This window comes from Podarcis erhardii, assembly GCF_964252035.2.
Source record: "Podarcis erhardii genome assembly, chromosome: 1".
NCBI lineage: Eukaryota > Metazoa > Chordata > Lepidosauria > Squamata > Lacertidae > Podarcis > Podarcis erhardii.
Window position 1 is genome coordinate 3,414,319 of NC_138497.1, and position 119,891 is coordinate 3,534,209.

The 119,891-nt window shown below is 45.6% G+C and overlaps 3 protein-coding genes across 8 annotated transcripts; 2 read left to right on the plus strand and 1 right to left on the minus strand.

The window, feature by feature from the left end:
- The first annotated feature begins 1,584 nt into the window (after window positions 1-1,584).
- Window positions 1,585-23,102, plus strand: KLHDC2 (kelch domain containing 2). Of its 4 annotated transcripts, none has more exons than XM_081876427.1 (14): window positions 1,585-1,667; window positions 6,023-6,234; window positions 8,468-8,547; window positions 10,128-10,245; window positions 10,870-10,985; window positions 12,250-12,331; window positions 13,583-13,666; window positions 14,413-14,493; window positions 14,584-14,642; window positions 15,901-16,010; window positions 17,323-17,395; window positions 19,831-19,918; window positions 21,260-21,312; window positions 22,691-23,102. In XM_081876427.1, exons 2-14 carry the CDS (start codon window positions 6,043-6,045, stop codon window positions 22,812-22,814), a joined length of 1,260 nt encoding a protein of 419 aa, XP_081732553.1. In that variant the 5' UTR covers window positions 1,585-1,667; window positions 6,023-6,042; the 3' UTR covers window positions 22,815-23,102. The 4 variants fall into 4 exon arrangements, with proteins under 4 accessions (XP_081732553.1, XP_081732555.1, XP_081732554.1 ...); XM_081876429.1 differs by having other exon boundaries at window positions 1,606-1,667; window positions 6,041-6,234; XM_081876428.1 differs by having other exon boundaries at window positions 1,660-1,783.
- Window positions 23,103-23,762: 660 nt separating this feature from the next.
- NEMF (nuclear export mediator factor) lies at window positions 23,763-60,449 on the minus strand. Of its 2 annotated transcripts, XM_081875867.1 has the most exons (33): window positions 60,286-60,449; window positions 59,324-59,392; window positions 58,372-58,474; window positions 56,993-57,118; window positions 56,280-56,428; window positions 54,242-54,309; window positions 53,556-53,639; window positions 51,694-51,767; window positions 51,095-51,165; window positions 49,998-50,073; window positions 49,498-49,560; window positions 48,969-49,046; window positions 48,643-48,851; window positions 46,888-47,061; window positions 46,425-46,488; window positions 45,022-45,110; window positions 44,375-44,478; window positions 43,739-43,801; window positions 43,224-43,336; window positions 41,815-41,872; window positions 41,521-41,579; window positions 39,742-39,862; window positions 38,293-38,554; window positions 37,312-37,354; window positions 36,875-36,924; window positions 35,084-35,234; window positions 34,077-34,154; window positions 32,712-32,891; window positions 26,867-26,899; window positions 25,670-25,776; window positions 25,532-25,575; window positions 24,375-24,454; window positions 23,763-24,192 (listed from the first exon to the last, which is right to left on the minus strand). In XM_081875867.1, exons 1-33 carry the CDS (start codon window positions 60,342-60,344, stop codon window positions 24,115-24,117), a joined length of 3,180 nt encoding a protein of 1,059 aa, XP_081731993.1. In that variant the 5' UTR covers window positions 60,345-60,449; the 3' UTR covers window positions 23,763-24,114. The 2 variants fall into 2 exon arrangements, with proteins under 2 accessions (XP_081731993.1, XP_081731994.1); XM_081875868.1 differs by lacking the exon at window positions 26,867-26,899.
- Window positions 60,450-65,755: 5,306 nt separating this feature from the next.
- Window positions 65,756-70,439, plus strand: ARF6 (ARF GTPase 6). 2 transcript variants are annotated; one of them, XM_081854410.1, is made up of 2 exons: window positions 65,756-65,778; window positions 66,477-70,439. In XM_081854410.1, the coding sequence occupies exon 2, from the start codon at window positions 66,942-66,944 to the stop codon at window positions 67,467-67,469; it is 528 nt and encodes a 175-aa protein (XP_081710536.1). In that variant the 5' UTR covers window positions 65,756-65,778; window positions 66,477-66,941; the 3' UTR covers window positions 67,470-70,439. The 2 variants fall into 2 exon arrangements, with proteins under 2 accessions (XP_081710536.1, XP_081710535.1); XM_081854409.1 differs by lacking the exon at window positions 65,756-65,778 and adding an exon at window positions 66,177-66,356.
- The last annotated feature ends 49,452 nt before the right edge of the window (window positions 70,440-119,891 follow it).

The window sequence follows — 119,891 nt, forward strand, 5'->3', positions numbered from 1 at the left end:
CCGAAAACTAAATTCACACCCCAAGGAAAATGGAGGGAAGAGGATACGAGGCTGCACAATTTTAGTCACTTGAATACTCGAGCAGAAGGTTTAGAATCCAGGCCCCCTTCTCGGTGCCTATGAGTCATCATAACCCCTCATTAACCGACAGCCCTTTCACTTTCCAGAGTGGATGCACAAGAAACCCAAGGAACGGACAGCACTGCTCTGCAAAACAGCTTGCATCTCAATCCTCTGCGTGTGCAGACAGACGAGAATCAGTGTGAAGCACTGTTGGGGTTAGGATGCGGGTTCAAATCCTGGGAGACCTGCTTGGGCGAGCCACTGGCTCTCGGGTGTAACCTACCTCACAGGGTTGTTGGGAGGACAGCATGGGGGGGGCGAAGCAAAAATGGGTTGGATTCTCATCACCATTCTTCATTGGAGGTTTTAAAAAAACAAAGCTGGATGGCCCCCAATTAGGGAATCTTCACCTACGATTCCTGCATTGCAGGGGGGAGTAAACTAGATGGCCCCGGGGGGACCCTTTCAACTTTACAATTCTATGATTCCCTGCATGAGCAACACATAAGTCATGGATGCTTTCGTTGGGACTCCTGCATTGCAGGGGGTTGGATTAGATGACCTTTGGGTTCCCCTGTTGTTTAGTCGTGTCCGACTCTTCGTGACCCCCTGGACCAGAGCACGCCAGGCACTCCTGTCTTCCGCTGCCTCCCGCAGTTTGGTCAAACTCATGCTGGTAGCTTCGAGAACACTGTCCCACCATCTCGTCCTCTGTCGTCCCCTTCTCCTTGCGCCCTCCATCTTTCCCAGCATCAGGGTCTTTTCCAGGGAGTCTTCTCTTCTCATGTGGTGGCCAAAGTCTTGGAGCCTCAGCTTCAGGATCTCTCCTTCTAGTGAGAACTCAGGGTTGATTTCCTTCAGAATGGAGAGGTTGGATCTTCTTGCAGTCCATGGGACTCTCCAGAGTCTCCTCCAGCACCAGAATTCAAAAGCATCCATTCTTTGGCGATCAGCCTTCTTCCATACATCACTACTGGGAAAACCATGGCTTTAACTATACGGACCTTTGTTGGCAAGGCGATGTCTCTGCTTTTTAAGATGCTGTCCAGGTTTGTCTTTGCTTTTCTCCCAAGATTGGGTTCCCTTACCATTGTATGATTCTACCATTCTCCCCCCCCCTTTAACCTGCCTCCCTCTGAGCAAGGGGAACACACCACTCTCATCTAGAAGCCCCCTTGAAGTCCCTGGGTAGAAATGATGATGATGATGATGATGATGATGATAATAATAAATTTTTATTTATTCCCCGCCCTCCCCAGCCAAGACCGGGCTCAGGGCGGCTGTCAACCAATAATAAAAACAAGCTGATGAAAATACAATTTAAAAGATTAAGATGCAACATTAAAATATGTCCTTCCAACGACCACAGCGGCCACTCTCGGCCACCCCTGCAAGGTAGACCAGTGGCAATCAATCTAACGCTCTCTAGGGTGCCGTTCCCCTCCTTCCCTGCAGGGGGAGCAAGACCGCGGCGGACGCTCTGTCCCGATCTCTCGCCTCCTCCGCTGACGACAGAAGGGGCGGAGCTTCCGCTGGGGCAGGAAGGCAGGCCGGATATCCGCCGGCACCGGCGGATGTTGACATTGTGAGCGGACCCCGCTAAGGTAAGTCGAGAGGGGAGAAGGGGGCGCCTTCCGTTGAGCCCGGCAGGGGAGGCGGGCGAAAGTTTCCTACCCCCCCCGCCTTCTTCAGTGGCTCCTTCCTCCTCCTGCAGAATAAGGTGACTGAATGGGCTGCACCACTGCAGGCTGGGGGGTGTCTCTTTTTTGGGGGGGGGGTTCACCTTTTAGGAAGCTCCCCCCCCCCAGTTAAAAAGGAAAGTGGCTGGAGAAACCCAGCCAGATGGGCGGGGTATAAATGATAAAATATTATTATTATTATTATTACCCTGCAAGGGTAATATTATTATTAGTATTAGTAGTAATAGTAATACCCTGCTCTTGTAGCCCCCCAAATAGATTACAGCAATCTACTCTTTGGGGGCCTAAAGCAGGCATAGGCAAACTTGGCCCTCCAGATATTTTTGAGACTACAATTCCCATCATCCCTGACCATTGGTCCTGTTAGCGAGGGATGATGGGAGTTGTAGTGCCAAAACAGCTGATGGGCCGAGTTTGCCTGTGCCTGGACTAGCCCATCAGGCAGAAACCGTCATTTCATGTACTGCATAATAATTTATAATAATAAATTATAAGAGAGCCAGTGTGGTGTAGTGGTTAAGAGCGGTGGACTCGTAATCTGGGGAACCGGGTTCGCTTCCCCGCTCCTCCACCTGCAGCTGCTGGGTGACCTTGGGCCAGTCACACTTCTCTGAAGTCTCTCAGCCCCACTCACCTCACAGAGTGTTTGTTGTGGGGGAGGAAGGGAAAGGAGAATGTCAGCCGCTTTGAGACTCCTTAAAGGGAGTGAAAGGCGGGATATCAAATCCAAACTCCTCTTCTTCTAATAATTATAATAATTTATTATTTATACCCCGCCCATCTGGCTGGGCTTCCCCAGCCACTGTGGGCGGCTTCCAACAAAACACTAAAATACAATAACCTATTAAACATTAAAAGCTTCCCTGAACAGGGCTGCCTTCAGATGTCTTCTAAACGTCAGATGGTTGTTTGTTTCTTTGACATCTGCTGGGAGGGCGTTCCACAGGGCGGGCGCCACCACTGAGAAGGCCCTCTGCCTGGTTCCCTGTAACTTGGTTTCTCGCAGGGAGGGAACCGCCAGAAGGCCCTCGGCGCTGGACCTCAGTGTCTGGGCAGAACGATGGGGGTGGAGACGCTCCTTCAGGTATACTGCATTCCTATCCCATCCTTTTTACCTCCAAGGAGCTTGAAAGTGGAGGGCAGGGTTCTGCTCACCCCCCTCCCCTCATTTCACCCCCAAGACAGCCCTGCGAGGTAGGGGAGCAATTGGTTCTTTATTTCATTTGCTTACCGCCTGTAGATCTCTGGGTGGTTCGCAGCATCAAGATACAAGATAAAAGCACAAAATGCATAATAACAACATCAACAACAAGCCCCTTTCCCCCAACCCTCACCCTTTATTGGGTATTGGTGGTGGGTGTTGTTATGTATTTTGTTTTTTTATACTGTAAACCACTCTGCGGATCTTCCAGTGGAGGGCGGCATGTGTATTTAATAAATACGTAAGATAAATAGGCTGAGAGGGAGAGCGACTGCCCCACAAGGTCACCCAGTGAGCTCCATGGCTGAGCGTGGAATTGGAACCCATGTCCCCCAGGCCCTAGTCACACACTCTGAACCATGACTATGCCATCCTCTCTGTTTCCTATTATTTCCAGTCTTAAATCCAGTTCGCCACAATTCCACATCTGGTCAGACTTGCGGGGTTGTTTGTTGATTGCATTTATATTCCACCTTTACCTCCAAGGAGTTCAGAGTGGGATACGTGGTTCTCACCCCTCCTCATTTAATCCCCACAACAACTCTGTGAGGTAGGTTAGCCTGAGAGGCGGTATTGGCTGACCCACGAGATCACCCCAAGTAAGCTTCATGTGGTCTAGTGGGCATTTGAACCCTGCTATCTCAAGTCCTAGTATGATACTCCAACCACTACACCATGCTGCTTTTCCAGGGTTTCTAGCCCTGATCCCCGTTGTGCTAGTTTTATATAGCAACCCCTCATTTTTTCTTTCAATGAATAATGTGTAGGGCACCCTTCAAAACTGTCATTTCCCCTCACTGGCTGCAGCACAACCCATCCCACCCCTTGAAGGAATCTACCTCCGTATGTTGCTGCAAAGGGGTCTGAGCCATAGCTCAGTGGTCCAGCACCTGCTTTGGCAGAAGGGCCTAGATTCAGTCCCTAGCATCTCTAGATACCTCCAGATTCCTGCCTGAAAAGCCCAGAAAGATCCTGCAAGCCAGTGCTGGAGATTATAATGAGTCATTCTACTGGTCTGACACTTATATAAGGCAAATTCCTATGTGTCCATGTTGTTATGACTGGACCATTGAGTACAGATGCAAAGTGGTCATGAGGCAGTGCCATGTGTCCAGCCCAGATTCCTGACCAGGTGCAGAGGAGCTTTAAAAAGCTCTGAGAAGTTTGAAGAAGGGACTGGGGAACCTTCCTGTCTATCTGCGCCTTTAAATGTCAAACGCTTTGCAGCCACTTAAGCTGTGATTTTGATCATCTTCTGTTTTGTCTAGCAAGAAATCCTTTTAAACTGCCTTTAAACAGCCTTCAGCATTTCAGGCTCCAGGTACTGTCATCTAGCAGCTAAGCCTTGGGATGTCCAAATGACTAGGAAAGGTAGCCAAGAGCCAATTCTTCTTTTCCGGCTGCCTGCTCCTCCTTCTGCTTCCCTGGCCAAGACCTTCAGGGCTGGCATTTCCCAGAGAGCTTTTAAAGACATCCTTGAGATGCTGAGCTTGGCTGTGGGTGAGACTACTAGGCCATGGAGCTTGTTTTTCCTGCTCTGGTTGGCTGAGTTAAGACCTTTATTTGCACTCAACATTGAGGTCATCTTCACAGAGTGAGCTTGGAGAGGAACGGGTGGGCTCTCTTACAGTTTTTCAGGACGCTTCCAGATTGTCAGTATGTTACGGGACAGATTTGAGTGCATACCAGGAAGTTTGGATTTGTGCAATTAAATTGAATTAAAGCACTCTGTTGCCAGTCCAGAGCAACAAATCTAGTTGTTGTATTTTTGTGAGGAGGAAAATGACAGAGGAATGCACCGAAAAGTGAGGAATGAGTGAATGGTTAATGGAAAGATGTGTACACACTCCACAAGCAAATTGAGACGAATGCTCAAGAAATGGGTTACTTGAAGGAGATCTTAGTTTGTGAAAAGGCATCTCTCCCTTGGGGGCTTACCTTTGAGGTGTCTGGTTTCTCAATTTGAGAATAGGATGCTGGACAAGGTGGGGCCCCTTGGACCTCATCCAGCAGCCAGGTTCTTCTTATAGGACTGTGAGAAGATGCTTTATACTGTCACCTTCCGCGTGAAAAGCAAATGGCCTAATCCTGGAGCGCTAAGTATGTCCCTAGCTGCTTTTCCGTTGTGGCTGATGGAGAGGTCTGCGTAATTTGGAAGTGCCGTGCCTCTAAAAGACCACAGCGTGGCTAGGAAGTGACAAAAGAACTCAGCGAGCTAAAAACAGACATCCCAGAGACCAAGGTTCATCTGTGCACAATAGCTAAGAGGTGTTTCTCACAAGAAGTGACCCCTGCCAACCCTAGGAGCCAAGAGAAAAGAGCACACCGAGAACTCTGGCCAATATAAGTTTCAAAAGAGGGAGTGGTCCCTACTCGCAAATCGATAGTCAATTGTAACAAAAACTAACCCATTCAAAAGTATGTATTCTGACAAGGTTTACAAACTCAAACAGAGGTTACATACTCAAACTCATAAGGATATGTATAACACAATAATTTGTTACAGTATTAAAAATAAGAGTTTATGAGTAGAGATAAGTTCATGTTAGTCCATAGTAAGATTTAACATGAAGATCCTAGTTTCAGTCATTGAGCATAAACGCATAAACTCTTATTTTTAATACTGTGACGAATTATTGTGTTATACATATCCTTATGAGTTTGAGTTTCTAATCTCTGTTTGAGTTTGTAATCTCCATTTGAGTTTGTAATCCTTGTCAGAATACATACTTTTGAATGGATTAGTTTTTGTTACAATTGACTATTGATTTGCGAGAAAGGACCACTCCCACTTTTGAAACTTATATTGGCCAGAGTTCTTGGTGTGCTATTTTCTCTTGGTATATTTAATAACAAGAACTCCCAACTTATTTAACCCGAGGAGCCAGCCAAAAGAAAACAAGAGATTTTCAGAGACTGGCAGAAGTGTCTCTTGCCCCTCGCTGAGTCCTCTTGCCCCCGGGCAAAGGAAACAGCTCTGAGTGTGGCTTTTTCTCCATCCTGTTTTGGCTAAGCACAATTTTGAAAGCTTTTCTTCCTCTTTGTGCCCTTCTTGAAGGAGACTATCCTGTTATAGGCATGGCAGATGACAATGAAGAGTTGCCGGTGGATGAGGATCTGCCGGAGGATGAAGATTTGCCGGCGGATGAAGAGATTCCCGGGCCAGCAGAGGACAGCTTGGAGCACCTAGAGAATGGCAGTCCTGCCGAACGGAGTGGCCACGTGGCAGTCAGCGACGGGCAGTGCATGTTCGTTTGGGGCGGGTATAAGGTGAGCAGCAAAAAAAGACTCTTTATTTGGCAAAGGCAGGACAAGAAGAGGTGGAGGCCTTGTTCCCTCCATCACAGAGGGCTGGAGAAGATGCACCTGCTTAAAATGTGTGTAACCATGTTGTAATAATTTACCATATTTTTCGCCCCATAGGGCTCACCGGACCATAGGCGCACCTAGTTTTTCGGGGGGGGGGGAGGAAATAAAGAAAAAAAAATTCCCCCCAGGCACGGGGCTGGGGCGGGGGAAGCCCGAGCTTCTCCCAACCCCAGCCCCCAGAACAGGCTGCTATCCGCAAGCTTAGGGAGCCCGGCGGGAAGTCACGCCGGTCTCCCCAGGCTTGCGGATATCTGCTCGAAGCCCGGAGCACGCGCCCCAGGCTTCGGGGTGCAGGAAGCTGTCCGCAAGCCTTGGGAGCCCAGTGCGACTTCCCGCTGGGCTCCCACGGCTTGCGGAGAGCTGCCCGAAGCCCGAGGTGCGCTCTGCTGCGCACCCCGGGCTTCAGGATGCAGGCATCTCTCCGCAAACCTGGGAGCCTGGTGGGAACTCCTGCGGGCTCCGAAGGCTTGCGGATAGCCGCCTGAAGCCTGGAGAGCGAGAGGGGTCTGCATTCGCCCCATAGGACGCACACACATTTCCCCTTCATTTTTGGAGGGGAAAAAGTGCGTCCTATAGGGCAAAAATACGGTAATTGATGTGTTGCCTTATATTTGAAGGTCTCAAGGGACGTTGTGGGATGTGATGCCATTATTATTACTTTATTTGTACATTGTGTTATGCCCCAAAGATCTCAAGGGATGTATTAAGTACAGTCATACCTCATGTTACGTTTGCTTTAGGTTGAGCGTTTTCAGGTTGCGTCCTGCGGCGACCCAGAATTACCAGAAAGGCTTTCTTCTGGGTTTCGTCGCTCGCACATGCGCAGACGCGCAAAATGACATCATGCACAGAAGCGGCGAATCGCGACCCGCAGGCGCGGGTTGCGTTCCTTTCAGGTTGCGAACGAGCCTCCAGAACGGACCCCGTTTTGCAACCAGAGGTACCACTGTACAGGATTAGGATGATGATAGTGACATGGTGGACTTGATTTAAATCAAATCGATTTAAATCACTAGTCAGTAAGACTTAATTTAAGTCAATAGTCAGTAAGACTTGATTTACATCTTTTTTTTTTACATAAAGACTCCTTCTTGCTGGTATAATCTTAATATTTACAACCAGAGGAAGGTTTCATTTTGGAATAATAAATTTTCAGAGTAGTTTTTACAGTTATATCAAAAAATATACTATATTATTAGAAATAGATTGACAGATTATTATGAAATTATTGTGAGATTTAATAAGTTAACTTGATATTTGGACAACTTTTCTTTATTGGAAGGAGAAAAATAATTGTTTCCTTAATAACAATTTAAACAATTTATTTAATTTAAAAAATAACATTATAGGATATGCATCCATGTTTGTTAACTGATGTGGTTAAACGATTTAAAAAAAACCTTTGAGTTTTAACATACATGAAAACTTAAAACAAATCCTTATTTCCTGATGAATAGTCTTTGTACTATAATGTAACTTAAATAGAAAACTCTCTTTAGAAAGATTTTTCCTCCAAAAGCATTTTATTTTAAAAATCTAATTTAAATTTAAAAAATCTGATTGAAATAAAACAAAAAATCGATATTTTTTAATATATATTTTTTAAAACATTGATTTTTATCCACCCTGAATAGTGATAATTTATTTGTACCCCACCCATCTGACCTCTTCTGCTGTTCTCCTTCCTTGGAGGTTTTCAGGCAGAGCTTGGATGGCCATCTGTCATGGATGCTTTAGCTGAGATTCCTGCATTGCAGGGGGTTGGACTAGATGGCCCTTGGGGTCCCCTCCAACTCTACAATTCTATGACATGGGGCTGGGGTTGGTCCTGGCTTAGTCACGATCCTCTGCCTGTAGAAAAATGCTCCCTGTGGATTAATCAGAATGTCATTCGAAGAAACAGACTATAAATTAAATAGATAAATAAATGGGGCTCACAGTCTTGCCCTGGAATATCCCACATTTTTATACCCAAGTTGGCCATGATTCTCAAAATACAGACATTTGGGTGGAAATGGAGGGTGGGGTGTTCTTTAGACTATTGGCATAAAGAGAGAAGCAGATGGTGCTTTTGAATTAATCGTTCCATTTAATAATGGGAGTGTTTCCCCCCTTTCCTTCTTTCCTGCTTCAGAATGCTCAAGTGAGAGGATTCTACGACTTTTACCTGCCCCGAGATGAAATCTGGATATACAACATGGAAACTGGAAGATGGTAAATTATATCTTGAGTGCCTCCTATCTCCCCACCAACACCAAAAAATACCTCCAACCATGATCACGTTTTGTTAGAGCAGTAGAATTCATTCATTCATACATACATACCCCTCCCACCTGGCTGCTCTGGGCAGCTTCCAGCAGAATATTAAAATACAATAGTCTATTAAACATTAAAAGCTTCCTTAAACAGGGCTGCCTTCAGATGTCTTCTAAAAGTCTGGTAGTTGTTTATTTCTTTGACATCTGATGGGAGGCTGTTCCACAGGGCGGGTGCCACTATTTCTCACAGGGAGGGAACCACCAGAAGGCCCTCGGAGCTGGACCTCAGTAGCTGAGCAATGGGGGTGGAGACACTCCTTCAGGTATACTGGGCCAAGGCCGTTTAGGGCTTTAAAGGTCAGCACCAACGCTTTGAATTATGCTCGGAAACATACAGTCGTACCTTGGAAGTCGAACGGAATCCATTCTGGAAGTCCGTTCAACTTCCAAAAGGTTGAGAAACCAAAGCACAGCTTCTGATTTCCTGGCTTCTGATTTCTTTCAGAAGTTGTGGATGCCCCATCAGACGTTCGGGTTCCAAAGAACGTTCGCAAACCGGAACACTCACTTCCGGGTTTGCATCGTTCGGGAGCCAAAGCGTTTGACTTGCGACTGTACTTCCATGTCCTTCAGGTTTTTTTTAGTTTGTTTTATTTTTCAACCCACCCTTTCTAGATGGCTCAAGGCAGATAAGACAAAATGTGCATTGACCCTTTGGTTAGTGAGTCTTCTGATCCGCTTTGCGGAAAGCAAGATGGGGAGAGTTGCCTTCCTCTGTTGGATTTCTTGGAATCCACAGAAGTTTTCAGTACCATCATCCCTGATGGATCCTCCTAGTCAGGTTGTCTTGAGTTGAGTGCTGGAGGTACTGCCTAGAGATGGTTCCTCTCCTTACGTAGATGCCTGATTCCAGAAGGTGGTGCCAGTGTTTTTCCACTAGGTTTTATGCTTGGGGATCCTACTGTTTTATAACATGTGCATGAATCCATTGAGAATGTTCATGTGGCGCTTCAGATTGAAGTGTCATCAGTTTGGGGAGGTGATGGGAGCTCTGAATCGGCTTGTAAGTACCACACTAGGTAAAGGTAAAGGGACCCCTGACCATTAGGTCCAGTCATGACCGACTCTGGGGTTGCGGTGCTCATCTCGTTTTATTGGCTGAGGGAGCCGGCGTCAGCTTCCGGGTCATGTGGCCAGCATGACTAAGCCGCTTCTGCAAACCAGAGCAGCGCACGGAAATGCCGTTTACCTTCCCGCCAGAGTGGTACCTATTCATCTACTTGCACTTCAATGTGCTTTTGAACTGCTAGGTTGGCAGGAGCAGGGACCGAGCAACGGGAGCTCACCCCATCGTGAGGATTCGAACTGCTGACCTTCTGATCGGCAAGTCCTAGGCTCTGTGGTTTTACCCACAGCGCCACCCGCGTCCCTAAAGTAGCGCACTAAGTTATACCAAAAGCTATAAACGATAGATAAGCATGAGAAAGGAAAGCTTCCTTGTTCAACTCAGAGGTTTTTCTGCCCCTGCCTTACCAGGACAAAGCACAGAACGGCTGGAGATGTTCCCCCTTCCATGTCAGGGAGCTGCGCCATCTGTATGGACAGAGTCTTGTACCTGTTTGGAGGGCACCACGCACGCGGCAACACAAACAAGGTCAGTCCTCAAATTTCCCAGTTTGGGTGGGGAGACTCGCCCCCTTTTTTTGCCTTTGTTTTGGAGCCAGAAAACTACAGTATCCAAAACCCCCACACTATCTGACATCAGATCCATCCCATGTTGCCCGACAGGCCAAATTAAGATCTTAAAGGTAAAGGACCCCTGGATGGTTAAGTCCAGGCAAAGGTGACTATGGGGTGCGGGCCTCATCTCCGCTTTCAGGCCAAGGGAACTGGCGTTTGTCCACAGACAGTTTTCCGGTCATGTGGCCAGCAGGACTAAACCGCTTCTGGTGCAACAAAAAACTGTGACGGAAACCAGAGCGCACGGAAATGCCATTTACCTTCCTGCCACAGCAGTACCTATTTATCTACTTGCACTGGCGTGCTTTCGAACTGCTAGGTTGGCAGGAGCTGGGACAGAGCAACGGGAGCTCATCCTGTTGTGAGGATTCAAACCGCCGACCTTCTGATCAGCAAGCCCAAGAGGCTCAGTGATTTAGACCACAGCGCCACCCACGTCCCTAAGATCTTTAAATCGACACAGAGCAGTCCAAATAATCAGGACTCCTTGGGGCCAATGAGCTGCACCTTTATAATCTGTTCCTTCATTTTCTTGCAGTTCTACATGCTTAATTCCAGGTCGAGTGACAAAGTGTTGCAGTGGGTCAGGGTGGAGTGCCAAGGCACCCCTCCGTCATCAAAAGACAAACTCGGCGTTTGGGTTTATAGAAACAAGTAAGTTTGTCGGCGTGAACCAGAGCCTGGTTGTTCTGGGGTCCCTTCTCTTTCCTGGAAATGATTGCGTGCTCTGCAGCCTCATTTGACTCAAAAAATAGTGGGTTTCCATGTTGCCTGTTCTCCAAAGTGTCTCTGTTACCTATTCATTGCTGTAATAGCACTCTTTGTATTTAATTTGTAATGTAATTTGGCCTAATTGGATTACAGTGGTGCCCCGCAAGACAAATGCCTCGCAAGACGGAAAACCCGCTAGACGAAAGGGTTTTCCGTTTTGGAGGTGCTTCGCAAAACGAATTTCCTATGGGCTTGCTTCGCAAGACGAAAATGTCTTGCGAGTTCCTGCGGGTTTTTTCCCCTCCCCCCCTTTTTCTAAGCCGCTAAGCCGCTTATCAGCTGATCCGCTAAGCCGCTTATCAGCTGATCCGCTAAGCCGCTTATCAGCTGAGCCGCTAAGCCGCTTATCAGCTGATCTGCTAAGCCGCTAATAGCGCTAAGCCGCTAATGGGCTTGCTTCGCAAGACGAAAAAACCGCAAGACGAAGAGACTTGCGGAACGGATTCTTTTCGTCTTGCGAGGCACCACTGTATGTTGGTTTTGTGTAAGCAACTGATAGCTTTTATATAAAAATAGGCAGCCTATGAATGTAATAAATGCACTTAATTGATGTTCCATGACGTCCTAAATATTAGAAGAAACTTGCAGCCAAATAGCATACAGGTTTGTGACCATGCAGAGTTAATGGTAATTTTCAGAGTAGAGTTAGCGACAGCAAGAGGGGGCGAGGAAACAAGCTAAGAAACTTTTCCGGCTAAAGTAGCAGCACAACTGGATGCCTCTTCCCTCCCCCATCCCCTGAAAAATAATGTTTTGTTGGCTTTATGTTTTTTTTCCTGAAACAGCAACAGCAAAGCACCTCAGACGCTGCTGACGCCCTGCTCTTGTCCTTTGGCACTTCTAACTGCCTTTGCGAACGATTATTTGCAAATTTAAGTGCAGTATGTAAAGGGAGAAGAAGAAGCTTATGGGTGCTCAGTTTCATTTAAATAAATCTACCTTTGTCCACCTGGTGCCCTGCAGACATGCTGGCTCAGCTTATGAAAGGCTAAAATAAATAATGGAATCTTTTCTCAGATATTCTGGCTTTTACTCTTTAAGTGGTGCTTTCTTGTAAATGGAAATCCATTACCGCGTATTACCGGGTCACTCTGATGATAGTTTATTCTTTTGTTTACCTGCCTTCCCTTCCCTTCTTTTTGAACAGGCTTATATTTTTTGGTGGCTACGGGTATTACCCTGAAGGGGAGCAGATTGGAAGGTTTGAGTTTGATGAAACCTCTTTTTGGGTAAGCCTTCTGCTTTTTGTGCACTGGAATCTCTTCTAGCTCAGGAGTGGCTCATTTACTAATTAATGCTCTTGTAGCCTTCCAAATAGATGATGATGATAATAATAATAATAATAATAATAATAATAATAATAATAATAATAATAATTTATTATTTATACCCCGCCCATCTGGCTGGGCTTCCCCAGCCACTCTGGGCGGCTTCCCAAAAATATTAAAATACTGTAACACTATAATACATACAAATAGATTACAGCAATCTACTCTTTGGGGGCCTAAAGCAGGCATAGGCAACCTGGGCCCTCCAGCTGTTTTGGGACTACAATTCCCATCATCCCTGACCACTGGTCCTGTTAGCTAGGGATCATGGGAGTTGTAGTCCCAAAAAGATCTGGAGGGCTGAGTTTGCCTATGCCTACCCTAAAGGCCTTAAAGACATTCTGGAAGTTGCAGATTGCTCAGGATGATGCTTCTTGGCTGTTGGCTGGAGCAGCAAGGAGGGGTTGTATCGGCCCCGTCCTGAAAGCTCTGCAGTGGCTGCACGTGATCAAAACCCCTAAGTGAATTAGGACCCAAAGAAACACTATCTCTCCCCGCCCCCTGCCATCCAACCTTTGCATTATGATCCACAGAGAATGCCCTGCTTGTAGTCACATCTGTGACACAAGACAGGGCCTTCTCGGTGGTGGCATCTCACCTGTGATTTCTATGGAGCCCCCTCCCAGGTGACAGCCGCTTGGCTCCCTCGGTACAAACATTCAAGCAAAAGCTAAAGGCACGTATATTTGCCCAGGCCTTTGGATCCATAAGTGGAATTTATTCTCGATATTTGCCACTGCTTATTTGATTCTGATTGTGGGGTTTTATTTTATTGGGTTTATCATTCTGTTGTTGCTGTTTTTATCTTGTTTCTTGCTGTGAGCTGCACTGTGCTTCCTAATTGAGGAAGGGCGAGGTATTAAAGCGTTAAATAAATAATACCAAAAATGCAGGGAGACGGCACATGAGGCCCCCAGAAAAACTGGCTTTCAGCTCCACCACCTTGAATACCTGCCCATATTTACCTGCTCTGTGGTCCTGCTCCTCCTGGGCGGTGGAGGCTGAAACTCACAGCTGTTCTAGAAGCCTCTTGCGCACATCACAGGAGGAACAGTGGCTGCGGGTAGTCAGATTTTTCTGCCCTAGTTAGCAAATGTTGAAACTGCTGCACGGAATGAGATTTTATCCATTGTCCCTGTTCTTGTCTAAAAGAATTCAGGTGTTCCCCGTGGGTGGAATGATCATGTTCACGTCCTGGACACAGACACCTTTACGTGGAGCCAGCCTGTAACCAAGGTAAAGTAGTGGACTTCCAAAATATGGCAATCGTACATTTTAAAAAAATTTATTATCCGGTAGGACCACCCATAATGATTAATATCAGCTGGTTCATTTCCACTGCCCATCAGATCCTAACAAATATCATCATCATCATCAATCTTTATTACGGTCCAGAGACCCAACAAATCATTACAAAACAGTACACAATTCATACAGCCTACCTCCAGGTTAAACAGGCATTTTGTTCAGAATATAGGGATTATTTGTTCTTGCAACCACCGATAAAAACTTTGCCACTGCTAATGTTCTAGCGTTTGTCCGGTCTTCCAATAGGAACCTGACATAGTGAGCCTCTGATTTTCCTGGGAAAGGTACCAGCAAGGGTAGTATCAGTTCAGCCCTGGCTTGCTCGTAATTCGCACAGTGCAACAAAATATGTTTTATGGAATTGATGTCTTGAGCACACGAGCAAAGTCTGTCCTGGTAGGGAACTCCTCTCAACCTGCCAGCCAACACTGCAGAGGGAAAGACATTTAGTCTGGCTTTGGTTAAAAGCCTTCGATAGTTAGGTACTGTCAGGTTTTTGATGTAAGATGTTAACTTAAAGACATGCCCATATTGTACTCCTACTGCCAGCTGACACGAATATAACCAGCAGCAGCAAGTTCCTGAAAAGTGGTCAGTGGCAGGAGATGGGAAGGAGATTTCGTAGAGCCCAAAGCAGGTAGTCTCTCACCTGTCCCCTCTTCTTCCCCCCGCAGGGTAAATCGCCATCGCCCCGAGCAGCCCACGCTTGTGCCACGGTTGGAAACAGAGGCTACGTCTTTGGAGGAAGATACCGAGTGAGTGCGAGAGCAGAGTGGGGACGCTGCTGCTGCCTTTCTGGAGTGCAGGTTTCACTAAACGCGTCCCTCTCTCCCTCTTTCCCTCAGGAGTCCAGGATGAACGATCTCTATTCCCTCAATCTGGACAAGTGGGAGTGGCATGAAATGTACGTAGGCTTCTGTCTCCCCTTGTCGGCGCAGGGAAGCTGATGCCGAGTGGGTGCTCTCCAAATCTTTTGGACTACAACTCCCATCAGTCCCAGCGAGCACTTTTGGGAGCCGGTGGGAATTGCAACTGGAGAGCACCGGGTTTCGTTTGCTATTCTTACTTCATTTATTGCGATTTATCCCCTGCCCTTCATCCTAAGGTCCCAGGGCAGGTTACAACAACTCACACAGTTCTAAAACAGTTCTGACTATATGGAACTGGCAGAGATGACCGGCAGAATCCGAGACCTGGGAGAAGAATTGGTGGAGGAGGATTGGAAGAAATTTAAGGACTATCTACAAAAATATTGTAAATTATACGAATGTTAAGAAAGATGTAAGATCTGTAATAAGATGGCTCCAACAAATTAGTAACAAAGAATATAAATTTAAACGTGACTGAAAGAAAAGACAAATTTTGGATAAATAATATGCTAGAATTAAGTTTTTTAAAAAAGAGTGATTTAAATTCTAAGATTTGAGATTTAATATTGGACAATTATATGATATAAACTGAGATTGACTCGTGACATGCAAAGCAAGATATGTCAAGCCTTGAATTGTTCTACAGGTGAAACTCTAAAAATTAGAATATCGTGGGAAAGTTCCTTTATTTCAGTAATTCAACTTAAAAGGTGAAACTAATACATGAGATTGACTCATGACATGCAAAGCGAGATATGTCAAGCCTTGATTTGTTATCATTGCTAAGATCATGGCGTACAGCTGATAAAAACCCCAAATGAACAATCTCAGAAAATTAGAATATTCAAGGAAATCAGCAAAACAAGGATTGCAAATGGAGCAAGATTGGACCTCTGAGAAGTAGAAGCCGATCTCGCTTTGCATGTCATGAGTCGATCTCATATATTAGTTTCACCTTTTAAGTTGAATTACTGAACTAAAGGAACTTTCCCATGATATTCTAATTTTTCAAGTTTCACCTGTACCTAAGTGGTTTGGAGCCCTCCCCTATTCCCATTTTTAGTTGGCCAGGAAAACTTGAAGCGTGGGTTGAGTACAGAAGCAGCCGGCCAAATCTTCTCCCAAAGCCTGACTTCATGGCCGGAGCAGCGAATCACCTGGATCAATGTCTCCAAAGTTTCCACAATCTCCCACCCCGGTCAGGAACAGGTTGCTTATAGTAAGATCAGACACTCCATTCCTGGCTGCTGTTTTGACAATGTCTTGTCAATCCCTTGTGTTTCCCCAACACAGAATCACGCAAGGCATCTGCCCGGTTGGCCGATCTTGGCATTCTCTAACCCCCGTTTCGTCTGACCATCTCTTCCTCTTTGGCGGGTTCACCACCGACAAGCAGCCTCTCAGTAAGTAAATCCCAGGAGAACTAAAAATAGCCTTTGGTTTAGACAGAAGAGCCTTTTCCGTAGAACTGGTTGGCGCTGGGTTTATTTTAGCCTTCATGGGATGATCCCAGAAGGTCCTTGCAATGGCTGCAGTTCAGGACCCAGTGGCATCTGGCGCTGCTGCTGTTAGTTGCCCACCCCTCTCAAAAACACTGGCTAGATTTAAAGCGGCTAAAAGGGTCACAAAACACAACAGGCTGGTGGGAAGTTGGGCTGATTGATACGGATCTCAAATAATACATAGTAGGGGTGGGGACATTGTAGGATGGGACCGTCAAAGTGCAAGTAGATAAATAGGTACCACTCTGGCGGGAAGGTAAACGGTGTTTCCGTGCGCTGCTCTGGTTCGCCAGAATCGGCTTAGTCCTGCTGGCCACATGACCTGGAAGCTGTACACCGGCTCCTTCGGCCAATAAAGCGAGATGAGCTCTGCAACCCTAGAGTCGGCCACAACTGGACCTAATGGTCAGGGGCCCCTTTACCCTTTACCTTTTGTTAAGTCCTGGCCAGCTTCAGAGGTCGGTGTTGGAATCTACCCTTCTTTCTTGACATATTTTATTTTATCAGATTTCTTACCTGCCCTTGATCACAAGGACTTGGGGCGGCACTTGGATGTGATGTATATTGGCTTGTGGCCTTCAGTTGGCAACAAACTCCCACCTCCTGAGCCGCACTCTGGCTTCAGCTGGTGAGCCTTGAACTTCTAGCAAGAAAACCAAAGTAGATCCGATAACTCTGAAGTCTTTCCTCCTTCCCTCTCGCCCTCCCACCCCCCACCTAGTACATCTGGTTTAAATTTGGCATCCTGAGAATCTTGGCTAACACTTTTCATTTAAAAAAAAAACAAACACCCCAAGTTTCTAGACCTCATGTTTGTAAAGAAAAAATGGAAACATCTCTGTGCCTTCTCACCATCACCACCAATGTTCCACGTGGATGTGTTTCATTGCACCAAAAAATAAAATAAAATAAAATAAAATAAAATAAAATAAAATAAAATAAAATAAAATAAAATAAAATAAAAGTACAGTGAATTGTTGGAGTTAAATGATTGTATGCAAAAACAATTAATTTAACCACAATTTAGGGGTTGGGGTGTCCTGATCCTCGTGTTTCCTATTTGCCTCTTGAGCCACTCATGGTAGTTGTAGGAAATGACGGCTTCAAGTGACCACCTGTGATTTCAAATTCTGGATCAAGTTGTGGCCAAGGACAGCTCCTTTTGCTAACACTCCAAACGCGCTCCCAACGAAAACCTTTCTGTTCCTTGCAGGTGACGCCTGGATCTATTGCATTAGTAAAAACGAGTGGATACAATTTGAGCACAATTATTCAGAGAAACCCCGGTAAGCAGTCCCACGCGCAGTAACAAACACTACTCTGAAGCTTCCACAGAACTCACCTCTCCTGGTCGTTGCTTTGCTTGCACTGATGGCTCTCTTTGGCTTCTACCTTCATGGCTGTTTAGATTTTGGGCCGCCTTTCAGCTCTTGCGCATAGCTGTCAACCGTCCCTTATTTGCTCACCCAATAAGGAGTCTAAGAACGACGGGGGGGTGGAGCTTGCATGCCTTGTGCTGATCAAATCGGCCGCCTTGCCTGGGGACTTGCCTTTGCTCAGTGCTTCGCAGCGGAGAGGTGATGGTGGTTTTCCTTGCTGCATCCCCTTTGCCGGGTTGCTGCGCTGTGGGAACCACCGCTTGAGGCTTCGTTTGGCTGCTGGCTGTGCTTTCTTTCTTTGGCTTGGAGGGGCTCAGAAGTTGAACATACCTGTGTTCTGAGAATCCCTTATTTTCGAGGCTGCTAATCCCTTATTTTCAAATCTGTAAGTTGACAGCTATGCTCTTGCGTTTTTTGAACTCAAGTAAGATTGGCTTTAGGGGGTGGAGGGCAGAGAAACCACTCCACCGTCTTGCATTTGACAGGGACAAATCCTGGATGAGAATATTGTCAGACAGCTGCAGCAATGCTGTCTGCAGCAGAAGTTTAGCGTCCAAGGGAAGCCATAGTGCCCCTCTATTCTGCCTTGGTCCGACCCCACCTGGAGTCCTGTGTCCAGTTCTGGGCGCCACAGTTTAAAAAGGATATCGACAAGCCGCAGTGTGTGCAGCCTCGAGATGATAAAGGGCCTGGAAACCAAGCCTTGGGAGAAACAGTAGAGGGAGTTTGGGATGTTTAGCCTGAAGAAGAGGAGATTGAGAAGTTGGATAGCCGTTGGTCAGGGATTCTTTAGCTGCGATTCCTGTGCTGCAGGAGATTGGATTTGGTGACCCTCTGGGGTCCCTTCTAACTCTACAATTCTATGATTTCCCCTGTGCATAATGGGCAGCGTGTCTAGGCCAGACTCTTCAGTTCCGGTAAACTCAGGCCAGTCTCCATTTGGCTGGCCTGCAAAGGGCTTCAAATGTCAGTCATTCTCTTGTTAGCATCCCAGAGAAGCCTGGCCTCAACTAGAGCCAGGGCTTTTTCGGCTGTGGCTCCAATCTGGTGGAACGCTCTGTCCCAAGAGACCAGGGCCCTGCGGGACTTGACATCTTTCCGCAGGGCCTGCAAGACAGAGCTGTTCCACTAGGCCTTTGGCCAAGGCACAGCCTGACCCCAATCTTCACAGAACTTTAGCTTAATGGTTGCCATCAATTTGAGTTGAATTCATTTTATAATGGAATGATTTTAGAATGTTGTACTGTTTTATTGTTGTTATGCGCCCTGAGCCCGGCTTCGGCTGGGGAGGGCGGGATATAAATAAAAATTTTTATTATTATTATTATTATTAAGCATAGCCACTTAGGTCTGTTTTTTTATTCTGTTTTTAAAAGCAATTTGACATTCTTGAATTTTGCCGCATGTTTGGGCAAAGGGGTCCAAATGGCTCGTCCGGCAGCCTTCCCACCTCAGGGTAAGAAACAAAGGAGTGTCTTTCAACAGGCCCTTACTTAAAGGAGTGGAGGGCGGATAAACCCTCCTGTCCAACCACTGACTTCTCTGGGCCACAAACAAGACAGTTTAAAAGCGACACAAAATGTTCAAAACCTCACAGAAATGGATAATCACAACAACAAAAATAGGGGAGATGAAAGCCGTATACAGCAGGAGAATTCCCTTGAGTTGCAGCCAAAGCTTTCTGCTGAATCTCCCGGCTGCCTGACCCCAGCTTGGCCCAGTAGACCTGAAGGAGTGTCTCTGGCCCAGACACTGAGGTCCAGTGCCGAAGGCCTTCTGGTGGTTCCCTCCCTGCGAGAAGCAAAGTTACAGGGAACCAGGCAGAGGGACTTCTCGGTAGTGGCACCCGCCCTGTGGAACGCCCTCCCACCAGATGTCAAAGAGATAAACAGCGGTTCAGGACCTGCTCTCGGACAGGAATGATCAAATTACTTTGATAGTGGCTAAATTTTTGAGTGCTGTCCATGTGGAAAGACTGGGCCATTATAGAGAGATTTAGTGGTTCTTGATTGGTCAGTGATGTGGTAGTGTTAGACTGTATTATGTATGCAAATTTTTATGCCGAATTCGTATTTTCCACAATCTGCATACGGTGTTTGTTTTATAATGGGTGGTTTGCTATGCCTAATAAAGGATTGATTGATAAACAAGTACCTGACATTTAGAAGACATCTGAAGGTAGCCCTGTTCGGGGAAGTTTTTAATGTGTGACATTTTGATGTATTTTTCATCTTTGTTGGAAGCCGCCCAGAGTGGCTGGGGAAACCCAGCCAGATGGGTGGGGTACAAATAAATCATCATCATCATCATCATTATTATTATTAATTTGTGTGATCTTACAGGCTCTGGCACACGGCGTGCACGAGCGACGAGGGAGAAGTGATTGTCTTTGGGGGCTGTGCCAACAATCTGCTTGCCCACCACAAAGCCGTAAGTCCTTGTTGTTGTTCTCAGGGCACCTGGGCACCAAGTCACAGCCCCCTTTGTAAAGCCCAGAGGCTGCCTGCTCCGTCATCGTTTGGGGGCAGAATTCCTGGCTTCACCCCCCCCCCGGCCCATTGCAAAGCAGTTCCACCTGCGTAGAGGCACCCCCTCTCATACACCTTTCAGTGCCGTGATTGCCAGCCATTGGGGCAGAAGAAGTGGTGCACATGACAATTATTTCTGGATTTGGTCATGGCAAAACGTTGGCATTCGGATTTTCCAGCGAGACCCACCGGATAAGCTGATTGACAGTGGGACAGTCTGCCTTGCGAGGTTGTGGACTTTCCTTCCTTGGAAACCTTTTAAGCAGAGGTTGGATGGCCATCTGTCATGGATCCTTTAGCTGAGATTCCTGCATTGCAGGGGGTGGACTGGATGACCCTTGGGGTCCCTTCCAATTCTATGAATCTATGATGATGGGTCTCGACTTGCTCCAACATGGCTGCCACCTCCTGGGCAGTTCCTCTGACCCCAGTCCAAGTCTGTGCAGAACTGGGAGGGAGCATTTTTCAGCCCAGGGGCCACATTCCTTTGGGGCAAGACTTCCGGGGGCCAGGGCCTGGAACACAACTCTCCATCTGGGCTAGCAAAATGCATTACCATGGGTCAAAGGAACACTCTAGCCAGGTGAAACCACTAGAGGAAGGAGCAGGCGAGGCATGTCTGAGTGCGCAGCCTCTGTAGAGTCCCGAGGGCCCGTTGCTGTTAATTAAATTTCTATATGACCCTTCATCTGAGGATCACAGGGCGGGTTACAATATAAAAGCACATTACAAGCCATCATAGCGAATAAAAACAGCATCTCCCTTACACACTCAGTTTAAAAGGCCATCAAGTTGTTTAATTAACCAAAGGCCTGAGCAAAGAGAATGTGTTTGCCCGGCACCTAAAGATATGCAACGAAGGCACCAGTTAAGGAAGCTTGGAGGGCAGGATTCGACTCCTGAGGGTCCCCATTCCTTGCGAATTCTGCCCTTGTGGTTCTCCCTGGTGACGGATTTCAAATACCCTGAAGTGGCAGTGTTATGTCTCCCAAGAGGGCAGACGTTACTCACCCGCTAGGGGATATTCCACCCCACCTGCCATTTTATCCTCAGAACCAGCTGGGGAATTAGGTTGGGCTGAGAGACTTCAGGGCTGGGCAAGGATTCGAACCCGGGTCTCTCTGGTCCAGGGCCAGCAATGTAGTCTCTACAGCTCCACACGGACCCTTTTGAATCGGGCTGAAGTCAAAGGTGCTTTTTTAATCATGAGATTTATACAAGCTGTTCTTTCTTTTTCTTTCAGGCACATAGTAATGAGATTCTTGTCTTTTCTCTTCAACCAAAATCCCTCGTAAGGTATATATTAAAGTGGGGGAAACCCACTAACTGCTTGTGCATTCTTGCAGTTACGGTTGGATATGCAACATGAGAAACTGCGGACTTTCATATGATATATGACGGGCTCAAGTCTCTTCCTGAGAAAAATAGGAGCAGAATTACTGTATTTTTCATTCTATAAGATGCACCAGACCACAAGACGCACCTAGTTTTTAGAGGAGGAAAACAAGAAAAAATATATTCTGAATCTCAGAAGCCAGAACAGCAAGAGGGATCGCTGCGCAGTGAAAGCAGCAATCCCTCTTGCTGTTCTGGCTTCTGGGATAGCTGCGCAGCCTGCATTCGCTCCATAAGACGCACACACATTTCCACTTACTTTTTAGGAGGGAAAAAGTGAGTCTTATAGAGCAAAAAATACGGTATTCTCGGAGTCAGAGAAACAACTTCTGTTGAGGTTTCCTCTCTAGGAATGGGTGACCATATGTCAACAAGATTTCGCCCCGTTTGTAAGCTCTGGGAAGTCAGTCAGCATTTGGCAGGTGCATTTCAACCTGCCAGTTGGGATAAGGACAGCTGCCCCTGTTGAATTTCTGCCTGCCTAAAAAGTAGGTCACCCAAGAAAGGAATGAGAAGTCTCCCCCGTCTCCAACTGTGCAGGGCCCATCCAGCCTGGCTCTGCTTTCTTAACAAGTAGTTTCACAGCCTGAATTATTCCTCTGAAAAGCTGGGAAGCAAATCTATTGCTGGGAAGGGTTCTGCTTTTAGAACACAGCCCCCTCTCCATCTCCCCACATAAACCCCTAAGCAGAGATTCCCAGAAGGCCAGCTGAGACTCATCGCAAGGTCAGGGGCTGGTTCCTTATGCATAAAGGTCACACCCAGCGAGTGATGGGAAGGGTTTAGCCAAGAGGATTAACCAAGAAAAAGGAAGGGAGGGCAGACCCACATGGATTGTTGGATAACACAGTGGGTCCCAAGGTGGGCACTACAAGGCAGGGGGGGTTCTGGAGGCGTTAACGACTATCAGACTTTGAAAAGCTAGTATCATTAAATCAAATTTGTCAGTTTCGTTGGATCAGATTCAGTAGTTTTAATTGGATTTTCAATAAATGTGCCATGACTTGTTAGTTTAGCATTGTGCCGTGTTAACCTCCCTTGGTGGGTTGTGCAAACAGTGCTTTTTGTAGAGTAAGGGGAGCTGGGGATGCATTAATGGAATCCGAGGGGATGGCGGCCCCCCAAATTTGGGAGCCACTGCTCTAGCAGAACCCTAGAAAGCCCAGTGGAGATGTGCCCCATGTTCTGTTGGCCATTGGGACTTGGTGGAGGGCAGGAGAGGAGCCTGGCGCAAATTCTCAGCCCCCTTTTTCTCCCCTCTCTTTTTCCCTTCCCACAGGCTGTGCCTGGAAGCCATCATGTGCTTCAAGGAGATCCTGGCTAGCTCCTGGCACTGCCTGCCCAAACACCTCCTCCACAGCCTCAACCAGCGCTTTGGGAGTAACAACACGTCTGGCTCCTAGGAGGACAGCAGCGAAGCACTTCCGCTGACGCCAGGCCCTCGGCTGGCCGTGCTGCGCATGAACAAGCCCTTCTTATATAAAGAGATGTAATAATTTGAACCATCCCGGTTTGGCAAAGTGTGTGTGACATTTGTATAGGTTAATCCCCCCCCCAAAAAAAACCTCTGCGTTGTAGGTAACGGCTTCTCTGCTTTGATCTTTCTTTTTCTGTTTGCATGTGAATGGCTTAGAGAGAGAACCTATTTTTGTGTAAAAATTTGTTTGCAATAAATGTATTTAATGCAAGGCATGAGGACGTCACTGCTTCACCTGCCCTCCAGAGCGATTCCTGGGAAGGGCTTCCCGCTGGCTTAAAAGCAATGGGGCTGTAGCCCTTGAAAGAAAACAGATCAGCAGAGGAAACTGAACCCTCTGTATTGTTAGTGCTGCGTTTAAGGCGGAAGAAAAAGCAGCGGTGGACTTTGGGACAGTTGCAGCTGTTATTTCCATCAGGGAAAATCGCTCCATAGTCTGTAGCTCCTTGAACCTGCTCAGCTACTTCTGTCAGGCACTAGATCACAAAAGATCTGATAGCCAGCTTCAAGTATCTGAAGGGGTGTCCCATGGGACGAAGAGCAAGCTGGCTTCCTGCTTCTCCGGAGGGCAGAAACCAAACCAATGGATTCAAATGACAAGAAGGGAGATTCCGACAAAATATAAAGAAGAACTTTCTGGCAGTTAGAGCTGTTCAATGGTGGAATGAATATGTTGGTGTGTAAACAGGTGTAACTAGAGCTAATGTGTATTTTAGAAGGGGATTTCCCTCTCCCTAATGGTTTTTTTGACTTCATTTCTCAACATCAGCCCACACAGGAAAACTAAACCAATGAAATGCAAGGTCCTCTCAGTGTTGCTAAACGCACCCTCTTATTTCAAACCTAACTCAATCCATTTGGGAGGAGACAAGCAGGGGACTGAGGCCTTTAATAAGCATCTCAGCAAGATGTCTCATAAGCAGCTTTCTGGACATTGTAGCAATATGAACATTCAAATCTGGAGTCTAAAACATGAGAAGGACTCGGGCCGTTAGGTAATACGGTAGACCATAACCTGCTTCCACGCATAGCTGTGATCTGAAAGCTGGAGCTAAGTTAACAGGATGTTCTGCTCTCACTTTGGCCAAATAAGTAACAGAAGTCATCAGTATCAGTCACACTTGTATTTGCAAAACTGGAAGGAGGCCCAGACAGGGAGGTCAGTTGTCACTCTTGGCAGTGGGTGAAGGCAGTCCAAGGCCGGCGGTGCTGTGAGCAGTGGCCCCTCACCTCTTTTTCAGGTTCAGGAGATTGGGGGCCGACACCTTCACTTTGCCCGGAATATTTCTGGACAGGTCTGTATCCTGTAGAAGAGAATCACACGATTCCATCTTGATCAGCTGTACATGCACAGAACAAAACCTTTGTTCTGTTAGCAGGAATCTTGGTTAGGAAAAAACCACACAAATTGGCTCCGAAAGCAGACGCCACCTGCTTTCAGCCAAAGCTGCAGGCCTGCCCCCTGCCCAGAGAGGGGGCTTCTTACCTTGACGCTGCGAAAGAGATCCTTCTCTCTCGGAGTCGCCTCCTTGGACTGCATGAAATTGTGCAGAGCCGTTTTTGCAGCTGTTGGAAAGACAGAAGGCACAGATTTATGTGGGGGCCATAAGCAGAGACAGAAATGTACCAGTTTGTTCACTTAGAACATCCTTGCTAGCAGGTTCACCGCGGCCACCACCCAACTGACGGATTACGAGCCTTTCTGCCCACCGTGGAAGTCAGTGGGCACATTGCAGGCCAAAGGGGGAAAAGCACCCCAAGCTTGCTTACCTGGAGATGATTCTCAAATCACTACAGAGGACAGGTGAGTGGTTGTTTGCAAGTCGGACAGATTTCTGGGCTACCCATCTTTCTACAGCAGTGAAAGGGAACCTCCAGATTTGCAGCCAAATGGGGCCCACCAGGCTTCCCCATTTGGCCCACAAGGCTGTTTGGGGGAAGTCAAGCCCACCTGATGCCAGACATGACTGACTGTTGGGTGTCTGGGGACACCGCAGAAGGGATTTTGCAGGTGGACAGGAAAACCAACCAGTCAATCATATGATGTGATAATGACATTGAGAGATTGGAGTGTAAGCATGAAATTCGGCCCCGAAGTTACCGTATTTTTCACTCTATAAGAGGCACTTGTGTGTGTATGCATCTTATGGAGCGAATGCAGACTGCGCGGCTAAGCCAGAAGCCAGAACAGCGAGAGGGATCGCCGCGCAGCGCTCCCTCTTGCTGTTCTAGCTTCTGGCTTAGCCCCTCTGTCCCTTCCCCCACCTCCTGGAAAAGCCCCCAAGAGCTGCACTCCCTTTAAAGAGCCACACGGAGCATGTGTGCGGCTCCTGGGGAAAAGCCCGCAAGTGCTTTTCGGCTCGTGAAAGGGAGTGCTGAGCAGAGCCTGGGATGCATGCAGGCTCTGCTCAGCACTCCCTTTAAAGAATATTTTTTCCTTGCATTCCCCCTCTAAAAACTAGGTGTGTCTTATGGTCAGGTGCGTCTTATGGAGCGAAAAATACGGTAAGAGGTCAAGCTGCCTCGTAACGCTCAAGTTTCCCGAGTGATGCTGCCCTGCGGAATTTGTGTGTGTGCCATTGAGCCACTGGCTAGAAGAACAAAAAGGAGCTGGAAAGAAACGCAACGGAGAATATACAATACCTTTGCCCTTCTTCTGTGTGCCAGGTGTCAGCTTGACTTTGTATCTTTAAAAAAAGAACAAGAACAAACACAGGGTTTAATCGGAGGCCCCTTTTACGAGGGGCAATGCCAAACGGGCCAAGAGTTGCTGCCACTCACTTGTGATTGGTCATGGTGGTGTAAGGGGCACAGAATGGGATGGCGAAGAGGAGAATGTCTTCCAGGTGGGGCTGCCCAGTCAGAGAATCATACAGCGTCTCTCCTTCCTGAAACAGAACAGAGATGGGAGCAGAGGCTGGGAAGGGAGGGGGGGGGCATGCCTGGTTCTGGGGGTTTTTCTGTGCTTTATCCTTTCAGGCAAATCCTTTAGACACACACACGCATTCAAACCAGCTTTCTTTGGGTAGAAACATGCAAACCACTCATGCTGGCTTGACAGAGATTTAATGGACTCTTCACAGTTTTAACTTTGTAATTCATTTCTTTTTGTATGTGCCGCACAATATTTTCAAATGGGGTGGTGGTGGTTTATACACTCTTTAAAGACTCCCCATTGGCCGTATGGATGTACACAAGTTTTCTTTATGGCCTTTTGCAGCCATTCCATATTTCACTCAAATGCTCCCATGTAAGGATCTTTTTTTAAAACTGACACTAAGCTATTTCCAGGGACACGGGTGGCGCTGTGGTCTAAACCACAGAGCCTAGGGCTTGCCGATCGGAAGGTCGGTGGTTCGAATCCCCGTGTGGGGGTGAGCTCCCATTGCTCGGTCCCTGCTCCTGTCAACCTAGCAGTTCGAAAGCACATCAAAGTGCAAGTAGATCAATAGGTAGCGCTCCAGCGGGAAGGTAAACGGCGTTTCCGTGCGCTGCTCTGGTTTGCCAGAAGCGGTTTAGTCATGCTGGCCACATGACCCGGAAGCTGTACGCCGGCTCCCTCGGCCAATAATGCAAGATGAGTGCCGCAACCCCAGAGTCAGTCACTACTGGACCTAATGGTCAGGGGTCCCTTTACCTTTACCTTAAGCTATTTCCAGAGCCACTGGATGAAGAACGTGTGGCGTTCATTTCATAAAACAAAGGAAGGAACCTCCTTCAGTCTTTTTGACAACAGGATATCTGTGAGTGGCTCGTCACCAGGTGAAACTCAACAGAAATAAGAGAAAAGGGTTTGGAGAATACACCGTGCTGACGATTCCTCGCATCAAGGGGGGGGGGGCAGGGAGAACACGTTCTGAGAAGGGATCTTCATGTTCCCTCCCAAAGCCACAGCTCTCTTAGGTTCAGGATACGACGGATCTGACCGAGTCAAAGCACTTCCAGCATTCCCCCCGAAATTGGGCATTTTGTATTTACCTCGTTCCCCAGCTGATCCTGGTCCTGCTCATCCTGCAAAAGTCAACATAAGAATGTAAGAACGTAAGAGTCCTGCTGGTGAGGCCAATGGACCACATAGTCCAGCGTCCTGTTCTCACAATGGCCAGCCGGAGGGTTGTAGGAAGCCAGCAAGCAGGATTTGAGCACAATAGCAATTCTCCCCTCCTGTGGTTTCCAGCAACTGGCGTCCAGATGCATTTCTGCCTCTGATTGTAGAGGCAGAGAGTAGACATTGGGGCTCGGAGCCATTGGCAGCCTTCTCCTCCTCCATGAAATTGTCTAATCCTCTTTTCAAGCCATCCCGGTTGGTGGCCATGACTGCCTCCTGTGGCAATGAGTTCCACAGTTTAACTATACGCTGCATGAAGAAGTCCTGTCTTTTTATCTATCCTGCATCTTCCAACACTCAGCTGAATTGGATATTGATGAGTTCTATTGTTATGAGAGGGAGAAAAACTGCCCTCTTTCTCTGTGCTATTTCATAAACTTCTATCATAGTGCCTCTTGCTTGCCTTTTCTCTAAACTTAAAAGTTCTGAACGCTGCAACCTTCCTTCACTCAAAATTATCAGTCATCTTGGTGGCCCTTTTCTCAACGTTTTCCAACTCTACCATATCCTCTCTGAGTTGAGGCGACCAGAACTGTACATAGTCTTCTAAATGTGGTTGCTCGAGAAGATTTGTATATAATGGCATTATGATACTGGCAGTTTTATTTGCAATTCCTTTCCTAATGATCCCTCACGTGGAATTTGCCATTTTCACGGCTGCTGCACACTTGGCTGACATCTTCACTATGACCCCAAGATCTCATTCATTCCTGGTCAGTCACCACGAACATTTATGTTAAATTTATGTTTTCTTGCCTCAACATGCATCGATTTACCTTTGTTTACACTGAATTTCACTTTCAATTTTACCTCCCATTCACTCAGCTTGAAGAGGTCCTTTTGGAGCTCCTTGCAATCTTATTTTAACAAGTGACTCCTAACTCTAGATTGTTTATGAACAAGTTAAACTGCACAGGTCCCAGTCCTGATCCCTGAGGGACTCCACTTCCTACTTCTTTCCATTCAGAGAACTGTCCCTTTATTCCTGCTGTTTGCTTCCTGCAACTTAGCCAAGTCCTTATCCACAAGATGACTTCTCCTCTTATTCCTCGACTGCTAAGCTTACTCAAGAGCCTTTGGTGAGGTACTTTGTCGAAAGCTTTTTGAAAGTCCAAATAAACAATGTAAGCCGGATCACCTCTGTTGATATGCTTGCTGACACTCTCAAATAACTAGGTTCGTGAAATAGGACTTTCCTTTGCAGAAGCCATGCTGGCTGTGCTTTAGTGGGGCTTGTTCTTCTATGTGCTGGGTTATTTTATCTTTTAACAACACTCTCCACTAGTTTTCCAAACATTAAGGCAACAGGTCTGCAATTTCCAGAATGGCCTCCTGAATCCCTTTTTTAAAAATTGCAGTACATTGCCGGCTTACCAGTTGTCAGGTGTGGGGGCTGATTTGTTACATATAAGTTACATATTTTTGTGCAAAGATCAGAAATTTCACATTTAGACCTGCCTCCTGCAAAGGTTAATTCAGGCTCTGATATTTCCTCCATTGTGAAGACAGATGCAAAGAAATCATTTAGCTTCTCCGCAATCTCTTTATCCTCCTTTACAAATCCTTTGACTCCCTGGTCATCTGAGGAACCAACAGCCTCCCTAGATGGTTTTCTGATACTAACATATTTTAAAAACTTCCTGTTGTTGGTTCTTCAAAGCTTTTTTTTAAGCATCCCTTTCTCTCTGCACTTCCTTTGCCAGATTTCTGTTCCTTTGCGTTCTTTTCATTTGGACAACACCCTCCAATAGCTTCTCTGACTCTGCCTGGGGTCCAAGCTGGTGGGGTCTCTTGGCTCTCACAGTACCTTTTCCTGATCTGCTGGATAAACTAGAGTTTCTAACATTGTGGTCTTAAACAACTCTCAAGCGTTTTGGCGATTTGACCCTCTGTCTTTTAACCTCCTCTTTACCAATCTCCTCATTTGGGACAAATTTCCTTTTTTGAAACCAAATGTGACCGTGCTGGATTTCCTTGGCCATTTGCATCTATATTTGGCCCAACAATGCTTACATCTCGCACCAGGTCCTGGGCGCCACTCAAAATTAAGTTGAGGGTCCCGGTTCTAACACCAACTGTTCTGGCACACAGTCTATTATTATTATTATTGCCTGGCGTGCTCTGGTCCATGGGGTCACGAAGAGTCAGACACGACTAAACGACTAAACAACAACATCATCATCATCATCATTATTTGGGGTATCTAGAAATATTGCCCCTTTGTCACGACTGGAACACATATCTAGCCAGTCTACGTGAGGGTGCTTGAAATCACCCTTTACTACTACTATTTTCAGATGCTTCCTTGATTTCATTCATCATCTCAAGGTCTCCTTGAGCATTTTGATCAGGGGGATGATAGCATGTCCCCAGTACTAAATTACTCCTGATTATGTGCAGGTGTCCAGCCCCTTTTGAGATTTCTAGCTTGCTGGACTCAGTGCTGTCTTTGATGTAGAGAGAAACCATCTCAAGCAACACGCTGAGCCTTCAGCAAAAAAATGGGGGCAGGGGGGGGAAGGTGCAAAGAAGCCTAGCTTTTGGGAGGCCCAGAAGCTGGAAAATAGAGAAATCTCACTCAGTGTGGCTGTTCACTGCTTTGAATCTGGCGGCTGGGTTTTTAAAACTGCCTGCTTTTGTTACTGTACAGTGGTACCTCGGGTTAAGAACTTAATTAATTCTGGAGGTCCGTTCTTAACCTGAAACTGTTCTTAACCTGAAGCACCACTTTAGCTAATGGGGCCTCCCGCTGCTGTGCCGCCGCCACCGCACGATTTCTGTTCTCATCCTGAAGCAAAGTTCTTAACCTGAGATAATATTTCTGGGTTAGCAGAGTCTGTAACCTGAAGCGTCTGTAATCCGAGGTACCACTGTACTACTACTGGGTAGTAATCAACTACTACCCAATGATTCCGACTCTCACGGTCCCTTCTAATTCCATGATTCTGAGTCCTACTCAGAGTCCACCCAGTGAAATCAAGAACACGAGAAGAGCCTGCTGGATCAGGCCAATGGCCCATCGAGTCCAGCATCCTGTTCTCACAGGAGCCAATCAGATTCCTCAATGGGAAACCAGCAAGCAAAATTTGAACACAAGAGCCGAGCAGAGCCTTCTCCTCCACTCCAATTTCAATTAGCCTGTTCTGAGCTGAATACTCCCCACGTCTTGCATGTCTTAGTCTATATTGTTGCATTCGTCAAATTATCTGAAGGAGCGTCTCCACCCCCATCATTCTGCCCGGACGCTGAGGTCCAGCTCCGAGGGCCTTCTGGCGGTTCCCTCACTGCAAGAAGCAAAGCTACAGGGAACCAGGCAGAGGGCCTTCTCGGTAGTGGCACCCGCCTTGTGGAACGCCCTCCCATCAGATGTCAAAGCGATAAATAACTACCTGACATTCAGAAGATATCTTAAGGCAGCCCTGTTCAGGGAAGTTTTTAATCTGTGATATTTTAGTGTATTTCTGGTTTTTATGGAAGCCGCCCAGAGTGGCCGGGGTACAAATAATAAATTATTATTATTATTATTATTTATTTATTTAGGCATTTGCAGAATATGTTCCAAAAAAAAGCAATGCAATGCAAAGAACAAAGGCGAGAAAAATTAGTTCTTGTAAGACACTTGCTGTCTATCTTTAGATAAGCATCAGGATCCGTCAGTCACCGTTCCCTCCACCAGCGACGAAACATGAACAGATCCAAAATGGGCCTTCCGAGAAACAAGAGGGGAATCCTGGCCTGCTCGGGGGAACCCCAAGATTTTCAGAAGCGCGACAAATATTTCAGGACCAAAGAAATAATGAGGCGAAGGGGGCGGGGAGAAGAGAATGTGCAAACCCCAAAGAGGACTCAACATGCTGAGCAGCAACAGATTAGGAAGCACCAGTTAGAAGAAACAGGAAAACAGGGAGTGGGGAGGGGAGATTTCTCACCTTGACCCCCGAAACGACAGCAACTCACCCTTCGCCAACCTGGTGCCCGCGAGATGTTGTGGGGCTGCTACTCCCATCAGCCTGGAGGGCACCAGGTTGGCAAAGGGGGAAGTACCTGGAGGAGGGCTGGTTCCAAGGGAGGAAAGCCTGCAGTACTTAGGGGGGGGGGGCAGGAGGAGTCTCTGCTTTCTATAGCAGCCGCCTCTTATTTATTTATTAAAATTTATATAGCACTTGATTGTAAAAAAAAGAAGCAAGAAAACTATCAGTTAAAAACAACACATTAAAGTATTCAAAAGACAGAACCAGCAATGAGCTAAAAACAGACTAAAATGCATATCAACGTTCTATAAGCGGGGGCAAGTTTGTCTAAAAGAAAAATGTTTCTAGCAGGTACCAAAAAGAACACAGCAAAGGCCCCTGCCTAACATCATGTTATAGGAATTCTGAGGTCTTACATATATATAAAATAAATGTTCATAAACATACGAGGCAAACACATACGTAAGTATATAAACCACGTGTCTGAAATAGTACAGGAGAGCAATCCTGAAACCATTTTGACTCTCCCAAACTGACCTAAAATATTTCTCTGCAAGGAGGGAGGAAATGGGAAAATTTCCTCCCCTTTGTCTCTTTGCTCATAAATCCTGTCTTAAGAGCGTATATGTGTCTGAATAAGGTGAGCCTGTGACCTGGATTCAGGAACTGAGTATTTACCATCACAAAAGAATGGCCAGGATGCCCAGGTAAAAGCAATCAGTGACCATTATTAAGTATCCTGTCAGACAGGATTTCCGCTGTAGATCACCCCTTCAGTGATATATGTAGGAAGTTTTTTGGGGGGTGGTCTTGAGCTACAGGGGAGGCAATTTTCAAATGTCTATATAAGAGCTTGCACACCAATGTTCTGGGTTCCTCCTCCCTCCTGCGTGTGTTGAGTGAGGACCCTCACCTTAATAAAGATCAAGCTTACTAGCTGCCTTGCTTCTCAATATTCTCTGGTTGGCCTCTGTTATTCGTCTCCTACCAATAGAGAACCTACTACATAAGGACTTTATTAGTGCTCTTTGGTACCCTATAAGGGAAAAGGTGCAAATTTTTTCTTTATAACAATCACTAGGCAGGGAGTTCCAAAGTACAGGTACTGCCAAACTCAAATATTGGTTTCTTACAGACTTGGCACCTGCAGTGGTGCCCCTTACGCAGATTGAAGGGATCGAGTGGGAGCCTGTGGGATCAGGCGATCTCGCAGGAAAACTGGTCCCAAGTTGTTAGGGGCTGTGGCGTTTGCCTCCTAGGATGGGTCATAAGGAAAGGGTTAAAATAGGTGTGATGTGATTGGCCAGTGAGAATGCAAGGAGGGAATAAAAGTTAGAGTGGGAGGTTTTGAAAGTCAGTCGAGTTGAGTTGAGTGAAGTTGAGGTTTGGGAGTTGAAGAAGGAAGAGGGAGGAACAGGCAGTGGGTTGGTAGAGTTGTATTGTGAGACAGTGAGAGGAATTGTTAGGTGGAGTCAGATAGATAGTTGGAATAATCAGTTTGGAGTTGTTAGGAACTAAGATAAGAAACTGCCAAGTAAAATTAACAGTAACCATAAGCTTGTTCCTGCATTTAAAAATAAACTTGATTTATGTTGACAACTGACTGGACTCCATGTGACCCCGTGAGATACGGGGTGGTGGCAGCAAAGAAGGCAATAGACCATCAAACGTCCGGGGGCCCTGTGTGTGATCGCCACAGGGGCTTTGTGCACTAACAGGAAGAGATTCTCTCTCGACTGCTTACCTTCTCGTCCAGGTGCTCCTCCAGAGCCACGTCCTGCAAGTCGAGGGCCACGTGCTCTATAGTGACCCCCTCTCCCCTCCGGCCCCCTCGTGGCTTCTGGGGCTGCTTCTTTGAAGAATCCGGACCACCCTTCCCTTTCTTGGCTTTCCTCGGCTTCTCTTCTTTGCTCGACCCTGCAGACTGGGTTGGGCGCAAGCAAGTGGCGTTAGAATTCAAGACCCGACACAGAAAGCAAAGGGGGAAAACATTTATTTTCTCTTTCTCCCCCCCCCCACCCCAGAACGTAGGACACAGACAAGGCCAGATTAATACCTTCAGGGCCATAAGCTGTTAAAAAGTTTTTGGTGCTCCCATGCGTGTCCAGTTCAAAATATAAACAATAATAAACAGCAAAATGAAATTTTCTTTTTCAAAACGAAACGAAACCTACAGTAAGTTGGAAAGTAATGTTTATTTTGGTATGCTTCCACTTTACTTGTATTTGAAACGTTTTCTCCTACTTTTTATAATTGCAAAGTTTTTGATCAGATCCTCAGAACTAATCTTACATAACATGTCCGCTTCTATGCTTAAGTAGAGATTATGATAATAATTTTATTATTTATACCCCACCCATCTGGCTGGGTTTCCCCAGCCACTCTGAGTGGCTTACAAAATATATAAAGCATAATAAAGCATTAAAAGCTTCCCGATACAGGGCTGCCTTCAGATGTCTTCTAAAAGTTGTATAGCTCTTTATCTCCTTGACATCTGAAGAAGGTGTTCCACGGGAATAAGGCATCCAGCCTGCCTTGTTGAACAATTATTCTGTTGGGATTTTTTTAATATACTTCAACTGAGAAAATGAATGCTCAGCTGGGCAATTTGTGACCATTAATGTTAAAAAAATATGAAAGCAAATTTCGGCATTTGGAAAATCAGATTCAATATTGTCTGAATCTTGTTTTCACCTTTTTCGTTACACTGAACGTATGAAGCACATACGAGTGAAACTACCAAAGCTGAGCTGAGAAATTTGCGTCCAAGTTCTCGGGTATCAATCAATCGGGTATCATACAAGTATCAATCTGCTTTTGACAACACTGAGAATAGTTTTCAGTTTCAAATAAAACCTCTCTGCTATTTCTTTTTTTTTGTGGAAGCTGGTTCAGCTACACCGTATGATCCATGGTAAATCCAGCAATGGAAAATTTCAGAATAAGCAGCCTTACAATTCTATGATCTCTCCCAGCCCAACCCGGAGAGCCGCTAGGGGTTGGACCAGAGACCTTCTGCATGCAAGAAAGATGCTCTAGCCTCTGAGCAGCTACAATGGCCCTTCTTCCCCAGGTAAAGAGAGACCCATCCCATTTCCTCCTGACTCACCCCCAGCAGCTTCATGATCAGCTCCCGCTCTTCCTCGTCCTGGTCTTTGTACTTCTCCTTGATCTTCTTTAGTTTACTCTGCAGAGGAGAGAGGGAAGGAGAAGAGTGGAGCAGCTTTCCCCACAGACAGGGCGCTCTACGCTCCTGCTCCAAATGCGGCACCCAACTCGGTCTGGATCCGAGCCATTTCATTCATTTTACAGTGGTACCTTAGTTCTCAAATGCCTTGGTACTCAAACAACTTGGAACCCAAACCCTGCAAACCCGAAAGTAAGTGTTCCGGTTTGCGAACCTTTTTCGGAAGCCGAACATGCTCCGTTTTGAGTGTTACGCGTCCGATTTGAGTGCCGCACTTCCGCTTTGAGTGTTACACTGAGGTCTGTCTTTTTTTGCCATTTATTTTGCGTTTTTGTTTTGTGGCTTCTTTGTTTTGTTTTTGTAACTTTGTGGAACCCTGCTCAGCTACTGATTGATTGATTGACTGATTGATTGATTGTGTGTCTGCAGTACATTGTTTATTGCTTTCATTTTATGGATCAATGGTCTCGTTAGATAGGAAAATGCATGTTAAATTGCTGTTTTAGGGGTTGTTTTTAAAGTCTGGAACTGATTAATCCACTTTGCATTACTTTATATGGGAAAGTGTGCCTTGGTTTTGGAACACTTTGGTTTTGGAACGGACTTCTGGAACGAATTAAGTTTGAGAACCAAGGTACTGCTGCATTTGTCAATATTTAAACACCGCTTGACTGTAAGAGAAACCCTCAGAGCGGTTTGCAGAAAGACAAAACAATAAAACTGAGACAAATTTGCAGCAATGCTTTAAACCAGGCCAAAGCTAAAACGCTATTTTCTAAACACCTGGGCACGCTTGTCTAAACAAGAACGTTTTTAGCAGGTGCCAAGAAGGGGAAAGGGAAAGCACCTGCTTGACCTCAAGAGGCAAGGAGTTCCAAAGTGCAGGCGGCAGGCAAAATAGGCGAACTCCACAGCTCTGCAATGCCCACCTTCTGTCCCCTCTTCATGGGCTGCTGGGCCCCTGCTGAATTCTTGCCGGCGCTGGGAGGAGGTGCTGGGAGCTGAGAGCCGTCGTCCTCTTCCTTCCCCTTGGGCGGGTCTGGATCCTCTGGGTCACTTGGCTTCCTCTTCTTCATTTCCCTGGAGGAAAGGCAGGTGGCCTGAGACCCGTGGTCCCCAAACTGGGCAACAGCGACCCCTTAGTGGCGTATTCCTTAGCAGGTTGCAGCTATTCCGAATAAAGCTTTTTATAAGGTAGGGCAGGGGACACAAGGGAACAAGAGGACAGGGCCCCCCCAAAAGCTTGGAAACCGCTGCCTTGGACCATTCAAGGGCTCAGAGAATAATGGCTGATGAAGATGATGGACAATGCCGAAATGGTGAGATTGACTGGGAAAATCAGAAACCAGGAAGAGAAGAATTTCAAGAAAGAATGGGAAAAAATTATAATCTACTTAAGAGAACACTGTAAACAACTAAAAACTTTGGCAGGATTTGAATAATGCTTGTAATGTACGAAAAAATATGGGGAAAAAAGACTATTAATTTTTTTAACAAATTAGAGAAAATAAGGTAAGCAGATGAAAAAAGAAAGAAAGATAATGGAAACCAGGGAAGGATGGAGGGAAGTCAAGGGATCCAGAGAATCCTAAATGAGGAGGTGAATGATGTGTTTGAATTTAAATTCGCAACGTAAAACTTAATAAAAATATATTTTAAAAAAAAGAAAAAGAAAAAAGACCACCCAAGGGCTCAGAGTCTGACCAGCTGCTTGGCTTCAAACTCAGCCAGGAGGCAGCAACCAGCAGCTGAGAGAAGAGCCACTGTCAGGGGGGCAAGTCAAACTGCTCCCCCTGGTTGCCTTCATCTCCTCCGTGCCTCTGCCACCCCCTTCCTCCTCTACATGGTGATGGTGTCAGTGGTCCCCCCTACCCACCCACTGCCGGGACAAGCCTAATTTTTGCACTTGTGAATGGCCACTGCCTTCTCTTCCCAATTCTTCTCCACCCCAGTTGACATTTTAGCAGGGGCGGGACGCGGGTGGTGCTGTGAGTTAAACCACAGAGCCTAGGACTTGCCAATCAGAAGGTCGGCGGTTCAAATCCCCACAACGAGGTGAGCTCCCGTTGCTCGGTCCCTGCTCCTGCCCACCTAGTAGTTCGAAAGCACGTCAAAGTGCAAGTAGATAAATAGGTACCACTCCGGCGGGAAGGCAAACAGTGTTTCCGTGCGCTGCTCTGGTTCGCCAGAAGCGGCTTAGTCCTGCTGGCCACAAGACCTGGAAGCTGTACACCGGCTTCCTTGGCCAGTAAAGCGAGATGAGCTCCTCAACCTCAGAGTCGGCCATGACTGGACTAATGGTCAGGGGTCCCTTGACCTTCAGCAGAGGCACCCAAACCCTTCACCTGAGCTGCTTTGCTCAAAGGAAGGAGGAGGCAGGCAGCTTTGGCAGGAGGGTGGGTGAGAGGGCCAGTGGGGCAGGGGGGCCCTCAAAAGCACAGCCCCTGTTCACACACACACACACACACACACACACACACACGACGGACGGCCTCTGTTTGGAGGCTACTGCTAGGAGAGGGAGGGAAAAGGGGACTCCCTCCATGCTGGCACCAGCAGCCAGCAAACCTCAGCCTGGCTCAGTCTCGACTGCACGTGGCCCTGCAGAAATCTCCTCGGGGAGGGAGAAAGTCAGACCAGCAAGCCAGCCACAAGGCTGAAGACGTCTGCTGGATCACAATGAATCAAATCTCTCAAAACTGCCGCCTAATGATTCTCACCTCCTCTCCTTGGCTGAGAGGTGCCTCCGGCCCTGAGACTTGCTGTCACTCTGCAAGGGAGAGAGAAAAGGGAATTAAGACTTGGCCTGTTTCCTCTGGGGCAGCAGGCAAGCGGCACAATCACCGGCTGGTACAGTGGTGCCCCGCAAGACGAATGCCTCGCAGGACGAAAAACCCGCTAGAAGAAAGGGTTTTCCGTTTTGGAGGTGCTTCGCAAGACGAATTTCCCTATGGGCTTGCTTCGCAAGACGAAAATGTCTTGCGAGTTTTTCCGACTTTTTCCCCCTTTTCCCCCCTTTTTCTAAGCCGCTAAGCCGCTTATCCGCTAAGCCGCTAATGGGCTTGCTTCGCAAGACGAAAAAACCGCTAGACGAAGAGACTCGCGGAACGGATTCTTTTCGTCTTGCAAGGCACCACTGTATCAGGCAGGAGCTTACCAAGTTTGAGACGTCCTCCTTTGGAGCAGGTTTCAGCTGGGATCTGGAAGGAAACGAGTAAGTCCTTTGTTAGCAGGAGCTGCCAATTTGGTGTGAGGTGTTGGGAAGTGGACGTTGATTATGGGAAAGAAAGTTCTTCCTGATGTTTACTCAGGCTCGCCTTTCTTGTCATCTTCAGTATACCTGAAGGAGCATCTCCACCCCCATCGTTCTACCCAGACACTGAGGTCCAGCGCCGAGGGCCTTCTGGTGGTTCCCTCACTGCGAGAAGCAAAGCTACAGGGAACCAGGCAGAGGGCCTTCTCGGTGGTGGCACCTGCCCTGTGGAACGCCCTCTCACCAGATGTCAAAGAGATGAACAACTACCTGACGTTTAGAAGACATCTGAAGGCAGCCCTGTTCAGGGAAGTTTTTAATGTGTGACATTTTAATGTATTTTTAATCCTTGTTGGATGGACAGGGTACAATAATAAATAATAATAATAATAATAATTTGAATCCACTGGCTCAAGTCCTACCCTCTGGAATAGAAGAACAATCTTGCTCCATCTCCTTCAGATATTTGAAGATGGCTATCAGATCTCCTCTTACAGATAGGTAGCCGTGTTGGTCTGCCATAGTCAAAACAAAACAAATTCCTTCCAGTAGCACCTTAAAGACCAACTAAGTCAGTTCTTGGTATGAGCTTTCGTGTGCATGCACACTTCTTCAGATCTCCTCTTATCCGGGCTAAACATCGGGCCAACTCAACCCTTCATCGTAAGGCCTGATTTCCGGGCCCTTCATTCTCCTGGCCGCCCTCCTCCGCACACCTTCCAGCTTGACAACACCCTCCTTAATCTGGCTCCAAGAAACCACTTCCCAGATTTCACTACACCAATCGCAGCTCACACCCAGCCAAGCTCACAATCCAAACGTTGCTTCGTCCTCCTGAAAGCGACACACACAAAGCCAAGGTGTGGCTCAGCCTGTCTCGGTTACCTTTGGGACTGCAGGTGCGAGAGGTCAATGGTCGTGTCGGGAAAACGTATCTCTTCCGAGGCCTGAGTTCCTTTGCCCTCCTCCTCCTCTGAGTCTGCATAATCCTCGTCGGACGATCCTTCTGGAGCCAGGGCATGCCCTGCCCCATCCCCATCCCCCTCCTGGTGGGGGGTCTCGGCCGGGTCTCCCTCATCCCCAGCCTTCTCCTGAGGTTCCTCCTTTTCGCCATCGCTGCTGCTGCTGTCGTCTCCTTCCGGTGCGTCTTGGAAAAGAAAGTGCAGCTGCATTCTCCAGGGCTTAGAGTCTAACAGCCATCTGCAAGCAGATGTCCTCCAGATACTTTGGACCACAATTCCCACCGTCCCTGACCCTGGCCATGCCAACTGGGGCTGATGGGAACTGTATTCCAACCTGGATAGGACAGGACTGGGAAATCTCCTGCTGCCTGAAAAGATTCTGCCCTTTCTTCCTATAGTGCTCCCTGGACTCAAAAACTCTCCCCACCAGAAAGCTTGCATGGGGCCCTCTCTCCCTCTCCAAGGATTCACCAACCTGGTGCCCTGCAGATATTTTGGATTGCTTCTGTGTTGGCTAGGGTGACAGGAGTTTTCCTCCAAAACATCTCGAGGGCACTAGGTTGGTGAAGGCTGCCCTCTCCTCTCTAAACCTTTTAACCAGGCCTTTGGTTGATCCAATTTACATCCTGTGTCCTTTTAAAATATGTTTTTTTGGGGGGGGCTATTGGGTTGTTGTTTTTATTTTTATTAGGCATTTTGTGGTTTTATATTCTGATTTTTTGTGATGTATGGAAGCGAAGCGAGAGCTGGACCATAAAGAAGGCTGATTGCCGAAGAATGGATGCTTTTGAATTCTGGTGCTGGAGGAGACTCTTGAGAGTCCCATGGACTGCAAGAAGATCAAACCTCTCCATTCTTAAAGAAATAGCCCTGAGTGCTCACTGGAAGGACAGATCCTGAAGCTGAGGCTCCAAGACTTTGGCCACCTCATGAGAAGAGAAGACTCCCTGGAAAAGACCCTGATGTTGGGAAAGATGGAGGGCACAAGGAGAAGGGGACGACGGAGGACGAGATGGTGGGACAGTGTTTGCAAAGCTACCAGCATGAGTTTGACCAAACTGCGGGAGACAGTGGAAGACAGGAGGGCCTGGCGTGCTCTGGTCCAGGGGGTCACGAAGAGTCGGACATGACTAAACGACTAAACAACCACATCCTGATTTTATTCTGTGAACCATCCTTAGACCCCCGGGTATACAGCGGTCTATAAATTCTAATAATACTAATATTCATAATGAACCTCAAAATGAATATTTTCCATGAAGTTCACTGTGTCAACGGACTTTGTCCCATATCGCAGGGCCACCCCAAGCTCTCCCTGGCAGTGTGTGGAGCCCCCGATCACCCCCCTAAACCCACCCCTTTGCCCTCCTACCTAAGGGCTCCATCTCTTCTGCCGCCAGTTCACTGGTGCTGCTGGTCACCGTCTCCATGTCCTCGTCTTGCACTTTGACCTTCCGCTCCCCTTTGTGTCGCCACACGCAGGATTCGTCCACCTGGGGGAGAGAAGGCCATGTGACCACGGGACGCAGGAAGCCCTCCCAGGCACCCATCAAAGCTGAAGCAGGCGGGCTGCACAGGCAGAAGCCACTCACACAAAAAGGGGCCTCGAACGGCCCAACTAATCCAGCAACCTGCTCTCCCAGTGGCCAACCAGGTGTCAGGGACCATGCTGAGGAAGGCTGCACTGAGGAAGAATGGTGGGAGCCTCCTGCTCTTGAATCTTCTCAGGAGCAGGAGGACAATGTAGATTTGGAACAGTGGTTTGCAGAGGGACATAGTTCAGAAGGCAGAAGCTGGGAAATACTGGAGGGGAAACATCTAGGAGAAGAAACACTGGGAGAGAGAGGGTTAACAGATTCACTGTCTCCGGAAAGCATCCATCCGCTTTCCCCAGGGTCAAGGAGAGCTGAGAAAGTGGCAGAACAGAAAGCACAGAGGGGACAGGCTCAGATTACAAGACGTAGAAGTGTAATCCTTCTTTTCTTTCTTTCGTTACAGTCACTTTACAATGTAATTTCTTTCTGAGAACCTGGCATATAGATTATTCAAATTACTGTTGGTATCCTTTGAACAATTTTGTGTACTTGATTAATTCTTTTTCATTTTTTATTATTTATTGGTTTTTTTCTTTTAATATTTTTCCTTTTTATTTTTGAACAATTGGATGTAATATTTAATTCATGCTTTCTCTGTAATTTTTTTAAAATGCAATAAAGATTGTTTTAAAAATACAAGTTACAGATAGGTAGCCGTGTTGGTCTGCCATAGTCAAAACAAAATAAAAAAATTCCTTCCAGTAGCACCTTAAAGACCAACTAAGTTAGTTCTTGGTATGAGCTTTCGTGTGCATGCACACTTCTTCAGATCAGGTATCTGAAGAAGTGTGCATGCACACGAAAGCTCATACCTAGAACTAACTTAGTTGGTCTTTAAGGTGCTACTGGAAGGAATTTTTTTATTTTGTTTTAAAAATACAAGACGTAGAAGTGACATGGATTAATAAGGACATAGGGGGGTGGAATCCTTAATTGGGAGCACCGCCATTTCTAGGAGATGGGTTCTTTGTTCTCCCGCTGTGATTATTAAAGTTTCCAACTGATAAGAAGACTCCCTTTCCTTTGTTCTGCTTATCTACAGCCAAGGGGGGGAGGGGGAAAAAAACCGGTTCCCTGAAGCCTGACATCGGGTGCCCCGAAGGGCAAGAGGAAAACAGCAGCTCTCCTTGCCACCTGAACTTCCCAGCATCTGGCATTTAAAGGCACTTACTGCCTCCGAGAGTGGGAGGAGAACACAGCAACTGTTTAATTAGCCAAATGGCGAATAGCCAAAATCAATGCCCTTTTAAACTGGGTGTGGGAGCGGGGTATAGTTTTTTGTTTGTTACTATGCTGTGTATTTTTATAATGTAACCCACCATGTGATCCTCAGGGGAAGGATAGTATAGAAATTTAATTAATAAATATAAATAGATACAACCCCCCCCAAAAAAATCTAGGCCAATCAGGATTGGGGGAGGGCTGAATGTGCACAGAGCTCCTTTCCCATCACTGCAGTTGAGGGTGCGGCAGGATACAGAAGAATCAACGCAGGATTAGTTTTTTTTAAGAAGGACCTCCAAATAATTGGAGACCAGAAACTAAAGGCACTGTACCTTAAATAAGAAGCTGAACCCCATCATCAGATAGGAAGGAGGGAGAAAATTCTTTTTCCCTGTATAGGAGGAAACGAAAGAAGCAAACTTCTCAGGGTTTTGTGAACATTCCACTGTTCCGTCCTGCAAGAGGGGAGGAATTCTGCAAAGTTCAGCCGTTTGGGGATCTTGATGTGAAGATGCCCAAAGGGAACAGACAAAACTCTTCCCCTTCCACCCCCAGCTGGACCTGGGGCTGCCCAGCCAGGTATGGATTCCAGGAACCCTCTCTGTGTCTCACCTGGTGGGTCTTACCTCTGACCATGAAGCTTCCAGTTGTCAGGTATTCTCCAGTGGGGGCCGTTTTAGACACCTGCGTGGAATTTATCCAGAGATGTTAATCACACACTGATTTTTGACATCAGGCATGCTCTTTGACTGTACCCTTTTCGGCGCCTGCTAAAAACATTTTAGCCTATCCAAAAATGTAGAACTTTGCTGTATGTATTTTGACTCTGAATTGATTTTAGAATGCATTTCAATTAACTGATTGTGATTTTATGTAAACTGTGCTATTTTTACTGTTGTTAGCCGCTCTGAGCCCGGCTTCGGCTGGGGAGGGCAGGATATAAATAAAAAAATATTATTAACATTATGTTTTAATCTGTTTTTAGTTTATTGCTGGTTTTACCTTTTGGATGTCTTAAAGAAAGAGTTGTTTCTTACTGATAATTTTATTGTTTCACTCTCTTTGTTAACTGCTTTGAGGGTTTTTACAATTAACCAGTGCATAATTTTTTATAAAATAAATAAAGAAGAATGAGAAGTACCAGAAAGAGGCCATTGAGACGCATAGAGATGTTCCAAAACAGCCTTCCACAATCTTGGTGCCTCCCAGCACAGCCATGGTGACTCATCACCAATATCACAGAATTATATAACGGTAGAATTGGAAGGGACCACCAAGGATCATCCAGTCCACCCCCCTGCAACCTCTCCTTAAAAAGGAGAGTCTTACACCTTCCAATGGAGTCTATTCCACTCTTGAACAGTTCTTATGGTCTGAAAATTCTTCCTAACCTTGAATGGGAGTCTCCTTTCTTATAAATTGAATCCATTTCTACGCCCTTTCTCCCTTGATGTGTTATCAATTTCATTGGCTATGCTTCATCAAGTTTGGAAAAATATTCTTTTTAAAATGCAAAGTTAAGCCAAGCCACACCCCTCTCAGTTTTTCTGTGAACCACCCTGAGACCTCCAGGTATAGGGCGGTATAGGTAGGTAAAAGTCAAGGACCTCTGGACAGTTAAGTCCAGTCAAAGGTGACTATGGGGTTGCGGTTCTCATCTCCGCTTTTAGGTCGAGGGAGCTGGTGTTAGTCCACAGACAGCTTTCTGGGTCATATAGCCAGCATGACTAAACCCTTCTGGTGCAACGGGACACCATGACGGAAACCAGAGCGCACGGAAACGCTGTTTAGCTTCCCTCCTCAGTGGTACATATTTATCTACTTGCACTGGTGTACTTTCAAACTGCCAGGTTGGCAGGAGAAGACTGAGCAGCAGGAGCTCACCCCGTTATGGGGATTCGAACTGCCAACCTTCTGATTGGCAAGCCCAAGAGGCTCAGTGGTTTAGACCACAGCGCCACCCGCGTCCCTAGGGCGGTATATAAGCTCAATGCATAATAATAATAACAACAGCAGCCACTCCAGGCCTCTTTACCTGATGATGATACACCCACCAGGCGCTAGTGATGACCCGGGCGTCCCAGGCAGCGCTGTAGCACAGGGCCATCGTGCCGGCCTCGGTGAGCGTCCGTGGAGGGATGGGCTCCCCTGGAACAGAAGCAGCGCCAGAAGCAAGTTAGTATCAGGGAACCCCAACATCAAAGAAAACAGCGCTCTCCAAGTTTAGCATTGCTAAAAATAAACTTTGTAGTCTTCTCAATGCAGTTTGGGCACATTATTTAAGAGATTTGCTCTGTAGCACAGCAGAGGCAAAATCACGAGACTTCAGCCAACATACCTCTGCTTGCTGAACAAAAAGCAGGAAAATAACTTTTTATTTTTAACAATTTGTATGCTGCCTCATCACCACCAAAGTCCTCTGAGCAGTTCACAGAATTTAGAAAAAAGCAATAAAATTTAAGGTAGAAAAAAAGCCGTAAGACCAATCACCGTAATAATGACAGGCTGTTCTTTTGCCCTCTCAAAATTCACTTTCCTGAAAGCATTTACCTGTTGGATTCTTTATGACACAACTGGTTGCTCCGTGGAGGTCAGCGTGCACGTAGATGTCGCCTTACACAGAGGAAGGGAGACAGAGAGAGGCCAGTGGTGAATATCCGTGCAGCTTTAGTCTAAACCTCTTTTTAAAGCTGACCAAGCTGGTGGCCATCCCTACATGTTGTAGGAGCAATTTGCACAGTACTCCTTCACACAGAGCGCGGCTGAACTTTATTTAGTAAAGGGACCCCTGACCATTAGGTCCAGTCGCGGACGACTCTGGGGTTGTGGCGCTCATCTCGATTTATTGGCCGAAGGAGCCGGTGTAAAGCTTCCGGGTCATGTGGGCAGCATGACTAAGCCGCTTCTGGCGAACCAGAGCAGCGCATGGAAACGCCGTTTACCTTCCCACTGGAGTGGTACCTATTTATCTACTTGCACTTGACATGCTTTCGAACTGCTAGGTTGGCAGCAGCAGGGACTGAGCAATGGGAGCTCACCCCATCGCGGGGATTTGAACCGCCGACATTCTGATCAGCAAGTCCTAGGCTCTGTGGTTTAACCCACAGCGCCACCCGTGTCCCTGAACTTTATTTAGCCTGTCCCAAATCTGGACTGCACCCCAAGTGAGGAGCGAGGCAGACTCACCTGGCCGCAGGTATCTCTTGACGATCATTTCATTTTGCTGCTGGTCTCTTCCAGCTATAACAAGGTAATTTTCAGAGCTAATGAACCACAGGAATTTCTCAAACCTGCCAGATTACATCAAGCCATCAAGACAGAGCAAGGCATTGGAATAACAAAAACAAAAAAAAAGACATATCATGATGTTGTCAGGGAACAGCCCCATATCTTAGGAACATTTAGGCCCGTCCCTTGCCAACCCCACTCAACTGAAAGAGGAATGGCAAGTTCCTACCAACCCAAAGTTTAAAACACCTGGATCTTAAGCATTGGGTATAGTGGTGCCCCGCAAGACGAATGCCTCGCAAGATGAAAAATTCGCTAGACGAAAGAGTTTTCCGTTTTTTGAGTTGCTTCGCAAGACGAATTTCCCTATGGGCTTGCTTCGCAAGACGAAAACATCTTTGCGGGTTTGCTTCCTTTTTCTTAAAGCCGTTAATACCCGGGGAATCCGCGCTCCACAAGACGAAAAAATCGCAAAACGAAGCAACTCGCGGAACGAATTAATTTCGTCTTGCGAGGCACCACTGTACTTAACTCACATCACACAGACAAGAACATGCAAAAGATGTTCAGATAATTCACTTGCTTATATCCGTGCACACTCTCACCAGAACACCTTCCTCGCCTTCTGAATAGTGGAAACCGTTTGAACTTCTTTCAGTGTTTGCTTGGTCTTCTTTTCCGCTGATTTGAAGGCCTGTTTAGGCAAACAAAGAAAGAAAGAAAGAAAGAAAGAAAGAAAGAAAGAAAGAAAGAAAGGAAGGAAGGAAGGAAGGAAGGAAAGAGTCAGGGATGTGAGAAAAGTCCTGCTGGATCAGGCCAATGTCCCACCTAATCCAGCATCTGGTTCTCACGGTGACTGAACAGTTGCTTGTGGGGAAACAGTAAGCAGAATTTGGGCACAAAAGCAGTTCTTCCCTCCTGAGATTTCCAGCAACTAGAATTTGGAATTTAAAGAGATCTCCCAAGTTGCAATGAACTAGTGTAGGCAATGCAAATGGCAGATGCTCAAAATGAGCAGTATTCTGTTCCTGGACCTGCTTATGTGCTGCCTATACCTGCGGGCGGCTTACAGCATGTTTGCCTTTGACCATCTTGCTCTTAACTGCTGCCGGATCAGAAGCAGACACTCTGGATTCACCAACAGCAGGCTTGGAGGGTTTGCCGCCCCCAGACTCCACAAGGCTATTCTCTTGAATTCGGCTCACTTGCCACTGAACCTTTATATCAGGGGCGGAGGAAGAGACCCTTTTGCAGGCAGGAAGAGACCTTTTTCAGCTCCAGGGCCAGATCCATACCCCTTCACTCGCCATTTTCAGACTTACCTCCAATCTTAGCACCATGGGACGAGAGTGCAAAAATGTGCACTGCCAGCTTTTACTACGAAAGAGCAAAGAGAGGCTTATCTCTGATCTTAGCATTTAGCCCTAAGATGAAAGAGAAGAGATCCCTTGTCTTCAATCTTAGTACTTAGCACTTATATCAGAGATAACAGATCTCTGTGCAGGACGTAACATGACTTCAGGTGACTGACAAGTGCACTTGCTTTGCATAAGATTCGGAGGTCAAATTCACAGGCCTACCAGGCCTGGCTGGGCCCATGGGCTAGAGGTTCCCCACTCCTGGTTTCTAGTACAGTGGTACCTTGGTTTACGAACTTAATCCGTTCCGGAAGTCCGTTCTTAAACCAAAGCATTCTTAAACCAAGGCATGCTTTCCCATAGCAGCGGGGAACTCAATTTACAAATGGAACATGCGAAACATGTTCTGCTTCCAAGGCAAAGTTCACAAATCAAAACACCTCCTTCCGGGTTTGCAGCATTCTTAATCCAAGTTGTTCATAAACTACGCTATTCTTAAACCAAGGTACCACTGTACTGGAGCTTATTTTCGGTTGAGGTATATGAACCGCGGAAATTGTGAAAAGCTCCAAGCAGACTGGAAAGAGTTGCTTATGGCTGCTGCCATAAAGTGTCTCGAAGGAAGAAAGGCAAAGAAATCGCAAACGCACCCTCTCTGCAGCTTCCACCGTTTTCTGGGTTTTTCTGGCTGCGTGCCTCTTGTGATCGTAATACCTGGGAAAGAAGCAGCCGTGTCAATGTCTCCATCCCGTTCCCTTCTTCCGTTGTTTGCCTTTCCATGCAAGATGCCTTGTACGCCCACATAAATAGCGCAGAACCCATGATCTGGAAGATGCTAAATTTGTTCAAAAGGAGTGCTAATCATAGCGCTTCGTCCACTCCTTGGAATAAGTCAATGGTGGGGGGGTGGGGAATGGAAAGGTGGCCTAGTGCTCTGCTGAGAGATTTGAAGTAATGGATCTCAGAAAGATCTTGACTTGATGCCTTGGGCAGGAACAAAAAAAATGCAATTAAGGAGGCGAGAGGAACCCCTTGATTCATGGGCACTAAACTGGTCCTATATCCCAGGGCCGCTTTCAGGGGCAACCCCAGCCAAACACTCGAACCCCTTACTTCTTGGCATTGGCATAAGCAGACAAGCTGAGATCCAAGTCCACAAGCAGGGGCTTGTTCTTCTGGGGCTTCGGAAGTGGTTTGGCTTTCTTCTTCTGCTTCCTCCCGCTCTGTGGCTCTTCCGCCACCTCCCCTTCAGCTTCCTCCTCCTCTTCTGAAAGCATGTAAGGGTTTCTAGCCAAGCAGAAAAGACAGGCATTGCAAAAGTCCAGCGCCAAAAATGTCTACCCTTTTTATTTTATTTTTTAAAAGTATGTACACTGCTAGCTGCAGGAAGACCAATTGAAAAGTTCTGACCAGGATTTCCCATTCATTCTGTTGATTGTGCACATGATCTGTGGCCTAATAATACAGTAAAATTCTGCATTGTTTTCTGTGCCTAGAAAGCTGAATTCAGCAGAGTTATTACACACGTCATGTGTGTTTTCCGTTGTCTGTTCTGTGTGGTTTATTCTGCTTCTGTCAGTCATAAGGAGGGGAAAGGAAGTCATCCCGCGCTAGCAGGGGTGGGCAAGAGCTGAAGTATAACTACTTAGTGCAGGGGTAGCCAATCTTGACACCCTCCACATGCTCCTGGGCACATGTATAAAAAGGTAAAGGTAAAAGGTAAAGGATCCCTGGATGGTTAAGTCCAGTCAAAGGTGACTGTGGGGTTGCGGCGCTTATCTCGCTTTCAGGCCGAGGGCGCCAGTGTTTGTCTAGAGACAGCTTTCCGGGTCATGTGGCCAGCAGGGCTAAACCGCTTCTGGTGTAACGGGACACCGTGATGGAAACCAGAGTGCACGGAAATGCCATTTACCTTCCTGCCGCAACGGTACCTATTTATCTACTTGCACTGGCATGCTTTCGAACTGCCAGGTTGGCAGGAGCTGGGACAGAGCAACAGGTGCTCACCCTGCCATGGGGATTCAAACCACTGACCTTCGGATTGGCAAGCCCAAGAGGCTCAGCGGTTTAGACCACAGCGCCACCCACGTCCCTATTGGGCTCATGTATAAGCATGTATAGGCTCCGGGGAGGCTGGAGGGACATTGCTGGGACAACTCTTGGGTTGGGACAACTAGCTAAAATGTTTTTCAATGTTTTAAACAGTTCTAATTTTGGCTCCTCTGTTTTGTTTTTGTCGGGTTGGGGTTGGTTAAATGTTCAGTTGGGTTTGGCGGTTATTTTAATTTGCGTATAAACATAAAGTGTTCATTATTGTCATTATTGTTACTATTGTTATTATTGATTTCTATTGATTTATTGGTTTGTTTGTTGCCTGTATAGGATATTCTGTTTTTTTAATGTTTGATGTTTAGCTGTGTTTCTATATATGCTGTAAGCCGCCCAGCCAGGTGGGTGGGATATAAATATAACACAACAACATACCAATTTACAAAAACAGCTCCTTGTTGGAAAAGCCTCAGCACTGCTGATTTCAGTGGTACCCAAGTAGCACTCCCAATATTCTCCAGATTACAGGCCTCAAGCCAACCTAGGCTGGGGCTGGGGCTTATTCATCCAATTAAATTGCAGATAAGAACCCAATGCTGTCTTTGCAGGAACAGGGACCCCACTCCCATTGCTCCAGCACTTGGTCCTCGGAGGGTTACTTTGTCTCCAGGCAGTGAGGTCCCATTTTCAGCTATTCACAGTCCCACTCCCCCAATTCTGCCTAATCCTGAACCTCCTAACAAAGGAGTTTCAATACACACACACACACACCCCAACCACCCCTTTCCAGCGCGTTTCTCCCACCTGCCCGGCGCTTACTTCAGGAGCATCGTGATGTGGTTGGTCTGCAGCTTCAGCTCTTTGATGGCGCTTGCCACAGGGTCCCCCTGGGCCTGGGCTTCTTTGACGATAGCGCCAATCTCTGTCCAGTCAATCTGATTGGCTAAGGCGCTGCGGACCACCTGGATGGCTCGGTCAACGATCTCCAGGTTCATTTCCACAAGCTCCCCTTTCACCTTGTCAATTTCCTTTGGGAAAGTGGAGGAGACCAAAAAAGCAGCAGCTGAGATTCTCTGGAGTATGACAAATGGACTGAAGCCAACAATTTATGGAGTTATCACGGTGGTACGATAACAACCCTTTACCTGAGCTTGATGGAGAGCTTCAAGCCGGTGCTCATGGTCCTTCCGAACATTTTCCAGCTTCTTTAGTGCTTGTTTCTCCTTTCAGGGCAAAATGAAGGAGGAAAGAAAGACGGGTGGTGATTTGATGCTCATGCCAACTCAAGCATCGTGAGCTGAAGGCAAAGCAGGAGGGGAGGGAAGGCTGCAAGCAGGTAGCTAGAAAGAGCCACTCTGGGCTACGGGGGAAAGGAGTAGACCTGGCAGGTCTGTAGGCAGCTGGCAGGCAGTACATCTCCTGAATCACCCCAAGTTGACAAGATGCAGGAGCCAAGGCTGTATTAGCAAAAGCAGGGAAGCTATCTTACAGAGAGCTCCATGTGTGTTTCACAGCAGCAGAACTTTCCCCTCTAATGCTGAAGCTATTAGGGTTCTCAGCAGGGACAAAAGTAAAATTCTCCCCATCTGAACGACAATCCACAGCTGGCAACTGGCTCCTTAGGGAAGCCACAAGGTGTTGTGTCAAATGCTAATTCTTTCACGAGGTCGGTACCTGCTGCAATGCCTTCAGGTCTATCTTCTGTCCTTCTAGCTTGGAGTAAAATTCATCCACTGCCTTCCAAAAGAGATGAAAACTTTTTAATATATATATATATGTATCAGGAAGTTGTTTTTCATTTCTCATAAAAAATAAAAGTTCAGAACAAAACCAATTACATCCAAAAAGGCCCTTGAGTTAGATTTCCTTCAATCTCAAACTCCGAAGTCTGAGTTCAGAATTCACTCGAGCAAAGCAACTTTCTGTGTCGCAGCTGCCGCATTCTGGGAACGCTCAAAAGTACAGATGCCACCACCCGCCGCTTCAAAAATCTGTAACTCAAAATCCTTGGCTCTTAAACCACTATGCTGCATTCAGATCCATCTTGCTGCAGCCACAAACAGTTGGCAGGATTCTAACTCAGTGGCCACTGTGGCTTCCCAGTACCACCTGACACAATAAAAAAATTACACCCCAGTTATAAAAGACAATAAATACCAAACACAGGACCGTACCTTGTTGAAAGAGTCAAACTCCACGTACGGACATCTTGTGTGTTGTGAAAACAAGAAAGGGTGAAATTCCTCATATCTGCAAGACACACATTGGATAATGTAGCAGCAGCAAACCAAAAGCAGCTAATGCTATTCTAGGCTGCATCAAAAAAGAGCAGAGGGCTATTCTAAGGTTGGAGCTGACTTATTTAGTGGCGCATGGAATTGCCATTGTATAGCTCCTGTATAGAAGATTCACGAAACAGAGTGTCAGATGCTGATGGTGGTTGCTCGTGAGTAACCAGGCAGGACTCCGACCTGTCTTTTACAGGTTTTAGTGTGCAAACTATTTGCAGTGCAGATCTACCAAGTTCATGTCCGTCTCAGTCACTTGCAGAATCCGGGAGTGGCCCCTTCCGGCTTCTCCCCCAACATAAGAACTTTGACACCCCAAGCCTCCTCCTCCCCTCCTTGTGTTTCACCCCTCTGCGCAAGTTGGGCGACGGAAGTGAAGTGGCGTGCGTCCCTCCTGGCCAGCCTGGCCAGGTGAGGCGCTGGGGTTCTCAGCAGCATCCTCCAGCCCTTTCCTCGCCTGGCTGGCCCCTTCCCTCTCTTCTCCACTAGAGGTGTGGCTTTCCCCAAGGCTGGAAGAGGAACTGCTCCTCAGGAGCTTCGGAGGCTCTCTGTATCCCAACGGCCCCCCTGCCTGCCTCCCCTGTTCCGATGGCAGCCCGCTGACACAGAGATTAAAATCTGCGTATCTCATTGTCAGAGTTCCGTTGGGACCGCACCAGCACAAGTACACAGAGAGAGAGTTGTTCTCTGGACGTATTTCAGGAATATTTGGACTATTTGCCTTTGAGATATTGAGTTGCGGGTGCGTTTTTATTATTTTGGCATTGTACACATTAATTAAGATTTCATGATTTAGAAACTGTTGATATGTAATACATTCTGTTAACAAATTTTTGTAAACATACTTGTTATCTGAGATTCCTGCATTGCAGGGGTTGGACTAGACAACCCTTATGGTCCCTTTTCCAACTCTACAATTCTATGATTCTATGACCAGCAGGAAAGTGAGGGGCCAAAAAGGAGGCTCTCTTCAAAATACATACGTGAGGATTTCTTCTGGAGGCTTGTTGGGTTCCAGACTTGGCTTTTTCTCCCTCTTCTGAATGATATAACCCTGCCAAAAAAAAGAGAAGTAGAGAAACCCTGAGCAGCATTTCTTTTCAGTTTTCTGTTCTTGGAATTATTGTGATTATTACGGTTTTTATTTTTAGCTACCCATCAGTAAGGGCGAGTCAGACCAGAGCCTACAAGACAGCCTGGGGTGAGGGGATGGGAGAGACTAGAAGCTTGGGTCACAAAAAGTGGAAGGTAAGCACTAGGCCAGAACACACTGGGAGAAAAAAGTACGGATCACAACAAGACGACCACAAAATCCAAATTTGTACGCCTTCTCCAGAATACATCATTTGATATGAGAAAGGTCAAACCACAGCTATTTTTGCACAAGATTCTCTGGGCTCCCCTCCTCCTTGGTCCAATAAGTCTGCCTTTTGCATCACTGCCTCCACTTCTGGGCTAGGGAGCTTGAGAATGTTTACTAAACCCACCCCTCCCTGGAAGATCTGCAATGGCAATGTTTGAACATTGCTTCTCTGGAACCAGTGGGGTGTGCAGAAACCAGAGCCCTTCAGCCATGAGCTACCTTGCCGTTAAAGTTGTCTGTGATCGCCATATACTCTTCTGCTTTCTGTAGCGCAGCAAGCACCTTTTCAACATCTAAAAAGAGAAAAAATGGAATCCAAGATTTTTGATTCTGTGGCTTCCTGCCGTGCTACAGCATATTCTCTGCATACTGGAGGCAGACTGATTATCAAATCAGATCATCTGTCCACCTAATCCCAGGATGGGAACCCGGAGCCTCCAAACCCTATTAGACTGCAACTCCCATCATCTCTGACCACTGGTGATGCTGGCTGGTGGCTGGTGTTGATGCAGTCCAGGAAGAGTTAGAGGGCAACAGGTATCTCATCCCAGATCTAAGCTCAATGTTGCCAGCAAACTCTCCAGGGTTTCAGACAGGATAACAGTGGTACCTCTGGTTATGAACAGGATCTGTTCTGGAGGCCCAGCCGTATCCCAGAAATTTCATAACTGGAGGACCGCTTCTGCACACGCACACAGCGCCGCAGAGTGCTTCTGCACACGCGTGAGTGGCAAACCCCTGAAGATCCTGTAACCTGGAGGTTACACAACACGAGGTACCACTATATTTTCAGCCTTGCCTAGAGATGCTGGGGATATGATCAAGCCCAGAGCTGCAGACTGGCCCCGAGGCTGGTTTAGGAGAATGAGAATTAAGCATTTCCAAAGCGTCAGCTGTGTTAGCCAAGTACAGTGACACCTTAAAGAAGTGGTTCTCAAAGACTGGCGTGGCAGGAGAGGATGACAAGTGTGGTGGGAGATTCAAGGACAATCAAGGAAACATTTAGTATAGTATAGTATAAAAATATTATTTATAAATGAAGTTACCTAGCAAAAGCTCACACCTCTCATGGAGTTTGTATACATATTTAAGGTACATACATAAGATGCTCATTTCTAATTAAATTTTGGGAATTATTCATGTTCTTACGTAAGCTGCATTGTTTTATACTTTCTGGGTGTCCCATGATCGTATTATAAAGCAATTGTGTTCTATGTTATAAATCAGTTGCTATTTGTTGTTTCTTTTTGTTTCCCAATGTATTTCTTAGCAATTAAAAAATTGCTAAGGGCAAATTGTTTTTCTGAAAGTGTGGCCCAGAAAAGAAAAGTTTGAAAACCAGTGCATCATAGGCTAACTAATTTATTATGGTTTAAGCTTTCAAGGACTCATGCGCACAATATTAGCTGGCAGGTATGTAAAGAAGGAAAGTGTAGGTTGGGAGGTGAATGAGGTGCAAAAATGACATACCATAATGATCAGAGCTGAAATATATACCCTATACAAACACCTTTAACCTTTTGAGCAGCATATTGGTGATAATTGCTGAGATGATCGACTTAACACCACTCGTATGTCAGGGAACCACTCACAAGAAACAGGGAATTAACCAGGCCTAATACAGTGGTGCCCCGCAAGACAAACGCCTCGCAAGACGGAAAACTCGCTAGACGAAAGAGTTTTCCATTTTGGAGGTGCTTCGCAAAACGAATTTCCTATGGGCTTGTTTCGCAAGACAAAAATGTCTTGCGAGTTCCTGCAGGTTTCCCCCCCCCCTTTTTCTAAGCCGCTAAGCCGCTTATCTGCTTATCCGCTAAGCCGATAAGCCGCTAAAAGCGCTAATAGTGCTAATCCGCTAAGCCGTCAATGGGCTTGCTTCGCAAGACGAAAAAACCGCTAGACGAAGAGACTCGCGGAACGGATTCTTTTCGTCTTGTGAGGCACCACTGTAGATGAAATTAAAATGATACACCACACTGCACAACACAAAGATCTTGAAATACCAGGCATTATACAACTCTGTCATGTGACATGCAAATGGGTGTGCGGCGCATTTCGCGATGAAATGTCTGGCCACTTGCCTTTCCCTTCTATCTGTTCTGCTTTGGCGTTACTGGAAATTCCCGCTTCCATCAGGCAGTGCTCAATAAGTGTGGCTCCATAAGCTATAAAAAGTGGAGGAAGGGAGAGAACCATTTATAAGACCAAACAATTAGCGAGAGACATGGATTTAAAAGAATCCTTCCCCCCCCCCACACACAAGGATTTTTTTTCAAACAAGGCAGAATATGGGACATTTTATACACAGGGGATAAAGAGGCCTCCATCTTCAACAACAATTTGTTTAAATAAATTAAAAAATTGTCCAGTAGCAGCTTAAGAGACCAACTAACTTTGTTCTGGTTGTTCTCTAAGGTGCTACTGGACAATTTTTTAATTTTTATTTATTTATTTCGACTGCGTCAGACCAACATGGCTACCTACCTGAATCAACAATTTGTTTAGTCTGTCCCTTCCCAGCTCCAAACAAATATATGTCATTTTAAGTATCGCGGCAAAAGACCTAGCACATCTCAAAAACATTACAGCTCTCAAAAGCAATTGGCTATTACTGGTAGAAATATACCTGTTATTTGATGTTCCAACAGGATCTCTTAGATATATTTGTAATCCTGCTTTCTTCTCTAGTGCTCAAAGTTGCTGACAAACTTTGAAAAACAGAACATAGCTTATTGCTGATTTCAATCTTAACATAAATGGTACTTACGAAGGTGAGGGTTTAGGACTCTCTTTAGCTGGTCCCCTTTCGGTGCACTGGCTATTATTTCTGTCAACCTGTTAAGTGGGAGATGGGGAGGAAGGTCACCCCCCCAAAAAAGAATACATTGCTATAGAATGATATTGAAGAGGAAAGCACATTGTGAACATAAGAAGGGTCTGCCGGATCAGGCCAAGGGCCCATCTAGTCCAGCTTCCTCATCTCACAATGACCAGCCAGATGACCGTGGGAAACCTGCAAACAAGATCTAATCACAAGAGTCTTCTCCCCCAATCTGGTTTCCAGCAACTCGCATTGAGAAGCAGTAAAGTGGGACCTCGTGTTCCAGAGGCCCATCCGTAACGTGAAATGCCCACAACTCAAAGCGCTGCGTCTGCGCAGGTGTGCGGTGCTTCCGGGTTGCCGCAGGACATAACGCGAAAAGACGCGACATGAAGCGGATGCAACACGAGGTATGACTGTATTGCTTCTAACTGCGAAGACAGAGCGTAGCCATGGTGGCCAGTAGCCGCTGCGCTGACAGCCCTCTCCACCTCCATGAATTTGTCTAATCCCATATCCCCAAAGATAAAATTAACATATTCCTATACGCAACAACAGCAGCCAGAACGTTGGTGGCCAACAATAAGGGAATGGCTAAATTAACTATGTGAGTATCTGGAGTTAGCAAAATTGATGGACATAAGAAGGCATAAATCTAAAACTATGGTACAGAAACAATGGGAATGCTTAAATGAATATTTACTCAAACAGGGATCAAACACAAAAGTTTGGTTGTGCTTAGACTAACCTTGTGACGAATACAGAGAATACAAAGATTAGATGGACTATGAAAGAATTTAAGGAAAGGAAGTGACTGAAGAACAGATGTAAATTTAAAATAGATAACCAAGAGACGTGTGGTGAATGCGGTGGAAGTCTTTTATAATATTTTAACTAGGATTTAAATATTGTAATGTTTGAAGTATAAATTTGGAATTATTGATTATGAAAAGTATTTTTTCTCTTCATCCTTTTCCTTCTTTCTTTCTTTTATCTTAGGTCTTTCTTCTTTTCTAGTCTGCATTCTGGAAAATTGTGTAGATAAATGTTTTTATGTATGGTTATGTATTGTTTCTATTTTTTTTCTTTTCATTTTTCTGTAACATCGATTAAAATTTAATAAAAATGATAATTTTTTAAAAAAAGAATTTGTCTAATCCCAGGCTGGTGCCATCCCTGCCCCCTGTGGCAGGGAGTTCCGCAGTTTGACTTTGCGCTGTGTGAAAAAATCCTTTCTTTTTTCTGTCCTGAATCTTCCAACACTCAGCTTCAATGGAGGCCCACCGGTTCCAGCATTATGAGACGAGAAAAGCATTTCTCTATCTACTTTTTCCGTGCCATGCATATATTTTTTTTAAAAAACTCCTATCATGTTGCCTTTTACTTACTTTTTCGCTAAACTACAAAGTCCCAATAGGGACGCGGGTGGCGCTGTGGGTTAAATCACAGAGCCTAGGACTTGCCGATCAGAAGGTCGGCGGTTCGAATCCCCGCAATGGGGTGAGCTCCCGTTGCTCGGTCCCTGCTCCTGCCAACCTAGCAGTTCAAAAGCGCATCAAAGTGCAAGTAGATAAATAGGTACCACTCCGGTGGGAAGGTAAACGGAGTTTCCGTGCGCTGCTCTGGTTCGCCAGAAGCGGCTTAGTCATGCTGGCCACATGACCCGGAAGCTGGACGCCGGCTCACTCGGCCAGTAAAGCGAGATGAGCGCCGCAACCCCAGAGTTGGCCACGACTGGACCTAATGGTCAGGGGTCCCTTTACCTTTACCTTTACAAAGTCCCAAACGACGCAACCTATCTTCACAGGGGAGTCACTCCTTTCCCCTTGACCATTTTGGGTGTCAAACTCAAACCAGAGCAACTTTACAGCCCAGCAAGCGGGTCTTCTGAAAAGCAGCTCTACTCAGTTCTTGGAGAAGGATGGGGCGGGAGCAGATATTGCTTTCTCCCCCAAACTAAATGCTGCACAAAGAACAGAGGTACCTTTCCAAATTGGGCAACGGTGCTGCTGCTTTGGCGTTATCGACCGGGTAGTGTTCCCGCACTGCAAACTTTACATCATCTGCTTCATCCGTGCGAAACCTCAGGATGTTCAGTATTAGGTATTCGTGGTCAGTAAGAACAATGTTGCCCTGCAAAAGAGTTTCCAAGCAAAATGCGGGTTTCAACCTATAAAGTCTTTATGGAGCCTCTCCCTGTGTCAGCATTATTATTTTTATTAATTACTTCCCTTCACCCTAAAATCCCTGGGCAGGTTATAACATTAAAACACTCTATTTAAAACAGCTTAAATCAAATTACGATCACAAAAATAAAGGATACACTTCAAGTGTCATGCTGTTTTACGGATTTGTAAGCCGCTTTGAGACACTTTATTGTGGAAAGTAATAAAACAGTCAGAAGACAAGGGTGCAATTTTAGTTCCTATGCTGTGGACTTAGATACTCAACATTCACCATCCACACTACCTAGGGAAATTTGGATTTCTTTAATTACTATTTATTTATTGCTTGTCTGCTTTGCATATGGTATGACGCAGTACCCTGCTACTGCCCTTTTGGGTTGTTAGTAATGGCAGTAAAGGAAATTCGAAACAAAAACGAAGAACCTTCCCACCAAGTAACAAAGCAGCGGCACAAGGAGAGAGACCAGCCTTTTCACCTCCAAGACCCGCAGCTCTTTCACCCTCCACTTACCCTGTCGTACAACTCTATAATCAGATGATAGGCGGCTTCGTCGCTCCCAAACTGGAAATCGACTATCCTGTCGACGCCAAGCTGTGTCACACTCACAAGCCTTCTGGTCTTCAGATGCTTGCGACACTGTCAGCGGGGAGAGCACAAACAGGTCTCACAAAGGGGCAATGAGGCACAGGCGTTGGCTCTTCCCCTGCAAAAAGCCAGGGTAGCTGGGGACTCCCACACCCCATAAATAAAAATGCTGATATCGTAGTCTCTCATAAACCTTTGGATCATTTGGAATATTTGAACAATGGCCTGATAAAAGCAGGAGAAGCATGGTGTTGGGGAGAGTCTAGAGTGGTAGTCATGTTACGGATGGGATCCGTTCCGGAGGCCCAAGCGTAACATGAAAAGCCCGCAACTCGAAATGCTGCGTCTGTGCAGGCACGCGGTGCGATTTAGCGCTTCTGTTCATGCACGAGAGGCAAAACCCGGAAGTAACCCATTCCAATACTTCCGGGTTGCTGCGGGACACAAGATGAAAACACGCAACCTGAAACGGATGTAACATGAAGTAAAGGTAAAGGGATCCCTGACCATTAGGTCCAGTCGCGACCGACTCTGGGGTTGCGGCGCACATCTTGCTTTATTGGCCGAGGGAGCCGGAGTACAGCTTCCAGATCATGTGGCCAGCATGACTAAGCCGCTTCTGGTGAACCAGAGCAGCACACGGAAACGCTGTTTACCTTCCCGCCGGAGCAGTACCTATTTATGTACTTGTACTTTGACATGCTTTCGAACTGCTGGATTGGCAGGAGCAGGGACCGAGCAACGGGAGCTCACCCCATCGCGGGGATTCGAACTGCCAACCTTCTGATCGGCAAGCCCTAGGCTCTGTGGTTTAACCAACAGCGCCACCCGCATCCCAACATGAAGTATAACTGTATTTTAAAAAAGAAAAACCTATAGGGAAGGTCTGGCAGAAGCAAAGGGTGGAGCAGATGTGACTTTGGCTAATCGAAGACCTCCCCATCACTTGTTTGGCTGCTGAGTCTTCAGCAGATATTGCTAGCCTGCCTGCTTCCAGAACTCACTCCGCCACATGAACGCGCATATCTATGTAAAACACTCCAAAGCCTTAGAGCATAGAGTGGAATTATTCACCTACTCCTGCCAGGAGAAGGAAAGATGAGAGCTCTCCATTCAACAAGAGAAAACCAAGGCATAAGCCTTGCTGTTATTTGGGCCTGTAGTCTCATACTGCAAGGTCCATACGTGAAAATGCAAAATGCTTGTATGGCTAGCCTCAAAGATGAAACGACAGCATTAGCGGCTTGGCATGTTTTCTCTCTCCACCCCAGAAATCTGCAGCATGCAGAGAAAGATGCATTTACCTTCATTGCAAATCCAGATGGCATCATGTTCTTGGGCCACTCAAACTCTGTTGTGTGAATTCTTATGCCAGATTCCAGGAGAAGCGTAGCCTTGAGGTCTGGCCTAATGACAACAGAAGGCATCAGGGAGCATCTAGGCAGAGATTTGGCGTAGATGTGGGCGCAACACATGCTCTTCCTCCTCTGGGAAGTGCAAGCTTGCATTTTTAATTTTTTCAAAATCAAACACTCTATTTGCATGCTGGCATCCACTCGCTCGTAATAAATTTATGCAGTTGGTAATAATAAAGATCCCCAGAACTGAGGTTTCCCATGAGTAATCACTTGAAGGATCTTTTTAACAATCAAGCAGTATATAAATTTTATGAACTAAACAATGTTTAGAAACTCAGAGAAAGTAGTGTGTGAAGATGCTTGGAAAAGCAAGGACAAGTGAACCTTCTCCCTACGTTTAACAACAGCACCAGGAAAATACATAATATGGGCATGCTATGCAGGGGAGGAAGGAGAGAGAGAGATTGTAATCATTCACATTTAAATGAAGAATACAGAAGAAAGCAGAGGGGACAACATACACCTGTATCTTTGAAGAAAAGTCCCATTAATTTTAATGCATCTTGATTTCATGTACTACATTCAAAAGACTACATTCATAGGAAACAGGTCCGTGTTCCAACTTCCTTTTCATACATAGTGTTCTAGTTTTGTTTGGCTATTTTATCTCATCGGAGATTGAGATACATGTAAAACACACATACAGTTTCAAAAGTTAGAAATATTCCAAAGAGAGCTGGGATACTAACCTGTGACTCTCCAGATGTTGCTGGCCTACAGCTCCCTGACCATTGGCCATGCTGGCTGGGACTGATGGGAGCTGGAATCCAGCAACATCTGGAGGTCCAGAGGCTTCTTGCTCCTGAAATAAAGAAAACAAGGAAGTTTTAGCTCTTACTTCTGAAGGCGAATAAGGTATGTCTTATTGTCCACATCGTAAACGTTGTTTACTCTCATTCCCAACAAGCTGGAAAAAAAAGAGACAGGGGAGAAAAGGCATATATATTTATATTTTTACCAGTCTATAAAATATAAATATATATTTATATTTTTACTGTGGCGGGCGCTGTACTGGCTGTGACGTCGCATGGGGGCAGTGCATGCGTTAAGTCACGCACCGTCCTGACGTCACCTTCCCGCCCGCCCGTCCGCTACATTGCAAGGGGCATGTACGCTGGTCACTGTTTTGAAGGGGAGTGAAGAACACACACACAAAAAAAGGTAACTTGTTAATTTAACGTCTATTTCTATGAGGAGGAGTAATTCTGAGGGGTCAAACAAAGAAATAATAAAAAAGTGACCAAAAAGTTATTTTTATAATGACGAGTTTTGCGGCTCCCAGTTTGTTTTTTCCTTCGGAAACGGGTCCAAGTGGCTCTTTTTGTCTTAAAGGTTGCAGACCCCTGAACCAGGGGAAACATCAAGTACAGCAGTGTTTCCCAACCTTGTGCCTCCAGCTGTTTTTGAACTACAACTCCCATCATCCCTGACTAGCAAGACCAGTGGCAAGGGATGATGGGAACTGTAGTCCAAAAACAGCTGGAGGCACAAGGTTGGGAAACACTGAAGTACAGAGCAGCCTTCCTCCTTCCTCTGGCGCCTTACAGAGGTTTTGGACTACAACTCCCATCGACCCCCAGCCAGCTCCCACGTGACTTGGACTACAACTCCCACCAGGCCCTGCCAACGAATGGGAACTGTAGTCCAAAGCTCCTGGGAGGCACCTGATTGGGGGAGGCAGGCAGAGGCGGGGCCAGGTAAAGGGGCGGGGCTGTGGGCGGGGCCAATGCCCAAGTGGGCGGGGTCTCCGTTGTCGCGGGGGCGGGGCCGCCGCCCGCCTGTCTCGAGGCTCCCTCCTACCTCTGGCGCAGCTCGGCTATCACCGCCCGGATATCGACCGTGCTGAAGCGGGACTTCATGGCCGGGCCTCTCCTCTCCGCGGCGGACTCTGCCCTGTCTCCTCTCGCCGCGCTCCGGGACGCTTTTCCTCCTGTCAGGCGCCGAATCGCCCGTGCGCATGCGCCTTGCGCCACGTGACCTACGGCGAGCCCACTAGGCCAAAACTCTTCCGGCGCGGCGTTAGGGAAGGAGAAGAGCTCCCTGCCGCCCTCTGCTGGACGGCGTGGAAATGGCAACGCTTGGCGGTGCAGGAGTTTAATGGTGATGGGAAAGCACTTTTCGTATGCTCAGAGGTCCCCGCTATTTCTTCACCTTGTTTATGCATTGCATTTCTACTCTACCTTTCCTCCCTGAAGCGGAGGGTGGTATTCCTAGGTCTCCTGCGAGGCATCCAGAGGGTGCCCTTATTGCTGCTGATCTTAGCAAGGGCACCTTCTTAGCATCTAATATAGCCCATAACAGCCTAGGACTCCGGAGCTCAAGCAATCCTCAGCCTCCCAAGGTGCCACCATGCTCAGCTGTTGGAGGAAGCCCGATACGCAGATTTGAATTCAGATCTTGGGGTCTGGAGTTTGGCTGGCACCTAGGAGGAGAATTCTGAAACGTTTTATTTAGGGGAGCATGTTGCTGTGAGATGGGGAGCTTGGGCAGGACAGGGTTAATGGAGCAAGGCTTATTTAATACTCCTGACAAAGTTGCTAGGCACAGCTTTTGTTAAGGAAAGTACAGGTGATGCGTTTCCATGGCTACTGATTGTTAGGTGATCTCTCTCAAGGCTTCTGAATGGAGCAGAGAGAGGCCTCCCACCCAGCAGCTGAGAGTCATGTAATCTAAAAAGGGAGAATTAAAAACTGCAGTTAGGCCAGACTGAGAGAGAGCCAAGTTAAGCCTCTGTAAGCTCTGTTTGAGAGGATACTCTTGAGAAAAGCGGATTTGGGTCTCCAGTGTTTAAATCTGGGGTGGGGAACTGGATCCCACAATGGGTTGGCTACATGCCTTCCTCACACACACACACACACATGAAAGCTTATACCCAGAACAAACTTAGTTGGTCTCTATAAGGTGCTACTGGACAATATTTTAATTTATTTTGACTGTGTCAGACCAACACGGCAACCTACCTGAAGCTACGCACACAGATAAAGGCCAAATCTGGCAAGTGGGCAGTGGTGCCCACCTGCCAATCGCATGGCATCAGGTGACCTGCTTTACCTGAGCCCAAGGTTAGAAATCAGATGGTGTTAGCAAAGTCCCAGGGCTATGAAAATGCTGGTTAGTGGTGCCTATAGGACAGGTGGATATGGAATATTTTTGTTTTGACAAGTTTTTGCACCTGGATGAAGCCACCTCTGCCTTAGGTGTTTTGTGCTATTAATTAATTAATTAATTACTATAGTGCATTTCATCCGCTATTCTGTTGTTTTCCAGCCTTCCGGTTATTTTTTTTTGTACTGCTTTTAAAACAGTAGACTTTTTAGCTGTTTTTTATTATGTGACCGTAATCACCTTCACGTGCATGTAAAAGGCAACTCATTAATTGATAAATAATGATATAATCCTAATGGTGTCTCCATCCATGCTCAGCCTGTAATTTTGCAAATAAATGCAAATATTACAAAATACCAGTAAGTCTCCAGAGACCTCCTTCTAATAGAAACGAAACTAAACCTGGGTATGCAATACGCCCTGGAACTTCTTACTGCTTGGAAGTGGGGTGAGCGTAACACTAGAGATTAATTTTCAAAATGTGCTTAGATAGGCTTCAGCCAGCCTGATAGCAAGGAGGAGTATGGTTTCCAGGGATAATAGACACTTTGCACAAGTTCAGAGACATGTGCATTTTAATTTTATTTTCAGAATTGAGAAGAGAGGATGCTCAGGATGGTGGCTTTGATCTGGGCGAATTCAGCATCCTGTTGGATCTTGTTACAGATAGGTAGCCGTGTTGGTCTGCCATATTCAAAACAAAATAAAAAAATTCCTTCCAGTAGCACCTTAAAGACTTAGTTGGTCTTTAAGGTGCTACTGGAAGGATTTTTTTTTATTTTTTTTTGACTGTTGGATCTTGACACACTGAGGACCATTGTATTGACCCCAACCTTAGCAATGCACTCATTCTGCAACGTAGTCCATAGCAGCAGCCTAGAACTCTGGAGCTAGAGCAGCCTTCCAGGCTCAGGTCTCCCAAGGAGCTGGGATTACAGGCAAGAGCCACCACACCAGGGCTCCTTGTTTGCTTCCTGTGTGTCCATCATCCAGAAGATGGCAGCAAAGATCAAAACACTGAATCAATACTGTATTCTCAAATGAATAAATAACTTTCTGACAGTAGGAGCTGTTTGACAGTGGAACGGGCTTCCTCATGAGGTTGTGGACTGTCTTTCATTGGAGGCTTTTAAGCAGAGGTCGGATAGCCATAATAATAATAATAATAATAATAATAATTTATTAATTTATTATTTATACCCCGCCCATCTGGCTGGGCCTCCCCAGCCACTCTGGGCAGCTTCCATAGAAACCAAAAATACAGTAAAATATCACACGTTAAAAACTTCCCTGAACAGGGCTGCCTTCAGATGTCTTCTGAATGTCAGGTAGTTGTTTATCGCTTTGACATCTGCTGGAAGGGCATTCCACAGGGCGGGCGCCACTACCGAGAAGGCCCTCTGCCTGGTTCCCTGTAGCTTTGCTTCTCGCAATGAGGGAACCGCCAGAAGGCCCTCGGCACTGGACCTCAGCGTCCGGGCAGAATGATGGGGGTGGAGATGCTCCTTCAGATATACTGGACCGAGGCCGTTTAGGGCTTTAAAGGTCAGCACCGACACTTTGAATTGTGCTCGGAAACGTACTGGGAGCCATCTGTCATAGATGCTTTAGTTGAGTTTCCTGCATCACAGGGGATTGGACCAGAAGACCCATGGGTCCCTTGCAGCTCTACACTTCTCTGATTCTATGAAACCACAGGTGGGAAGATGGCTCTTGTGGTCGAATCCTGATTGCTGGTTTCCCACAAGCATCAGGTTGGCCACTGTGAGAACAGGATGCTGGACTAGATGGGCCATTAGCCTCATCCAGGAGGCTCCTCTCACATTCTTAAAATAATGAGAAATACTATTTTTTCTGTTCAGAAATCCCACCTACATGGGTTGTGTCTCCCCAAACTGCTTAGATGCCCACAGCTGATCCCCAGGACACCACCACAGTCCTGCCTATATCATGATGGTTAGAGACTGTGTGTAAATGACCTGCTGTGAGAATAGGCAGAACATAAGAAAAAGCCTGGCAGGATCAGGCCAAAGTGAGGCCATTGTTGGGAGACAATGGAGGAGTGCGCCTTTGGGGGTGAAGTCAAACTGTTGGAAGGTTGCAGCGTCTGATGTGGCTGTAGAGACCGATATAGGAGAGACATGTTTTGTTGCAGCTGAGGCAGATGAAGGTGTCTGGTTGTGCCGCTACGGATGGACCACCATGGCATTTCTTCTCTCTGCCTTCCTCCAAGCAGTCCTTCCTCCTCTGGTCATTACTGTGGATGCAGGACCTGGCTATCCATCTACAGGTATTGCGGCCATCTGCAAGGGATTCCCACACAGCGGGGTTGATATTGTCAGCCATCATGTCTTATAATTCAGAGTTGGATCTGGTCCCTGAAGCCAGCTCCCCATACTGCACATCCTTGGGGATCCTGCCATCTTCCCTTTTGTGGACATGACCAAGCCAGTGTAGACACTGCTGGGAATGTGGGCTTGGGAGAACATATCTTTGAGACACCGTCCTGCTGTGCATCGCTCCCGACAGTTGTAAGTTGCCCTCAGCTCACTTCCATAAAGCAGCTTGCTCAACACACAGGCCTGGTGGACCTTCATCTAGGCATCATAATGTTGCAGGATGAGCACTTTGGGTTAACCATGTTCTCTCCTTTTTGTTATTTTATATTTTGTGTTCTGCACATAGCTGTCAACTTTCAGATTTGAAAATGTTGGTACTAAAGGGTTAAGAGGTAACAAGTCGCTCTAATCACTGAGCAGCTGAAAGTCATTAAGCATCCAGGAATGTGAGTTGGTTCGTATAAATAGTCAGTTCACCCGTGTTTCTCTCTCTTCTTCCCCCCTTGACCTGACTCGCAGACTCAGTTTGTGGCCGTGGGCGTGTTTGCTGATATGAGTTAAGTTTAGAGTAAAGTTTTCTTTATACCGGAGATAAAAGCATGTGTGCTTTATCGCCAGGGGGTTTTTTTTGCTTTTGTGAATAAAGTTTTTCCCTGAGTTCCAAAGTGCTTGCTCCAGGATTCTTCATTTATAAAAGGTACTGACTCTCCTGCCTCCTTCAGCTGCTGCACGAAATTCTCTGCTGAGATAAGACTTATGGCGTTGGAAGCGCACTGGATGTTTACTTAACATTAAACTAATCAAAGTTTAATGGACAGAAAATAAGGGATCAATAGCCTCAAAAAATGAGGGATCAGCATCCTCACCTGTCCCAGGGACAGTCTACGGGGTATCTAACAATCCGGGATAGCCGCAGGAAGCAGCGGGAAACGGCGCTGGAATAAGGGAATTTACAGCAAAAAAAGGGAAGGTTGACAGCTATGGTTCTGTACGTTCTTACAATTTGGAGTTGCTCTGAGACATTTTATGTAGCAAGCAATGAATGCAATAAATGTTAAGTCCTTTTTATCATATTATATTATGATGGGGTGGCGCTGTGGGTTAAACCACAGAGTCTTGGACTTGCCAATCAGAAGGTCGGTGGTTCAAATCCCCATGACAGGGTGAGCTCCCGCTGCTCAGTCCCTGCTCCTCCCAACCTAGCAGTTCGAAAGCACGTCAAAGTAGATAAGTAGGTACCGCTCCAGCGGGAAGGTAAACGGCGTTTCCGTGCGCTGCTCTGGTTCGCCAAAAGCGGCTTAGTCATGCTGGCCCCATGACCCGGAAGCTGTACGCTGGCTCCCTCGGCCAGTAAAGCGAGATGAGCGTCGCAACCCCAGAGTCGTCTGCGACTGGACATAACGGTCAGAGGTCCCTTTACCTTTATTATGATGAGCCTTACAAGAGCTGAGACTTGGGGCGAGAAGGAGGTGAAAAAGTCCCCTGAGGTCTTTTAAGAAATTGGACAGGACAGATAAGCTTTGCATGAGATCAGCTGCAATTCAGGAGGGGGCGTGGTCTGCATTCCCCTTCCCTTCAGGCAAGGGAGCGCTTAACAAGAGGCCGCAATCATGTCAATTATTGCTGTTTTATCTCGGCTCCCATCCACGTGCGTGGCCCTTTAAGGAGACGCGAGGCCGAGTCGCGCAGCAACTGACGTAGATCGCGCGTTCTCGGCTCATGAGGATGACACGCTGCGCGTGCGCAGTTCCGTCCCTGAGACGGTTTCTCCGGATCATGCGCAGTAGAGAGAGGCCACGTTAGGTGAGAAGGCCACCACGCTTGCGCGGTCCTTGGCCGGGCACCTGAGGTAAATTCTCCTCGTGGGGGTTTCTCTTCCGGGACTGGCGACTGGAAATGCGGCTGCGCGAAGTGGAACCGCGCATGCGCATATGCCCGTTCGAGAGAGGAGAGAACCTGAGGTGTTATTTCCCCCTCTCTTTCTGTCTCGGCACTCGGGGAAGGAAAAAAAGGCGCGGCGCTTAAACGCCGAGCCTAATGGTGGAAGGAACAGAACTGCCCGTCGAGGCTCCCTGTGAAGGGAGCGGGCGACCCACTGGGCATGCGCAAAGGCTCCCTTTTTCCCGCCCAAACTTTGCGCGTGCGCATTCCGGGTTTAAACTGCGCGCGCGTGCGCGCTTCCCCGCCCTCTCGCCCCTCCCCCCCGTCTTATAGGCGGGGCCGCGTCCCTTTCGGTCGGGCGAGGGAGCGAGCGAGCTGCGCGCATGCGCGTCGCCGCCGGCCGCCTCGAGCCAGCGAAGCCAGGAAAGGGAGTTTGTGAGGGAAGAAGCAGCTGGGCAGGCGGGCCCCTTCTCCCACCCGGAAAGGCCGGCCGGCCGGCGGACGGCCCAGCTCGCTGGCGCTGAGGGAGAGCCGGCGCCTCCTGAGGTAAGTGCGGGCGGCAACGGCGGCGGCGGCTTCCCTTCTCCCTCCCCCTCACGCCGCCCCTGACGGAGCCTCCGACTGACTCTCCTCCTCCTCCTCTCCCCCCTTCTCTTTTCTCCTCAGAGCTCCGAAGCGTCGCCCGGGGGAGCCCAGCAGAGCGCGGGGAGGCTCCCGGGCCTGCTCTGACTGACGGGCGAGGAGACCTCGCGAGCCCCGCCCCCTCGCGCGCCAAGCCCCGCCCCTCGCGCGCGAGGCCACGCCCCCTCTCCCTCTCAAGTCAAGCATCTCCCCCCCCCCCTTATTCCTTCTCTTGGTGCATATAAGTGGGGGCTGCACTATTCCTCTTCTTCCCTCCTCCCCCAAAGCCCCTTCCTCAAGTTCTTGGGCCCCATAGAGACCAGTAAACCACTGGTCTTTCCCCTGTCCAGGTGTGGGGCCCCCCCTAACCACCACCACCCGTGTGGATTACTTGGTGGGTGCAGCAACAGCCCTTCCCTCCTCTTCTTCTTCTTCTCCTCCCCTCCACCCCCCAACTCTCTGCCCCCCTCCCCCCCCCCCGTGGATGCCTGCCTCCCCCCAGCCGCCATCATGGGCAAGGTGCTGTCGAAGATCTTTGGCAACAAGGAGATGCGGATCCTGATGCTGGGCCTGGACGCGGCGGGCAAGACCACCATCCTCTACAAACTGAAGCTGGGCCAGGCGGTCACCACCATCCCCACCGTGGGCTTCAACGTGGAGACCGTGACTTACAAAAACGTCAAGTTTAACGTGTGGGACGTCGGGGGCCAGGATAAGATCCGGCCGCTGTGGCGGCACTACTACACGGGCACCCAGGGCCTGATCTTTGTGGTGGACTGCGCTGACCGGGACCGCATAGACGAGGCCCGGCAGGAGCTGCACCGCATCATCAATGACCGAGAGATGCGGGATGCCATCATCCTTATCTTTGCCAACAAGCAGGACCTTCCTGACGCCATGAAGCCGCACGAGATCCAAGAGAAACTAGGCCTGACCCGAATCAGGGATAGGAATTGGTATGTTCAGCCGTCCTGTGCCACCTCGGGAGACGGACTCTACGAAGGGCTGACATGGTTAACATCTAACTATAAATCCTAATGATCATTAAAAAATAAAAAAGACAAACTATTACTAGTCTTCAAGAGAGTTTAGCGGGGAAAGAAATACTTGCTTCCCGAGAAAGAATGATCCTCCATACTAAAATGTTCTGAAATTAAGCATCCATAGGATTACAATGATTGCTCACCTCTTCGCCAGTTACCACCCTTTTCTTCCACATACTTGACTGGATCCCCAGTTTAATACAATTCTTGCTTGGTGTTAAGATGCTCTAATCTTCAACTGTGAATGAACACAAGCACTAGTTTATATGGCAAGCTTCCAGCGACATAGGGGGGGAGGGGGGAAGGAGACACATAGCTTTGCAAAGCAACTTTTCTCATACTATGAGAGCCCTTGGTTATGATGATTTGACTTCATTTGTTTGAGTCTTGGGGCTAAGGCATCACCTTTTTAAATGTATGCTTTCTGATTTAGTTCCCCCTGACCCCCCCCTCCATTATCATCTGCTGTAGATTTGCTTCCTTTTGCAACCATGCAGAATATGTTGATAGGTCTCCTGTTATCTAGTAAACTGAAAACCATTGCTTATGAACAAACTGCAGTCTGTCCTCTTTATGGTGAGAGCTTACCTGTAACTAGAAACTAAAATTTTCATCGCCTTTATCTGGACTTTTGACAAATCAGAAGGGTAGCATTTAGAATAAATGTATGGTTGCTTACTGGGCCCAATGATGGCCGGGTAATTCAAGAACCACTTCAAAATGTTAGCTGCAGGAGGTTATGAACCAAATATAATGCATGATTAAGGATGCAAATAAGTTTCCATTCTAAATAGCAACCGTATGCAGGATGAAACGAGACTAGTGTCAAACCACAGTTCCTGTACTTTGCATTGTAAAGTTAATTTTGCTGCTGCAATATTAAGTAGCTGCATTACTTTCCAGTTTCAGTGCAAATATGCTTTCATTCCATAAAGTACAGCAATAATTCGTAAGAATAATGTGTGATGTACACATTACTTTAAAAAAAATCATAAACTTGTAGTCAAAACTTGAATGTTAAAAACTCTTCCTGTCTTAATAATTGAGACAAAGGTGGCAGTATCATCACAATTGGTCTAAAAGCTTCTAAAAACTTAAGTAGATTATTTGTAGACCTTTTAGCTTGGCTTCTAAGATGCATCTTTATTAACTTGAGGGGGTGGGGGGTAGCCTGCATCTGCATCTATACTATGATTTGAATAAGTCACTCTTAAGAATTTATTGAGATGTACTAATATGAAGGAAGGATGTGGCAATTTGGTTTTGCAGATACTACTAATTAAATGGAACAAATGAGTGTCTTTGGAAGTTGCTTCCCTTTCATCAGTTACAAAACCATACTGAATTCACGCAGGCAGTGACAGACAAATTCTAGGCTTCTGTTCTGGTAGTACCTTTATTTGATCTGCTTTGGATGTATAAAGCCCTTTGGAAGGGTAGCAATGATTCAGGTGGAGAGTGAGCAAACGACTATGAATGTAAACTTCCACGTTCTGTTCTTCAAGGGCAAGCATCTCATTTGTCATATCGCAGCTTTCAAATGTCTGATTACTTGTATGGGGGAAAATGATTGTGAATTCAGGTTAGCATAAAAAAAAATGGTTTCAATCAAGTATTAATACTAGGTGCAAAAAAATGTAAAGCAGCCGGTTCCTATTCAGCCTTAAGGATTAATTTCAGATTTCCTCAAGGAGTAAAACTCATCTGAGGAATTTTAGGAATGTATTGCTACAAAACCAGAAGAAAATTGCTTTTGTTAAAGGGTATGAGTTTGAAATAAAATTGGGGCATTACACTACACTTCTTCAGTGTTGATTTTGCTACTTAAATTGTGGACTCTAGAGCTTGTACCAAAGATGTTTGAGGGGGATAAAGTAATGAGAAATTAATTTCGTAGAACTGAATGCTTAGCATCATTAACAGAAAAAAACTTGAGCTCTGATCCTAATAAACTTACATCATAGTTATTTGGATTTTTTACTTCCTCCAAATTGGATGTGGATTATTCACATAAAATAATTTTTAGGATCAGAACAAAAATTAATTTTCATCGGAAAAACAGCAGCTGTTCACAAAAAGTTCTACTAAAGCAACAAATTTGTGAGAGAATCGAACAAAAATGCTACATTCTGGTTGCAATAAAAATAAATTTGGAATCTTTCTTCCTGGCAGCATTGGCAAGAATGGTAATGCAAACAAAAAGTCCACAAAACAGTTAAGTGTAGTCTTCTGGAATAACTAAAGCCAAGCACAAAGTAGTTGCCTAAACTGGAAAACTTGAAGATCTGTTACTAGTTCTCAAACTTTCATATAAATCTTAACTGCAGTAAAAACATGGGTGGTTTTACCTTTGGTGAAGGGTTTATTGTATCTTTTCTCTCACCAAGACAGAATCAAATTGTCATATAACTTATACATTAATTTGAAATCGTTACTTGGTATGTCAATTTTGTTCCTCCAAGTATGCCAGTTTTGTAGGTAAAAAAAGATAAATATTAATTCTGGTTTTGTTTTCCCCTTTAAATTGCCAGTCTTTGGTGGGAAACATGAAGTTGAAAAATGTGTGACAAATGCATCAAATAACTTTTGATACTGAACAAAAATTAGTAAAGTTTCATTTTAAGTGTCTCAAAGAAACAACGTTTTGTGTTCTCTCTGGCTCAAAGGTAGCCATAAAAATTGATGACTTTAGAGATTTATCTGCAGCTTGCAAGATAAAATGCAATCTTAGAATTCAACTTCTTTGGGGGGAAAAGGTTCAGTACATCCATCTTCTGTGTTCATGTGACTCTATAAAGTGCAACTGAATCCGTTTTTGAATGGCGTTAACTTTGTCTGATAAGTGAATGAGTCTGTAGACTGTGATCTCCCTGAATAAAGTAAACAGGATTTTTTGTGTTCGCAATATGGTTGTAGTGTTGGTAAAAGAACTAATAAGCAGAAAATAAAGCAATTATAAAGTGCAGTTCTCCTGTTATGTTTGAATGTGGGAGAAATAAGTATATTTGAATACTTGTGTGTGTCATAGTCTTTGGCAGGTGTTAAAAAGTTTGCCTGCGGGGTGGACTTTTAGGGGTGAGGAGAGGTTTTTTGGGGGGGGGTTTAACTAAGTGAAATGTAACTTTATCTGGTGTTGAAAAGTCAAAAGAATATCTGATCCACATGTTTTCCTCAAGGATGATGATGTATTAAACAAAGACAGCTATGTAGGACATTTGTGCTGCTTTAAGGAAACACGCAGCCAACAGGAAAAGGACTGATTGTCAAGAAAGGATAAGAGCAGTCCCAAAGAGATCAGTACTGGAAGATACTGCATGGAAGGAAGAGAAGCCTTAGAAAATCAATGAGTGCTTTAGAAAGAAAAGTTAGAGATGAGAGAGTGGTTTAAAACGTGTGACAAATCTCAAATAAGTGAAAAGCACAAGAGGATTTCAGGATGGAGAGTGCAGTAACTGAGAGGAGGACGTAAAACAGGGTTGGGGAATCTGTGGCCTTCTAGATGCTTCTGGACTACAACACTTGGCCGCCCTGACCATTGGACATGCTGGTTGACCCTGTACTATGGCTCCAACATTAGTACAGCAGTTGTCTCCAAGGCTGGAGTGAAGACAACACTGATTAAAGAAGTCTTTGGATGCTCTGTGCATACTAGTAAGCAAGCCTTGCTAGCTATATTCATACATGATAGTAAGCCATACCACGCGCAAATGAATTGCACCCAGTTTGTTCCAACTGGCTTCCTTTGGAAGAAAACAAATCACAATCTCTGGTTTATCAGTGCAGATTGTTCCTGCAGACCTTCCTTTCCTTCCAGGCCTTTTAAGCATCTATTTGATATGTTTAAGTGATGTTTTAGCATCTAATTTTAGTTTGTTTAATCTGATTAGTGATGTAGTTTTTAGATGGCATGGTTGGTTCCCCCACCCCTAGTTTTATATTATTGTTCTGGTTTGATTTTTTGAAAACTACAGTTTACGTGTTCTATTATGAACTGTTTGTATTTTGGTGTGTGCGTTTCTTATTTTGCGGTATGTTGCCTAGCAGCTTATCACATGAGGCGACTAATAAATACAGTCAGTAATAACCAGGGGTCATAGTTTTGTTTTTGCTCCTACAAACGGTGATCAATAAGCCAAGAACAAACTTTGGCCACAGATCAGTCTGTTGAGACTGATGATCCTTGGTTTAGACTAAACTGGAGGTTGTGGTTTGTTGGAGCAAATCATGGGTTCGTGGTTTACCATGGCGTGCAAACTAAACTGCTGTGTTCAGTTGGTTTCATAAGTTAATGTTCCTATGATGGGTGGAGTTCAGAAAGATGAATACATTAGTTCTGTGACAGCTGTGAGCTGAGAGAAGAGAGTGGGAGAGCCAGATACATGGATTGAGGTTTTAGGTAAGATTGGAGAGTTGTAATGAGATCTAATTCAGGTCTGACAGGTATGCTCTAACCCTAAGGTGGGGAATCTTTTCATTATCTCCCCACCCCTGTTGGGCCAAATTTGACAGGTAGGCCGTCAGGCCACCCACCTGTCAATCACCTGACATAATGACATGGGTGATGCTGCACTTTGAAGCCCTGGTTGTCGGAATGTCAAAGTTCAGCATGATCTGTGTGAAAGGCTTTTGCTAGCGGGCAGTTTTATGGAGGCTCAAAGAGCAACGGAGAGCGATTTGAAAGTTCTTTGCAGCTCTCAAAATGCGGGGCCCCATTGCAAATATAGTATTCAGATGTATCATATTTTTCTCCCTCCATCAACACTTGTTAGTTAAAATAGTCTAAATCAGTTGCATATATATGACTAAATTATCTGACTTTCAGTAGGGGACTCTGATTCACTTACTAAGTTTAAAGTTTTGGGTCCCCACCCTCACCCCTCTGTGCATGGAATTCGAGTTAAAGTTCGAAGGATATGCACAACATCTAATTTTGGTGTTCAAAAACCTACTTCAAGAGTGAATGACTTCTGTGTTGTCTTTTCAAAGTTAATGGTGTGGTGGTGCCAGGGATAAATCTATTAAAATGGAGAGATTACTGTCATTTCTGAATTACGGTGCTTTGCATGTAATTTAAGTTTTATTTTGTGACAGGCCAAATTTAAATAACAGATGGTTCATTCCACACAAAATCACCTGATTTTAATACTCTACCGTGCTCTCACGTCTCAGATTTTTGTTCAAAAATTTTGTGTGTGTACATACCTATGAGATAACCTCAATTTAATTTTTTAAGATTTTTTTGCTCCAAAAGTGGGACTGAAATAACTCACGTATTCATGGGAATAGTTAAAATTGTACCCTCTTATGTTACAATGTCATCTGATGTTCTTGATACATTATTTGGGCTACTGCAATGCACTGTACGTGGGGCTACCTTTGAAGGTGACCTGGAAACTACAATTAATCCAGAATGTGGCAGAGACCATATAACACCGGTCCTGAAAGACCTGCATTGGCTCCCAGTACGTTTTCAAGCACAACTCAAAGTGTTGGTGCTGACCTTTAAAGCCCTAAACGGCCTCGGCCCAGTATACTTGAAGGAGCATCTCCACCCCCATCATTCAGCCCGAACATGGAGGTCCAGCGCTGAGGGCCTTCTGGCAGTTCCCTTACTGAAAGAAGTGAAAAAACTTACTTTTAAAATATTTTATAACCACAAAAAAACACACTTCTTTTAAAACATAACAAATTCATAGTTAGCCCATTCTACAAAAAAAGTATGATGCATGTTGTGGTTTGCACGCTATGGCTTATCGAACCTAACAAGGTAGAAAATGACTAAAATTCACTTTGAATGGTCGGTGACCCTTTTCTGTGGCACTTAATACCATTTTTATACCTTATTTTGAAAGCCACAAGAATTAGCTTTATTTTCATACCAAAATAAGCCCAATTGGTTGAAAAATAAGCGGAACAGGAGGTTTTTTCTAAACTGACGCAGAAATTGCATTAGCCTAAATCGTGCAAAAATCGAGATTTAAGAAAATTTCTCCTGACCCCTATTTTGGACCAAAAATATCTTTAAAAATTAATTTGAGGTTATCTCATAGGTATGCACACACACACAAATTTTGAACAAAATCAGACTCGAGAGCACATAACACCAGGTGATTTGGCGTGGAATGACCCAGATGCAGTAAAGCTTATGTCAGAAGACTTAAAGTAATGTTGTTGGTAGTCTAGGTGCCTTATTGGTTTTAAATGTGGGAATTTCTTTTGCATGGAAGCTTTTGAAATCTGTTTAAATTGCTGCTCCAAACAGTTTTGGCTTTTAACTCGTGTTTATGGCTTTATTACAACATTTACATGACCTATGTACAGTCATACCTCGGCTTGAAGTAGCTTCGGGTTGAGCATTTCTGGGTTGCACTCCGCGGCGACCTGGAAGTAACGGAACGCATTACTTCTGGGTTTTGCCGCATGCTCAGATGCTCAAAATGCTGTCACGCACATGCGCTGAAGCAGCAAATTGCGACGCGCAGACGTGGGTTGCGTTCGCTTCAGGATGCGAACGGGGCTTCAGATTGGATCCCGTTCGCATCCAGAGGTACCACTGTATATGTGAGAGACCAGGATTCAAAATTACAGTGGCTTCATAACATGTGCCAGTAACTTAAAATTAATTTTAAAACTGTCAGCCTTCCAAGGCGAGTTCACATAGGCCAATAGCCTAATTATAGACAAAATAAAAAAGGATAGATTCCCAGGCCCAGATGCATCCACCCAAGAATTCTAAAAGATATCAGATGTGAAATTTGTGGTCTTCTAACAAAAATATGTAAGTTGCTCAGTTCTTTCTTTATACCAGAGGACTTGAAAATAGGCAATGTAACACCAGTTTTCAAAAATTGTGTGTGTGTGTGTAATCCAGAAAATTATGGACCAGTTAGTTTAACACCTGTCCCAGGAAAACTGGTAGAAAGTATTAAAGATAAAATAACCGAACATATAGAAGAACAAGACTTGCTGGAGCAGAACCAGCATGGCTTCTGCCAGGGCAAGTGTATCATGAACCTATGGGAGTTTTTTGAGAGTGTCCACAAGCATATAGATAGAGCTGATTCAGTTCACAGAGGCTACTTGGACCTTGCCAAAGAGCTGAGTGCTCATGGAATAAGAGGAATTGGTTAAGTGCCAGGAAGTGGAAAGTACAAACAACTGACTGGCTATGCTGTGCAAGGCAGAGCTACAGCCAGACTGGTTTACTGCTGGAAAGCTCTCGGATTGTCAGGACTAGGGTGTGCCACTTAGCATGTGGATCAGTGAGATGGTGGTGCCACACTGCCTTTCCTCAACTTGCCGATTCCCAGAGTAGATAATACCAGCTGAACCAGATTTTTGTGTTTTGTCTTGCCTAGGTAACAAAGCTATGAAGATGGGCAAGGCATCCCAGATAAACGGCTAGTCCAGCCTTGCAGTCTGGTAGAACAAATCCACAATCGCCCAAAGTCAAACTGTTCTGTTGAGCTGCTGAGCTGGCTTTTACCAAGTTTTTTTTGGTTTTTTTGTTTTTTTGTTGTTTTGCTTTTTTCTAATTTTTGACTTGGATTTGCAGTTGTCCTGTCATCTGCTGTCTGAATGCAGCCTAACTTTTCCTTTTATCCCTTTAACGTCTTTCATTGCATAATCTATGGGTTTCTGCCATGTAAATCTCCACCACACTTAGCCTTCTTTCTGTGCTATGAACTGGCTATGTTCTGCCTTCAAGCCATGTTTATCATCCTCAGGGGAGGCGTTCCCTACTGCAAATCAAAAACCTCTGTTCTGCAGGACACCAAATCCTCTCTTAACCCCCCCCCCCCGAGATGGTTATATTTTCTTCCCCTATCTGCATGATTTCATATTGTTCAGAAATACTGACTTGTGTATAAATTTTAGAACAGTGGCTGTGTTAGGGCACAACTGGGTGTTAGAATTCTGAGCTGCTACTGAAAGCCCTTGTGGGAAACACATGTCTTGTGGTACCCCAAAGCTTAGCAGATCAATTCCCACATGAGCTTCCACAGCCATCAGACTCCCACAAATGCGCTTGACACCATAAGATAGTTAGCCTTTGAGGTGCCACAATGCATTTGTTTATTCCAATTTTTTTGTGTGTGTGTCAGCCTTTGGAAAGACAGAAATGCAAAGTATGTGCCAGCAAGTGTAAGTCCCACCAGAAATAATTTAACAAATGGCATGGGATTTACCCCTCGGCCCTGCAAATATATTTTGGGCCACTTTGGGCTGTATCCAACTAAGTCATGCTCAGAATAGACTGACTGAAATCAATGGACTGAAATTAATCAGCTCCATTGATTTCAACAGGTCTGCTCTGAGTGTTACTTAGTTGAAGTCAATTCTGTGTCTATAAAACAGCCTGAAATGTTACATATGAAGAAGAATTTTCTTGTTCTGTTGCTTGTCATTCAAACAGTTCAAATAACGGCTGGTCGTCTCAAGGGAGTCTGTGGCCTGGTTCTGGTCGCTTATAAGAATACGTAGCTGTTGTCCTGTGTCCTAAAAGCACACAATACTGTATGGCTCCAATAAGTCCAGGATTGCTACACCACTGTTTCCTGCTACATTTGAACTGGGAAACTCTTGTTTTAATCTCTTATCAACAGAGATATCCTGGTCTGTATTTGGGTATTAAAGCAGTTTTCTGATATGAATGTTATAGGGAAGCAGTGGTTTAACAGCTCCTAGAAGTCACCTTGTATTATTGTGCACAAAGGGAAAGGGAATGCTGGAGCCTGGGAGCCTGACTTGTGTTTTTCGTCTAATAAATCATGGTTTACCTAACCAAAAACTCCCCCTTTGAACTGGGTGACTGTGGAATTTATGTTGACAATGAGAGAGAGTCCAAATGAGTTGTAAGGCTACCTGCTTCCACAACTAATGCCAGGTTCCTCAGTCTTCCATAAAATGTGTATTTTGCCATTCCTACAGGCATGCTCCCTCTTAAAGTACAAATACCTACCGTATTTTTCGCTCTATTGGACACAGTTTTTCCCCTCCAAAAATTGAGGGGAAATGTGTGTGCGTCCTATGGAGCGAATGCAGGCTTCTGCCATAGCCACGCGCAACCCCTCCGGCAGGGAGAGGCTGCACGGGGCTATGGCTTCTTTAGCCCCGCGCAGCGTCTCCCGGCAAGGAGAAGCTGCACGGGGCTAAAGGGGAAGCCAAAACAGCGAGCGAGATCCATCCCGCTCGCTGCCTTGCCTTCTTCCATAGCTGCGCGCAACCCCTCTGGCAGGGAGAGGTTGTGCGCAGCCTGTACGCTGCTCTTTGGGGCTGGGGGGGGGGGAATTTTTTTTCCCTTGATTTCCCCCCCTAAAAACTGGGTGCGCCCTATGGTCCGGTGCGCCCTATGGTGCGAAAAATACGGTACTCAGAAGTAAATCCCATTGAATTAAAATGGGATTAACTCACAGGTAAGTGTGTGTAGGATTGCAGCCGTAGTGGGTTTCTTGTAAGACCAGCACCTGAACTGCACCATACATTCCTCCTGTAATAGTGATTGAAATCTTTATTCCACTATATCCCTGTTCCTTTCCGTACTAATGCCTCTGTGGATTCTTTTATACAAATTCGAAATGTCAAGTGTGAGCTGTTCTTTGCCCTCATGTTAGCTGGATGGAATGACACAGAAGCAAGATTTGCCCAGAGCACTTCACAACAACAACAACTATTTATTCCCCAGCCACTCTGGGTTGCTTACAGCATATATTAAAAATTGTGTTTAAGAGGATAAAACCTTGATGCACAGCTTGTATAAAAGGTAAAGGGACCCCTGGCCATTAGGTCTAGTTGTGACTGACTCTGGGGTTGCAGCACTCATCTCGCTTTATTGGCCAAGGGAGCCGGGGTACGGCTTCCGGGTCATGTGGCCAGCAGGACTAAGCTGCTTCTGGCGAACCAGAGCAGCGCACGGAAACGCCATTTACCTTCCTGCCGGAGCGGTACCTATTTATCTACTTGCACTTTGACGTGCTTTAGAACTGCTAGGCGGGCAGGAGCAGGGACCGAGCAACGGGAGCTCACCCCGTCGTGGGGATTCGAACCACCAACCTTCTGATTGGCAAGCCCTAGGCTCTGTGGTTTAACCCACAGCGCCACCCGCGTCCCTATGTATAAAAGAGTGGTAATAAAATGTGTCAAAACAGACTTAAAAAGAAAATGATGTTGCTTGCCCAGTCCCACACGTTTAAGCTCAAAACAACTAGCAAACCTTCTCAATTTTCTGCTTTCCCTAAGCATGTTTTATTGAAACATTTTACATGAAACCACACCATTTCCTCTCCCCCTCTTGCCTGACAGGGTAGGGGGATCCACTTTTGTACTGTGAAAGCAGAGATCACCCTAGCAAAGTTTGCATTACGTCATCCTGTTTGTCCCGTTGAGAGATTATGTTGAGCCATAATTTGTGGGTCAGCAATGACTAAAGTGAATTGTTGACAGTGTTGTTTATGTCTTGGAGGGGTGGGGTGGCGCAGACCAGGGCTGAGCCTCGCATGCCAATGAAGTAGATGTGATGATGCGGTCAGAATGAAGTAATTCTAGATTAACTCCTTTATGAATCTTGGAACAGGCACTCACTAAGAGTGGAGACTGAACCTCCTTGTATCAACAATTGTTAATAATTGTATTAACAATTCTAAAAATCTGATATTAACAATGTGCCGCTTGTGTTAATTAATGTGTATTAATTCATGCTTATCAAAGTACAGTGGTGCCCCACAAGACGAATGCCTTGCAAGACGAAAAACTCACTAGACGAAAGAGTTTTCCGTTTTTTGAGGTGCTTCGCAAGACGAATTTCCCTATGGGCTTGCTTCACAAGACAAAACGTCTTGCGAGTTATTGCGAGTTTTTTCCTCCCCCCCTTTTTCTAAGCCGCTAATAGCCGCTAATCCGCTAATAGCGCTAATACGCTAATAGCTGTGCTTTGCAAGACGAAAAAACCACAAGACGAAGAGACTCGCGGAACGAATTAATTTTGTCTTGCGAGGCACCACTGTAATAATAAAAAAAGTGGTGCTGACTTGCCTGCCCCAGTGGCAACTAGACATTTTGTTTTGGTGCCCACAACCCAGGTCCCAGAAGCCATTTGGCTCCTAGCTTTTCTATCCCAGTTTGTAACACTGCTCCCATCTTTCCTCCCTTCTCCATTTTATCACAACCCTGTGAGATACCGTAGGTTAAGCTGAGTGATGGTGCCCAGCCCAGGGTCCCCCAGTGACCTTCATGGCTAAGTGTGGACTTGTACCCTGGTCTCCAAGGTTCTGCTCCAACACTCTCAACCAAGCTGTGTCTTGTGCCTCTCAAAAAGTCCTGTTTTATGATCTGGTGGTACAAACAGTAACCTCAGTGAAACAAAATGGATTTGGGTCTGATCAGTCAGGATGGCGAAACCACCCAGGAATCCTCTGTTGACTTGAGTCCGTTATAAGAAAGACAGCCTATATGTGGAATAATAGATCTCGAAATTCTGCTTGTCATTTAAACTGCTGGACTTACATTCCAAGTGTGCTAGTGAGGAGAAGCTGGTTCTCAAAATGGGAGCAACCAGCATAGGCAAGAGTTGACAGAAGTGTTGAATTCCTCTTTGTATCCCATCTTTCTCATGTAAACTGCTTCCAGTATTCCAATTATTCCATATTATACTATTTTTTTAAAAAAAGATATTTATTAAGCTTTTATATAATAGAACAAACATCACCATCGAACAGAACAAAAGAAAAAAAAAACAATTAAGAACAGCACAAAAAATATAAGAAAAAATAAGAAAGGACAAAGAACCAAAAAAGAAAGAAATCTAGTTTCTTGCTTATTGTCTTTATAACCCTCTTTCCTGACTTCCTCACATCCCCCTTTTCTGTGTTCCCGTTTACACAATCAAATTCAGCAAATCCTTACCCTCTTTCAGCTCTTATTCAATATTATACATTTCAACCTATTATGTCTCCCATTTTTCCTTTCCTTTTAGATCCATTTTTGCATATTCTTTATAGCTTACTCCCTTATATCATTTTGTTTAATTTCAACATAATTTTACTCTGGTCTTTTCACCCTTTTCTTTTAAAACATTTTTGCATATTCCTTTTAACTATGTCACTGATGCTATATTAACTTTATATCCAACATCATTTTAACATTCAAACATTTTACAATGTTTTTGAAGATATTCTTTGAACTTCTTCCAGTCCTCTTCCACCGACTCTTCTCCCAGGTCTCGGATTCTGCCAGTCATTTCTGCCAATTCCATATAGTCTATCACTTGCATCTGCCATTCTTCCAGGGTGGGCAAATCTTGTGTCTTCCAATATTCCATATTATTCTAACAGCAACCCTTGGCGGTAGGATAAGCTGTGAAATCTGACAAGCCCAAGGTTACCCAGTGAGCCTTAGGACTGTGTATGGCTTTGAAACTTGATCTGAGATGTGATCCCACCTCTGTACACCAAAATTAGCAGGGACAGCTTTCTGGTGTGTTTCTGAAATTGCAGTGGGTTGGACTAAATGACCCTTTGGGTCCCTTCCAACTATACAATGATCCACTCCTACGATCCTATCTATCTTTTTGGTGCTACTTGGCGTGCAATAGTCACTGTTGGACATGAAACAAACTTCAAAGCCTTGTTCATCTGTGAATTTAATTTAACGATGCAATTCACTTTCAGGGTTTCCAGACACAGGGTGCTAGATATAGCCCCCCTGTGACCAAAGACTGTTCCACTCCATTGTAGTACTAGGCGTTAAGCTGTTCAGCCCTGCCTTAAGCAAACATTCGCTATGGAAGCAGGCAGTGTTATTGCCATGTTGCTAATGCAAAACAAGTACTTCCAGCTTTTCAATTACCACTCCTCTTTGCTGGCAAAACATGTTAATCTAATTACTGTATTAGCTAAACATCTGCCATGATGCCCTTTCCTCAACAAGGGGTTGGATTAGTTTGGAATAGTCTGTCGCCTCTTGCTAGTGGCGGTTCCCCTTTCCTGCTGGTCTTGGCTGTGGATCTCCCTTTCCTAGACTGAGCAATTTGTTCTTGCTTACTATTACACCTGAGTTAACAAACAGGGTTCGGGACATCTCTCAAACGATTCCCTGAGCAATTTGCATTTCTGACTTCTGATAGCAGAGGCACTCTCATTTTCTGGGTTAAAGTTGCAGGGCACCCCCAAAAGGCTTCTATAGTCAGTAATGGTACTATGCCCTTGAAGGAGTCTGTTCTTGTGTTCTGAATCTCATCCAGGGTTGCAATGGGGAAACTCCCCCTGAGTGGAGCTGATACTGCTGCACCAGAAATGATTGGTAAAAAATGTGGCAGAATTCTTTCCGTGCAGGGAAGGCTGATTGGGAGAAAGCAAGGCCAGAACACTGGATCATGCAGAGAAGCAGTAGATAGCTGCCTCCTGTGAGTGAGCTTGCAGGATCCTTTGACGGTTTGCTTCTCATCGGCAAACTACAGGTACTTTTGGACACTCACTTGTCAAAGAGATTCAGTCACATACCAACAAATTCAGGTTGTGCAGTTAAAGTTGATTTGGAGTGCAAGCTCCTTATTGGTGGTATGAGTGTCACATTTCCAAATGTACAGTGGTACCTCGGGTTACAGACGCTTCAGGTTACAGGCTCCACTAACCCAGAAATAGTACCTTGGGTTAAGAACTTTACTTCAGGATGAGAACAGAAATCGTGCGGCGGCAGTGGGAGGCCCCATTAGCTAAAGTGGTGCTCCAAGTTAAGAACAGTTTCAGGTTAAGAACGGATCTCCGGAACGAATTAAGTTCTTAACCTGAGGTACCACAGTAGAGACAATTATTCTTACCCCCCCCCCATTTTTAACATTACCCTTATTAAACACAGTTGGTAGAAGATCATTCAACACCAACTTGGATGTCTTTACGAGAGGATTAGAGAAATTAATGGAGTACAGGTAAGGTAAAGGTAAAGGACTCCTGGATGGTTAAGTCCAGTCAAAGGCGACTGGGGTTGCGACACTCATCTCGCTTTCAGGCCGAGGGAGCCGGTGTTTGTCCACAGACAGCTTTCCGGGTCATGTGGCCAGCAGAACTAAACCACTTCTGTTGCAACAGAACACCGTGACGGGAACCAGAGCGCATGGAAATGCCGTTTACCTTCCCGCCGCAGCGGTACCCATTTATCTGCTTGCACCGGTGTGCTTTCAAACTGCTAGGTTGGCAGGAGCAGGGACTGAGCAACGGGAGCTCACCCCGTCACGGGGATTCGAACCGCTGACCTTCCGATCGGCAAGCCCAAGAGGCTTGGTGGTTTAGACCACAACGCCACCTGCTTCCCTTATGGAGGACAGGGCTGTCAATATGGCTATGCTCTTCCTCCACAGTCAAAGGCAGCAATGCTTCCGTGCACCACAGAAGACGGTGCTGGACTAGATGGGCCGTTGGTCTGATCCAGCAGACTCTTCTTAAAATCTTTAGATAAGTTTTTAAAATATTGAGCTTCTTTGGAAATACAAATTTAAAAATTGGTTACCACTTGGCTGTTTTTGTGACAACAGACTGATCCAGCCACCCCTCTAGAAGCAGAAAACCAACCAACTTTTGGAGCCAAGCATGGCAAGAATGGATGGTTATGTGCTCCTGATGCATCCACTGTTCAACAATCGCTTTTCCTCTCTGTTTAATGAGCTGGAAGATGGAGTAATGAGGCTGAATTTCCTGCCCAAGACAAAGGGTCTTTCTTCACAAGGGCTGGGATCCTGTTCCATGTTGCATGTTAAATTTCCATGAACCAGTCATTACGGCTTTTCTCCTAAGCTCTTGGAGCTGCGAGGACAGACTTCTTTTTATCCATTTTACTTCTCTCTCTCTCTCTCTCTCTCACACACACACACCATACATGATTGCGCATAACTCACACTCTCATCAGTAATACAGACTGGCATCTGTAGTACTGTTGGGTCATTGGGCCTTATGTCAAACAGCATCGCAAGAACGTGGAAATGAATGTTGTCCTGTCCCACCCCCCCAAAGAAAAGCAGAAGCCTTCATTTTCCCCATAGTGGAACATGGTAACTGTTGTTGTTTAGTCGTTTAGTCGTGTCCAACTCTTCATGACCCACTGGACCAGAGCACGCCAGGCACTTATGTCTTCCACTGCCTCCCGCAGTTTGGTCAAACTCATGCTGGTAGCTTCGAGAACACTGTCCCACCATCTCGTCCTCTGTCGTCCCCTTCTCCTTGGGCCCTCCATCTTTCCCAACATCAGGGTCTTTTCCAGGGAGTCTTCTCTTCTCATGAGGTGGCCAAAGTCTTGGAGCCTCAGATTCAGGATCTGTCCTTCCAGTGAGCACTCCGGGCTGATTTCCTTCAGAATGGAGTCCATGGGACTTGCAGTCCATGGGACTCTCAAGAGTCTCCTCCAGCACCATAATTCAAAAGAATCAATTCTTCGACGATCTGCCTTCTTTATGGTCCAGCTCTCACTTCTATACATCACTACTGGGAAAACTATGGCTTTAACTATACATGATAACTAGGAGCTAGTAATATTTGTTCTCATTGCTCATTTCTTAACAGCAGTCCAAGGCTTATATTGCCAAACCTTGGAAGACCTAATTCTTAATCATTTGGACTGCTGGTACTGGCAGACTGCCCTTATTGAGAAGATAATTTAGTTCCCAGCGTATCTAAAGGGTAGAGCTCCCCAATATGGCATGATTTTATTTCATACACGAATATTGAGGCACATGGTCACTTAGTGTCACCAATCTCTGCAAATGCCAGGCACCACTAATACTTAATGGAACCTTTATTCTTAATTGTGATAGAACCATAAAGGATCACAGCCTGGAAGGACACCGGTACAAAGACAGGGGGCAATTCAAAAGGCACAATAAGGTACTGGGTCATAAAAAGATTGCTTTACAAATAATAAAATAGGTAAAAATAAAAGTACTTTCCACCTGTTTGGCTTTCAGTGTGAACAGCATTGAATTTCTGCGCCCTCTAGTACAGACTTAGGGGTGGGCAGGGAGTAGCAGCAAAGATGGGGGGCTGGTGTCAGGATTGCCAACCATTTTTCGCTAGTGGGCACCAGCAGGATCTTGAGGAAGCGCAGGAGCGGAAGTCTCTGCTCATCAACTGGTGAGCAAAGACTTTATTCTTTAAAAAAAAAATATTGTTAGATTTTCCACAGTGATAACACAAACCACAAAGCAAGATGATACACAAAAATTGTAAAAGGAAAAAGAAGAGAGAGAGGGGGGAAGGGGGAACAATAAACAGATAAACAATAACAACAAATTTAATTCTTCAGAAATCCAACCTTTTAAACATCTTGGTTAACTGCCTCAAATCCCTTCCTTCTGAGTTTCCTTGTAATTAAAAGTAACAGCTTTCCAATATCATTATTAAACTAAAACAATTTCCAATTATTGTCCATCTTATTCACTTTTCTTAACATTTTAAATCCCATTTATTTAATTATGACTTAATTTAATCCTAGGCCTATTTGTTTCTCTTTCAAGTAATTTCTAATTTTTTATATTACAATATTTATTCAAATAGTCCTTGAATTTCCTCCAGTCCTCTTGAAACTCCTCTTCTTTCTGGTTGCGGATTCTTCCAGTCAGGTCAGCTAGCTCTGAAAAGTCCATCAAATCCTTTATTCTTTGCTCAGCCCTGCTTTGCCAGCCAGTGTGTCTCCCTGCAGGGACCAGGCTGGCAAAGCAGACCGTGCTCTGTGGTCCAACTTTGACAGGTGGGTGGGCAAAGGTTGGCCCACGGAGTGGGCAGAGAAAGCACCTCTGGGTCAAAAAGTTTGCCCACTCCTGCTCTGGATCAAGAGAAGGGGACCTTCTCCATCCCAAGGGCCAAATTCTATCATGGGCAAAGTTTGGGGGCTGCATGCCAGGGGTGGGGAGCCAGAAGCAAAATTGGGTGTAAAGTTCCAGCCAGGCAGAAATCTGAGGTCTCCCCACTCACCCGCCTTTCCACCCAGCACTAAGAGGCATTATCCTAGAATCATAGAATCATAGAGTTGGAAGAGACCACAAGGGCCATCGAGTCCAACCCCCTGCCAAGCAGGAAACACCATCAGAGCACTCCTGACATATGGTTGTCAAGCCTCTGCTTAAAGACCTCCAAAGAAGGAGACTCCACCACACTCCTTGGCAGCAAATTCCACTGTCAAACAGCTCTTACTGTCAGGAAGTTCTTCCTAATGTTTAGGTGGAATCTTTTTTCTTGTAGTTTGGAACCATTGCTCTGTGTCCGCTTCTCTGGAGCAGCAGAAAACAACCTTTCTCCCTCCTCTGACATCCTTTTATATATTTGAACATGGCTATCATATCACCCCTTAACCTCCTCTTCTCCAGGCTAAACATGCCCAGCTCCCTTAGCCGTTCCTCATAAGGCATAGTTTCCAGGCCTCTGACCATTTTGGTTGCCCTCCTCTGGACACGTTCCAGTTTGTCAGTGTCCTTCTTGAACTGTGGTGCCCAGAACTGGACACAGTACTCCAGGTGAGGTCTGACCAGAGCAGAATACAGTGGCACTATTACTTCCCTTGATCTAGATGCAATACTCCTATTGATGCAGCCCAAACAAAAATGTGCAGGCACCAGCTCAGCCCAGCTTTTCATTAAACCTGCAAGGAATGAGTGCAGAGATGTTGAAATGATTGATGGTGCTTATTAGTAAGATTGAAGGAAAATCTTTGAATGCACAAACCTGCTTCTATTTGCGGGATTTCTGCTTTGTGCATGCATCAGCCCCAGATATTAGAAGGGGGGGGGGTGTCCCCTGTCAATATCAGGAGGGCACCAAAACCCATTTGACACAAACATACCCATTCTTCTTTTTGAAGACATTTCTAGATTTTTTCTAGTACTAAATGTCAGAAAGACAACGGAGCCAGTGTGGTCTAGATATTAAAAGTGCTGGTCTGGAACCTGGGGGAGACCAAAGTTCAAATTCACACTCAGCCATGAAGCTCACTGAGTTGACTTTCTTTATCTGTTGATCACACTTATTGGAGCTTTTGATTGAGAAAATGTGAAGAAACATTTTCTTCTCCCAGCTACAACCATTTGCACATACAAAACCTAATCCCTTCACTGGGCCAAAGATTTTGGGTATAATATACAGCTGAGTGGTTGGGTGAAATTATGGAAGGAAGGTTTAAAATTTACTGCATGCAATGCCCTAAAAGAAAATGTGATGAAAATGATGTATAGATGGTATATTGCACCTGTCAAGTTAGCGAAAATGTATAAAGTCAGTAATAAATGTTGGAAATGTAAAGAAAAAGAGAGAACATTTTATCACATGTGGTGGGAATGTAAAAAGGTGAAATGCTTCTGGGAGATGATATATAATGAGTTGAAAAAAATGTTGAAATATACATTTATAAAGAAACCAGAAGCATTTTTATTGGGCATTGTGGGGAGTGACATAAATAGAAAGGAATGTAAGCTCTTTTTATATGCAGTAACAGCAGCAAGAATATTATTGGCCCAAAAATGGAAGCAAGAAGAGTTACCGACGATTGAAGAATGGAGGATGAAGTTAATGAACTATGCAGAATTAGATAAACTAATAGGAAGGGTTCGAAACCGGCGAGACCAGAAATTCACAGAAGACTGGAGTAAATTTACGGACTATTTGAAAAGTAATTGTGAAGAACAGACGACGTTTGTAGGGTTGCAAGAAATTTTGTAAGGAGTATTATTAGAAGTAATGTAAAAATGGACAAGGGGGAGAATGATTTTTTAAGAGATGTAAAGGCAATATAAAGTTAAGAAATGCATAAGAAGTGGTTAAAACGGTGGATCATCAGAGGTGCTGATGGAAGTCCAAAAAGGTTGTATAAGTGATAAGTTTTATGGTACATTTTATAATTTATGTGTTAAAATTAATAAAAAATATTATATATATTTATATATATATATACACACACACACACACACACATACATATATATGTATATATATATTCTGCTTCATTGACTATGCAAAAGCCTTTGACTGTGTCGACCACAGCAAACTATGGCAAGTTCTTAAAGAAATGGGAGTGCCTGATCACCTCATCTGTCTCCTGAAAAATCTCTATATGGGACAAGAAGCTACAGTTAGAACTGGATATGGAACAACTGATTGGTTCAAAATTGGGAAAGTAGTACGGCAAGGCTGTATATTGTCTCCCTGCTTATTTAACTTGTATGCAGAATTCATCATGCGAAAGGCTGGGCTGGATGAATCCCAAGCCGGAATTAAGATTGCCGGAAGATGACACAAGCTTGATGGCAGGAAGTGAGGAGGAATTAAAGAACCTTTTAATGAGGGTGAAAGAGGAGAGCGCAAAATATGGTCTGAAGCTCAACATCAAAAAAACGAAGATCATGGCCACTGGGCCCATCACCTCCTGGCAAATAGAAGGGGAAGAAATGGAGGCAGTGAGAGATTTTACTTTCTTGGGCTCCATGATCACTGCAGATGGTGACAGCAGCCACAAAATTAAAAGACGCCTGCTTCTTGGGAGAAAAGCAATGACAGGGGACTTCCGGTCGGCGCCAGCGTTTGATGGCGGTCCTAGCCTCGAGCTCCGAGGCAGGACTGCTCCGTAAGTTCGGGTCTTACCCGCTACGGCAAGCGGGGGACCCCTAAAATCACAGGCGCTGAAGCCTGTGAGCAAGGAGATTCGGTGGGCACCTTTGCGCCCCCCCGGCATCGTGAAAGAGCCTTTTTAAAGGCTCCGGAGCGGCATCGGGGTGAGCGCGGTGCTGAGGATCGCTACCCAGCTTACGGAGTGAAGCCGCGTCGCCATTAACGGAGAGCGCCGATTCCTTTCTGAAATCAACGATTGGCAACAACAATACCCGTGAGTAAGATCGCAAAAGTAAAACGGGACTTAAAAATTTAGAAGATTTGGCTGAAAACGGGAAGGCAAAATTAAGGAAGTCAGCCTCCCGGAACTGCATGACTAACGGAGCAATGAAAAGACTAAGCTGTGTTTAAATGGACTTTCCTTTTAACTCTTATTAAACCAGACATCGAAAGGATCTCCCCCCTGTTGTGCAGGAGAAGGGGGGGAGGAAACAGAATTAATTTTAACCTGCAAAAGAAAGGGATAAGGAATAAAAAACCTCTGCTGCCGATACTTCTGGCCAGGCTGCCGGAGCAGCGATCGCCTGAAAAAAGGAACTGTCAAGTGAGCTGTCAAAGGACAGCGGCTACAAAGTAAGACTTATTTTGAAACATACTCGGGACTTTGGTGGATTATAATTTTAACAGTAAAGTGCTACAAACTAAAGACTTTTAATGGGACTTTTGCCTTTGGACTTTCTGTTTCTTTGTTCTGGGTGCCTTTGGATGGTTACAATTTCCCCCTCTAGAGGGCTTTAGTTACATTACAGTGTATCCAGTGGGATTTTCCACTTGCAACTTTCCTGTGTGAATGACCTTGAGTTATGAGCAACCCGTCAGAAGAGATTTCAACAAGAAGTAAAACAAAGCAGGCTCAAAAACAAGCTCAAAAAAGAGGCTCCTTATCAGGAGCAGCAGCTGCACAAGAAAAAATAACAGCAGCATCAATGGAGTCAATGACACAGGCCCTGCTTAAAATAAATCAGTCACTAGAAGTGCTCACTAAGCAATCTGCAGAACTTACCAAACAGTCTACAGAGAACTCTAAGAAACTGACGGAATTGACAACAAGACTAGACCTGAATACAACAACAATTTCATCTAATACAGATTCTATAAACCGTTTGGTTCAAGAATCTACGGAAACAAGGAGAATAGCTGAGAGTGCCAGGTCCACTGCTGAAGAAACCAAAGGAAAGTTTGCGCCTATTGTAAAAAAAGTACATGAACATGATTCAGCATTAGCCCTACTAGAACTGGAAAGGAAAAGTAAGAATCTGAAATTAAGACTGGTTCCAGAAGAGGAAGAGGACAAGCTTGGGGAATTTCTCACAGATAAATTTCAAGACTTCTGGAATGATGAGCTAGATGGAGAGGAAGATGAATTTATGATAACTTCAGCCTTTCGGATTGGCAGGAAGCAAGGGAAGAAGCCAAGAGACTGTTTAATTACCTTAGGATCAAAGGAACAAAGAGACAAAATATTGAACCTACACTTCCAGAAGGCCTTGGTCATTAAAAATTCTCAGATTCAAATCTTCAAGGATATTCCTAAATATTTTTTGGAGGTTAGATCTCAATTTAAAGAACTAGTTGATCTACTTAAGAAGAACAATATCCCATTCAGGTGGGAATTTCCACAAGGGCTGTCCTTTAGCTACAAAGGGAAGAAAATTAAAATAAAAACAAACCAGGATAAAGAGATCTTTTTGGAAAGAAATCAAGAGGATCTTCAGAAAGGAACTGTCAGTGAGGAGGAAGTACCGGACATCTCAAATCTATCTTTTGGACTGAACCGAGCACCGACTGAGGAGGAACAACAACTGGGTGCAGTCGGTGGAAGATCTACCCAGTAACCAAAATGTCTCTGCAACTCTTCAGTTGGAACTGCAATGGTTTGAACCACCCTCGAAAAAGGGGCCAAGTATTTCATTTATTAAAGAAGGAACATCTAGATGTAATCTGTTTACAAGAAACCCACATTGCCAGGATACATAGAAAACTTTTAACAAATAAGAGATTAGGACAAGAATTTATATCATCAGATAGAGTCAAGAAAAGAGGAGTTGTGATTTATGTCAAGGAAAAATTTGAACCAAAATTGATCTTTAAGGATGATCAAGGAAGATACCTGGCAGTGGAAATCCAAATTCATGGAGAAAAAATATTGATTGTTGGAGTTTATGCACCAAATGAGGGGAAGGCTGAATTCTTTAAGAAGTTGCATGAGACTTTAATGGACTTTTTGGACTTTAAAATTATAATGATGGGTGACATGAATGGAGTCGTCTCTACAAATATGGATAAGGCCCAAAGACAAACAATATCTAATGATGGAAGACTACCAAAGACTTTTTTTGACCTGACTGACACTATGGATCTGATTGATATTTGGAGAACTAGGAACCCTCTGGAAAGGGAGGGGACCTTCTTCTCTGAAGCAAAAATGACATGGACTAGAATTGATCAAATATGGATTTCTAGTAATCTGGCATCAAAGGTTAAAAAAATAGAAATCTGCCCAAAGACCTGCTCTGACCACAATGCTGTCAAGATGGAAATGAAACTGACAACAGCTGGAACCTTTAGATGGAGAATGAATGACACCCTCTTTGGAGATGAGGAAATTTGCAAAAAGGCCCAAAAAACACTTAAAGACTACTTCGAGATCAATTTGAGACCAGACACAGAAAAAAGAATCATTTGGGACGCAAGTAAAGCCGTGATGCGTGGCTTCCTAATACAACAGAATTCAATAAAGAGGAAAAAACAGAATGAGAAGAAAGAGAAAATTTGGAATCTAATAAAAGAAGGGGAGAAGAAACTGAGATCTAAGCCTAAATCCCAGGAGATATTAAGAGAAATAAAATTTTATCAAACACAATATATGGAATTGATGAACCAGGAAATAGAATGGAAAATTAAACAAATGAGACAAAAGACTTTTGAGTCTGCAGATAAATGTGGGAAGCTACTGTCTTGGCAACTGAAAAAGAGACAAAAACTGAATACAGTGACATCACTCGAAGTAGATGGGAAGTCTATTAATAAACCAAATGAGATAAGTAATTGTTTTCAAAGTTTCTTTAAGAAATTATACAAACAAGGGCCAAAAAATGAACAGGAGATAGAAGAATTTATTGGAAAATACGGACTATCAAAAATCTCTGAAAACAACAGAAGGAGTTTAAATGAGAAAATTACAGATCAAGAAATAGAGAGTGCCATCCAGGATATGAAGCTGGGAAAATCACCAGGACCAGATGGACTAACCGCGAGATATTATAAAGTATTGAAGGATTGGTTAATACAACCACTGAAAGAAGTCTGCAATCAAATTTTGGAGGGGAAAAAGGCTCCCGAATCGTGGAAGGAAGCATTCATCTCACTTATACCAAAGACAGAAACTGAGAAACATCAAGTTAAGAATTACCGCCCTATATCACTTTTGAATGTGGATTATAAAATTTTTGCAGACATTCTAGCAAAAAGATTCAAAAAAGTTTTGTTAGAGGAGATTCACAGGGACCAAACAGGCTTTCTACCAGGCAGGCAATTGTCAGACAATGTGAGGAATATTATAGATATTCTAGAACTTTTGGAAACTGATATAAATAGAAAGGCTGTTTTGATTTTTGTGGATGCAGAGAAAGCCTTTGACAATATTTGTTGGAGCTTTATGAAGAGGAATCTCCAAGGAATGGGGGTAGGCAAGAACTTTGAAAATGGTATAAGTGCAATTTATTCTGAGCAAAAGGCTAAACTTATTGTAAATGGTATGGTTATGGATGAAATTCCAATAGAGAAAGGGACACGACAGGGATGCCCAATTTCCCCTCTATTGTTTATATCGGTACTGGAGGTTTTCCTTAATATGATTAGAAGAGACCAGCTGGTTAAAGGTATACAGGTCGGAACTAAACATTATAAGCTAAGAGCATTTGCAGATGACTTAGTTTTGACATTACAACAGCCAGAAACTAGCACAAAAAGAGTTCTGGAACTTATTGAAATATTTGGTCAGGTAGCAGGTTTTAAATTGAATAAACACAAGACAAAGGTGTTGGAAAAAAATCTTACGGTGGAGGAAAAAGATAGTTTTCAAAGAGAAACTGGTTTGGAAATTACTAAAAAGGTAAAATATCTGGGGGTGAATTTAACATCTAAGAATGTGAACCTATTTAAAGATAACTATGAGAAATGCTGGGCTGAAGTGAAGAAAGATTTTGATATATGGTCAAGATTGAAACTTTCCTTGTTAGGCCGAATTGCTGTAATTAAGATGAATGTATTGCCGAGACTGTTGTTTTTGTTCCAGACATTGCAAATTTTAGATAAGATGGACTGTTTCAAGAAGTGGCAGAAAGATATATCTAAATTTGTCTGGCAGGGCAAAAAACCCAGAATTAAATTTAAGATTTTGACTGACGCAAAGGATAGAGGGGGCTTTGCCCTGCCGGACTTAAAACTTTATTATGAAGCAGCAGCTTTTTGCTGGCTGAAACCATGGCTACTTCTTGAGAATACAGACATTCTGGACTTGGAAGGTTATGATAATAGTTTTGGTTGGCATGCATATTTATGGTATGACAAGGTAAAGGTACATAGAAATTTTAAAAATCATATTATTAGGAAAGCATTGTATAATGTATGGAATCGATATAAAGATTTGTTTGAAAGTAAAACCCCCAGGTGGCTGTCACCAATGGAAGCTAAGGCGGTAAAAAGATTGAACATGGATACAGACTGGCCAAAATATTGTGAAATTATAGAATATGATGGTGAAAAGTTGAAACTACAGAGTTTTGAGAAATTGAAACCTAAAGTCCGAGATTGGTTACATTATTACCAGATTAATGAAACTTTTAAGCAGGACAGAAAACTAGGATTTCAGAAGGAGAGGTCAAAGTTAGAAACAGAATTGCTAGAACCCAATACTAAGAATTTGTCTAGAATGTATAATCTGCTGCTAAAATGGAACACACAAGATGAAACGGTTAAATCAGCCATGATTAAGTGGGCACAAGATATCGGCCATGATATTATGTTTGCTGACTGGGAGCAGTTATGGACCACAGGTATTAAATTTACGGCATGTAGTGCCCTGAAAGAGAACTTAATGAAAATGATCTATAGGTGGTACATGACCCCAGTCAAGCTAGCAAAGATATATCATTTGCCCAATAACAATTGCTGGAAGTGTAATGAATGTGAAGGAACCTTTTATCACCTTTGGTGGACCTGCCCAAAGATTAAGGCCTACTGGGAAATGATCTATAATGAAATTAAGAAAATCCTTAAGTGGACATTTGTAAAGAAACCGGAGGCTTTTCTCCTGGGCATGGTCGGCCAATTGGTACCAAAGAAAGATAAGACCTTTTTTATGTACGCAACAACAGCAGCAAGAATCCTTTTGGCGAAGTATTGGAAGACTAAAGAATTACCTACTCTGGAAGAATGGCAGACCAAGGTGACTGAATTTATGGGACTGGCAGAGATGACCGGCAGAATCCGTGACCAGAGGAAAGAGACAGTGGAGGAGGACTGGAAAAAATTTAAAATCTATCTTAAAAATTGTTGTAAAATTTCGGAATGTTAAGATGTCAGGGGATTGGACACAAAGAATTACAGCTATAAATCGAAATTTATAAAGCAGAAACTCTTTTTAAAGAGAACTAAATATAAAAATGGGATGAAGAATTGCTAAAAATTTTGAAATTTGGATGCAGTGAAGGGGAGGTTTGGGGAAGTCGCATTATGTTTGTTCGTTTTTTGTTTATGTTGTAAAATCAATAAAAATTATTATAAAAAAAAAAAGAAAAGCAATGACAAACCTAGACAGCATCTTAAAAAGCAGAGACATCACCTTGCCAACAAAGGTCCGTATAGTTAAAGCCATGGTTTTCCCAGTAGTCATGTATGGAAGTGAGAGCTGGACCATAAAGAAGGCTGATCGCCGAAGAATGGATGCTTTTGAATTCTGGTGCTGGAGGAGACTCTTGAGAGTCCCATGGACTGCAAGAAGATCTAACCTCTCCATTCTGAAGGAAATCAGCCCTGAGTGCTCACTGGAAGGACAGATCCTGAAGCTGAGACTCCAATACTTTGGCCACCTCATGAGAAGAGAAGACTCCCTGGAAAAGACCCTGATGTTGGGAAAGATTGAGGGTGCAAGAAGAAGGGGATGACAGAGGACAAGATGGTTGGACAGTGTTCTCGAAGTTACAAACATGAGTTTGACCAAACTGCGGGAGGCAGTGGAAGACAGGAGTGCCTGGCGTGCTCTGGTCCAGGGGGTCATGAAACGTTGGACACAACTAAACGACTAAACAACAACAACATATATAAACCTATTCCCAGAATTGCATCCACATGCACACTCAGGCCATTGTGGGTATAGACAACTAACCTGGTTGAGCAATGTAAATGGAGCCGCTCCATTTTTTTCTGCCAAGACATCCCAAACCCCCGCCCTTGTGAGTATCTGATGGAAGAGGCAAGGGGAAAGAGAATGTTATCCATTTGCAAGCTAACACACAGCCCATCTTTTAAATCGGGTGCCGAGAGTAGCAGAATTCATATTTGCCGGGGTTGTTTCTTTAAAGCAGAAAAGTCTTTGTAACTACAAAGCTGCTGCTGTAGAACTGGAAGTGCTTGGCTTCCAGGAGTGCATGTGGCTTGGGAGGGGGCTGTTTCATGTTCTAATTAACCCCATTTAACGTAATGCTTGCTATGGGGCTACATAAAAGAGCCATTCACCCTGATTCATTTTCACAAAGTTTGCATGGAGGCAATGCAATGTCTGCTGATGGTTGAACATGCATTGTGACTTGCTTGTGTGGTTAGACGGATGTCCTGACAAGCAATTATCATCCCACACTTTCTAGGGCATTTGCTCATCAAGAAGCTAGGGGGGGGGGAATTGGGAGGGAGGAGCAGTTTTGTTGCACAAGAGCGCCAGATCCTAATTTAATTGCAGAACCTAAATTTGCTGGTATATGACTGAACCCCACCTGTGTCTCAGGAGCAGGCGTGAATTCATTGGAAGCATACCCAACACACATTTAAAGCACATTTTCCCACTACAAAGAATCCTGGAAACGGTAGTTTTCCCTTCCCATACTTAAGTGTGCACTGGTTGTGCTCTGAATGCATGATGTGACTGTGCCCTCAGTTTCACAGGAGAGCTGACTTCACAAGGGAGGGAAATCTGATTCAGTTTGCGTTTGAAGGTAAACTGGCCTGATTCTAAAATAAAACGAAACAAAACACAATCATTCTTCAAAATTTGCATGCCTCTGAATTTTGCAATGCAGTCCTCTGGCTATGTAAAAAAAACCCCACATAGATCAGTGAAAATAACATACAAAATGCCTTATATTAGGAGAAATAGCTGGGGGGGGAGTGCATTTTGGGGAGATTGCATACAAATGTGTACTTTAGGAGAGATTTGCACTGAGAAACCAATGAATTTTCAAGCTCTTGTCAAGTGTAGAGACCTGAACTGAACTTAAGTTTGGGAAACTGAGAAGTGAAGCTGAAATAGATGGATTTGCCCGTCCCTGGACCATAAAGAAGGCTGATCACCGAAGAATGGATGCTTTTGAATTCTGGTGCTGGAGGAGACTCTTGAGAGTCCCATGGACTGCAAGAAGATCCAACCTCTCCATTCTGAAGGAAATCAGCCCTGAGTGCTCACTGGAAGGACAGATCCAGAAGCTGAGGCTCCAAGACTTTGGCCACCTCATGAGAAGAGAAGACTCCCTGGAAAAGACCCTGATGTTGGGAAAGATGGAGGGCACAAGGAGAAGGGGACGATGGAGGACGAGATGGTGGGACAGTGTTCTCGAAGGTACAGACTTGAGTTTGACCAAACTGCGGGAGGCAGTGGAAGACAGAAGTGCCTGGCGTGCTCTGGTCCAGGGGGTCACGAAGAGTCAGACACGACTAAACGACTAAATAGCAACTTCCAAGTAAACCTGCACAAGGGTTCTGCTTCATCACTTGCTGGGCTCTGGTCCAGGTCTGAAGTTGTACAGCTGCCAAACCAAAACACACCCACAAACACCCACATACACACACTGTTTTTAGAGGCTGCCGAGAGAGAGAGACAATCTCCCACTTGGGGATACAGAAATGGGATTCTGCTGCTCCTTTCCCTGTGTGCTTCCCTTTATGCCACCAGCGCTGAGCGATGCTCGTCTCACCAGCCAGGCAGCATTCCACGACTCCAGCTTCTCGTCCAGCTGGTGTGCCGGCTCCAGCTTTTAATAGCATCGGCTTATTAGCCTGACCTTGGTGAGCGATGCGCCTTGAGCAACTCCCTCCCTCCAGCAAGGCGTCTAAGAAGAGGCTGCCTGCCATTCCTGGGAAAAAAATTAAAAAATAAATGGGTGTTTTGCCAGTTCAGATTTTTTGCATCGAGACGGTAGACAGAAGGCGGCTTTTTATTTATTCTAAATATTTATCAGGCCGCCCTTCATCAAAAGGATTGCAGACAAAGGATGCCGTCTGTCTGAAAAGCGAGTTGGTGGGGCGGATCAGGTGTGGCTTGGGTGGGGTGGGGGGCACAGATGTTTCCTGAGGCTGTTTCTGCATCCACTGTTTTCCCCTATGCTCTGCCCAAGACACATTCCAGGATCATCGGGTGCATCCCAGATAGCTGTGACTTCCAGGAACTTAGGATTTATGAAACTGGTTAGCCACTTGTTACACAGCAAAGATATCCAAGTTGTGGGCAACATTTGAAAGAGAATAAGCATAAGACACGGGTGGCGCAGTGGGTTAAACCACAGAGCCTAGGACTTGCCGATCAGAAGGTTGGCAGTTCGAATCCCCGCAACGGGTTGAGCTCCCGTTGCTCGGTCCCTGCTCCTGCCAACCTAGCAGTTCGAAAGCACAAAGTGCAAGTAGATAAATAGGTACTGCTCCGGCGGGAAGGTAAACGGCGTTTCCGTGCGCTGCTCTGGTTCGCCAGAAGCGGCTTAGTCCTGCTGGCCACATGACCCGGAAGCTGTATGCCGGCTCCCTCAGCCAGTAAAGCGAGATGAGCGCCACAACCCCAGAGTCAGTCACTACTGGACCTAATGGTCAGGGGTCCCTTTACCTTTACCTTTACCTTTAAGCATAAGAAAACACCTGTCAATTGCCCCAGAAAAACAGGGACATCCTTGTGTTTTTCCCCCAGTAAGAGCACGGTGACCATTTGGGGCGCTCACACGATTTCAGGCCAAGATCTGGTCCTGGAAAAGTCATTTCTTTCTAGGTCTGCGATCTCCCATCTAATCTACGGCGAGGTTGCGGCCCCCACTACCCTGGCAGTGTTGCTTGAGAAGGGAAGAACGTAACTTGCAGTCTGTCTAAAACAGAAGGATGAGCAACAAGGTCCACCCCCCACCCCCTTTGCTGCTGGAGTTGAATGGCGCAAACTAGAATGAAAGCGCAGATCTTGCGTCCTATCCGAGGACAAACACATCTGCCACTCTCAGTTCTCATTATTTCAGTCTTAAATTCAACTCACCACATTTGCGCATCCATTTGAGCGTTTTTTGTTTTTTTTAAGGACCTCATGAAAATTAATTGCCATTGTATTGCACGTTCCTTTTCAACGCCCCCATTTTCAGATGTGATTTTATACAATGCCTACTACAGACATTATGTGTTGTTGTTGCTGCTGTTGTTTCTTCAGTTTCTTACCCACCTTTCACCAGAAGGTCACAGGGTGAGTTGCAGCAATGCAATATTAAAATCTGTTTAAAACAAGGCCACCAAGGCCTTAGGACATGGGTAGGCAAACTAAGGCCCGGGGGCCGGATCCGGCCCAATCGCCTTCTAAATCTGGCCCGCTGACACTCTGGGAATCGGCGTGTTTTTACATGAGTAGAATGTGTCCTTTTATTTAACATGCATCTCTGGGTTATTTGTGGGGCCTGCCTAGTGTTTTTACATGAGTAGAATGTGTGCTTTTACCGTATTTTTCGCTCTATAGGACGCACCGGACCATAGGAGGGGGAGAACAGGAAAAAAATATTTCTCCCCCTGTCTGCTCAGCGCCCCTTCAGCAAAGCGGCAGGAGAAACGGATCCCCTTCCATTTCTCCTCCCGCTTCGCTGAAGGGGCGCTGCGCAGCTCTCCCTCTCTGCTGAAGTCAGGAGAGTCTTGCTCGCCCGTCTTCAGCAAAAGGAACCCGAAGCCTTTGGAGCGCAGGGCGAGGTCCTGCTGCGCTCCGAAGGCTTCAGGCGGCTATCCCTGAAGCCTGGAGAGCGAGAGGTGTCGGTGCGCACTGACCTCTCTCGCTCTCCAGGCTTCAGTGAAAGCAACGCCTCTGTGCTTTGGAGGCTTCGCGTTGCTATCGCTGAAGCCAAGGAGCCTGCATTCGCTCCATAGGATGCGCACACATTTCCCCTTAAGTTTTGGAGGGGGGAAAGTGCATCCTATAGAGTGAAAAATACAGTATTTCAAATCTCTGGGTTATTTGTGGGGCATAGGCATCTCTGGGTTATTTGTGGGGCATAGGAATTCGTTCATTCCCCCCTCCCAAAAATAGTCTGGCCCCCTACAAGGTCTAAGGGACAGTGAACCGGCCCCCTGCTGAAAAAGTTTGCTGACCCCTGCCTTAGCAGGACACTCCTCCTAGGTTATGGGGCAGAGGTGTGGGGTGTAGCCGACCCTCTTTCCTTTTATTTCCTTGTTGCCTGCTGTGCCTGAGCTCTTTGCCTTTTCCGCCATGGGCTGCGGATGGTTCCGGACATTAAGCATGCAATTGCGCCAATCTGAGCGTGGCATTTGACACGGCGATTTGCCAGGCACTTTTGCAAATTGCCTGTTCACTGAAGCTGCTAAGCGGCCTCACTCCACGCGAAAGCCAGCCGAGGGTATCACGCGCCTTGTTGTTCCAGAGCCGTGCCATTAACAGCAGCCCTCATTCCTGGATTTGCTCGCTTGCTCCAGCAGCAAAGCGCAGAGAGAAGCTTTTCCTCACACGCTACCAGACTGCTGACAGAGGCTGGCTGGACAGAGCAGATCTCACTCTCTCCATTATTTGTTTCATCTGCGTCGACTGCTTATCAATTCAGCAGGCTGGTCTTCACTAGTGCTTAGCTGAAATTTATCAGAAAAGGATGTTGTTGTTTAGTCATTTAGTCGTATCCGACTCTTTGTGACCCCCTGGACCAGAGCACGCCAGGCACTCCTGTCTTCCACTGCCTCCTGCAGTTTGGTCAAACTCATGCTGGTAGCTTCCAGAACACTGTCCCACCATCTCGTCCTCTGTCGTCCCCTTCTCCTTCTGCCCTCCATCTTTCCCAACATCAGGGTCTTTTCCAGGGAGTCTTCTCTTCTCATGAGGTGGCCCAAGTATTGGAGCCTCAGCTTCAGGATCTGTCCTTCCAGTGAGCACTCAGGGCTGATTTCCTTCAGAATGGAGAGGTTTGATCTTCTTGCAGTCCATGGGACTCTCAAGAGTCTCCTCCAGCACCAGAATTCAAAAGCATCCATTCTTCGGCGACAGAAAGGGGTATCTTGGACATTTTTATTTTCCAGCCACTCCCTGAACTCCTGAAATGTTGGAACCTTGGGGAAACAGAGGCATTGAGGGTGGGTGGTTCAAATGTCCAGAAGGTTGGCCCATCTGCCTGTTCTGGATATGGTTACTGTCCCTTTGAAGGTTCTGGTTTGGAGTTTGGGGGAAGAAGGATGCTCCTTGATCCAGGCAGCCTCAGTGACTAGAACAGGCACCCCCAACCTGCGGCCCTTCAGATATTTTGGCCTACAACTCCCATGATCCCTAGCTAACAGGACCAGTGGTCAGGGATGATGGGAATTGTAGTCCAAAACATCTGGAGGGCCGAAGGTTGGGGATGCCTGGACTAGGAGAATCTTCTACCAGCTACATCAGCCATGGCAAATTCTTGGATAGAGATAGCAATCTGAAATTGTGTACAGTGGTACCTTGGTTCTCAAACATAATCCGTTCTGGAAGTCCATTCCAAAATCAAAGCGTTCCAAAACCAAGGCATGCTTTCCTGTAGAAAGTAATGCAAAATGGATTAATCCGTTCCAGACTTTAAAAAACAACCCCTAAAACAGCAATTGAACGTGGATTTTACTATCTAACAAGATCATGGATCCATAAAACGAAAGCAATAAACAATGTATACTGCAGTCACACAATCAATCAGTAGCTGAACTGGGTCCCCCACAGTCACAAAAATAGAACAATAACGCAAAATAAATAGCAAAAACAGACAGAACTCAGCGTAACACTCAAAACGGAAGCATAACACTCAAAATAGAGCACATTTGGCTTCCGAAAAAAGTTCGCAAACCGTAACACACACTTCCGGGTTTGCAGTGTTTGGGTTCTAGGTTGTTTGAGTACCTAAGCTAGAGGCCATCAATGCACATGGTTGCAGCAGATTTCATAATGGGGTTTGGGGGGGGGCGGGGAGATAAAATGTTCCCAGTTATAGGCCAGTCTACCTCCTCTGCACTTCCTTAAACTGCATGAAGATCAAAAGGCAGCCATCCTCCAGAATTCACACTTCTCTGAATTTTGCAGGGCAACTTGCCAACCAAGTAACATGTACAAAAATGCACATTCTAGGGCGAAGTGTGCACAGATATGCATGTGTGCGTGAAAATGCATAATATTAAAAAAAATGCGCTTTGCAAAGTTAGGCATAATTGCATACAAACCTGTGTGTATTAGGAGAAATCCCCAGTAAGATGCTCATCAATTTTCAAAAGGACTTTAAAAAAGAAGAAAAATTTGCAAACTGACATGGAAGTGTGGAGAACTGAATTTGCAAACTGACATGGAAGTGTGGAGAGACTGGAATGAGAAATGGGAACCTGGGAGAAACTTTAAACTGACAAATTCTCCCACCTTCATTTACAGATAGGTAGCCGTGTTGGTCTGCCATAGTCAAGACAAAACAAATTCCTTCCAGTAGCACCTTAAAGACCAACTAAGTCAGTTCTTGGTATGAGCTTTCGTGTGCATCTGAAGAAGTGTGCATGCACACGAAAGCTCATACCAAGAACTGACTTAGTTGGTCTTTAAGGTGCTACTGGAAGGAATTTGTTTTGTCCCACCTTCATTGTGTGCCATGTGAGGAAAAGGTTTCGCTGTTTGTCTGCGCTAAATGCCCTGCTTAACCCTTTTGTTGTGTGACCCAGAGTGCCAGCATTATGAGAGACCGGGGTGGGGGTGGGGAGAAGAAACTGATCCACTTTCCCCAGCATGTGAAGAAGGAACCCTGGGCCTTAGGGGTGGCAGCAGCTGCCAGAAAGGGGTTTTGTGTTTGACCAGCTTCATTCATTTAAGTTGGCCGTCTGATAGGTGATTTAACGTACAGTCATACTTCAGGTTGCGTTTTTTCAGGTTAAAGGTAAAGGGACCCCTGACCGTTAGGTCCAGTTGTGGCTGACTCTGGGGTTGCGGTGCTCATCTAGCTTTATTGGCCAAGGGAGCCGGTGTACAGCTTCCGTGTCGTGTGGCCAGCATGACTAAGCCGCTTCTGGCAAACCAGAGCAGTGCACGGAAACACCGTTTACCTTCCCGCCAGAGCGGTACCTATTTATCTACTTGCACTGATTCAAAAACATCCATTCTTCGGCGATCAGACTTCTTTATGGACTTGATTAATGGACAGGCTTTATTTATTGCCAAAAGCTGCGACAACATTCCACAGTGACACGATGCACTTGTTGCCCCGGCTTCTGATTTCCGCATTTTCATTCATTCCCCTCTGCCCATTTCTGAATCTCCTCTTCGACCTGATTTGATTGCAAACCCGTCCCCCCAAAAAACAGGGAATTTCTAACCGTAGGTTGGGAACTCCCAACTCAGCTTGGGGGCTCCCTTTTCAGCTGTGAAAACTTTCAAAGAAGAAGGTGGGGGTAGAGAAAGGGCATCCTGTCTGATGAATTGCGTCGGGGTGTGTGTGTGTGCTCCCCGCAGCTGCCTCCGCCACTGGCCCTCGCCTGTCCCTGTTGATCAATACAGAGCTAATACTCAGGCGGCTCAGCACAGCCGCCTCTGACCATGGGGCTGAAAGGAAATTGCACCAACAGCAAAGGCAGGCTCAGCCAGGACAGTGTCCCTCTAAATATCTCTGTCTCTCTGTGGGGAGGGAGCGTGCCACAGGACCCGAGAAACGTCCAAGCACAACAAAATGCAAGCGCCATTCAAGGCTAGCGCTCACGCATCCACCTTGCAGGGCCAGTCTAGTGACGCAGCTTGATTGGCACACGCCAACTGGGTGCCTCAGCTCAGGAGAGGGACTTGCAGTCGCTGCAATCTGCACCTCCAGCAGCCGACACCTGCCAGCCCAAGACAGGCTCGTGCTGAAAGCGAAGGCTGTGCTTGTGGTTGTCTTGTGGCCAGCAGTAGCCACAAAGAGATCTCTGGCTTCTAATCTCCTTCTGATGTTGTGGGTTTGTGGGGGGTCAGTGTGGATGATGCTCTGAGTCCCTTCCCATTCTTGGGGTCCTGTACCCCAAGGGACCCTGATGTTGGGAAAGACCCTGGTGCTGGGAAAGATGGAGGGCACAAGGAGAAGGGGACGACAGAGGACGAGATGGTTGGACAGTGTTCTCAAAGCTACGAACATGAGTTTGACCAAACTGCGGGAGGCAGTGGAAGACAGGAGGGCCTGGCGTGCTCTGGTCCAGGGGGTCACAAAGAGTCGGACTAAACGACTAAACAACAACACGACTAAACAACTAAACAACAACAACCCCAAGTGAATTGCTAGATAGGAGAGCAATAACCGGTTTGGTGTGCATGAGCTGAGCTGGAGGAAAAAGAAGAGTTTGGACTTGATATCCTGCTTTATCACTACCCGAAGGAGTCTCAAAGTGGCTCACAATCTCCTTTCCCTTCCTCGCCCACAACAAACACTCTGTGAGGTGAGTGGAGCTGAGAGACTTCAGAGAAACGTGACTGGCCCAAGGTCACCCAGCAGCTGCATGTGGAGGAGCGGGGAATCAAACCCGGTTCACCAGATTACAAGTCCACCGCTCTTAACCACTATACCACACTGGAAGCTGGAGGCACAGAGACCTACTTGCTCTGTGCTGGATCCAAAGCTGCAGCTAACGGAGAAACAGGATCTGTCGGGGTGTTAATAGGGTGTAGTAGGTTCTGGAACCCCTGGAATCTCTCATTGCTTGGTGATTGGGGTGGTGTGCAACACTATATAAAGAGACTATCAATGTTTGTGGCCAGTACAATATCTAGTCTCAGTGAGTTCCACAGCTCAGTTAGATACACTGTGATGGAAACACCTGTCTGTCCATTTCAATAGCTGTAAGTGTGAACCATTTTGGATTACAACCATGTCAAACCCTGAAGTATGTGTCCCATTTTTTTTTATTACAACCCATTTTAGGGGATTACAACCAATTTTTGGGGGGGAGGCCCCATTGGCGAAAGCGCACCTTGGGTAACAACCTGTTTTGGTTCACAACCAGACCTCCGGAATGGATTATGGTTGTAAATCAAGGTATCACTGTACTTAAATGGAACTTATTGTTTCAAGCAAACAGTTTTTAATAGCTTTGTGCTGTTTTTATTTTCATTTTAACAGATTTGGTTTTTATATTATTTTAATGCTGCACCCCAAACCACATTTTTAAATTCTTTTTCTGCACTTGGACCTAATGTTTAAAGTGGTTTAATTGCCCCCACCCTGGTCCCCACCCCCCTCTCCTCCTTGTTCCTTTAAGAACTCTTGGTGCCTCACTTCTGCCAAACCTACATGAGTCTGCCCATCCCCACTTGGGACTTACTCCAAAGTAAACCTGCATGGGCTCGATGCTGCCAAGCTCCAGCCACCAGAGGCGGGAAAGAAGAGTCCTGCTCCATTGCTTTGCTGGAATGAGTTTCTGGAGAGATTCGGCTAATTGGGCACATAATGGCGCATGCCGGCCAGCAATGCTCAGGTCTACTGGCTTGTGTGTTAAAAATCCCTCAACCAGATAAGCCTGCAGAAGGGTTTGCTGGATCAGGGCAATGGCTCACCTACTCCAGCATCCTGTTCTTGTTTTTCCATAATTTTTATTATTTTTTCCTATTTTCCCTTTGTCACATTCATATCAAATCATATCACATACAACTTTCCTCATATCAAACATCGACTCCCCACCCCCTCCGACTCTCTTAAGCAATCACAATCCACTTAGCATTTCTATATCAACCTATTTACCTTCTTACTATACTTTAAAAAAATTATTTAGTATTTGTAAATCAGTTTCAAAAATTATCATTACAAAATATTTTAAATCAAACCTGCAAACGTTCTCAAGTGGTTACAATGTTCTTTCATATATTGTATAAATTTACCGCAGTCCTTTTCAAACAGTTTGTCATGCTTGTTTCGGATTTTCCCTGTCAGCTTTGCCAGTTCTGCATAATCAATCATTTTTGTCTGCCATTCTTCCAAAGTTGTAAGTTCCTGCTGCTTCCATTTATGGGCTAAAACTGTCCTTGCAGCCGTGGTAGCATACATAAACATATTTTATATATATATCTATATATATATCTATATATATATATATATATATATATAGTTTTTTAGCATATCATTTTCAACCATTATTAAACATACTTTTATATCTTATACAATTTTTTGGACATCAATCACATCTGAAAATTTTCAAATCTTTTTCACTTAATATACATTTCTTACTTTCACTATTATATTTGAATATCATAACTAATGTCTCTCTTTTTTCCTCTTCTTTGCAATATTTCATATATTCCTCCTTACAAAACTTCTTGCAGTCCTACTAGCGTAATTTGTTGATTACAGTTGCTCTTCAAATAATTCGTATATTTCTACCAATCTTCTGTAAATCTCTGGTCCCGCAGGTTTCGAATCCTTCCTGTCATTTTATCCGATTCTGCGTAGTCCATTAATTTTGTCTGCTACATAAACATATTTAAGTCTACTTTGGGAATTTCTTCTCCCACAATACCCAATAAAAAAGCCTCCATTTTAAAAATAAAAGTACAGTGGTGCCTCGGGTTAAGTACTTAATTCATTCCGGAGGTCCGTTCTTAACCTGAAACTGTTCTTAACCTGAAGCACCACTTTAGCTAATGGGCCTCCTGCTGCCACCGTGTGATTTCTGTTCTCATCCTGAAGCAAAGTTCTTAACCCGAGGTAATATTTCTGGGTTAGCGGAGTCTGTAACCTGAAGCGTCTGTAACCTGAAGCGTCTGTAACCCGAGGTACCACTGTATAGTTTAAAATCTTTTTCAGTTCATTGTATGTCCCTTATCCCAGCGCCGTGTCCCACTGCTGTCCCTTTTTGATGATGTCCCTTAAATTTTCTGGGTTTCAAAGGAAGCAGCTCCTCTCTCTCCCTCCCTCCCTGCCGGCCAGGGAGGAGGGAGGCTCCAACTGTGTTGCTTGGCTGCATTGCTCACCCAATAAGGAGTCTGAGAACGACAGGGGGGTGGAGCTTGCATGCCTTGTGCCAATCAAATTGGCCGCGTTGCTGGGGACTCGCCTTTGCTCAGCGCTTCCCAGCGGAGAGGTGACGGTGGTTTTCCTTGCTGCATCCCCTTTGCCGGGTTGCTGCGCTGTGGGAACCACCGCTTGAGGCTTCGTTTGGCTGCTGGCTGGGATTTCTGCCTTTGGCTTGGAGGGGCTCAGAAGTCGAACATACCTGTGCTCGGAAAATCCCTTATTTTGGCTGCTGATCCCCCTTTTTTTTTAAATATATTTATTTATTTTAACAGAAGGGGAAAAAACATCAGAGAAGTACAAAACAGCAAAAACAATCACAGATATGGATCAAAAAAGAAGAAAAAGTTAAAAATAAAAACTCCAATTTTTAAGTTCATGTTTACATAACTTTCTTTCCTGACTTCCTCACGCCTCCCTTTTTTGTGTTCCTCTTTGTCCAATCAAGTACAGCAAATCCTTACCCTCTTTCAAAACTAGTTTCTAATTGTTAAAATCACTTCTATTATGTCTCCGATCTTTCCTCCTTATGTTTAAACACCTTTAACATATTATTTACTTTTGACATAATATAACTTTGATCTTTCGCCCTTTTTCTATTACGTTTTTGCATACTTCTTAACACTGTATCCCTAATGCCATATTATTTTTATATCCAACATCATTTTAACACTCGTAAACTTTGCAGTGTTTCTGCAGATAGTTCTTAAACTTCTTCCAGTCCTCTTCCACCGCTTCTTCTCCCAGGTCTCGAATTCTGCCAGTCATTTCTGCCAATTCCATGTAGTCTATTACTTGCATCTGCCATTCTTCCAAGGTGGGCAAATCTTGTGTCTTCCAGTACTTTGCAATGAGTATTCTTGCTGCTGTTGTCGCATACATAAAAAAGTTCTATCTTTCTTTAACACCAATTGGCCAACTATGCCCAAGTGAAAAGCCTCTGGTTTCTTAGGGAAGGTATATTTAAATACCTTTTTCAGTTCATTATATATCATCTCCCAGAAAGCCTTAATCTTCGGGATCCCTTATTTTCAAGGCTGCTGGTCCCTTATTTTCAAATATGTAAGTTGACAGCTATGCACATTTGAGCACCATGATTTATGGGATTTCTGTCAAGCGCTGAAAAGAGCCGCCTCCTCCAAGACTTCCTTGGTCCCAATCCTGGGTGATGATGAAAACCTACAGATACCGCAAAAGTCCCGTTGCCTGTTGCACATTCCTTTCGTTGCAGAGCTGTAAATCAGCTGCACAGAGGTGGACTAATGCAGGGAACACTTAGAAGCACGGCAAAGTAATGAGAAGGGGCTGCTGGTCTGTTGATTTATTCATGCATTTCCTTCCTCCCTTTTATAGCCCCCCCCCACCTCCACTCCTCTTCCTCGTGCAACAATCCCTGGGCGGGTCACAGTATAAAACACGGGCCACGGATCAGGATCATAGCAACCGTCACAGTATTTTTAGAACTGGAAATCCCAAATCAAAACGACTTCCTTTTCATTCATGCTCCTACATGGCTAAACATGCATGTGCAAGCTGCAGAAATACAGACCAGCTACAATCTCCAATCTTCTCTCTCCTCCAACAGGAAGACAACTTGGGACTTAGGATGTTATGAATTTGGATAATTTTAGTCTGATGCCCCAAGTCTCTTCCACTTCTTGGAATTTGAGAGCTGGCTTGCCAAATCCAGACCTTCTAATTAATAGTTTTGGCTGGCTAGTTAAGCAGCACGATTAGCATAACCAGCGGTTTTTTTCCCTCTGGGGGTACGCAGGGGTACGCATACCTCTAAACATTTTGTGCATCTTTGTACTTTTGTCCACTTACTGTATTTATTTTTCCCAATTTGAATTATAAAATGGTGATTTTCTTCAGTAAAAAAAAAGAATGTATAAAATGTAAATAAAAGAATGGGGGGGGGAGGAATTAACAGTGACAAAAAAGTGACTGAAAAAAAGAGAGAAAGAAATATTCTTCTGATGGGAGCCTAGTTTGGAGATTGCACTGTATGGCAGAAACTCCCCCCCCTTTTTTTGATGAGCACAACCTTTCACAGCCCTCCCCTGAATTTTGCATGAGTTACACCATTAGCTAATGCTCCAAGAACGCAAGGGCATGTGTCTTTGATTCAGAGGCTTCCCAGGAGCAGCATAAATATCCACAGCAGACGGGGAGGTGGGGGGCACAGCTAATGATATTGCCCAATTTCCCTGGGCCTGCAGTAATGAATCCATGATGGCCCCTCTGCGACCCTCCCCTTGATAGGAAGTTTGCTCTCCCCACCCCTCTCTCTTCCAGGGGTGCCTCTTGATATTAACAAACTGCTGAAAGCTGAAACCAATCAGAATTCTTGGCCGATGGGTGTTGACAGGCAGGTCGGGCAGAAAACTGAGCAGCCTCTCGTTTGAGCTGGTTAGTTTCTTTTGGGGGTGAAAAATAATAATAATAATAATAATAATAATAATAATAATAATAATAATAAAAAATATATATATAATATAATATAATATAATATAATATAATATAATATAATATAATATAATATAATATAATATAATATAATATAATATAATATAATATAATAATAATGGTAATAATATAGTAGTAATAATGGTAATAATAATAATAATAATAATAATAATAATAATAATAATAATAATAATAAAAATTTTATTATTTATACCCCGCGCATCTGGCTGGGTTTCCCCAGCCACTCTGGGCGGCTTCCAATAAAACACTAAAATACAATAACCTATTGAACATTAAAAGCTTCCCTAAACAGGGCTGCCTTCAGATGCCTTCTAAAAGTTTGGTAGTTGTTGTTCTCTTTGACCTCTGCTGGGAGGGCGTTCCACAGGGCGGGCGCCACCACCGATAAGGCCCTCTGCCTGGTTCTCTGTAACCTCACTTCTCGCAATGAGGGAACCGCCAGAAGGCCCTCAGTGCTGGATCTCAGTGTCCGGGCTGAATTATGGAGGTGGAGACGTTCCTCCAGGTATACTGGACCGAGGCCGTTTAGGGCTTTCAAGGTCAGCACCACTTTGAATTGTGCTCAGAAACGTACTGGGAGCCAATGTAGGTCTTTCAAGACGGTGTTATGTGGTCTCTGTGGCCGCTCCCAATCACCAGTCTAGCTGCCGGATTCTGGATTAGTTGTAGTTTCCGGGTTACCTTCAAAGGTAGCCCCACGTAGAGCACATTGCAGTAGTCCAAGCGGGGGGAGATAACCAGAGCATGCACCACTCTGGTGAGACAGTCTGCAGGCAGGGAGGGTCTCATCTTGCGTATCAGATGGAGCTGGTAAACAGCCGCCCTGGACACAGAATTGACCTGCGCCTCCATGGACAGCTGTGAGTCCAGAATGACTCCCAGGCTGCACACCTGGTCCTTCAGGGGCACAGTTACCCCATTCAGGACCAGGGAGTCCTCCACACCAGCCCGCCTCCTGTCCCCCAAAAACAGTACTTCTGCCTTGTCAGGATTCAACCTCAATCTGTTAGCCGCCATCCATCCTCCAACTGCCTCCAGGCACTCACACAGGACCTTCACTGCCTTCACTGGTTCCGATTTGAAAGAGAGGTAGATCTGAAGGGGGTGTGTTATGTACTGAGTTGAATAGGATCCAAAATGCAGCAGTCTGATTGGTCCTAGAACAATAGGATCCAAAATGCAGCAGTCTGATTGGTCCTAGAACAATAGGATTCAGAATGCAGCAGTCGGATTGGTCCTAGAACAATGCAGCAGTATGATTGGTCCGCAGGAGCCACCCAATCCAGCTCCAGATGGAAGTGAATCCACAACCTGATTGGCCTACAGGAGAATTCCGGAATTAGCCAATCACGTGCAGCCCATTGTGTAAATAATGTATATAAAGCAGATACTTTGGGGGAACTTCCATTCCTCCTCACCACTATGAGCTGAATAAAGAGCATGAAATCCACTCTCGACTCTGAGTATATTTCAGGGTGCAAGTCTGAACCAAGAGCAGGGTTGCAAGCAAAGGAAAAGTTTCTGTTATGCGACAGGAAGAAAAAGAAAATAACGGCTACCTCCGAGTGTGGAGACAGATTGTAGACATCAAGCGGAAGGTACCTATTGGCCGGTGCCAATGTCCCCATGAATCTATCTCCCTGCCCTATTCCCAGAAATGTTCTGCAAATGTTGCCGCCTGCTTGGCCAAGCTGGCACCCTTCAGAATTTGCACAACACAACTCTGTCAACATTTCCCCCCTTTTAAGGGAAATTCCCTTATTCCGAATAGGATTCCTCACGAGAAAAGGGAAAAGTTGACAGCTATGACTCCCACCCAGCCAGCCAGGCACCCCGTTCAGTTCAGCTCCACATATTTTGCTTTTGCTTCTGTGGAAATGTCCAGATTGTGGGAGACTTTGCAGTCCAATCTAACGAGGTGTATTCTTGTTAATTAGCAAGTCCAGGGGCTAATGTGACCGCAGAACTATAACTTGCCTGTCTATAAATTGATGGCTCTCTGGTCCTTAGCCCCATTACTAAGTAACAAGAATATGTGTTATTATATTTGACTGCAAAATCTCGCATAATAATAATAATAATAATAATAATAATAATTTATTTATTTATATCCCGCCCTCCCCAGGTGAAGCCGGGCTCAGAGCGGCTAACAACAATAAAAGTAACACAGCATTCTAAAATCAATTCAAAATCAAATTAATGGTAACCATTGGGCTAGAGTTCTGTGAGGATTACCAAAGGAGGGGGTCAGCTCCGTCTTGCAGGCCCTGCGGAAAGATGTCAAGTCCCGCAGTGCCCTAGTCTCTTGTGACAGAGCGTACCACCAAGTTGGGGCCAGTACTGAAAAGGCCCTGGCTCTGGTCAAGGCCAGCCTAACCTCCCTGTGGCCCGGGATCTCCAAGATGTTTTTGTTTGAAGACCGTAAGGTCCTCTGTGGGACATACCAGGAGAGGCGGTCCCGTAGGTACGAGGGTCCTAGGCTGTATAGGGCTTTGAAGGTTAAAACCAGCGCCTTAATCCTGACCCTGTACTCCACCGGGAGCCAGTGCAGCTGGTATAACACTGGGTGAATGGGATCTTGCAGTGAGGACCCCGTAAGGAGTCTCGCTGTGGCATTCTGCACCCTCTGGAGTTTCGGGGTCAGTCTCAAGGGCAGCCCCACGTAGAGCGAGTTACAATAATCCAGTCTGGAGGTGACTGTCGTGTGGATCACAGTGGCTGGATCAGGGTGAGAGAGGTAAGGAGCCAACTGCTTAGCTTGGCAGAGATGAAAAATGCCGCCTTTGTAAAAGCTGCAATTAACCCCCCCCCCAAGTCCCGTCTTGACTTGAGGGCTCCCGTCTCTGGGCAGAGGGATGTCATCCCACAGATGCATTGCTTCCATGTCACCCCAAGAGCTGACCTCACCCACAGAGCTTTGCAGCTGAGCAGACTTATTCCTGAGTGCACAGCGCTGGCATTCTCTGTGTCTATGACACAAGCGCTCGTGCTCACAATGTCAGGGCTTTTTGTTTGCACAGCTAGGGGGTATTTGTGTAGCCCATTCTTACAGGCATGTAATCTGACAGGCTTTGTGGTGGTAGGGGTGCCCGGGGGGGGGGGGGAGGTGCGCGACTGGGACAAGGGCAGACAATGACCCACAGACAACGCATGGGGCTCCTTCAAAGGATCGCTTCGGGCGCTGCCTGTGTCAAAGAGGCCGGACGTGATGCCGGACATGGCCTGAAGCCTCTCAACAAGGAACTCTTGCAGGCTCTGTTCCCCGGCCAGCATTAGCAACAGATGATGGTGTTATGTACTGAGTTGAATAGGGTCCAGAATGCAGCAGTCTGATTGGTCCTAGAACAATAGGACCCAGAATGCAGCAGTCTGATTGGTCCACAGGAGCCACCCAATCCAGCTCCAGGTGGAAGTGAATCCTCAACCTGATTGGCCTACAGGAGAATCCCGGAATTAGCCAATCGCGTGGGGCCCATTGTGTAAATAATGTATATAAAGCAGACATTTTGGGGGAACTTCTGTTTCTCCTCACCACTATGAGCTGAATAAAGAGCATGAAATCCACTCTCGACTCTGAGTATATTTCAGATGGAAAGAAGGCTGGGGGTTGCAGAGGCCAAGAAGCCTTCCTAGGCAAGGAGTGGCATCCAATCTAGTGGGGAAGAAGAAAGAAATGAAATCAGAAGAAGAGGAGTGCATAAACTATGGACCATACTCCCACAGGCGGCAGTGATGGCAACCGATTTGGATGGTTTTAAAAGAGGATTGGACACATAAAATCATGGAGTCATTGGCGGAGGAGAGGGCTGTTGGTGGCTGTTATCCTGGAAGACTCTTCACTGCCTCCACAGTTGGCTTCCCCTTTCCTCTGTATCATGAAATAATAATAATAATAATAATAATAATAATAATAATAATAATAATAATAATTTATTATTTGTACCCCGCCCATCTGGGCAGCTTCCAACAAAGATTAAAAATACATTAAAATGTCACACATTAAAAACTTCCCTCAACAGGGCTGCCTTCAGATGTCTTCTAAACGTCAAATACTGTGGTACCTCGGGTTAAGTACTTAATTCGTTCCGGAGGTCCGTTCTTAACCTGAAACTGTTCTTAACCTGAAGCACCACTTTAGCTAATGGGGCTTCCTGCTGCTACCGCGCCGCCGGAGAACGATTTCTGTTCTCATCCTGAAGCAAAGTTCTTAAGCCGAGGTAATATTTCTGGGTTAGCGGAGTCTGTAACCTGAAGCGTATGTAACCCGAGGTACCACTATAGTTGTTTGTCTCTTTGACATCTGGTGGGAGGGCGTTCCACAGGGTGGGTGCCACTACCGAGAAGGCCCTCTGCCTGGTTCCCTGTAACCTCACTTCTTGCAGTGAGGGAACTGCCAGAAGGCCCTCGGCACCGAACCTCAGTGTCCAGGCAGAACGATGGGGGTGGAGATGCTCCTTCAGGTATACTGGGCCGAGACCGTTTAGGGCTTTCAAGGTCAGTGCCAACACTTTGAATTGTGCTCGGAAACGTACTGGGAGCCAATGTAGGTCTTTCCAGACCGGTGTTATATGGTCTCGGCTGCTCCCAGTCACCGGTCTAGCTGCCGCATTCTGGATTAGTTGTAGTTTCCGGGTCACCTTCAAAGGTAGCCCCACATAGAGCTCATTGCAGTAGTCCAAGAGAGAGATAACCAGAGCATGCACCACTCTGGCCAGACAGTCCGCAAGCAGGTAGGGTCTCATCCTGGGTACCAGATGGAGCTGGTAGACACAGAATTGACCTGCGCCTCCATGGACAGCTGTGAGTTCAGGGGCACAGTTACTCCATTCAGGACCAGGGAGTCCCCCACAACAGCCCACCCCCTGTCGCCCAAGAACAGTACTTCAGTCTTGTCAGGATTCAACCTCAATCCATTAGCCGCCATCCATCCTCCAACCACCTCCCTGGAGGAAATGATCAGTGGCGGAAGAAGGGGGGGGTAAGGTTCGCCCCAGGTGTCATCACTGGGGTGGGTGGGTAACAAAATGACAAAAATAAGAGTTGTTGTTATTTTAATTGGGCTCACGAAACCTTTTAGCTCAGTCAACAAACATAATGAAACGCGGCTGGCACTGGGCGCCACACCGCGGGGGCCGGCACTTACCATGGGGCCTGCAGCATGCCAGAGCCATGCGTCTCTCCTGGGAGTGATGTGGTGTCTGAAACGGCAGCATGGGGCTTGCGTCTGCCCTCTGCCTCTCCCTCAGCTGCCCTATAGCTGAGGGGGAGGCAGCGGAAAGCCTCCATGCAGCGCGCCCCGCCCCCATGGGCGGCTTGCCCCGCCCTCGGCCGCAGGATACATGCGCCGCACCAGGTACCCAAGCGGCTAGCTATGCCCCTGGACATGATCGCTTCCAGCTGTCTGGAGACAGCTCTCCGCATTAACCCGCCTGCAGAAGACACCATCCTGCTCCTCTGGACGGAACAATGCAGAAGGCTCTAGGGCACGATCCAAGGCTTGGGTGATGCAGGTGGCGCTGTAATCTAAACTACTGAGCCTCTTGGGCTTGCTGATCAGAAGGTCAGCAGTTCGAATCCCCACGATGGGGTGAGCTCCCGTTGCTCTGTCCCAGCTCCTGCCAACCTAGCAGTTTAAAAGCACACCAGTGCAAGTAGATAAATAGGTACCACTGTGGTGGGAAGGTAAACAGCGTTTCCATGTGCTCTGGTTTCCGTCAGTGTCTCCCATTGCACCAGATGTGGTTTAGTCCTGCTGGCCACATGACCCAGAAAGCTGTCTGTGGATAAACATCGGCTCCCTCGGCCTGAAAGTGAGATGAGCACCGCAACCCCATAGTCGCCTTTGACTGGACTTAACCGTCCAGGGGTCCTTTACATTTACCTTTTTTTTTTTGCTGCCGCTGGGTTGCATGGCTCTTCTTTTTCTCGTGCATCATTTAAAAAAAATAAACTAGAAATGCATGCAGTTAAGTCAGGATCACTGGGATATTTTGTTAATTTGCTTGTTATTTATTTACCACATTAATATGCCACCTATTCCTTCAATCAGATCGTGAAGCTGAGGCTCCAAGACTTTGGCCACCTCATGAGAAGAGAAGACTCCCTGGAAGAGACCCTGATGTTGGGGAAGATGGAGGGCACAAGGAGAAGGGGACGACAGAGGACGAGATGGTTAGATAGTGTTCTCAAAGCTACCAGCATGAGTTTGACCAAACTGCAGGAGGCAGTGGAAGACAGGAGGGCCTGGCGTGCTCTGGTCCAGGGGGTCACAAAGAGTCGGACACGACTAAATGACTAAACAACAACAACATTCCTTCAATGGCACATATGGTCCTCTCCCTCCTCATTTTATTCCCGACAACAACCCTGTGAGGTAGGTTAGGCTGAGAGGCAGTGACAGGCCAAGGCCACACTCAGCGAGCTTCCTGGATGAGTGGGGATTCGAACCCTGGTCTCTCCCAGGTGCTAGGATGACACTCAAAACACTATACCACACTGGCTCTCAATGTCAGTTGGCAATTTTTATTCTCTCCCCCTATTCTTCTTCTCCTCTTCTTCTTCTTTGGCGATCACTCAAAAGCCAAGTAAGATTGCCTTCCATAAACACGGTTTTAACAATGAGTCCGTAAGTGACTATGGAGGCCAATTCTGGATCCACACGTCCTTCCACAGTGGGGGACATTGGTTTCCAGGCGGGACATTGGTTTCCTCTTAGCACGTTTCTCCCTTGTGTCCTGAGTTCGAGTGTCTTCAAAGCCCATGACACCTTTGGTAAAGGCTGTTCTCCAACTGGAGCACTCGCAGGCCAGTGTTTCCCAGTTGTTGGTGTTTATACTACATTTTTAAAGATTTGCCTTGAGACAGTCTTTAAACCTCTTTTGTTGACCACCAGCATTATGCTTTCCATTTTTAAGTTTGGAATAGAGTAGCTGCTTTGGAAGATGATAATCAGGCATCCGCACAACATGACCAGTCCAACGAAGTTGATGTTGAAGAATCATTGCTTCAACACTGGCAGTCTTTGCTTCTTCCAGTATACTGGTATTGGTTCGCCTGTCTTCCCAAGTGATGTGTAAAATTTTTCGGAGACACCGTTGATGGATTCCTGAGCATTGATCCTGCATGCATTGATCCAGCTGACCCACGGATCTTCCCTCCTGAGGAGATTGCGGGTGTTTCCTCTTCCAGTCATGCAGTGTATGTCTTTTGCAGCTATAAAGTCTCTCAGGACCCACCTTTGCTGTTCACCTGTTAGTCCCCAAACAACAGGGATATGACCGGCGCTTGGAAACAGAGGGTGTGCCCATTGCCCATCCCTCTGAGCCACACGCTCTACAAGAAGCTCAGGGGTGGTGCAAGGGGAGCTGTCTCCTACCTCCTGATCTTTCCCTTACGGATCCTCAATAAACTTCTGAGCAACTTCACGGTTCTCCCCAACACAGCTTTTAAAAGCCACCGCAGAAGCTCTCTTCCTTCCCACACAGGTTTGGTTCTGCAGTGCCTCATGGAGGAGAGATCCTGGGCAGGCCGCACACTTAAAATGGGGCATGCGCACTCGCGCATAGCTCCAGGGCTGACACAAGACATTTGGCTGTCTGAGGCAAAGAAGTAAATGGCAACCCCCCCCCCCAGCCTCCCAATACGTCGAAGTCAAGGTGCATAGTTATACGCCTGAAATAATAAATAGTGGCACCAGAGAGGCATTATCAATGTCTTTTGGCATCCGAGACAGAAAACCACACAAGCATCTCTCTTTCTCCCTGGAAATAAAAATACAGTACAAACAAACCATTTTCCTCCTAAAAAAAACAACGAAAAACAAAATGCTTTTGAGGATCTCCAAAACAGAAGAAATTAAGAGTGCAAATGGCAGAGGGAAGTCACATCTGCCAGAGTCTCAGGAAGGGAGACAAAAGATGAAGGCCATGTATATGTCCCCCGTGAGTGGGCTCCAAGTGGGGAAAAAATATGACCCTGCACACTTCTGGGGCAAATGGCCACTACCCTCTCTCTAATGGTAGGGCTGGACCTGCCTGCTTCCAGTGCAACAGGGCATCACTGGTCCTCATCCTAGGTCCTTTTTCTTGCCAGAATTTTTTGTGCCATGAAGATGTAAACAAAAATTGCCCTTTTCCCTAATGGGGTACCCAAGAGCCCATATAGAGTCCTTACATAGGTTCCCTATTGGTAGGAGAGAATAACAGAGGCCAACCAGAGAATATTGAGAAGCAAAGCAGCTAGTAAGCCTGTTCTTTATTGATCTGTTGCAACAGGGTGCTCCCCTCACATGCAGGAGAGAGGAGGGACCCTGAAAAATGGCGTGCAAGGCCTTATAAAGACTTTTGAAATTGCCACCCTGTAGATCAAGACCACCCCCAGAAACATCATACATACATCACAGAAGGGGTGTAACCTAAGACCACCCCTCATATACATCACACCTACATCACAGAAAAGGCGGTCTAAAACAGAAATTTGAATATTGCTTTTCTCCTGTTGTTGTTTATCTCCTGTCTGGCAGGTTACTTGACTGGATTGCCTGGGGAGCCTGGCCAGTCTTTTGTAATGATAAATACTTAGTTCCTGGGCCAGGTCACAGGCTCACACCCTATTCAAAAAAGGGTTTTGTGAAGGAAAAGACAAAGGGGAGGCTTTTCCATTTTCCTTTGACCTTGGAGAGAAAACATTTGCTCAGTTTGGGACAGTTTGGGAATCAAAATGGTTCCAGGTCGGTCTTCCTGTGCTGATCTATGTACGTGCTTGGTTGGTACACTTATGAACATTTAACATTTATCTAAGACCTCAAAATTCCTATCACAAAGACAAATTTTATTTTTTCCATAGCACCCTGTACATGAAAGTCCTTTTTACTGGCGCAATTTTAAAAAATGCAAGCTCTTGCTACCCCAGCTGTCTTGCACGTTTGGTCTTACTGATCGGCAGCGGGATGAAGAAAGCAGGCGGAGAAAAGGAAGCAAAACAGGAGATTTCTTGAAGCCCCCTCACAAGTCTGCAAACAATGCTGGCAGCAAGTCATGAACATCCTTTGATCTTCCAGTCTCTGCAGGAACCAAATCTGCAAGGAACACACTTGATAGTCAAACTGGTTCAAATCCCTTGGGGGCTGGAGGGAGGAATCTAGCAGACAAAGGCTCCCTTGTCCGCTTGGTGTCTGCCCTGAATTCTTGGGACCGATGTTGCAAGGGCAAAGCTCATGAGATCGCCCCTGGGTGACCTCTAAGGACCCTGAACAGGGGAGAGAGAGGAAAGGAGCTCTGACAGGCAGACCAGACAGGGACCAAACCAAGGAAGGGCCATCTATCTTTCAGGTCAGTGGAAGGCTGGATCCTGTTTTACATGTTTGATTTTCATTCACTTCTGTAGCTATTCATGCATTTTTATATTGCTGTTTTTCTAGTTTTAGGTTGTTGATATTATTTTAATTCTATGGTTTATTAGACACTGGCTATATATATATATATATATATATATATATATATATATATATATATATGGTGGTTGTTGTTGTTTAGTTGTGTCCGACTCTTCGTGACCCCATGGACCAGAGCACGCCAGGCACTCCTGTCTTCCACTGCCTCCCGCAGTTTGGTCAGACTCATGCTGGTAGCTTCAAGAACACTGTCCCACCATCTCGTCCTCTGTCGTCCCCTTCTCCTTGTGCCCTCCATCTTTCCCAACATCAGGGTCTTTCCCAGGGAGTCTTCTCTTCTCATGAGGTGGCCAAAGTCTAGGAGCCTCAGCTTCAGGATCTGTTCTTCCAGGGAGCACTCAGGGCTGATTTCCTTCAGAATGGAGAGGTTTGATCTTCTTGCAGTCCATGGGACTCTCCAGAGTCTCCTCCAGCACCAGAATTCAAAAGCATCCATTCTTCGGCAATCAGCCTTCTTTATGGTCCAGCTCTCACTTCCATACATCACTACTGGGAAAACCATAGCTTTAACTATATGGGCCTTTGTTGGCAAGATGATGTCTCTGCTTTTTAAGATGCTGTCTAGGTTAAGTGGTATTCAGGTGTCTTTGAACATAGGACATGGCTTTCTGCTGGGTCAAGACCATTAGACTACCAAGCTCAATATTGTCTGCACTGATTGGCAACAGCTTTCTGGGGTTTCTGACAGGAGTTCTTCAAAGTCCTACCCTGGAGATGCTACAGAGAATTAAACCTGGCAGTTTCTGTAAGCAGAACATATGCATTCAATCATGGAGAGATGACCCATCATAGGAGCAGCCCTGCAGGACCAGACCAAAAGGGGCCCACCTACAATAACAGAACAGTAGAGTTGGGAGGGAACCCCAAGGGTCATCTAGTCCAAACCCCTGCAATGCAGAAATCACAGCTGAAGAATCCTTGACTGATGGCCTTCCGTCCTCTGCTTAAAATCTCCAAGGAAGGCAACTCCCCTACTTTCCAAGAGAGCCCGTTCTGCTTTCCCAGCATCTTGGTTCTCATAGTGGCCAACCAGATGCAGGACCTGAGTGCGAATCCCTGCCACCCAATGTGTGTGTGTATGTGTGTTTTAGTTTTTTTAATTAGGAATTTCAACATAACAATTTATCAAAAATACATCATCTTCATTCCCCCCCCCCCATTTCCCGTCCCCTAAAAAGAAAAACCCACCCTCACAGACATCCTTCAGCTCTCTCTGGTTTCTCAGCACATGTTATTCTCTGCATATTATAAACTGTAAAGATCCTTAATTAATCTATCAATATGTTACCAATAAAAAAAAATGTGTATGTTTATTCAAAACCTGCCAAGGTGTCCAGTTCATTTTGTTGTTCCTTTAAGTACTTTGTAAAAGGTTGCCATTCTTCTTTAAAGTCACAGTTGTCCTTATCACGTAGTTTGTGTGTGTCAATTTTGCCAATTCTCCATAATCCATCAGTTTCTCTTGCCACAGTTCTTTGGTCGGGATTTCCTCATTCTTCCATCCTTGTGCTATTAGGACTCTCACTCAATGTGTGTTTGTGTATGTTTCCCACCCCGCTTGCAATACAGCTCTTTTTCTTTACTTCTGTTTTAGTGCTGCATAATACACCCCCCCCTCCAGATGAAAAGCTGCCATATTTGAAGATGTCTCAGTCCCCCAGTTTTGGACTAAGCACAAGTCATTCCTGCAGTTATGGGAATGGGGTGGGGAGAACATCTGCCTTAATGCTACCATGAGTCAAGCTCCAGCATTGGGAGAGTTTGGTAAATGGTGATATGCGTAGTTTTACAATACACCTGGGGCAGAGGGGTGAGAGATATCTGCATCACAACTTTCAACTTGTTCAGTGGTTATTTTCGCACCCCCAGGGATGCCCAGGTATGTTTGGGGTCTCAGGCAGAAGATTCGCAGCAATGCCCAACTGCTAGAACACTTGCTGTGGAAGAAGCCACCATAAAACAAAAATGTCTACTGGTATTAAGGTACATTCCGCCTCTCTAGAAAGGAGACTGGGGCAGACTAGGATAGCACTGTTATCTTATGCTGCCCCCTTCTGGGTAGGGGTGGGAGATAAATCCTTTCACAAATTTAGTTTCCCATACCAACACATGAATCAAAACACAGCTCTTTGAAATCCACACTTCTCTGAATTTTGCAATGCAATCCACTTCCCTAACCAAAAGCAGGCACACACACAAAAATATAATAGTGAAAAATGCACACAAAACAGAGTATATTGCTTACCAAGCATTTTTGTATATTAAGAAACTATGTGCACAAAAGTGTGTAGTAATTCTCATATGCATTTTTTAAAACAAAAAGTTTGCAAATATATGTGGAAATGGGGTGGACCCAGCTTAACAAATGAAAAGAGAGACTGAAAGAATCCAAAGCTGAGAGATTTGGCCTTCTCTAGTTCTGGCTGGGAAAAATTGGCTACCAAACCACAGTGTGGCTGCCAAACTTGTTGTTGTTTAGTCGTTTAGTCGTGGCCGACTCTTTGTGACCCCCTGGACCAGAGCACGCTAGACCCTCCTGTCTTCCACTGCCTCCTGCAGTTTGGTCAAACTCATGCTGGTAGCTTCGAGAACACTATCCCACCATCTTGTCCTCCGTCCTCCCCTTCTCCTTGTGCCCTCCATCTTTCCCTACATCAGGGTCTTTTCCAGGGAGTCTTCTCTTCTCATGAGGTGGCCAAAGTATTGGAGTCTCAGCTTCAGGATCTGTCCTTCCAGTGAACACTCAGGTCTGATTTCCTTCAGAATGGAGAGGTTGGATCTTCTTGCAGTCCATGGGACTCTCAAGAGTCTCCTCCAGCATCAGAATTCAAAAGCATCCATTCTTCGGCGATCAGCCTTCTTTATGGTCCAGCTCTCACTTCCATACATCACTACTGGGAAAACCATAGCTTTAACTATACAGACCTTGCTTGAAATCTGCTTTTCTGAGTTCAACTTGAATTTGGAACCGGAGGTAAGAAATATCAAGTCAGTTGAAATCTGAATCCTGGCAAGATGGAGACTCAGTGCAGATGCTTAGTGGGGCCATTAATGCATTTTAAAAGGAATGAACCGCATCTCCTCCCTGCACCCCAAAAGGGACAAAGCATGGTTTTGCAAAAGATGTGCATTTGCTAACCTATATACACAGGTGCAAACTAATAAATAGTGCAGTTTAAATACAACTGCAATGCATCCCTCCCTCGTGGGGGAGGCTGTGACGAGGGGACCCCCATTTCTGCTGCCTGGATGCTACATGCTACAGCTGTGCCCTGAATTCAAGTTCCCTCCAGGTCCCCCTTCTCAGAGTTCTTCATCTTTAAACTGGACTTTGACTAGGCAGCCCTTCAAACATGGGAGCGTGCTCCGCAAAGCAGATCACAAAGC

Coding starts and splice junctions, on each gene's coding strand:
- KLHDC2 (XM_081876427.1), top strand. CDS start 6,043: ATGGCAGATGACAATGAAGAGTTGCCGGTGGATGAGGATCTGCCGGAG. Junction 10,246..10,869: donor CACGCGGCAACACAAACAAG/GTCAGTCCTCAA, acceptor ATTTTCTTGCAG/TTCTACATGCTTAATTCCAG. Junction 16,011..17,322: donor CACCGACAAGCAGCCTCTCA/GTAAGTAAATCC, acceptor TGTTCCTTGCAG/GTGACGCCTGGATCTATTGC.
- NEMF (XM_081875867.1), bottom strand. CDS start 60,344: ATGAAGTCCCGCTTCAGCACGGTCGATATCCGGGCGGTGATAGCCGAG. Junction 37,355..38,292: donor TCGCACCTGCAGTCCCAAAG/GTAACCGAGACA, acceptor GTTTCCTTCCAG/ATCCCAGCTGAAACCTGCTC. Junction 34,155..35,083: donor CCATGAAGAGGGGACAGAAG/GTGGGCATTGCA, acceptor TCTCCTCTGCAG/AGTAAACTAAAGAAGATCAA.
- ARF6 (XM_081854410.1), top strand. CDS start 66,942: ATGGGCAAGGTGCTGTCGAAGATCTTTGGCAACAAGGAGATGCGGATC.